The sequence below is a fragment of the Cyprinodon tularosa genome, unplaced genomic scaffold (genome assembly GCF_016077235.1).
Source record: "Cyprinodon tularosa strain WSP-4 unplaced genomic scaffold, ASM1607723v1 ctg76, whole genome shotgun sequence".
In the NCBI taxonomy this organism is placed as follows: domain Eukaryota; kingdom Metazoa; phylum Chordata; class Actinopteri; order Cyprinodontiformes; family Cyprinodontidae; genus Cyprinodon; species Cyprinodon tularosa.
The window spans coordinates 704,587-848,765 of NW_024039518.1; the positions used below are offsets into that span (position 1 = coordinate 704,587).

A 144,179-nucleotide genomic window follows, 5' to 3' on the forward strand; every position below is an offset into this window, starting at 1 on the left:
GATGGCAAGAAGGAGCAGAGACCCCCTAATTATATATATTGTATGAAATTGTGTTATAGCAGAATGTTCCTATTATCACTCTATTAAATATGGAGTAATGTAACCAAGTCTAATTAACCAAAACTTTCTCTACTCCCATCCATTATCTCCGTGGACCACCATTGAAGACATCCGTTGTAGATATTATACAACTTAATCTCTGTATTTCATTCAAACGTATCATAAATTCAGTCTAGCTTAAATGTAACACGAGAAATATTTGTTTCCAATCTCACTGTGTGATTTACCCAAACCAGAGTTTTGATGTTGGTTTTTCATTTAACTGGTGAAGCAGACGAGTCATCGCTGAACATAATGAGAATCACACAATGAGAGCAAAGAGTAGCCAATTGTGCTATAAGAAAAAACCTGTAATTTAGCAATAATTAAACCTTTTTTTTTGTGTTTTTTTTGAGAACGTGGTATTGTTCCGAATGTGTTTATCGATTATAATTACAGATTTAAAGAATGTTCTAACCCACAAGCTAAAGAATCAGAGGTAGAGATACTTTTCAAAATGTTTGGCACTACCTGACGAGCAGTTCTCTTTAACTGAAGCACTTTAAGCTTTATTGGGTCAAACTGAATCAGAACTTCCTCTGTGTCACAAAATAGTCCAGCGACCCCTCCTCTAATTTGATCAAAACGCTCAGAAGAAGGCAACTCCTCCAATGAATTCATCCAGACGCTGTCCTCTGGCACTTTTCATGGCCACTCTGAGCTTCTGTCTGAGTGGAAGCGTCCATGTTAATCTAATAGGTGCTGTCAAATCTCTTAGACCTCGACATGGCTCAGCTCTGACTCTGTTTGGACTTCATCATGCCTTCTGACACCATGTTGACAGTAACAACACGGTAATTGCACTGGAAAAAAAACTTGACACCTCTTAGAATGGCCAAACCGCCTTGTTGGAAGTCGCTTTTTGATACTTGATTGAGTGTTTTTATGTAGCTCATGGCTCATGGAATATAATTTCATGTGACAGGCAAAAATACTACAATCATGGCTCAGTTTAATGGTAGTTATGGGGTAAAGCGTTACAGTCAATGTGGCGTTCAGAAAAGGCATTTATGTCACTTTATGCTGAAGTCTGTCATTTTTTTTATTTTTTTTAAATCACCAGCAGTCAGTATTACATCATGAGAAAAGAAAAGCTTTTCCTATATAAGGACCCTTAAATTAAACAGTGGTGTAAAGTTAGAGCACACAGCAAATTTAATCAGAAATTAAAAGACAGGCGACAATTATAAAGGCAAAGAATATAAGTTAAGTTTTTATATTTTTACTCCATTCTGGTAGTTTTTCTGAGTCTAGACAGATATTTTTTTTTTTTCCAAACATATAATTTTTTTCACCAGGTTTCTTTTCCAGTTGTGTTTAGTCTTAAACCTCCCGCCGGTTATCTTGATTTCCATATCTGACGCTGACTAATATGTAAAAACAACTGGGCACCAGGGAGCTGAAGAAGGTTGCCAGAGTTGCTCAGAACAAGATGTTAAATTCCAGCCTCAAAGCTCGACAGATTCACAATCCAAGATGAAAGTAGTAATTGCAAAGAGCTGTAAAGGATGCAAGCTTATATTTGGCTTTTTCCCATAACAAGGAGGAAGTCCAAAACTGTAGACTGAGAGTAGTTCGATTGGAAACAAACCTCTGTCCTACTTGGGATTCTAAAGATCTTTGAGGCAAACAGTGGTAAATATAAAATATTGAAAAAGCTGGTAAACCTTTCGTTTCTCTGTGGGTTCTCAGAACCAAAGCACACAGAGGTCAGCGCACCCTTATCTCTGGAAGAGCAAAAAAATAAAATAAAAAAAAACAGAGTTGTGCAGTAGTTTACAGAGCTGCTGTGAATGGAAGCAAATGATCCATTTGAAGGCGTCCTCTATCACTGATTGTTCTTTAGATCTAAGAAGTCAGTTCAATTTGTTGACATGTGGTAGTTAAAAGGGAAGTCTAAGCGATATATAATAATATCATCTATCATTCATTTGGCTCACTTACTAAGAAAAACTGCAAGTTGCTGTTGTGGAGAATAATCATGGCTAAAGCAGGCATGAGAAGCGTTTTGCAGAGGTGGTTATTTAATTCATCTGTAATGTGATCCACAGACATCAGAAGACTTTAAAAGTTAACCTGCATAAACCTCATGGTTCAGCACAATCAATACCTCAGAAATGGCCCAAATGGTCTGGCTGCTGACTCTGCTTAAGCTGTTATTAGCCATCTAGCTATTAGCTGAGGACTGATGTGTGTCTATGTTGCTCTGGTTGTATAGATTACTTCTTTCAAGCAAATTTCTTTTTTTTTTTTGTTTATTAAAAATTATTTCTTTACCAACTTTTCTTTTTTGGTGGATTAAAACATTCACTCTCAGGGTTCTCAGCAGGAGGACTTACCCAATTCTTTTGTGTTTCCATAAATGGCTAAAATTAAATTCATTCCAAAACAAAACATATATGACTTTTCTTTACACAGGAAATGTCTGACTTTTGGAAGAAAAGGTAGATCTCATTCAGTTTTTGAAGCTAAATTTTATGCAACATTTGAGTAAGCAAAAGCTAACACATCGTTTGTTCGTTAAACAGGGTTGTGATCCTCAGCATATTTCAAAGAGAGAAATCCTTTAAGATACCAAAATTACCCTCATTGTCTTCTAACTTGTTTGGAATATAAAAAATTCCAAACATTTTTGGATTCACATTTTAGTTTTCAGTTATTAGTAATTCTGTTTTGTGATCTTTAGTTTATTTTCCGTTTTCTGTTCATTTAAGCCACCCTTTAGTTACTCTCTATTGCCCCCTTGTGCCTGTGGCCTTTCCCCTACTTCCCTTCTAGTCTCTTCCATCCACACCTGCTCCGTATCAGCTGAGTACCCCAGTCTTCATGGTGTCCCCCATATACAGTATACTCTCCCTGTGCAGCTCTTTAGTGCTGGTTCCTTGTTGTTGTTAGTTGCTTCCTAGTCTCTGGCTCCCCACATTTTCCCTGATGTTTGCTGGTTTTTGGTTTTCAGTATTCTTGTGTTTTTGAATGTTTGCCTCAGTTTTTCTTCATTAAATCTACAAGAAATAATCTCTGCCTCATTCATCTCTGCATTTAGACCTGCAGATCCTTTTTAACTCATCCACTTTCCAGTTCATGTTATATTATTGTTTCGAAATGTCTCTCAGCATTATGTCACTTAGAAAACCATATTTACTTAGGAGGTAGTGATGTAATAAAATGTTTGAGAACCCCAATTTTTGAGTAGAAGACCGTAGCTTTATAAACTCATTCATTTTTGCAGATTTGAGGATAACATCAGTATTGAATAAAGGGTAGTTGGGGCGACTCAGGGCGGCAAAATGGGAACAACTTCATGCACCACACAGAGAGAGATGTGAAATTATGCCATTGTACTGTTTACTTTCTATCTTTACTCCATATACGGTGGGATATGTATATATATATATATATATATACACTATATTGCCAAAAGTATTTGCTCACCCATCCAAATTATTGGAATCAGGTGTTCCAATCACTTCCATGGCCACAGGTGTATAAATTCAAGCACCTAGGCATGCAGACTGTTTTTACAAACATTTGTGAAAGAATGGGTCGCTCTCAGGAGCTCAGTGAATTCCAGCGTGGAACTGTGATAGGATGCCACCTGTGCAACAAATCCAGTCGTGAAATTTCCTCGCTCCTAAATATTCCACAGTCAACTGTCAGCTGTATTATAAGAAAATGGAAGTGTTTGGGAACGACAGCAACTCAGCCACGAAGTGGTAGGCCACGTAAACTGACGGAGCGGGGTCAGCGGATGCTGACGCGCATAGTGCGAAGAGGTCGCCAACTTTCTGCAGAGTCAATCACTACAGACCTCCAAACTTCATGTGGCCTTCAGATTAGCTCAAGAACAGTGCGCAGAGAGCTTCATGGAATGGGTTTCCATGGTCGAGCAGCTGCATCCAAGCCATACATCACCAAGTGCAATGCAAAGCGTCGGATGCGGTGGTGTAAAGCACGCCGCCACTGGACTCTAGAGCAGTGGAGACGCGTTCTCTGGAGTGACGAATCGCGCTTCTCCATCTGGCAATCTGATGGACGGGTCTGGGTTTGGCGGTTGCCAGGAGAACGGTACTTGTCTGACTGCATTGTGCCAAGTGTAAAGTTTGGTGGAGGGGGGATTATGGTGTGGGGTTGTTTTTCAGGAGCTGGGCTTGGCCCCTTAGTTCCAGTGAAAGGAACTCTGAATGCTTCAGCATACCAAGACATTTTGGACAATTCCATGCTCCCAACTTTGTGGGAACAGTTTGGAGCTGGCCCCTTCCTCTTCCAACATGACTGTGCACCAGTGCACAAAGCAAGGTCCATAAAGACATGGATGACAGAGTCTGGTGTGGATGAACTTGACTGGCCTGCACAGAGTCCTGACCTCAACCCGATAGAACACCTTTGGGATGAATTAGAGCGGAGACTGAGAGCCAGGCCTTCTCGTCCAACATCAGTGTGCGACCTCACAAATGCGCTTCTGGAAGAATGGTCAAAAATTCCCATAAACACACTCCTAAACCTTGTGGACAGCCTTCCCAGAAGAGTTGAAGCTGTTCTAGCTGCAAAGGGTGGACCGACGTCATATTGAACCCTATGGATTAGGAACGGGATGTCACTTAAGCTCATATGTGAGTCAAGGCAGGTGAGCAAATACTTTTGGCAATATAGTGTATATATATATGTGTGTGTGTGTGTGTGTGTGTCATTATGTCAGAAAGGTGCATTACAAATCTATTTAAAATGAACACAAGGTCAGAAGGGGTTGTTTATTTTAGTACTGTCTAGATTTGCACGTTTCCTGCCCTCGAAAAAAAAAAATCCATCCCATTTGCATTCTAAGATCTCCACCTTTTTCTTTTTTTCTTTTTTTTCATTCCCCGCTGCTTTTGCTGCGTTGCTGAAGGGTAATAATTAACAATGATCATTTTTAGTCTTCAACTTTCTCCTATTGCGGTTTTCTTGAAGGGATGAACTTGGACACCCCGTGGCATGACGCCTTGACCTTGCTCATGTTGCGCTATCCTTTTGGCACATTTAAAAGTAATAACACTGATTAAAAAAAGAGATTTAAATCAAGTGGAAAAATGTCAGGATTACTGTTAGTGGAGCTGTTCCTCCATTTTTAGATTCCTTTATGTTCAGGCTAATGAATCTTCCACCTTAATGCAGCGTTTTTAATAGCAGTGACTTATGATTTTTCATAAAGTTTCTTTATGTTTTGTAATACACTTTAAATTGGCTTGCACAAGTGAATTAAGGCTGCGTTTCACTTGTTACCCCCATCATAAAATACCTAATTGTTTTTGCGGACACACTTTCAGGTAATAACTGTCTGACTCCCAACTGCTCAAACAGTATTTTCTGCGGAGGATAGAAAATGAATTCACCATATGCTGCGAATTATTCATGATCCCGAAAATTGTCTTTAATAAAACCGCCCCACCTTTGTCGCTACGAGTTGTTGCAGAAGTTCCAGAGAGCATAAATCCGGGGAGCTATATAAAAAACCGTGTATGTTAAATAAGAAAAAACTCTTCTAGGTGGGGAGAACCGAGGCTTATCTGATGATGATGATCTCTGTCATTCTAATTAAGATCTGCTTAATTACACCCATTCAATCATGCTTCCAAATCTCAAGACCCAAACAAAGATGTCTTTAAGGGGCTTTGATCTGTTTCAGCTGCTTTGGGGGCCAACAAATGAAAATCATCAGCGTTTGATCAAAAGGTGCATGCAGCATTTAAGTGTCATCAAATTATTTTGGGAGGCAGTTTCAATCAGATCTATGTTTGCTAGAAAATGGAGATGAGATCTCAGACTCTCTGCTTTCATAAAGGAAAGAGAACAAATTGTGCTGTAGATGTTGCTCTCATAGAATTACCAACATCTTAAACCAACAATATGTTAGGGATATTGATGTAGACCACCGACAGCAAGTGGATGAGATAGATAACACTTCCTTTTTTATGTGGAAATCGGATATTTTTCTTTCATTTCTATCCTTTTATATAGATTTTTTAAGGATAAATCTTATTATGGTCCTGTTTTTTAGAAGCAACAAGCATTTCAACCCAACCTATGAACTTATGTGCAGGTAACTGGTTTCTAGTGTTAGTCAAATGGGTTGGGCTGAAAAAGGCATTGTAATTTTTGTGAGGGGAGGTAAATATCTTATTTAATCAGATATTATTCTAACTGTCATATATTGTATACGGACACACGCCCTATTGGCTATGTCTTAGAACAACAAATGAAAGTGTGAATCAAGCTCAAATCATGGTCAAACAGATCATTCTGCACATACATGGAATAAATTCACCATAACTTCTGTTCAAAATATAAGAGTTTATTAAGAAAAATCATTCAGCTCCAAGTCAAACATATTTCAGTTAAAAACTTTTTACTAAAAACTAGTGAAACTCAACTAAACTGCTATGTACAAAGAGGAAGGGGAAACATGTATGGGAAGGATTTTGAGTCTAACTTTATATCTGCTGAACCTACCTTGGTATTGGGATGCAAAGCTAATATAGAGTAAGGAGTAATTCTATTCTATGGATACCACTGTAAGGACTGATTTTATGGTTTTTTGTGGGAAAATATGGCTCTTTTGGAAAAAGGTTTGTCTTAAATGGGTCAATTTATAATTACATTGATGGTTTAAGTTATTGCATTATAGTGTTTACCTTATCAGAATTCAGCATTTTGATGTCAAACCACATGTTATGATGACTTACTCAGTTCTTCAGTAGCTTTTTCACTCAATGTGAGTAAAACGTTTTAAGCCAACCTGCTTTGCTCAACAACTTTATTGGATTTTGTTTTAGAAAGCAGTTCATTGTTAAGTGAAAAAATAAAAATAAAAACACCGTACACTTCGTCTAACACAGGTTAATGCAGATCTTTCTTTTACAGTACATCAATAACTATGTATAAACATGGTAATACCTTAGCAAATAACATTATATTACTAGATAACAAGAAACATTTTATGGAGAATTTTGGTAAATGCTGTGCTTCAAATTTTAGGCCGACAATCTAAAGTCGGACTTCTCAGATGTCACACCGTTATTACCAGTAACTCAGTCATTTCACCCACAGCCAATTTTCTTAACTAAACTCTTATTTATATTTAACTTGAGTTCAGTTATTTAATGATTTATTAACCTGATCACAAGTTACAATTTACTTTGTAAAGTGTTTGTAAGTGGTGGCCAATAATAGAAACTGTTGTGTTGTAACCTAATGGTAATTACCCACCAAAAGTCTTCATTGTTATATAGCAACATACAATTGTAATAATATGCAGGTAAATATAGTTTAGTTATAAAAGGCGTTTAGCAAAAACTATATATATATATATATATATATGTATATATATATATACCTTAATTTTGGGGGTTATTACCAAATAAAGTTTTTCTTGTTACCAAGTAATTGTTATTGGTGAACTGTAAAAGAAAGCGTTACCAAACTTCGCTGCCATTTGGTGTTTGGAGTTATGCTCAATAATTGCTAATTTCTCTTTTATGGATATAAAACACCTGAATTGATTTTAGCGTTTGCTGGACAGCTAAAATAAATAAAACAAAAAAAACAACCTGCTTTTTTAAGGAGGAATAGCAAGAGTTTTTAATCATAATGTTATAATGCTTTATTTATAATAAATGACTCCTTATCTTGTTATTTCAGATGAACGTAGAAGATTGTTGCCTATGAGAGAACTGTAAATGGACCAAAACCAGTTTTACGGGGTAAGAAAAAAAATTGTGTGCTCATAGAGAACTTTTCATCTATTTAAGGTATTTCATATTTGATTGACAGAGTTGTTTTAATATTTTTTTTTTTTCTAGGGAAACAGATGATGAGCTGTGATGAGTAGCATTACAGAATTAAAGCTGGCACATTTATTATAAGATTTTTCTTTCTGTTTTTTGACAGGTAGTTTAGTCGTAGCAAACAATTGAACATGAATGTCTCCTCATATTATGAATTGACTGCTTTAATTTGCAGAAAATTTTATTATAACAAACCATCTCTGGTTAAAATAAACCTGCTTTGTTGTTTTTTTTTTTCTATTCAGCTTCCTTTCAGTCTCCAGTTTTTCTAAATAAAGGCTGAAATGAGTCAATCAGTGTTTCAGCATTCCTACTTCTTATTCCCCTTTTTCATAACTTGCAAAACAATACTTTACTTTTCTAGTTTTCTGTCTGTTTTATTTAACTCAGTTATGATTTGGCTTCTAAAATGGTTGTTTTTTTTTTTATGTGTTTTGCTTGTACACCTCAATCCTGTTCTGCTGGTCCTTAAAAAGAAAAAAAAAAAAAGAAAAAAACAGTCCTTTTTTCCCGTAGATGAAAAAGGTAGACGGCGAGCACCCAGTAGGTCACAGTGCATTAACCACACTAATAAACCCATTACGCTGCAAAGGAATGGGATCCAAACGAGAAAGTAGAGGGGCCTGAGTTATAGGGGATAAAAAAAGGAGAAAGGAGACTGAATAGGGAGAAATGGCAGCGGCAGCTTGGCTAAAAGCTTTATTGTCACACATTCACTTTACATTTATGTGGGTTTTTAAAAATGGTGTGTCTGTCTGCTCATTTACTGTTTTTTTTTTTTTTTTTTGCAAACCACCACTCATTAAGGAAAGGATCTGCCATCTTACGGCGTTGCATCACTTTCTGCCACCTCACACAGCTCCTCAGTCTGAGCATTAGCGTCATTGTGGGGCCAATTACCACACTGCAGTGCTGTTCAGGGGGCCATAAATATCAGCAACGCGTCCCCCAACCTGCAAAAGCTCCTGTGAGGATAGGAAAAAAAAAAAAAACATAAACAAGAAAAAGTCTGGGGAAAATATGGAACATTGTGCGGCTGAATGCAGCAGCTTTAAATGTACTTTTCTACAATCAGATCCATGTGAAATAAGCTGCTGCAGAACAGGATGTTTGTTGGGGTTTAAGATTGCAATGTCACAGTATAAACTGGAACTAACAATGCTATGATGCAAAAAGGTAGGGGTTGTTTATTTTACTTTTTATTCATGCAAAAGTTTAAGTTTGATTTGTGAACAATGATGAGTTAGAAAACAGTAAACCATCATATTCCACACTGACTAAACCTTGTTCTAGGAATGGATAACCACAGCTCATCCATGTATTAATCAATCAGAACAGCTTCCAAGCTCTTAAACAGATTCTTAAGGGTGTTGGCTTGTTTGTTTTGATGTTTTCAGGGAGCAGCAACAGACGGTGCTCAGTAAGATAGAAAGTATTTTTTAATAATTCAATTTAATGAGTAAAGCACAGCACTGTGTAATTAAATCATCTAAATTCAGAGGTTAGAATAAATGGGACTGCATATTATATCCTAATTTTCAAATTTACCCTCTTAACAGCATTTTCTGTTTGTTTTTAACCATTTTCTGATAGAGAATGGATAAACAGATAGTTCAATCTATGGTTTTTTTTTGTCTTTAAACTATGTCACAAAACCATTCCACCTCTCTTGCATGGTCTCAAATGAAGCCATTTTGCAAACAGTAATAGTGATTTTGAATACCTAACACAAACAAACTTGGCTGGGTGATTTTTATGTATAAAAGATATTGATCAGTAGCCCCAGCGTACCAGACAATCCCTTTTATCCAGTCACATTTAGAAGTTACTCTTTCAGTGTCTGGGGGTTTATTGATTGAAATATTTTTGAACCGTATCTAACTGCTGAGGTAATCATTGTAAATTTTATTTTGTGTTGCGATACTGAATTAAAAATGGGCAGCTAAATATATATAGATATATATATCTATATATATTTAGCTGCCCAGTGTCTGATTCACTACTGTAATCCCTACAAGTACCACCACCCAGTAGATTTCAGTGGGTGATTCATTGGTGAATTCTGTGGTGCTTTGCTGACACCATGTGGCCACTGCTGGTACTGCACCTCCAGCAGGGGAGAGGCTCAGCAGTTGGTTTGGGTGCTGCTTGGTTTACACAGACTCCCCAACAACATTCATCACCAGCAGACGTTTCCTCTCCTCTCCTGGTGTGCCCAAATTGATGAACCATCAACACAAGTTTCATCACGTTCTCTTCATATTGATAAAGCAATCATGTGTGCCTTTCTTCTGTGTTTCACGGTTTAACCCTCCCTTCAAAAGACAAATGGGGTGTCAGAGGGATATTTTATCCTCCCACTTGTGCTCTGCTGGTGGAGGATGCTGGTTTCGGAAGGGTGGTCTGTGGGGCTGTTTTCTGTGGTGAAACAAACCGGCAGCTCAGCTGGATGTCAGTCAGGAAATATGCGTTGGATTTTCTACAGAAGCACACAGATAAGTGCTTCATTTATTTTTAAAAAGTTATATTTGGACTTTCCTGTTTAAAAGAACATATTTGGTAAGAAATAAACTAAATAATGGAAAGAACACAAAAAAGAGGAACAAAGAAATTATAAACTTAACTGAATAATAATTTCTAGTGTTTTTATAAAGCTGATAGAAATATTAAAACACTTTCTCCACATAAAGATCTTTTTTCAGCCACACCTTTAAAAAAGGAATCATAATTGGATGACCCTGTGTTCGGAAAAAAAAATAAACATAACCGCCAAGTAATTCCACAACAACATATTTAACTGGAAATGATATATCAGGGGTCACCAACACGGTGCCCATGGGCACCAAGGTGCCCTCAAGGACCACATGGGGGGCCCTCAGAGTCTTCTAAATAAAGAACAACCCACCAGTGGGCTAAGTTTGAAATTTTATTTTATTCTGTTGCTCTTCTTTTTAATAATTTATAGAGATTTCAAAATGACAATGTCTAAATAAACTTAGAAATTAACAGAAACAATAAAAATATGTTGATAATGAACAAAGTTTAGGCTAACGCTAACCCTTGCAGCTCATGGGTCAGTAATGGTCGCACTTCCTAAGTCTCGGTACCCTTGAAGTGACCCTCAGCCTTAAAAAGGTTGGTGACCCCTGCTCTATATGCAGGCCTGCTTTTAAGAAACAACCACTTTCACTTTTACTAAGGAGAATTAATGAAGACCAAATATGGTCATAATGTCTTAGGATTATGAAACAACTGGAAACATGTAGAGCAATGAAAGCTTACATAACCTTAAAAAACATTAAGAGGTAGAAATACAATCTTCATGCCACAGCTTGGACCTTAAACATGAGCAGGGAGTCAGCAGCCAGATCATGTGGAACTATTGCAAGTTAGTAAGCATATGTTTAACTAAAATGTGTTTTACCTTTACCTTAATCATTAGGTTATCCTGTCAGTACAATATTTAAAAAACTGATCTTTATGTTCCTGTAGGATGTTTAGCAGTAATAAGGGGAGCGGCAGCCTAGTGGTTAGGGCATAGAGCTTGGATTCTTCAGGTTCTGAGTCCAAGCCTCACTTCCACAGACTGCCACTCTGGGTCTCTGAGCAAGACCCTTAACGCCACAATTGCACCAGACGCGCCACGATAGCAGCCCACTGCTCTCCAAGGGGATGGGTTGAATGCAGAGGTAAATTTAGTCAATGTGAGATCAATACAATTTAAGGTAGTATCAATTAATTACTATTATTAATAATTAAATGCAATAAGCTTGAACCTTCCAAGAACCACCAGAGGTTTAGCAGTATCTTTTAGGATTAAAGACATTTCTGTGAAAACAAAGTGGTAGTTTAGTGTTTGAGTAAGAAGACATCGCATAAAGCTAAATTAATGCAAAGCAGCTACATTCAGACTACTTGCAAACTGTGACTTTTACTGTTGTATTCATTGCTATTATGTATTATAGAACTAATGCATGTATATCCGATAAAGCAGGCATCCCCAAAGTCGGTCCTCAAGGGACGCTGTCCTGCAGGTTTTAGAGGTTTCCCTGCTTTAGCACAGCTGATTATGATGACTACAGCTGAGCAAAAGCCTGTTTATAAGCTTTCAATTACAATCAGCTGTGCTGGAGCAGAGAAACCTCTAAAACCTGCAGGACAGCGGCCCTCGAGGATCCACTGCGATAAAGTATTCTGGTTTATAGAAACAATACATCCATCTAAATGTTACCACATTACATGTTTTTTATTTAAGATTTTGCCACAAGCAGTCTTTCATAAAGGTATTGATTAACAGGGTGGGCTCATCATATAGACCTTTTTCCTGCCAATGTCAGAACGTTAGCTGGAAGTAAAATAAACCGATAACTGGAGGTGGTCAATAAGAACCAGCACAGAGTCCGCTACAAAATGATGTGGTGTTGTTGTTTGCCAGAATTGATGGACTAAAGGTCATTTTTTATTTTATGGTACATCTGCTGCCAATGCCACACACAAAACCGGCGTCAGCTGGGGTTAAATGCTATACAATGAACAGACTGGACAGAAAATATCCTAAAAAATGCTTGGGTTTCATTGGTATGGATTATATTATGATTTCTCAAAATCAAAACCATGTGGGCTACCAGTGGACTCCTTCTTCCTCCAGCTCTGCCTCACCACAGAAATATATCACAATGTTTACCAACTGAAAAGGAGTGTACTTATAGCGCTTCAATTTTCCAGGGAGCGTGCTGGTTTGTTAGGTCTCCCAGCTATTGTCTCAGTCATTTTTTCCAGACTTTGTTCTTTTTTCATTGGACTATTTACTATAAAAAAAAAATTTTCTTTTCTTTTTAAACTCACATCTGAGCCAAGGAGGGACGCATTGATATACATTTTGGTTACATTGTCTTCAACTGTCTGCCTTCTTGCTTTCTGTCATGAATTTTCACCATTATTGTCCTCTGACATAAAGTTAAATTCTACTTTCATGTCTTCCAGGCTTAAGAATTTGATATGCGTAATAGGCGGTTCTAGATAAGGGCCAACAGGGTCCGCTGTATTAAAGACATAATTCCAAATAAATGTCTAATTAAGATATATGCAGGCAAATAAATGTCTAAAATATATGCAGTTTCATTTTAGTACTGATATAAAATCTTAGTTTCTCCACTTTTAGCCTCGGTCATATTCAGATAGGCTCAACTTTTAATAGGCTAAATCGTAATTGTTCAAAAGTCCAAGTGGCTCTTTGGCTCACTTCATTTTTAACAAAACAAACTACTGTTTTTGTTTCCGACGGAAGTAAAAGATTCATCCGTTGTATGGCAAGCCGTTTTAACATAAATTCTGTTTACATTCAAGATATCTCAAATTGTTTTATGACTAGACTTTTTAGAGATTTAAGATATCTCTAAATATATTTCGACTAGTCTAAATACCTATTCGAGATATTTCTAATTACATTCTGACCAGTCGAAATGACGTCAGATTTACCATTAACTTGTATGGAGATGTCAATTTAAGATATCTAGAATGCATTACTGACTATCTGAAATACACATTTCAGATATCTACGATTAAATTACGACTAGTCATAAAGTAATTTCAAGATATCTCGATTTTAGTTTTGAGTAGTCATAATTCTAATAAAAGATATCTCAAATGCCACCATAATTCATGATATCTTAAATGTATTTTAGGATAGGAGATATGAAGTTTTGACTAGTGAAAACTAAATTATTGATATCTTAAAAGCAAATAAAGATTTGGCTAAGCAAATAAAAAAATATATTAAATTGTAATTTCGACTATGCGAAATTTCTTTTAAGATATCTCTAAATGAATTAAAGATATCTTGAATTATACAGCTTTTCCATTAAATAGATCTTAAATTGACATTCTGACTAGTCAAAATGTGTGATGATCTTTTTAATGGGCTTCCAGAAGGATCATTCCTAAAAAATTCCTTACTGTCAGTTTAATCCACAGGACGAAAAGTGAAATCAGCTCCATTTACCGTTATTATCAGCACCCCTACATATCTGGCAAGCCTTTTTAACATATGAATTACCGATATGTGACGCTTTAAATGACGAATCCGGTGTCATAATTTGAGATATCTTGGAAGGATTTTTGACTAGTCTAAATGTAATTTAAGATATCTCGAATTATTATTCTTCCTAATCGTAATGTTAATACATATATCTTAACTTACCATTCGGGATAGTCAAAATTTTAAGATATCTGGAACGTAATTATGGAAACAGAATTATGAAACAGAATTTATGTTAAAACGGCTTGCCATGTATGGCATTCATTTACTCCAATAAACATGACTCTGAATCACCTTGGTTGCTTCCTTTTTTTTTTTTTTTTTTTTATTAATTCTTCTACAGTATACAAATATCCACACACACAAAATGTTCTGACCCCTCCCCTCCCTCCTTCTTCTCCGTAAACATTCACATCATCTTACAGCACCTGTCCTGCATCCCCTTCATTCTGTGCTCCACTTGTCAACAACATTTTTTAAGTTTATTTCTTCCTATTTTTCAAACAGGCCATCGGATTTTCATCTCATCGGCCTCCTAGATTCTGCTCTAGCACCTTCACATGGTCAAATCGCCATGGTGACAGCTAGAGCTGGGATGAAACAGCCAGTAATCACAGTGTGAAGCTCTTGACATCAGTGCGCTCGGTTTGCGAGCCCGAAGGTGACGAGCAGAACTGTATTGCGTGGGTCGAGCTTAGAGGGGGAGGGGGGGGAGATCGGAAGGTGGGGGAGAGGCAGGATCATGGTGCATCATTCACATCTGGATCAACAGCTTGACGTTGCAGCAGATTGTTTTGTTGTTGTTTTTTTTTTAGTCAAACAGCTGGGTGGATCTGGTTGCTTTGCTTTTTGATTGGCTGCAGCTTTTCCCGACAAATCATGTGGTTATACAGGCCTTTCAAAATGTAGTGATTCAGTTCAAAGAGTGAAACTCATATAAATTCATTAAACAGAGTAATAAATCTCACATGACCACATCTGTTCAGTTTGATTATAAAGTCTTACAGCTAAAGAAAACCCATAAATACAACTTAAAAAAAAAAACATTTAGTTTAACATAGGATAAAAAGGAAGAATGATCTCCAGAGAGTGCTGCGTTCAAGTAGATTAATGGGAAGTTGAGTGGAAGGAAAAACTGATGGAAACAGGATTCCCACAAATTTTCATTTCATTCAACTATTTTCGAAAAATAATGGATATTTAAATAAAAAAAAACATAAAAACTGTTTTTTGTTTTTGTTAACCAGAGCATAAAACAACACCATGCTCATCATAGCCATCAATTTCTCATTCAACGGGGGGGACGGGAGGACTGATGTCATTCTCTTCCTCTCTTATTTTTTTTTTATCTGCATCAACATCAATGAATCTGAACATAAATTTGTTTTCATGTATGATGCCAAAATGGAAAACAAAGTATCGACTCTTACCTTTAAAAAAAGGCACCAAAGGTCACAAACAGGTCCCAAAACGGTAAAATAACTATTTTTTGTTTACTTTTTAATGTGGCATGTGTTCACATTTAAATCAATTTAATAAAACAAAATAAAAATGTTTTTTTTTTGTATCTGTAAATCTTTTATTTATGGACTATGTAACAAATAAAAATAGTATCATCTTATAGAAAATTAAACTCTCTCTTCAACTTAAATAAGACTAAACAATTCCACACTTTTGAAAACATTTCAAAATACTCATAAGTTGGAGTTTTCTTTAGCTGTAAGCTAAAAACAATCAAAATTAACCCCAAAATACATGAATAAGATACATCACTCTTAGTAATAAATCTATAGTTTTCCAACTCGTTTGAGCCAATTTACACAAAACGTGATTATGTTGGCAACAAGTGCAGGATTTCTTGTTTTTTTTTTTTTTTAAGAAAAAAACACAAAGAATGTAGATGTTTGTAACTGTATGGCTACAGGATGCAGGTAATCAAGTAATAAAGGGCGACATGAACACAGATAAAGTGACTGTTGTGGCTTCAGTCTGCAGTGAAAGCCTAAAATTTAAAAATCTATTAAAATCACCTTTAAGAACATCATGTGAAAACAGTTTATATATATATATATATATATATTTTCCATTTATATATTTATGTTGAGACATCCATAAAGAGTGGCACTGAGGGCACATCGGATCGTTTTGGCGTTTCCACGGCGACCGCTCATGCATCCCCTCTTCACGTCGACATCTTGATTCAAACGCGTCGCTCCACGAGCGGCGCCTCTCTCCCAAATCCACCACGAAAAGAAAGAAAGCAGTAGTGCAACAACATTTTAGCAAGATTATTCTCTTTTTTCTTCTGAATCTGAATGAATGAAATGAGTCAAGTAAACGAGTTCGTCCGCACTACACGTCTTCAGTGAAACACTACACTGTGAGCTGGAAACTAAAATGTACAGACTGCACCTTTAGACCCTTTAAGAGAGGCTTTTTTTGGTTTAAACTAAAATAAAAATTAAAATAAAGAAGAAGACCAGCAGAATTTAAGCTTCCCTCGGCTCCTTCCTTGACCTGTGCGGGTTTTCTCTGTGAGAACTAAATACAAAGGGATTATTGAAAAATAAGGCTACCAGGCTGAGGGGCGTTTGACGGCACCCAGGCTGAACTACATTCCATCTTCGAGGAGCAAAACCAGGAGAGAAAAAGAAATGTTTTATCTTCCAGTGACAAACGACTGATAAAACTCTTATTAGTTACGTTTTCTCTCTTGCCGCCACTCTCGCTCTGAATGTTTTTTATTTTATTTTTTCTTCTTAAATAGGCTTTTGAGTTTAGAGGAGCGCTTGTTTTTCTCTCCGTTGTCGCAGGAGTCCTGGGAGGAGGTGCTGTGGAGCTTGTAATCTCTCCCCACGCTCCGGCCCTCCGAGTCCAGCGAGGTGAGGGACGGCTGGCGCCCCACGTTGGGCAGCATGCTGGCCGGCAGCTGGCCGAAGCTGTAGGACTTCTCCAGGATGCCGTTGTAGACGCCCTTCCCTGTGGGAGAAGCGGCACCTCCCTGCGAGAGCGGCATGCTTTGGGACTCGGGCAAGATGCAGGTGAGATCGGGCGAGCCTTTCTGTGCAAACGGGTGGTGCTCCATGGCAGGGGAGGGGGAGGTAGAAGGGGGGCTGGAGGGGGTGGCGGCCGGCGTGGGAGGCATGGGAGGAGGCGTGGAGTCCCTGAGACTGCTGCTGCTGCTACTGCTGGTGGTGTGGGTGGAACCGGGGCGCTCCGGGCTGCTCTGGCCCAGCAGCAGCATCTCCTCGCGGGAGATCCGACGGTACGGGGTGTCCTGTCCAGGAGCGCAGGGGGAGTGCAGCTGCTTGCGGCCCATGGAGGAGCTGAGGGAGTCTGTGTCGGAGCTGCCGTCCTGAGCCGCTTCTCTGATGGAGAGGAGCAAAAGATCGGGGTCATATCACTGAAAGAAACACAACCTATGTACAAATTAATGTTAATAAATCTTACAATATACACACATTAAAGCTGTTTACAGCCTGAAACAACTTTAAGAACAAAAAATCATTAAAATTAAAGTATCTGTAAAAGATCTATCCTCATTTTTCCAGGTAAAATTTGAGAAAAAATGAGTGAAGTTAGGATTTCTGTGTATTAATAGAAAAAGAGTAGTTTCATGACCAATTGGGGTCATAAACTAAATGCCTCTGAAGCTAATCGAAGCTGCACAGCTGCTATAAAGCATTCAGAATAAATGTGAGTAAACATAACTACTCTGTTAAGGTCGGGCTAGAGCTCCTTTACCTCCAATAAATATTCTGTCCTGCTGTAGAAGTCACGCTTTAAACTGTCGCCCCATTAGTTATCAATGACAATAATTCATCCAAACCCAAAATAAAGACTTTTCGTGGAAACATTTCCAAACTAATAAATGTCTTTGATTTTTTTTCATCTTTTCCTGCATTTTTTCTGTCTAAGAATGATTTAGCCTGCTTCATGTTGTCAGAAAGGTTAATTGTAAATTATTTTTATATTCTACATGTTGAGCAGCACTGTTTCTGATTATTTCACCTAAAAGTTAACATTCCTGTATTTTTATTACACACCAAATTCCCATTAATTATTTTTAAGATAATTCATACACCTAAAACATATTAAATAAACTATAAATGATTTAAAATACCATATTTATTTAAAATGAAAAACTTTCAGGTTTATGTATTTAGTAATAATAAAGTATAGTTGCTCAAAATAAATAGCAATTAGATGTAAAATACATAAAGTTTACTGTTTAAATTGCCTAACAATTATACAGCTATTTTTGTGCTTTCATTAAAAATCAAGAAAAAAAGGAGACCTTATAGGGAAAAATATTGGAAATTAAAATAAATATATTGGAGAGGGGGAAAAAAAATCCCACTGGTAGCAAAAACTGATGCTATTTCATGCTGAAGAAAAATCTTTAAGAGAAAATATTTAGTGATAGGATAAATAAAAGATAAATTAAAATTTGGAAAATTATCTCCAGGGGAAAGAATCTCTCTTAAAATATAATTGTAATCTTAAATAGTTCTTAATTTTGTAATGTTTTTGTGAAAAAAATTCCTTTTAAAAATAGAGTTCTTTCTCAACAATTTTTTTTTCTCGTCTGTCTTAAAAAAAAACCTAAGTCTTTGCTGTCGATTCAGGATTTTTTAAATGTGAAAAACGTGTCATGGATCGACCTGTGTTCCTATTGGCCAGTCTCAACAGAATAGCTGCTGGTTGGTGACATTAGGTGGAAAATAGACATTAAAACACTTAGAAACACAGTACAGCATTAAGCTATGGTCCACATTCCAGGCGAAGCACGGCCCAACTTGAACGTTCCTACCAAACCGTGACAAAATCGGTTCCTGCACCTTAACCGAGATAACTGTTAAGTGTAAATGACAAGCAAACTGATCCGGACTGTGCCTGACACAACCGAACCGCACTAACATGATACTAGTTCATCAGTAGGGCTCGGCGCGGTTCAGTTCAGACTCGGTTCTCAGATAACAGATCGCATGAGCAGACCGCGTTGCCTCCTTACAGTCAGCCTCCGTAACTATGAAACTTCAGACATTCATTAAAATACTAGCTTCCCTACCATGCCACACGATTCCAATGAATGATTCTGCTTAGCAGTGTGATGAACCTCAGCATCTGTCGCTTCCTGCGTCTGTGAACCCTAATTAGGCTACGTTCACACTGCAGCCTGAAGTGACCCAATTCCGATTTTTTTGCCCATATGTGACCTGTATCTGTTCTTTTTATGACAGTCTGAACGACACAGATCGGATTTTTTCAAATGCGACCCAGGCCACTTGGATATGTGGTCCTGAATCCGATATGAATCTGATCTTTTCAAATGCGACCTGTGTCTGTACGGCCAGGTCACATTCATCCGACCTACACGTCATTGATACTTGACAAATGTTACTAAACGTTACTAATCTGCGTCCTACTAAGCGGAGGCGGGAAAAACTAACAACCATGGCGGAAGATAACACAGAGAGCAGTCAATGAAGAGAAAGTGAGGTTGCTGACTTAATTCATATTTGGAAAGATAGCTCGATTCAGATCAAACTCGAAGGGTCTTACCGGAACCTGGCTCTCTTTCTTTTTGATCTTCTTAAAAAGATTTCGTTCGTAATGTGCCTGCTCCTGTTGGAGAAGAACTTAAAGAACGCAATATACGCTGCGGTATTACGAGTCATGTTTACTTCCGCAAACACTGAGGACGCTTGCTACATGTGACGTCATCGCGTCCTCGAGTGCGCATGCGGGACACTTCGGTTGAACGCTTTCAGTTCACACAGTAGATCATATACAAGTCGCATATACTTGGAAGTGTGAACGGACACGCAAAAAAATCCGATTTCACAAAAAAATCGGAATTGAGCATTAAGGCCTGCAGTGTGAACGTAGCCTTAGACCATCGTTTTTCGTATTCCCAAAAGCTGACTCTGTCAGCTAAATTCGCCAAAGGCTGCCTTTTTTGCCTGACTCTCCGCAAAGTTCCTGAATGTTACGGGTGCCGCCATGTTGGTTTGCTTATTTACTTCTAGAGAGCAGTAGTACCATAGATCACCACTAGGAGGGAAGGAACCGTGCTAGTGTGATGTGTGAATGGTCGTAAGGAACCCCAACTCGGCACGGTTAAACGATCCAAGCTCGGCATGGTTAAACGATCCAAGCTTGGCACGGTTAACCGATTCAAGCTCGGCACGGTTAACCGATTCAAGCTCGGCACGGTTAAATGATCCAAGCTCGGCACGGTTAAACGATCCAAGCTCGGCACAGTTAAATGATCCAAGCTCGGCACGGTTAAATGATCCAAGCTCGGCACAGTTAAATGATCCAAGCTCGGCACGGTTAAACGATCCAAGCTCGGCACGGTTAAACTGATCCAAGCTCGGCACGTTTAAATGATCCAAGCTCGGCACGGTTAAACTGATCCAAGCACGGCACGTTTAAATGATCCAAGCTCGGCACGGTTAAACTGATCCAAGCTCAGCACGGTTAACTGATCCAAATTCGGCACGGTTAAAAGATCCAAGCTCGGCACAGTTAAATGATCCAAGCTCAGCACGGTTAACTGATCCAAATTCGGCACGGTTAAAAGATCCAAGCTCGGCACGTTTAAATGATCCAAGCTCGGCACGGTTAAACTGATCCAAGCTCGGCACGTTTAAATGATCCAAGCTCGGCACGGTTAAACTGATCCAAGCTCAGCACGGTTAACTGATCCAAATTCGGCACGGTTAAATGATCCAAGCTCGGCACGGTTAACTGATCCAAATTCGGATTCAGGAGAAAAATCCTGAATCGAGATCAAAGACTAAGGTTTTGACAGAGAAATAAGTTTTTGAGAGACATTTTTTTTCTCCATCTGATTACCAAACAAAACAATATTTGACAGTAAAATTATATTCTTCCTGTTGAAATAATTTTTAAAATGTGTATCTTTTATTTATTGTACTATCTATTATATTTTTTTTCTCCAATCTTCAGTTTAAAATGACATCACCTTTGCTTCTTTCAAAAATAACATTTTCTTTTAGAAATAAGCTTTATTGTACAAATGAATATGCACCAAGTCAATTTTATTTCATTAAGATTTGTGTTAAAATTACTTTTTTTTTTTAAGTAAATGTTGATTTTTTTTTTTTATATATTTAATAAATGTACGTAAATCTTTAAATTTTGGTAAAATCTGTTTGAGAAAATAAATAAATAATGAGCTGATTGAACCTTGCAGGCTTAGATTAGTAGATAATGCTGACAGGAGGATAATAACCGAGCTGTTTTATTAATTTAGTTCATCTTTCAGAGGAAACTGGAGTAGAAACCAGATCGATGATCAAACTCTGTGACCCCCCGTGTCTGAATCAAACACCTGTTAGTCCAAACTGTAAAACCATTCCACGCCGTTCTGGCCACCGCTACATACCCCCTCCTATCCACGCTGAACATTAACTGTTCTTCGTCTGCGTCGGGGCGATAGGAGAGGGACGAGCCGGCCATGGATAGCAGGTCCGGGTCCGGGGACATCAGTGAGGACTGCTGGCTCAGGACGCTTCGACGGGAGCGGCACAGGCTGCTGTTGCGGGTCAGCGGCGGCCGGATCAATGTGGCTGCTGGTGAATTACAAACAAAAAATCAAAAGATTGGAGGTGGTTGTGGATATAGCTGAGATAATATTAAATAAATGGAGGCGTTCTCACTGGAGAACTGTGGAATGATGGGAGGCGTGTCCTCGTCCAGGTCGTCAACCCCGCCCGCGATGGGGTACGGAGGGACAGAGACGCGGGGCATGACCACCCAGCTGTGGTCTGAGTAGAGGCTGGCCGTCAGGCTCGGCAGACCTGAATTATTGACGACGGGGAAACCGCAGAGCTTCTCTATCTGGTGCCAGCGGTGGAGCCGCTCCCTCAGGCATGCTGTCACTTCTGACAGACTTTTCCTGCAAAGATACAAAAAACGGCAGAGCTGAATGAGGAGGAGGAGCCCTTAGCACAAAAATCAGCAAAGATTCCACTCTAAGATGCACTAAAGAGGAAGAGGTTGTTTTGTTTTTGTGGCACAGATCCGTCCTTCTAATACTGAACCCTAAGCCTATCAAGGAGCCAATCTGAACACTCCACTTTCATGTTTCCCTGTCTTTTCCTTTGCTGTTTGAAGAACTGAGCCATTCTTTGAACCTGGAAATCAAAAGATCTCTAAATAACCTCATTCAGAAGGCATGGTCTAATTTGCAAACCAGTGGTTGGTGGTTAAATGGACCATAAACTGGTATTTCTACAAGGGAAACAAGAGGGCTTTAAAGGTGTCACCAAAGCTGCCAAAACCTCATGGCACTGTGAATAAAATGATCTGCCCTGATGGCTCAGCTTAATTGTTCATTTCACTAACCTGCCCCTATCTCTTCCTGGTTTTCCAATTATCACTTATCTCATTCGCCTGCATTAAGTCCTTTATATTCGGTTCAGCCCGAGCGATCGGGGCCAGATCATTATTTGTTTTCTATTTGTTTGTTTTTTTGTGGTAATTTTAGTGTTTTCATGTCCTGGTTCCTGGCGGGAAGTGGGTTGAGAAGTTTCGTGTTTGTCTCGTCTTCTGATCCTGTTCTGGCCCTTCTCCGTGGTGCCCTCAGGGTTTTGGCTCGAAACACGGTGAGAGTCGGTTTTATTCCCATAAGCATGGCTCCTAGGAGGAGACCAGTTTAAAGTCCTGCAGAAATCCTGTAACAACGTCTCGTCTCTGTTCTCTCAACCACTGAGCCTGCTCGTCTGTTTCTGAGCGTGCTTATCTGCATCTGTGCGTGTCTGTGTGGGCACGCTTCTGGACCCAGCCTGAACGCTCTGTGGATTCCTGGAACCCTGTTTCTGTCCTTTCCTGTGTGGATCCTAACCCTTTGTCGAGCTGAGGACTCCTGGATCTCAGTCCATCGGATGGATCCTGCCTTGTACGCAGAGAATGGACTGAACTTTTAAACCAGGTAAGTGACTCACTCTGATAATCCTCTGCTGTCACCTGGGTTTCTCCCTACAGAATCAGTGATGGGTTGCGCCCCGCCCCTGCAGTCACTGTGGTTGCAGTTCCACAGCCCTGCGCTTCAGTTCTGTCTGTTTCTTTTTGTATTAATTAACGTTTTGAACTTTCCTGCTGGCTGTCTAACCTTGAATACTGGGTCCATATGTCCCGTTTTATGACAGAACCAGGCACTTTACAGATATGTTAGAAACAACCTGGGGTTCAAAGGATACGTGCTTTTTTAACCTCTTAATGTTTACCTAATTTCTAGGAAATTGGCCTATTTTGCATACGCAAATGGAAAAGTAAATAACTGAGGAACTGTAAGCCCACATTACATGTGTGATACATGATTTGAAAGCTAACACCTTCTAATTTCTGAACATATACATGAAAATTGGGTGAGTAAAACGACCAAGCTGCATCAGTTCAAACATGTCTCAAAGTTTTTTTTGTTTTTTTTTTTATTCTCTCTAAAAGTATTTCTTTGAACAGGAGTAATAAAGACATTCTTGCTTGTTGTAGCTGATCTGTCATGCTACATTTCGACATGCTGCTATAATTGTGCTTTGGTGCTCTCTATGTTCATAAAATGAACTAGGTTGAACTGTGGAGAATCTAGAAATGATGTCTAACATGTCTATATTGGTAAACATTTTACCAGTGTAACTTTCATGCATTCTGAGCTATTATTTGTAAACGCTGTAAAACGGGCGGGTTTTGAGAGTTTAAGTTGTTTACATCTAAAAATCTAAAGTTTCCCTTTTCAATTCACATTTTTGGGAAACATTTGGATGTCTAGAGATGGAATGTTCTCCTTTACAGAACAGCTGTAGGATGTTTGATTTAGGAAGAGAGGGTTTTGTTCGGCCCCACTAATCTGCATTGTTCGCATCTACGCAAACAAACCTCAGGCTTTGCTGATAGAGTTGGGTTACAATAAATGATCCTGATCAGATATATTGAAGACTTCCCACAGGAAGTAGGTGTGTCTCTTACTTTGCTTCCAGTATCTTGTGGTCCACCTCATCCAGGGATGAGCTGTGAGCAACATGAAGGGTTCCAAACACAGAACCTCTTTTCTTTTTTATTTTCTCTGCCTGAAACAAGAGGAAATGAAAAAAAGAAACACATTTAGACCAAATTACTGACCTTTCTACAGCGGCTAAAGGCTGCCATAAACAACTCAGAATAATAAGCAATTATTGGGTTTCAACTTATTTCATTCCCAACCAGCAGAAACCTGTTAACCCTCAAAATAACAGAAACAAGATGAACAGAATAAAAAATGCTGTTAAAAGCAACATGGTTATAGACGGAATTTTTTTTTGGAATATGATTTGACTCATTACAGAGGTGAAGGTTTTATCATCATAGAACTAGACAGACATCAATAACATATAACATATTTAGAAGCAACAGATGCGCTAGAGTTTGTAGTGTCTTTACTCAGCCTTTTGGGCTACATTGAACCTAGTGCCTTATGCCTTCAGTGTTCATGGATCTATAGAGAGAAAGAAACTGAGCAAAAGCAGTTTTTATGTGAGAACTGAGACCAAAACTCCTGTTGATTTAAATAACCCAAAGACTTCTGGGAAAATATCCAGAGGAGCAACAGAGCGAAGAATTGGAACTGCAGCATTTTACTAAAACATTGGAGCAAACAGAATAAGACAGCGGCGGTGTGATGATTTGGGTCCGTTTTGCTGTTTTAAGGACCTGAGGAAGTAAAAGTAGCTCCTAGAACCATGAACTCTGATCAGGAAACCCTGATAGCTATGTTCACCGTTCAGTTAGCTTCAACTCGAGGGAATGTTAGTGATACATTAGGAGAAAGAGATTAAGCAGACCAGTAAAAGAAACTTACTCCTCTAGAAATTGAATTCAACCTCCTGGGTTTTCTTAGATTAGTGGTTCCCAACCTTTTTAGACTTGTGTACCCTTTTGGGCATTTTGTCTTACCATGAGTAACCCCTCTCAGTCAAAAATATTGATGATTGTCCAAAAGTGGAACGTACAATAACTGAAATAAAGACTATTTAAAGATTGATCTCTGTGAGAAGCAGATTTTTTGTCCCGGCTGCCATTAGACATTTTAAGACCTCTTGAAGGACTGGGTTTTTATGAGTAGTTTATTTTTTTATCTAATTTTGCATTTTTGATCCTTTTTATAGATTGAATATCCATCTATCTATCTTAATTTGAGGATTTATCTTTTGTAATTTTATGCTTTCCATCTCAAATTTACATACATAAAAACAAATCCCAGCCCTATTTTTTTTCTTTACAACCTAAGAAATAAAATATTTTCAAGTACACTTTGCAATACACTCGCGGACCACTAGGGGTATACTTACCCCGAGTTGGGAAACACTGCCTTAGATAACTTGTTTTTAACCAAACTGGATTGAATTGACTGTAAAGCGCCTTGAGCATTGTGTCGGGACTCAATGCTATTAAATGCAAATGAATTAGGACTGTTGCAAACCTTTCACAGCAGATAAACTGATTAGTTTGTCAAATTAGGAGAAAATCTCTTTGAACTGATGAGATACAGATGCTCAAAATGACTTTCATCTGTGCTGCCAGAGACAGTTTAAAAGCGGATAGATCACCTCGTCTTTGGCGACATAAAGTTGAAACTCTGCGCTCTGTTTCTTGATGTTGTAGTACTGGACTTCCACCTCGTGTGTGAGCTGCAGCCATTTCTGCAGGGCCTCAGGGACCGAGCGCTCGGACTGCATCTCCTTCTCCGCCCGCTTCAGAGCCTTTCGGACCTGGAGGACGATACGTTAGGCTTGACTTTACAGGGAAATGCATGTAAAACGCAGCAGTAAGCTGCAGAGATCATTGTTTGGTAAATCCCAAACGGTTTAAATGTTCTGACGCTATTAGTGAAAAATCAATCCTGAATCCAATCCAAGGACAGAGCTGACGGACTGAGACACTCTGAGACACTTCCCTGCTTTAGTTCCTCATAAAAGGTGAATAAATATGCTAAGCAGGTATTTCTGCAAATGAAATGAAAGTTTAAAGCAGAAAATATAAAACTAATATTTTCAATTTTGGTAGGTTCAGGCAGTGATGAATACATTTACATCTATATTAAGCTCTGTCCCAGATCCAAGACTTTCCCCCGATTTGAAATTAAATGCATCATTCAAAAGATAGTGAAGAATATGCGAACCATATCAAGTGAATTAAATTGTCATTTCCATATGCAATAAGTCATGTTTCCACACATTTATGGTGTATTGAACTAAACGTCTTAAGCCATTCTCTCTTTTTTTTCACTGATAATGAAGCTATGGGACTGTAACCCTTCAGGATGCTTTCACCTGCACGAGCTCCTCTTCTGCATATTTGAGCCGGCTTAGCTCGCACTCTGCACCCTCTCGCAGTTCTCGCAGCCGGTGAGCCTCCTTCTTGGCATCGATGATCTCGTCCCTCATCTTCTGCTCAAGGTTCTCTTTCTCCACGGCGACGGTCCGGTTCTCCTCCTGAGCTTTTTCCAGCCTGGAAGAGAAGCAGAAAGGCCTTCTAAAAGATCTCAACAGGCTTTACTTTTTTCTACTTTAATGTGTTTTATGTTAAAGACTCACATACTATCATGCTTTACTGTGAATATAAAAAGAAAATAACAAACGGCTTTCATATTTGTATCAAATATAAACCAGAAACGTGCGACATAGGTTTGCCCCCAAAGAAATATCCTTATATAACCAACTTGTACTGCAGTTTCTGCATTTAGGTTATAAAATTCATATCCTGTCCTTCCTGTAAAATAAACTCAAGCTCTGCTGGATTATATGGAGGGTGTTTATGGTAATCTGTTAGCCACAGCCTGGACTATTTGAACACAAACATCGATAAAAGGTATTACCTCAACCCTACAACCCTACTAACTTCCTGTTTTTGCTGAACATAAACACTGAAACAAGATAACACTAGTGTTAGGTATTGATACCCAAACACTGAATCTGGATACATACTATCCATCCATCCATCCATCCATCCATCCATCCATCCATCCATCCATTATCTGACACGTTTAATCCCAAGTGGGGTCACGAGGGTTGCTGGTGCCTATCTCCAGGTGTCTACGGGTGAGAGGCAGGGTACACCCTGGACAGGTCGCCAATCCATCGCAGGGATACATACTGATTTAGTTTAATTTAAGTTATCCTGAGCTATCTGTATAATTATGCTGCTAGAGGGTTAGAGTCCTGAAGGACAAGGGGACTACTTTACATCATTCTATCTCTATTCTCCCATTTTGTAGTTTTTGTTAGTTCCACCCATAACTTTATGTTCTCTGCTTTCAAGTTTGTTTTTTTAGTATTGTGACAACCCTACAAAACACTGACCCCTCTGTGTTTAACTGGACCATGATGTGTACTGATATGCCCCTTTTCCACCAGCTCTATTTGGCCTGGCTCTACTCCACCCCACCAGTTTTCAAAATGATTTGTTTTGTCTTGATTGTACCTACTCCTGATCAGGGCTGAAAAAAGGCAGTACCAGTATTGAAAAAGTCTCCGACCTCCCTCTACCTATTTGCTGCAGGCAGAGATGGGAAGTAACGAAGTACAAATACTTCGTTACTGTACTCAAGTGGAGTTTTCTGATATTTTTACGTTACTTTACTACTTATTTTTATGGCGACTTTTTACTTCTACTCCTTATATTTTTACACAAATATCTGTACTTTCTACTCCTTACATTTAAAAAAATTGTCTCGTTACTTTAGTTTTGAATCATTTCAATGGAGTTACCGTTATAATTTTTCACGTCATCAATACCAAATTCAATCTAATTGGATGGGAATCTACGTTGCATTTGACGCACCACTACAAGATGAATCGACAGATTCTGCGGTATTCATTCGCGGCAACTCATTGCAGCTTGGTGGCGGTGGCGTTAGCATAGTAGTATGGACGACGAGATGATTGAAAATGAACACAACGGAGATCTAGTCCTATTGGCAGACATCCATTTAAAATGTAGGCAACGGCATGAAAAAAGTAGTTTCTACTTTTACTTTTATACTTTAAGTAAATTTACAAGCCTGTACTTTGTTACTTTTACTTGAGTAAAGAAGTTTAATCAGTACTTCCACTTTTACCAGAGTATTTTTTAACACAAGTATCTGTACTTTTACTCAAGTACGGAAAGTGAGTACTTTTGCCATCTCTTGCTGCAGGGCTTCTTATTACTTTCTTCCTACCAGTGTTCAATGAAGGTAATGTAACTATGATACTACTGCTGGATATAGAGATAATGATATCCCTTGGCGTCAATGGTCTTTGTGAGCCTTAGCATCTCAGCCCCTTAACATGCAAATGTAGAATGAGCATTAAGGAAAACCAAAATCAAATCTGCCAGATGAAACTCTTATTGGAAAGTTTTCATGCATGGTGTTTGACGTTTAACTTCCCTCCAAATATTTCTTTAAAGCAGAAATTTAGGATTAAGATATTGCACACATTGATGCTGTGATGACAAATTAAATGAAATATATTCTACAGCTTTATATAGCAGCTAGCAGCTCATCTGTTGAGAGATTCTCCCACCTGAGCTGCTAGAGCTCCTCCAGAGCTGTTAAGGGTTTCTTGGCTGCTTCTCTGAATAACGCTCTTGTCTGTTTAGGTGGATGATGTGACGCGTTCAAATGATGGGATATTGCCTTAATCCTTTATAGTGAACTGACCGTTAAGACAGGTAATCACTACTTTTCGCTCCCCTTTAGTCATATGACTCCGGCTCCCTGCACAGTACCTGCGCCATCTTTGTTCCCTCTCGCACCTAAAACAAATCCCATGATGCTTTGTGTGGCTAGCTCTTGCAGAGCACTCTGGGATATATCTGCTCATCTAATTACCATAAATGTACACAACTTTTCTGGGCACATTGTGAAAAATTTTGAGTCCACTAGTCCTGAAACGCAAATAAAATGTTTGGAATTCCTATATAATGCTCTATTTAGGGGTCAGGACGGACTTTGAACACAGCCATTGCTTTATTGGCATTATTTTTTATGCAACCTTCAGCCAAACCTGCCTGCTGTTTGGTCTTTAGGATGCTGATTTGTTCTCTTCTTTTCAATGGAAGGCTGGATTTATACAAAGGTGAAATTACACACACACTTTGGAAGTAAAGTGAACAAGAGTAAATATTTATCAATTAAATCTTATGTGTCCTCTTCTTCCACATTTCAGTAATTTACAACTTTGTGTTGGTGTGTCATATAACATCCCAATAAAATCCACAGAAGTCTAAACGATTTAATGGTTATGAAAATACACGTATAATTGTGTCCCACTATCTGGTCTGCTTTGTCTTCTTACCGACTCTGCAGCTCCATCAAGCTCTGCTCAGCGTTCTGAAGGCTCTCCAGATCCTTCATCATCTGAGAAATGTGCACCTTACTGGACTTGTTCTGGATGTAGGCGAACCAGCAGCCTCCCACACCGATCACAATGGAAACCATCAGGACAAAGTCTTTCACCCAGTTGTGCTGCTGACCTGCAGGAGACGGAGGAGTGAGCGGAGATGAAAACCGCCGTGCTCCGCTGCCTTCAAAGCCTAGCCGTACTTACGGAGAGGAGGCCCAAACAGCACAGCGTCGAGCGCCTTCAGGTTTAGCTTTTGTTTATGCCGCTGATCCAATATCTTCAACTGCATCGACATAAACGACGGTTCGTTCGCCGCTATTCTGAAATGCAGAGACCATGGTTTATCATCAAAATGTGATGGATTTCATATCTCTCTGTAGTCTGAATCCAGCTGTAAATCATGGGAGGGGATGTTTAACATTCTGTACAGACACACTGGACCAACAACAGGTGGACGGGCCATCAGCGGCTGGAGTATCTCAGACCACGCTCTGGTTATGACATCACTTCATGAGTCAGCTCACTGCAGAAATATCAGAGCCCCTCATTAACCCGCCACCTCGGCCCTGTTACAGTTCCTCCCTCAGTACATGCAGTCTGCGGCGGCTCACGTTGCACATGTCCTGCTGACGTTTATTTAACGACAGCCTTTAAATAACAACTTCATCCACGCCACACTAGATTGAAGGTTGAAACTTATGATTCAGTGAATCCTTTTATGAAGAAGTGGGAAGGATTGTGCTGCATGTACTGAATGTCAGAAATGTTCAAACTATGAGGAATGTGTAATTCCTCACATCTCTAACATTTTTCCTGTGTTGCATTTTTCTAACCAGCAGAGGGCAGCAGAGTACAGGCTACAAATCACCAATGCTTATGTTCACACTGGATCCAAGGCAGCAAAAATCAAACCTAAATATCCTAAAGTATTTATTTTTTGTTGTTGTCTGAGGGTCAGTGAAGCAGAGCAGGGATGACAGAGCAGCTGCTCCAGGCGGTACTGACCGAGGTAACGTGTTCCCCGTGACTCTGAAGTCCCGGAAGTTCTTCTCGTACTGCGGCAGCTCCACCGACTCCTTCAACCACTGCACCGTGTCCTCCATGGTCCAGTTGTGGACTGGTGGATACGAGGGAAGAGAGACAGAGAACATTTCTGATAAATCGAATGTCAGGAGAGGACACACCTCTGTTTAAACACCTGACGATTTGGGGAATTTATTTTTTATGATATTTAATCCGGGTCAATCAGCTGATCTTTTAGGCAACAAAAAGATAAACAAGACATGCGGTAATCTGGTCACATACGAGTGCACAACCTTAGACAAATAATTGGTTTTAAACACCTTTTGATCTAATTTCAATATTTACTCTTCTTTGGCACACAAATGACGATTACCAGAATTTAAGTTCAGCTGACTTTTGCTTTTTTGCATCCTTCAGCTAGAGCCACAGTCTGCAGGCAGGTTGGATGAGAAGTATCAGTCAGGGAACAACTTCTTAAAAATCATTACATCCTGTAGCAAAATCATTCAAATAAAAGAAGGAACAACACTGATATTAAAATAAATAAATAATCCCTTAAGGGAAACGTTTGTTAAACAAACTATTATTTATAATTGAAAAATTAAAAAAGTTTAAACCAAAAAAAGATATTTGCCAATAAAACTATGATGAAAATGCTTTATTAACTGTCTTTTAGTAAATAAATTAGACTGACAAAGAATAGAGCGCCATATTAAAGCAGATATCAAACTCAGATAACATTTGAAGAGAGACTTTTTACTAAGAGTATCTTAATTTTTATCCTTTATCCTTGGATTAATACTTCCAGTTTTTATTATGACCACAGCTTTTAATAATTTTAATAAGCCCTTAATTTATCTAATTTATAAGTAGTTAAACATAAATCAATACACAATTTTTTCAGCTTAAAAAAAGTTGATTAATTAATTGAAAGAAAGTTAGTTTAATGCTCATAAGTAGTTCTGGATGGAGAGTTTGTGAACACATTGAATATTTTTAATCTTCCATACATGTGCTCTGTTTGTATAGGGCTGGCTTACAGTTTTGGGTGTTTTAGAGTCTTTATATATGTTGCTCAGCCTTTACTTCTGTTTCTTTATGACGTCATGGTTTCACTTCCGTTGCTCTCAATCATAAACACGCCTTCTGTCTCACCAGCCTTCATTCCTCGTCTTTTCAGTTCAAATCTCCATCTCTCTAGATGCTCCTCCACCTGTTTCCTGTTCTCCTCACAGATCACAATATCATCTGTAAACATCCTAATCCAAGCAGTTTCCTGCATTTTGTCCGTCAACCATCATCACAGCAAACAGGAAAGATTGGATCCCCGATGCAGCCTCATGTTCACATTTAACTTATCTGTCAGCTTCAATCACCAATAATGATTAATTCGTTTTTTCAGCCGTAGTTGTGATGAAATTGAGCATTTTTTTGTAAAGTTACAGATAAAGTGGTCAGTGAATCAGATTAAAACAACAAGATAATGACATAAAGATAAAGTTACAGTTTAGTTTAAAGCTTGAGCCTATAACACAATAAAAGGTTGATGACAATGTGAGTGCTGCTGCGTATTAAGAAAACACCATACGCACAGTAGGACACGGTAGCGACAGCTTATGCTCTGGTGTCATTTTCTCTAAATGGAACAAGGTTGTTTTTATAACAGCAGATGAAACCAGCTGTTGGTTAAGAACCAAAACCTTTTGGCCTCAGTGATCAGGATTCATTTAACCTAGCGTGAAGAGTTGCTTCTGCAGAAAGAAAATTGTAGTTTTGCTCTAAATTCCAAAGAAAATCTGTGGTGTTGTGTTCGAGTTCTTACTATTCACATTGTTCTATAGTAATTTATTTTATTTATTTACTTTTTTCCTGTATAAATAATCCCAAATAAAGCCCAGAAAGATAATAAATAATGATCTAATTATTAGACTGATATAAATCAGCGACGGATGTTTCTCTCACTGTAATTTTGTGTTTGTTACTTCTGCAATTATTAACACAGTTTTACATGTAAAATTAGGGGTATTTAACTTTTTTTATGAGGTCACTGAAAACTTAAAGGGGAAAGTTTAAATAAACTTAAGTCCAGCAAGCTGCAGGACTGTCACCCTGCAGCCATCATACCAGAGTGTGCTCTAATTGACCACAGATGAACATTAGCGCCTCATGGCAAAGATTTTAGGATAATTTTTAAAATTGGCCTCGAAGACGCCAATGCTGTCTGACAAAATTAACCCTTTAAAGCCTGATCCAAGAATAAAACAAAACAGAAAATTACTTTTTTTTGGTTTGAAGCCCTTATTTGGCCTTTTCAGACGCAAAACATTTCAAAAACCGTATGTATCAAATATGATACATTTGGCATTACAGGGTTAAGACTCAGGTTGGAGGTTTTATCCACAGTTCTGCCCCAGGTTAATGCCATGCAATGCAAGCATGATCAAAACATCCTCCCAAGGCAACTTCCTCTTCAAAATCTGGGATAAATTCGGTGATGGACTGAGTTTTCTTGAGCGGGAATGTTTACAGTGTCAAAGAGAGAAACCAGTAGTGAGAAAATATGCTTAAAGATCCTAACAGACCTTATAAAAACGATGGGGATTAGATGTGGAACCAGGAGAAACAAAGAACTGCTAGGAAGGATGGATAAAAGGCAGGATGGAAGAAAGGTGGAGAGGAGGAGGAAGGATACAAGGAAGAAGAGAAGAAATATTGCAAAATATTATCTAAAATTAGCAATTAGCAAAGTTAATGTGTTTTTGTTTTTGAATTGGGAAGGTGAACAAGATGAGCTGCCAATAAAACATGTCATTTGGTGCCTTAAAATAAGATAATTAGATATTAGATATCAGAAAAATTACCGGTAGCATCGTTTTGTTTTTTTTGGAAGGAAGGAAGGAAGGAAGGAAGGAAGGAAGGAAGGAAGGAAGGAAGGAAGGAAGGAAGGAAGGAAGGAAGGAAGGAAGGAAGGAAGGAAGGAAGGAAGGAAGGAAGGAAGGAAGGAAGGAAGGAAGAGATAAAAATTAGGGCTGGGCGATATAGAAAAAAAGCTTATCGATAAAAAAAAATGCATATTGATCGATATCGATAATTATTGAAAAGATTTGAAACCATATTTTATGTGCAGCTCTGCCTGGACTTTTTATAATTTTGCTAAATGATTTAATTTTAATAAAAAACACAAACACAGACTTCGAATTAAATCTTTATTTTTACAACTTTTTTAACCATAACAGAATTGTTTTCAAGAAAAATAACTTAAGAGACCTGAGTTATGTTATTAAATACTGACAAAGAATAAACTAAAGTGATCAGAAAAGTGACCAAAATAAATCTAACAAATAAATAAATGCGCCGCCGCCGCCGCCCCCGTTTCCTGCTTTAACCTGAGTTATTACTTTGAAGTCACTGGCCCCTCAGCATTTTTATCTCAATTGTTAGAACTACGTGGGAAACTGCCCAGAACTCGGAGAATTCCTCGGAGGAGAGCCGCGTCGGGGCCTACACAGCTCGTACTCCTGCGGGTGTGAGCGGCTGGGATGATAAAAAAAAAATAAAAAAAGTTGGTTGTGTTATCAGACTGGTTTCACTGGTTCCCGACACATTTTCCAGATGACTGTGGTTTGTTTTTGGTCCGACTTGCCATGACCGAAATACAGCCAGACTGCCAAACTACAAAACCCCTTCTTTGAAACAATTTCCTCCGCCTCTCCTTGCTGCACATCTTCATGTGCTCTGTGTTGTGGTTTGAGAGGGCGGCGCTTTGTGACGGCGTGCCTGGGTCCGCAATTGTGATTGGTTGGGAGGAAGCAGTGACTAGCATAAACCTACATGCTAGGCTACAATGAGAAGGAAGGAAAACAGCGTTTCTTTTTTATCGAACTTTTATCGACCCTCTTTTTTTCTATTGCGCCACACGTCTATCGATCGATATATATCGTTATTGAATTATCGCCCAGTCCTAGATAAAAATATGAAAGATCAAAAGTAAAGAAGGAAAGATACCTGAAATGTAGCGTGGAAGTACAGAATGAATTCACACTAGGAAATAACGTATAAAGAAAATATGACAAAAAGGAAGAAGGAAACTACAGTAGAAAGAAAACCAGCAAGGACAGAGGAAACTAGGAGAGGAAAGCAAAAAGTAGATAAGCCAGACATGGTGAGAAGAGGGAAGCTAGTCAAACCGCACATTACTCTAACAATAGTTGTGGGAATGCTCACATGGCTATTAAACACCGAGTGCTACATGCCACCCTTACTAACAAAGGATGCCATCAGTGTCAATGAAAAACAAACAAATCCAACAGGTTGAGCTTGAATTGCAGGGAAAATACCAGAGTCAGTGACGTCGATCACATCTCAGCTGCTGTTTACCTTGATAAAAAAAAAAACACATACCCATGCTATTTGATGTCCTGTAAAGGAATCAAGCAGTGTTTCCAAACAGAATATTGTTATCAGGTACTTTATCTCAGTGAATAATATTCTGTTTGCTGATGATGTGAACTATTAGTACCAGCTTGGACAATCTTTTAAAAATGGAACAGTACATTTCTACTCAGAAGATGTAACATGTATTTTCTCCTAATAGAATTACCCTCAGAAGTCTTCCAGCCCTTCCACAGCTCTTCCACAGTGATGTGCTGGTCCTCACGATGCAGGTTGCTGTGCTTGTTGGTTTGCTGCTGCTTCATATCTTCTATTATGAACTAGAAAAGACAGAGAGGCAAAGCTGAGTCATCCAAGCTGTTCAGTAACATCCCCATTTCTGGAGGAGAACACAGATAGCTGAGCTTTGTTGGGATTTAAAAACACGAGAGCTGCAGAGTTGGCTTTGACTTAAAGTCTGGCTTTGGATCACACATGCATGCTTATTTTTTCCCCTTAGATTTCTGCCTTTTAGGGGTTTAGAGACGAGATCTGTGGAAGAGGTGCTGCTTCCACCTTTGTGAGCATGTCTGCACATTCTTTTTTTTTTTGTTTTCTGGTGCTCAGAGCTGAGAGCCCCTACAGGGAAAACGGCAAGCGAAAAGAACAGCCAGAAACTTGCAGCATTAACAGGGATCAGGGCTGACTACCAAACACCTTAAAGCTTTCATCCCAGATTCCTGTGTGCATGCATGTGTGTGGCCTGGGCTTGAGTTTAAAAGAGGGAACTTATGTCATCTTGCTTGTTTGTGATTCTCTATTAGCCTGTGACCGTACTACAGATGAGTGTGGGAGCACAGAGGCACGTCACCGTCCCACCAGAGCTAAATTGAAGGTTTGAGCATTATACAATGGACAGAATATTATAAAATAGACAAAATATGAAATATTTACTCTAAAATTTCCCTTAAAAATATAATTTTAATGTTGGGTCAGTTTAATTACAAGTAAAATTGTGTTTAAGTCAATCAACCATGACTCTTTTTTGATATATAGTATATTTCTACATAATATTTAATGGATTAGAAGCTGTAGTAGAGTAATTACCTACAAGGAATTAGAAAAACAAATAATGTAGAGTTTAGTTACAAAAGTCCTTCATTTTGTGAAGACTCGTGTTTCAAAAGGGAGGTGCTTGGCTGAAGGTGAGAAGTGTTGCATGCGAGGCTCATTTCTTCTACTCTGAAAATCTGGTTGTTCCTGATATCGTTCTGAGGAAAGTGAGCTTTTGTCTAAGCACTAATTGAAGAGAGGAAAATATTTCAACAAGTGCAGAAAAAAGAAACGCTGCTCGGTTAAAATAATGTCTTTGTGTTTGAAATGGAAACAGGATCCTGGAAGAAAATGAAGAAAAGAAAAAATACCGTCCATTATGAATAACTGTGGGAGAGTCAGAATGGCTTAAAGTTTATCAAAACGGCTGTGGCTTTACCAAGGACGGGGCATCATAGTATTGGGAATTTTTTCATCATTAAAAATATATATTATATACAAATTACTTATAAATATTCCAATAAATAAACACATTTCCTCATAAAAGTTTAAATATATCAGAAGAAAAGGCCATCGCATTTCTTTTAGCCAGTTTCTGTGTTATTTTTGTTTTGTTTCCCACCATTTTAACTCTTAACAGATTAACAGAAACATATTTCCTGATTATCGTTCTCCAACTGACCCCATTATGCTTTAAACGCAAAATTGAAAAATCATTTATAACCTGCAGTGTCAAAGTTAGTTTATTATTTTTGACACAAACTGACTGTTGAGACTAAGATTTTCCTCATGATCAGCAGTTACCAGAGAATAGTTTAGCAGGAATGATTTATAGAGGATGTAGGTTCAAAATATCTACTAGTTGTTGGTGTTTTTGTGAAGTGACCAAAATCACCCAAAACTATTTTGAAATGCCTAAAAAAGCATAAATCCAACCAGCTGCTGTTCTTTAACCCCTGGAAGGGCCAAGCCAGCCATATAGGGCTGCAACTAACCATTATTTTGCAAATCGATTAATCTGTCCATTATTTTTTTTGCTTTTTTCGATTAATAATCTGATAGCCAAAGCTTCCATAAAGAAGATTTTTTGCTAAATTAAACCAGGTGAAAGAGAAACTTTTCCACTTGAGGAGATCTGGATAGGGAATACTGACAGATGAAAAAGTTTATTTTTTTCAAGTTTTGTATAATTGTTGCTCTAAGTGAGTCGCTCTGTCAGTAAAAGACATGTTTAAGAGTCTTTATACGCCGGTAAGTGATTAATGATTACTAAAATAGTTGATGATTATTTCAATAATCGTTTAATCCGATTAATTCGCCCTACTGTCATGTGAAACTGTGGTAATGGCTGACATTAGACAGAGGCAACACATTAGACCTGACAGTTAACAGGTTAAGACAAGTTTATAACAAGGTCCCACACGGGAAAGACAGACATACCTTAAAGCGTTTTAGTGATGACTTCACTAAACCAGGGAAAAATAAATATTCTCAGATGTTTTAAAGATAAATCTGATAAACTAGAGCTAACAGCTTAACATTTACTCTCAGAATATCTGACAATTTCCAGCATGGATCTATGAGATGTACAGATTTCTAACAAATAGTGTGAAGGTGGGAGGAGCTAATGGTACAAACACACGGATTTGGATTAAATATAAGACTGTATGCTTTAACATCAAAAGCCATGGGGCGTGCTTTTGTAGAGCAGTGGTTAGCGCAGACAATCCATGTACGGAGGCCTTAGTCCTTGATGCGGTCGACCCGGATTCGAATCTGACCTGTGGTTCTTTCCTGCATGTCTCTCCTCTTCTCTCATAACCCCTTTCCTGTCAGCCTACTCCCCAAAAGAACGAGCCACTAGTGCCGTAAAAAACCCCCAAAAGAATGGATAAAAAAATAAAAATAAAAAAAGCCATAGACACTGAATAAGCAAAGATCCTGGAGAGCGCTGACCTCTGCCAAGCAGCAACATTTGCACTGTATGATATGGATCATCACCAAAATTTACTTAATTGTTCCTTGTAAAAATTTCATTAAAATCTTTTCAAAACTTATCAAGTAATCCTGATAACAAACCAACCAAACAACAAACACGACCAAAAACATGACCTCTTTGGCAAGTCATAGTCTAATATAGTTTTCCCCAGCTTTATAGGTATAGATGAACTCCAAGAATCGATTAAAACTGGTTCTAAAATTTTAATTCTCCAAGAACCATTAAAATAATCTTCGATTCCCAATTTTGATGTTCCGTTCACCGGAAAAGGAAGCCACCGAATACTAGCTAGGAAGAATCCGCTGGAGCATTTGCACAGCCATCTGTTTGTGCAGAGGGTTTTAAAACTGAATTAAAGACATGGACAGTACTCCACCTGTGACACCTTGAGATTATATCATGCAGAGGACGGCGTAGGGCCAACATGATTAAACTCCACAGGACTCAGGATGAGAGCCTCAACTTTTACCAGCTGCATTGGCGTTGCGCTAAGGGGGCGGCGAATAACGAAGTCTTTTTTTCCCTCTCTTCCTTTTACATCATGTTGTAAGAGATCCCTGCCTCGTTTACTACTTGTTCTTGATGGAACAAAAAACACTTATATCTAGGTCTGCCAGACTTGAGTGAATAACCATAAAGTGAACAGAGTACTGAATCTCACTGCTCCTCTGTATAATAAAGGAAAAGATCAGTAGTTCAACGTCAAGTTGTTTTTCTGTGACCCTTATTTTATTTTATTAACATGTGTAGGTTGTCCATCAGTTTCTTACACTTTCTGCTTATTGTCAACATTTTTTTCCCAAACCTAACCCCAATTTACCCTTACAATAAAAAACAAGCAAACAAACCCAACTTCTCTTTGCCCTCACATCCATCGACAAAGAGGTAATTTTAAGAGAACAAAAATACACAGCTATTATATCGCCATCTTCTCCATCATAACAATATCCATGTTGATAGCAGCATAAACATCCATAGGTATACAAATAAAATAACTAAAAGAAGTCAATTGTTCTATAGTATGTCCATCATAATCAAGACAGAATATATAAACAAGTCTAATACAGATCAGTTTAGGCCAAAAACTAAGATTAGAGATTTTGGCATTATGTAGGAGAGTTATAAAGAGCTCAAATTGTACAATGTCCCGGTTAGCGAGAAGCCTTTCCCTCATTGATAGTGTATGTGGAGGTTTCCAGCGGACCATAATTAGCTCCATTCTAGCAAGTCAAAGGCCTTTTTGGGCAGCTAATGAAATGATGGCGTTCTGATCTTCTGAGCCTTTAATAGAATCGATTATATGTCTGTAAATCCAGTCTGGATTTAATAAACCCGGTTTGGTCATGATGTACCAGATAGGGCAGATAATGTTCTAAACAGGAAGCTAGCACCTTAGGATAAAGCTTAATTTAAGAGTTTAGAGGGCTCAAAGGGTTTTTGGAAGAACAGTCCGGTGGTTTTCCCCTTTTCAGCTGAAGGGAGACTATTGCAACATCGGCACTGGTTGAAAATGGGCCAGTATTGATAGAAAAATGTAACACATTTAACAGAAAATTACAGAGTTGGAGGCAAAATGTCTCGTAAAATCCTGGGGGTAGAGCGTCCAGGCCCGGAGATCTACCTCTGTTCAACGATAGAATCCCGTCCTTTAATTCTTCCAAGGTAATATGAGCCTCTAACTGACGTACAGCCTCATCAGGTAATTTAGTAAGATGTAGTCACTCAAGGAATTACTAAGAGTGTGTATCATCATAAGATACTTCTGATTTACATAAATTATGATAAAACATTTGAAAAGTACATTTAATCTTTATAGGATAAAATTTTATTTTCCCATCCTTTGTCTTAATGTAATATGTGCTTAGAAATCAAATTTCCCCTAATTTAAGGCAAGAAGATGGCTATGTTGGACACTATTTCAATAATAATTCTGTCTGGTACCATGAATAGTGAATTACCTTGGTAACAGATCACTAAGTTTTTTAAGCAGTTTTTGCAACTTGTGAATATTTTCATCAGAAGTTTTGTCGAACATATCTCACTCAAGTGTAAAAAATTAAGCTTCTAATGATTAGATACTATATTTTCTGGATTTATTAAAATTACCAGCAAATGGTGCTTTATTTTTAATTTAAAGAATGCTAAACTATATATAAAATATTTAATTACTTTTCTAAGACAATTGTAAGCTTTTTTACTTTCTCTTTGTTATACTGCTAGTCTGACGTAATAGTAGGACATCCCCAGAGCAGTACGGCAAAATGCGATTACATCGTGTGTATCTGAATTTTAGTTGCTCCTTTCTGTCGATTATGCATCATATACTATAAGGTTAAAACAAGAGAGAAAAATAAAACTGGAAAAGACGAGACATGTATAAATACAAAGAAAAAGCTAGCTCCTGGAAGTAGCGTAGGATCCGATTTCCGGGATGGATCTGGCACATACGAGTGATAAAACAACAAGGATTTAAATTCTCAGAAAATAAATCCTTTTCACAGTGTAGTTTAGTGCGCTTCTTTTTTTTTTTTTTTTTTTTTTTTGGGGGGGAGAGAAAATTAGTTTTGGACTTTTTTATAAAGCCAAATCGAGGGAGACCCGGATGTATATCAGGTTGCGCCAGGCTAAATGAGCTGATGGTACGGATCATGCTACCAGTACAGATCAGGTACTGGAAGCTTTCGTTTTGTTCCTGCTCTTTCTATTTCACAGAGTCGTATTGAATGATATGGTTTTATCAACATAGAAATGTTGATAAAATAGTTTGGAGCATAACCACAAATCATAGATTTTGACACCTTTAAAGATTATTTTACAGAAGTGATACGAGCATCACCAGATCCCCCAATACCCAGATTAGTTTAGAGTAAGTTACGCTTTGCAGCTATAAGAGCCCCTTTGCTCCTTTTTGGATAGTAGGAGGGAATTAGATGATAATATTTATTTTCCAATAAGCGGAAATCAGCATCAAGAAAAAGGGAATCCTGTATAAAAAAGTAAATGTAAATATTTTCTCTATTTAGCAGCATCAGAGCAATATTGAGTTCTGAGGTGAATTAAGGCCCGTGAGTTCCATTAGCGATTGTCAATGTTGGACGTTTTTATTTTAACTTAAAGTTTGGCGTAAGGTAATGCAAGGTCAGGTTAGGTCAACTTGACGCAATCACCGTCAAGTTGAGGGAAATTGAGGAAAACCTTATTTATCAACACACCCGTTGCAAAAAGTTCTCTTTCAACCATGAAAATCAGGTTTGAGGTCCTTTAATTCTCTGAGGGAAACACCACTAGTTAGAACTGAAGAAGCCTCTTGAATGAAAGACGAAACGTCTTCTAGAAAAGTTCACGCCCAGTGCCTAGATTGAAGTTTTCTCAAGCTTGACCATGACCTGGATGGCTGAGAATCTTCACAGAGGGAAAATGAACCTTTGCTACAGAATCTATGTTGACTGCACTGATAGAGATATTAATTTTAATAGAAATACTCCTATGTCATTGTTATTGTTGATGCTATTATATATAAGTCTAAGTCAACATCAGAACCTAGCATCGCTTTAACACGTGTCCCAGTGTGAGCTCAGTAAGCCTGAGCCAGAGGACCGCTGTGAGTTTGACACTGGATTCATAATGACAGCCTGGTGTTGAAAGGCTGTCTGCTCCAAATGTTCCTCCTGTCACAGATGGAAAGAAAACTCCTTTTCTTTCCATCAGCTGTCTGAATGGCCTGTGAAATTAAAAGTCTGGGCCATAAGCTGACTTAAAGGCTCACGTTTCAATCAGATGTTCCAGACATGGAGGAGCTGGGGTGTCAGACTAATGCCCTGCAGAGAGTTTTTCTGTAAACCTAATAATGAATATCCTAAAAAACAAATGCTACAGAAAACTCCCCTGGTGAGATTTTAAACTGGGATGTATATTCACGTCTGAGTAGGACTGTTCATGACTAGTCGTGAGATGAGGCACCAATCCAGTAAAGAGCAGCATCTATTACCTTGCTAGAAATCATGAACATCAGCCAGCTGTTCTACACCCTCACATAGCTCAGTCAGCCTCAAATTTAGCCTAAATAGAGGAAAAACATCTTTACCTTGCTGGATAGATGGATATCCTTTAAATTAAAAATAAAAATACAGTACAGCAGCTAAATCTAGCTGAAAAAACAAAAACAAAAGAGAAGCTGTGAGTCTTTGAGACATCGATATTAACTGCTCTATGGTATATTTGGATCTGAGTAGATATCCAGTATTAAAATAAAACCTTTTAGTCATGAAAGCTTCAAGTAGAGCCCACATTTTAAAGGCAGGACTAACCCGGTACGTTGAAACAATCAGATAACCACAGAAGCAAAAACATCTTTTAAAAAGAAGAAAAGCCTGTGTAGCAGCCAGTTATTTAGGTTTATTATAGGTAGGGCTGGGTACCGAACATCGGTTCTTTTATGGTACCGACCGAAATGCTTTGGTTCTACAGAGTATCGAAACAGGCCTCGTCTTTCGGTACCAAGTTTCGGTGATTGGCTGTTACACTTAACGTGATTGCGTCATCCAGGAAAAATACACAGGTGGTCACGCCTACAGACAGGGTTCATGTGTATCTGTTGTGAACTGGTTGCGAGCGTCGTGAAACCCCTTTAAAATGCCCCCCAGGTCAAAAGTGCGGCTTCACTTTATTAAGACTGATGCCAATAGTGCGCAATGCAATACATCGTGCACGGAAACAATTTAAGAGCAGAAAGTTGCTCGGTGTTTGACTGCAAGAAGAGCGGACCGCAGCCGGCGCGACCATCCTCCTCTCAGCAGCCCGTGGGCAGAGCAAAGCCAGAGCGGAGTGAATCCTGCTGCTTTCAAACTGGACGCAGCAAGAGCAGCAAAATCACGTCTGCTGCTTCCTTTTTGCTGCTTGTACCAGCTTCTGACGCGCGGCTGAAGCAGCTTTGCTCCTCTGGCTGCGCGGTGCAAAAGTGTGTCTGACGCGCGTTGGGTGGAGCTACTCTATCCTTTATTTGCCTTGCAGCTATATTTGCTGTGATCAGTAGGAATAAAGTAGTTTTATTATGTTTTTAAGTGGGAAAATCCACCTGAAAACTTAATCAGTGCAGTCAGTTCATCCTGCCTTCCAATATTTCTGTCGGAGCCGCTCAGACCCCCACATACCAGCGGTGCGCTGTCAGTAGGATCCCATTCAACGGGCTCGTTTGTCAGACATGGTAATTTTTCTAAAGGAAAACTGCTAAATGGAAAAATCAGAGCTTAAAATAAAACTCAAGATTTGTACTGTTTTATGTTGTGTAATTTTCTTTTTTTCCGAATTGATATTATAAAACTGGTATCGAAAAAAGTATCGTTCAGGAACCAGTATCGAAGTGAAGGTATCGTATTGGTACCGGAACCGAAAATTTTTGAACAATACCCAGCCCTAATAATAGGATATATTGAGCTCATTCGGTGCGGTTACTTTGCAGCGGCCGCCATCTTGACTGTTAAGAGCTGGTTATACTCCCGCAGCGGTGTGCCGCAGGTATGATGCAGACATTTTTGAATTCAATATTGAAGCGCGGACTGCGCTATGTTTATTCCAACGCCAAGTGGAAAAATCACGAACTAGCCGTGGGTCTAGATACGGCCGAGGCGGTGAGGAAGTGGGGGCAACTTTGTCCGACAACGAAGGGACATAAGGAAATAGAGCAAAAAAGAGCGGGGATCCAGGTGGAAAAAGGGTCGCAGTGTTCTTGCGCTCCTCGCTCTTCTAGCTGGTTGAAATTCATGAGTCGTTTTCCACAATCATGGTCATACAAACAAAACAAGCCGGCAAGGTACAAAACAGGAGACGCATAGTGTAGTGCAGATGGAGATCTGACCAATCAGAGTCCTCCTGTCTGCGGCACTGTCTACAGTCACCTACAATTTGGGAGAGGTGCAGAAGAGTGTCTGTGTAGGGGGCTTGGACGTCTCTGTGTTCACCACGACACATACACAGACGACCTAGTTTTTAAGTATAAATCAGCCTTTATAGTTACAGTAATTCTGGCACTAAGAGTGACGTATTGTAAACTCCCACCTTCAGCGCTGTGATAAGTCGACCAATGACCTCTATTCATTGGGTGAATGAGCTAAGCTTCTAATGATTGGTCAAAACTAAAATGACCGCTTCAAACATTCTGGTTAGAAATAAAGTTGTTGATGAATTAGAGCAGGCGGAGCCACTTTGACCAACGGTACACCCAAATAAAACCAGCTTAGAGTAGGATTTATTAGTATATGGCCGTCTAATATGACAGCTGAAGCAGCATCAGACAATGGATATATGTAAAAGGATTTTAATTATGTTTTCAAACAGAAAGCTCCATGTGAAAATGTAACTGCGTGAAAAGAAAATTAATAGAACTATATTAGAGCCTGGGAACTCTGGACTGGGCTCTCCAATCTCTGTGGGCGAGGTCGCCGAGGTGGTTAAAAAGCTCCTCGGTGGCAGGGCCCCGGGGGTGGATGAGATCCGCCCGGAGTTCCTCAAGGTCCTGGATGTTGTAGGGTTGTGTTGGCTGACACGACTCTTCAACACTGCATGGACATCGGGGGCAGTCCCCCTGGATTGGCAGACTGGGGTGGCGGTCCCCCTATTCAAAAAGGGGGACCGGAGGGTGTGCTCCAATTACAGGGGAGTTACACTCTTAAGCCTCCCCGGCAAGGTCTATTCGGGGGTGCTGGAGAGGAGGGTCCGTCGGATAGTCGAACCTCGGATTCAGGAAGAGCAGTGTGGTTTCCGTCCTGGTCGTGGAACGCTAGACCAGCTCTACACCCTCAGCAGGGTCCTGGAGGGTGCATGGGAGTTCGCCCAACCAGTCTACAAGTGCTTTGTGGACTTGGAGAAGGCGTTCGACCGTGTCCCTCGGGGGGCCCTGTGGGGGGTTCTCCGGGAGTACGGGGTGCCGGGCCCTTTGATACGGGCTGTCAGGTCCCTGTATGACCGGTGTCAAAGTCTGTTCCGCATTGCCGGCAGTAAGTCGGGCTCGTTTCCGGTGAGAGTTGGACTACGCCAGGGCTGCCCTTTGTCACTGATTCTGTTCATTACCTTCATGGACAGAATTTCTAGGCGCAGCCAAGGTGTTGAGGGGATCCGTTTTGGTGGCCTTAGGATTGCGTCTCTGCTTTTTGCAGATGATGTGGTCCTATTGGCTTCATCAGGTCGTGATCTGCAGCTCTCGCTGGATCGGTTCGCAGCCGAGTGTGAAGCGGCCGGGATGGGGATCAGTGCCTCCAAATCCGAGGCCATGGTCTTGAGCCGGAAAAGGGTAGAGTGCCTTCTCCGGGTCAGGGGGGGTGTCCTGCCCCAAGTGGAGGAGTTTAAGTATCTTGGGATCTTGTTCACGAACGAGGGAAGAAGGGAGCGGGAGATCGACAGGCGGATTGGTGCAGCGTCTGCCATGAAGCGGGCGCTGTACCGGTCCGACGTGGTGAAGAGAGAGCTGAGTCAAAAAGCGAAGCTCTCGATTTACCGGTCGATCTACGTTCCTACCCTCATCTATGGTCATGAACTCTGGGTCATGACCGAAAGAACGAGATCGCGGATACAAGTGGCCGAAATGGGTTTCCTCCGTAGGGTGGCTGGGCTCTCCCTTAGAGATAGGGTGAGAAGCTCGGTCAACTGGGAGGGACTCGGAGTAGAGCCAGTGCTCCTCCACGTTGAGAGGAGCCAGTTGGGTGGCTTGGGCATCTGTTTAGGATGCCTCCTGGACGCCTCCCTGGTGAGGTGTTCCGGGCACGTCCCACCGGACACGCTGGAGAGACTATGTTTCTCGGCTGGCCTGGGAACGCCTTGGGGTTCCTCCTGAAGAGCTGGAAGAAGTTAACCTGAAAACAGCCAGATGCATGTCTTGCTCCGCCCAGCTCCACTCGCATACATCTGGGAACCCGCTCATTGAAAGTGATTTCCCCAACCGAATTTATGGTCTGTCCAATCAGGACGCAGGGCGGGTGTGTCCTGGAGTGGAGAAGCGACCATAAGTTTCCAACAACAATGGTGGCTCGCATTGAGGAAGCAAGCGTTAGCATTGATGCTGCTATTTCTTCTGTGTTGTCCAATCTATCTGATATTGTTTCATCAAAAGAACATCAGAGAACGGCTTTGAAGGCTTTTGTTGGTGGAAACGATGTTTTCGCCCTTCTCCCGACCGGATTTGGCAAGAGCTTGATCTACCAAATGGCTCCTCCTCTCACAGCGTCACGGGTTAGCTTCGGTGTGAGTGGTTGAAATAGCACGTCAATAAAGATGACAGACAAGTGGCTTATCCAATCATATGGAAGGAGTTTTGATAAGGCCCAGCCTTCAGTAAAGGCAATTCCTATGGCGGGTTCCCAGATGTATGTGAGTGGAGCTAGGTGGAGCGAGACATGCATCTGGCTGTTGTCAGGTTAGGAAGAAGTGGCTGGGGAGAGGGAAGTCTGGGCCTCCCTTCTTGGGCTGCTGCCCCCGCGACCCGACCCCGGATAAGCGGAGGAAGATGGATGGATGGATGGATGGATATTAGAGTTAATAGGTTTATAAACTGGTTAAAAATAACTATGATGAATGAATCAAAATCAATTCAAGTTCAGTCTATTTCATCCAGGCAAAACTCAGGTTAGTCAACTGTTTCAAAACATGCTAACTTTTATGATTTTTCCTCTTAAAAGAATCGGAAGCAGAATCGATCAAATTCAAACTATGCCAGCCCAACCGTGATCTCTGCTCCTGCAGAGCTGTCAGCATTACACCATCAGAAATAAGCAAGAATATATATATATTTCTGTCTATATACTGAACTGGGTTTACATAAAATGCCCTATTTTAGAAAAGTGGGATTGCTCTGATCCCTCTACTAAAATATTTCACTGGACTGTGGTGAAATGATTTATAAATATAAACATAAGAAAACACAACTTGCCAGAAAAAATGTCTGATTTATATGCTTGTTTCTTGCAGGTTTTACCACCTAAAAAATGCTTATATTCACTTCAAGCCTCTACGAATGGCAGCAGGAAATCCCACAGATCCAGCAGCAGGTGAGGGCCCACTGCTCAGAACAGCTAGATAGTAATTAAAGGTAGTTAATCCTGATTAACTGACTGCATCCATCTTAAAAATAAATTTTTACCATATATCAAAGCAAATTAGCTTTGATAAATTCCACTCTCCTCATTGCATCTGATATTGTTCACAAGAGCAAAACGCAACAATGGCGTCAAAAATTCACTCCACGCGCTGACTTCAATGACCAAAGTTATCCGAGATGAGCTGTTTTTTATGTTCAGAATGTGTTTGGTGTGAACGCAGCATTCGACTACTTCAGAAGGTCACAAGCAATGCTTAATCACCTGATTATACAATGTATGGTTGCAGAGCTGCGTCATGAAACCACTTGATGGCAGGTTGGCAAAGCTGCTTTGCATATAGTCAGAAGAGGCTCTGAGGTACTTTATAGAGCCATATAAAGTCAGAGGCAAGCCACAGATATAGAGATAGGTCTGCGTGACTGGATTTGTGGTTTCTGCAGTTCAGAGGCGAGATCTCTCCCAGTAATGTGAAGAGAGAGGAAACGGGAGATCTTTATAGGAATAGAAAGTCTGGTCTTTCACTGAGAATCAACAAACAGCGTATGGGGGGCAGTTTGTGACATAATCAGGCACAGACTGAGACAGACACGCACTCCCACAGCAGCAAACAAAGAATATATTTGTCAGAACAGACTCCGGTACAGGGAGGAGTAGGCTGAGTCGCTACTCCTCTGACTCTGCATCCTCCTGGTACTCAGCTAAGCAGTCAATATGCTCTCATTTAATGAGAAAAAGTCATTACCTCAACCGCTATTCCATCACCATTACCATAAATGATGACATTTGTACTCAGAGATGCACGTCAACATTATTCTAAGCTTGGGAGACAATGATTTTGATTAATTCTTTATATATGTCATTAATAAGACTTAAATAGCACACACCGACGATCTATGAAGACATGAACCCCCAGAAAAAACTCATTTGAGTATATCCTTTCTTTACTTTATTAAGTTGTTCTCCAAGTAGTTCAGAATCAACAGTTCAGTTAAGAACTTTGCATTCACTCCCTAATGGTCATAAAAGCCAAACTAGGGCTTTAATGCTTCATTTAAAGATTTTCAAATACAAGGTAGAAATAATTTTACAATAATCAGACTCAGGACATTAATAATAAAGTAAACTGCAGGTGGTTTAATCCAGGTCCATTAAGGCCAAGCTCTGTTAACTTAGATAAGTGATAATAACTACTGCTCATCATTTGGAGCTGGCCTTTTTAAGATCAACATTTCAAATGTTTGTGCAAACTAGATTTGCTCTGAGTCTGAGATATAAGGAAGCTCCTGAGGATGCTAACACAACTTTTATGGACATCCTTGAGCTTTTTAGCCACAATAATAAAAGGGAAGCTTTAAGAAGTCAAAATGAGGCTTTCAAACTGTACAAAATGTCAATGATGGTGGTAGGAGCATCTATAGAGCAATCTATAGAATCTATAGAAATATTTTGTGTAGAAATTCATCTCCCCTGGTCTGTCTCACTGCTACTTAGGGGATAAACCAAATTTATCCTGTATTGCTAAGTCCCAACGCTCGTATTCACCACAGCATTTACCTGCCGCAGCACCCGGCTTCAGTCACAATGTGCCCTTAGTTGAACTTCACAACCCTTCATTTCCACCACAAACCTACAGAGCCATCTTTACAACAATAGCTACGTTTACATGGACACAACTAATCGGATTGAAGGCCTGATCAGATCAAAAATGTTTCATGTAAACATGTGAGACTGAAGATTCTAATCCGATTCGGTCCGATCGGATCTAAATTTAATTCCGAAAGAGAGAGGTGGTTTTTGCCGATCGCCATTCCGATTGGCGTCCATGCAAACACCCATTCGGATCTTAAGAGTAAAATAATCTTCACTGCGCATGTGTGCGACGTCAGCGTGACGTTTTTCCGCCTTGTCAACAACAGGAAACCACCGGTCGCTCTCGCTCTTGTTGTGAACAACATGGCGGGGGGAGTCTAGGAACGCCGACTTATACACTCAAGTTCATTTAAAGCTGCAGGAAGCAGGAATTTATCCTCCTCCTCTTCCTCTTTTCTCTCTCCACAGCCCACTCGCTCTCCCACGCCGGTTTAATCGCTCATTCTCTACATTTTCTCTCTGACATTTCGCTGCCAAGCGCTTTTTTCCTCCTCTCTCCGTTTTTCTTTCCGCTTGCTCCGAGCGCATCGTTTGTCAGGCCTCCCGAAAACCAGACGCAGACAGAACTGCCAAGTTTGGCAGGAAGTTCTGCGCATGCTTAAAAGATTTAATCTGATCCAACGCTTGGTACATGTATACACACGTCATGATCGGATCATTTCATTTAGTGTCCATGTAAACGGAGATTTTGAATTTCCGATCCACCAAGGTTTGGATCGGTTCGGGGAAATTTTGCGCATGTAAACGTAGCTAGTGAAGTAAAAGCAGCCACAATCAGAGCCACAAAGAGTCGAGTTATTTAGTGTATAAAAAACGCATATGTATCCCCTGTATATGCATCCCTTCACTGAGATGTGTGGTCTAAAAGCATTCTGTCTTATTGGCTCAGTGAATTAATTATGAGGTATAAATCAGCGGGACATGCTCTGCCTCACGTCTGAACACTATTTAAAAGGGTGTATATCTTATTTGTTTATTCTAAACAGAAACGAACAAGGATAGATGGGTGTTTAAAGGCAGATTTAATTCTGTAATCATTTATTCTGACTGGCAAAAAGGCAACTGTCCTAGAATTTTTTTAATTTACTATCAACCTTAGTCTGTAAGGCATTTCGGTCATCCAGCTCGCTTTGATTAAAACAACTTTGACTAGTTTCTTATTTAGTGACAACATCCTTACTAACATGCTGGGAAAGACCTGCTTATTTCTAATTTCTGTTCATCTAGCTATTCTCTGTCTTGTTAGGTTTCTCTGCAGTCTTTCCGTCCTACTGCTATAAATCAAATCTTTATGTTGAACATTGTCAGACAAGTCAACAAACACGCCAAAGAATCTTCTTTTTATAGACGTATCCCACCCTGCTTTACCCTTCTCGAGTTCCCCCTCTTCGTTCATGTCCGTCCGAGGTGCTGTATATACAGTACGCCTCCACACAGACGTTATGCACAATCAGTCAAGAACTAATAAAGTCTGCAACAGAAGCACCAAAACCATCGCCCCAGCTCTATGACGAGATTGGAGTTCATGCAATTCAAGAGATGCAACACGATCCAGCTGAATGTCTGCTTGGCAGTCGGGAGGCGAGGACATGCACCTGCCGTCCCCCGGCGGCTGTGCTCAGCAACAGATCCCACGGCCTTCATTCAAAACCCCTTAGAGGAAGAGGGGGATTGGAAAGGTACTCCAAGCAGGCCTGTGTTCCGGTGGTTTAGATTTCTCATATAACTAAGATACATTAGTAAAATCTCAAATGTTTTTTTTAAAACAAGTCTTCAATCAGCCTGAATAGAGGCTGGAGGGGGAAAAAGCTGATCTAAAAACAGGGCAATAGAATGTCTGCGGAAACGATTTATGGTCAGAGATGTCAAAGATCGAGACTTCTGAAGAAATCAAAGAGAGGCATTTAAACCCAAGATAACTGTAGCACCTATAAATCTTGAAGGTGGTCGCCTTCTTAACCAGGTAACACAACCAATCACACGCTTGCAACTCAATGCAGTTAGACAGCTGATTTCACACACATTTATATATCCAGTTTTTACAGAGGATCATACGGAGCTAGAAGAGTCAATATTTACAAACTCACATATGTGATCCACACACGGGACAAGATCCACAGATGCATAGGAAAAACCCACACAAGCACAGGACAAGATCAACACATGCACAGGACAAGATTCACAGATGCTACGGACAAGATCCACAGATGCATGGGACAAATACACACGGACAAATACACACATGCGCACAGGACAAAATCCACAGAAGCATGGGACAGATCCACACATGCACAGGACAAATACACACATGCACAGGACAAGATCCACAGATGCATGGGACAAATACACACATGCACAGGACAAGATCCACAGATGCATGGGACAAATACACACGGACAAATACACACATGCGCACAGGACAAAATCCACAGATGCATGGGACAAATACACACATGCACAGGACAAGATCCACACATGCACAGGACAAATACAGACATGCACAGGACAAGATCCACAGATGCATGGGACAAATACACACATGCACAGGACATGATCCACAGATGCATGGGACAAATACACACATGCACAGGACAAGATCCACAGATGCATGGGACAAATACACACATGCACAGGACAAGATCCACAGATGCATGGGACAAATACACACGGACAAATCCACACATGCGCACAGGACAAAATCCACAGATGCATGGGACAAATACACACATGCACAGGACAAGATCCACAGATACATGGGACAAATACACACATGCACAGGACATGATCCACAGATGCATGGTACAAATACACACATGCACAGGACAAGATCCACAGATGCATGGGACAAATACACACGGACAAATACACACATGCGCACAGGACAAAATACACAGATGCATGGGACAAATACACACATGCACAGGACAAGATCCACACATGCACAGGACAAATACACACATGCAGAGGACAAGATCCACAGATACATGTGACAAATACACACATGCACAGGACAAGATCCACAGATGCATGGGACAAATACACACGGACAAATACACACATGCACAGGACAAGATCCACAGATGCACGGGACAAATTCACACATGCACAGGACAAGATCCACAGATGCACAGGACAAATACACACATGCATGGGACAAGATCCACAGATGCACGGGACAAGATCCACAGATGCACGGGACAAATTCACACATGCACAGGACAAGATCCACAGATGCATGGGACAAATACACACATGCACGGGACAAGATCCACAGATGCACGGGACAAGATCCACACATGCACAGGACAAAGCCACACATGCACCAAAATTCACAAAAGTATTTGTGATGAATACATATTTATATATTGATTTATAAACTACCACTGGTCTTGTTGACGGAAAAAAAATTTCACCCAATAAACTAATAACACATCGATGATGCCAGCAGGTTCTAAACATAGATCTCTAGGTTGCTTAAAGGTGCATCATAAAAAAAATAATTTATCACAGCACTTGATCAATGATGTACTATTGATATGAACCCTTATGTTTCTAAAAAAATATGTTTTATATACAGTTTGACATCAACAGTATTAATTACCAAATTATTATCAACAATAACAGGACATAAGATGAGGATCAAAGATAAGCGGAGGATGATGCCTGTAGCATAGTTTTGTCTTTTTGTTTGATAGTTTTTGAATAATGAAAATCATTTAATTAAAATGCTGAGTATGAAGAAAAGTTTTTAAATTTTACAGATAACCAACTTTCCTATAAACCACAGGAAGGTTAGCCGAACAGATAAGAACCACTTTAATTAACCTCTTAAATCAGCGAGAAATCAAATGTAAATAAAGATCTAAACTTCTTACTAGAGAGGTGACTGAAAAAAACCTCAAGGTAAATCTAAAAGAAAGAACTTCTGCTTTACCGCCTGCGAACCATGTGTCTGTATTAACCAAACGTATCAGATGACAAAGCTCACCTCCACGCTCTCGTTGACCTCTATCCCTCCGTCGTTGTCGTCATCCAGCTGCTTGTGGATGTGCCGCAACGCCTCCAGGCTAAAGCGGTCGGCCTCGCTCGAGCACGGTGGCATCACTATCAGACACGGGTCTAAAAGACACAAACACTCTGCATCAGCTCTCAGGTCCACTTTTAAAAGGGGGTTTACATTTTCAAAAAACATGATTAACGCATCATTCATAGATGAAAAACCTGTCCCCAGATGTAGGATCTTTACGCTTTAGATCACAGCTTAATCATCAAACAGATCATATCATCATATAAACATTGATTAGAAACATTAATTTAAGGCAAACCTCTAAAACTAAAATCAGAAAGATGGAATTTAATTATTGGAGACATTTTGTCATTTATTATAAAAAGCAGTGTTTTTCTTTACTAATCAAAGAAATTTGCAGAAATAGTCTAAAAACAGATTTCTAAAGTTTTTTATTTGTGTTTTTAAAGAGAAGCTCCTTAAACAACAACAGTACAGTATATTTTTAGGTCTTTTTTAAAGCAAAGAAATTCTCTGCTCCATTTATCTATAAGAATAAATTAAATGTTTTTCTGGAGTTTCTGCTTAAAAAAAACAAACGACCGGCATCATCTTTCAATGCAACTGTTTGCAGTTCCTGAATTTCAGGCCATTGAGATACAAACGTGATAAAACACAGGCTGCTCCAATAACCTCAGCCATGCAAACAGGAAAAGAAAATTAATTCCAATAAATAGGAATTCCAGCAAAAATAGCATTGGCAGCTCGGTCCCCTCTGAAAGCTTTGCCTTCAGGGTCGTTCCAGCTAACAGAGCTCCAGCTGCATGAAATCCTCCATATCTAAAGGGATGTGATGCAGCTGCAAACCCACAAATTTATATTTTCTGCCGATAAATCACATTTAGGAGGCTTCGATTTGCGTTTTGTTAAACAAACTGCTGAAATGTAGGAACTCTATTCTTGTGCAGAGGAGCACAGCTGCAACATTACATCTTTAAAAGTCATAATATTGAATGGTTTCTGTAATTAAACTGTATAATTGTTCGATAATGTTTATCTAAAACAGCTCTACAACCTAATGTGTTAAAAATAAATTAATAAATCAACAGGAGTCCAGTTGCTCCTGTTTGCAACATGCTAAACAACTTAGCATTAGCTGCTGCAAACCAGTGCAGGCCACAGAGGACCTAACAGTTTCCTTTATTTCTTCCTGTTTTACACAAAGAAGACACTCATGTTCACAGGCACAAACAAATATATCTAATTTTAAGTAAATTTCAGCAACATTCTAGATCGACTATGGAGCCCTCCTTTATCGTCAGGCCTCCATTCAGTGCGCATTGACTAGATTTGCACATTACAAAAAATGTAATTATTAATTGCAATCCATTTAGTGGTTGGCTTTTAGTTTTCAGCACAAAAGCAGAAAGGACAAAGCTTTAATTTCAAATTTTAAAAACTATTTTTTGATTTTTTTTTTTTGTCTTTTGTACAGTAGAAAGAAAGAGGAGCTTATATTACTTGTACGGTATTTCCACTAGGAGTCCACTAATTGCAGTTTTCTGGCCGATCACTAATCTTTAGAAAGCCTGACCTGCCCATCATGATGATTTCTGCAGATAGTAATTTCCTAAAATAACCGACACTGCCAGGTATTAAAGATTACAACTCCTTTTAAGTTCCAGCCTTAATTATTTCGTTTTCATTAAACATTAAACAATACAAAAAAGTAGTTTTAACTAAACATAAGGTCAAATATCAATAAAAATCATTAGCTGCGGCTTTACAGACGTTTGTGGAGTTAGATCAATGGATAAAATCGGCGTCGACAGATCAGATCCTGCACCTTTTATTTCTAAGCTCCAACTGCGATATTTCCATTATTTCAATTCGCACTGACCGGTTCCAGCAAACCGGCATCATATCTGCAGTTTAAAGCAACAAGCGAACAATCATCTGAAGGAATTGCTTTTTCCCAATGTGTCCCCAAGTAGTTTTAGGTCAAAAACAAAAAGTTAATCTCTTATCACTGGCCGACAAATCCACCTTTATAAAGTTCAAGATATTTAAAGCATCATGCTTTAGGTGTATAAAGGTGTCATGATCCTGACAGCAAGTTAAGCAACAGCAGCTATTTTTCTTCCCTTAAAGCAGACTCAATGCTACTATTGCTGTGCTCTCTCTTAGTATTCACTTCTCCTGTTTTTTTAGTTTTTTAGCCCTAATCTGGTAAGAAACAGTCCAAGTGTCCCCAGAAATAAAAAAAAAGAAAATCCTTAGAAACTGCAGCTCATCAATAAACCAACACACACATTAAATTCTGAAGACATCAATCCAGAAGAACAGAAGAGTTATTTCCACCTCAGAGATGGGATCCGTTAACAGAGTCATCGTGACCTCGTCCTGAACGATGCCAGAAGAAGGACTTTCTGTATCTGCAAGTGTCTAAATAAGAAACAAGCACCCACAAAGCAGCTGTGGCCAACACCCAAAGAAACTAGCTGGTGTGTGATTGATGTCGGCAGCAGAAGGCCATCAAATAGTAGCTATAAAAAAGGCCAAGGAGTTAGAAACAGCTATTTTTTTTTTTTTTTATGCTGAAATATTGTTTCGGCCCAATGAACTCCACTATCAATAAGGACGTCAAAAGGAGCTTATTTTTGTTTTTCTATAGAAATCATATCTAGACAAATAGATCTGAGCATGTTTAGTCTCAAACTCCACAATAAGCACATAAATATTGGAGGTTTTTGCATCTGCGCCGTTGTTCGCAGCGGAGGAGGAAACTCCATCATTTTTTCCACCAGCTCATCAGCAACAGGAAAGATGCAGGTGAGCTGATCTTTCTGCAGTCAGAGCGAAATAAATTTAGCATCCCTCTGCATGCATATCTCACCCGATGCAGTAAAAAGGAGTGAACCACTCAAAATGTACAAATCTTTCTTACTAATCACTGAAACTTTGCATTAATCCCATGCAGTCTATGGACCCCAGAGTTGTTCGTCTCCTCATCAGTCATTAGAAAGAGACGGCTACTGTTTGACAGTGTGATTTTTTTTCTTTTTTGCATTAGTGAAGCAACCAAATGAACCCACTTCCCTTATTCTCAAAACATTGTTTGTATTTATTATTATCATCCAGTACGAAGCCCTTTTGTCACTGGCTGCAGCATTTGAATAGGAAAGGCTTTTTTTTATTGTTTTTTTGTTGTTGTTGTTTATTTTATTTTGATAGGAAAACCAGTATCAGGACATGTTTTGCATGCCGTAAGTGTTTAACCGAAGTTTTAAAAGCCTGGTGTGGCTGTTATGATGATTAACTCCATTGTGAAACAACCAAGATCTCACCAGGCAGGTTTTTTTGCAACTTAAAGCAACCGTACAACTCAAACACCGCAGCATGTTTAATGGAGACTCTACAGACCCCTCCAAGATCCTAAAATAAAACCCCATCTATGCTTTGGATGATCTTTAATGTCAGTTAGTTGGCTTAGTTTAGCATTTTGGGGCCCAAAGGGAAGTGGTTTATATACACAGCCTGGTCTGAGTAGTGGTTTAAGGTAATTGTAGTTGTCTGACAGGTGTCTACAAAGGAATAGTAGTGTCTTATATTACAAAATTCACTTAAAGATGCATTTTTGAATAGCATACCTAAGTTAAGGGGGTTTGAGTGATATTAGGTGCATTAATTTGTTCAAGATTTAGAAGAAATAAATAAAATAGCCCAACAATCAAGCAGCAAATGCTTCGATTAGTAGCTGGAGGTTAGATGAAGCTGCAATCTCTTGTTCTTGTGCACATAGATAGAGAACGTCGTTCTATGAGAACTACAGATGATTTAAATGGAATACCATGGTGGAAAAGCTATCCGACGTGAAAAAGGATCACAGGTCACTCCCTGATCAGCAGCAGCCTTCTCTGAACACAGAGAAACAGGAAGGAGCGGCGATCACGTCACTCTGTACCACTTCAGAAAACAAAAACCACACAAAGCTGTAAGAAGTTAAAAACACAGAAGCCAATTCCAAGTTGCAGAAATCTGTCTCTGTTTTTCGCTCCAAAAGCACCTGAGAACAACTTGCATAATGTATTTGCCTAGATCATGTAGGACGTTTACATAGCCTGCTGTTTGCATAGCAGTGTGCATATCTATGATGCTGTTTGGTTATTTAAAGAGGCACAAAAAGTCTTTGGTTTTTGCAAGACGGAGCTACACACGGCTCCACGTCTTACTGTGATTCCCAGTTCAACTAACTGGGTTTTACAGGTAGGACAGATTTGGCATCATTTCTCTTTTATCTTATCTTCTTAAACCCACTCTTGGAAAAAAACAAGAAGTGGAAAAAGATTAAAGAAGGAAAAAACTGTCATTTAGAGACACATTGAGGCCGGACTACCCGCTGTGCAACTCAAATATAAGACAGCGGAGGCCTTTCCTTCCCCCGGTGTCCTACATTTATTTGAACGTCTGAGTACATTTAGGAGCTGCCGTTAGCACAACAAAGACGAGAACTTGTAACAGGAAGTGCCCTGTGGTGACCTCAAGCTCTCCCGGGAAGATGCACGCTCCGGGGAAAAAAACAACAAAAAACAGTCAAGCCTAAAAGATGACAAATTTGGAAAGCGCTGGGTTATTTTTAGTCCATCAGATTCCCGGGTTGTCAGCGTGTAAAAATAAAAACTCAACAATGGCAGAAGGTCTCCCTCACTCTTGCAGGCGTATGCACACACACACACACACACACAGTGAGTGGGGGAAAGTTGTAGAGAAGTCATTCAAAGTCGCTTTAACTCACGAACACACGCGAGCTGTCAGAGAGAGGACAGCAGCTCGCTTTCAAAGGAATCTGATAACAAAAGCATTTAGCTGTCTGCTGCTTCCTTTAAAGTGAAACCCAGCACCTGAATAGAGCTGGTTATTATTATTTTTAATCTAAGTGTGATTTATGCATGATATTGACAAGCCTCTGTCTTTGTTTTCAAGAGAAGCTGAAGAGAATGAGACTGAGATGGGGAGAGAAAACAATGCTCTCTTCTCTGGGACTTCCTCATACATGATCCCTGTGACATTTCTCTGTTGTATTTAATCCTGCAGAACTCTGGAGTTCAAAAACCTGAGCTGCCGTCTGACATCCACCGTCCTACAGCTATACTGGAGGAAGCAACAGCAAAAAAGCATTTAAATGGAACCGTTTGTCGTTCTGACCACAAATTAGCGCATTATTGCAAAGTGGACAGAAAGATAATGATCCATGAAAAGGGTTTTATTTAGTCAATAATATAACCCTTTAAAGCCGTTTATCATATTTGATACATGAGTTTTGAGACCTCTGCAACATCAGTGTGAAGTTTTTGTTCTTGAAACCGATCCAGTGAACAGAAAACCTATAAAATATTATGCATAAATGCCTGTATAAAAATGCATCCAAATAAATTATCTAATTTAACCTAAACAAAACGTATGTTGTTTTTTTTCCAGGAGGTTCAATCCTGATTCTAATTTTGAAAAATTATAAATTTGTGTCAATTATTTAATGGTTCAGGCTTTAAAGGTTTAACATGGTGGTGGCAGAATCATGCTGAGGAGATTTTTTGTTATCAGCAGGGAAGAGGGAAGCATATAGGAGTAGGTAGGAAGCTGAATGAAAGTAAACAAATGCTACTGCAGCAGGACGATGACCGAAACATCGAGCCAGAGCTACACTGACATGGTTTAGAATGGAGCATCGCTGTGTTTTAAAATGGCCTAATCAAAGTCCAGACCTCCATCCAGTCTAATATCTGCTGTAAATCTTAAAACTGTTCTTCATAGATCTCTATTTAATCTAAATTAGCTTACCCTTTTTTGCACAAAGAGCAATCACTCTCTAGATGTGCACAGCTGGTAGAGACATCCCCAAAGACCTGCAGCTGTAAAAGCACTCCACACTTTTCATTTGCACTCCACACTTTTCAGATTTCATCATTAAAACCTATTTAAAACAGCATATGTTTGTCATTCAACTTCAAAATCAAGATATGCTGTATTGTTCTTTTTGTCTATCGCACCCACTTAACAAATGTGAAGACACAAAGGGGTGTGAATACTTTTGAAAGGCACCTTACAGCTCGTCATTACTCCAAGAAGCAAACTGGCCGAACACTGGAAATACCTGATGAATTAACTCAGATTTCTTTCAGCTTTAAAGCGGAAGATTGACTTTATTTTCACAGCTGACGGCTGGAAACAGAAATCTGCATCACATTGAATGAGTGTGAGTGTTTGCTGCTGCACCAGTGGAGCCTGTAGCTGGTCTCAAACCAAAGAGAGAGAGAGGAGATCAAACTCTGTCTTCAACTTAACTTGATCTTGCATGAGAAGCCAGATTCAGGGTCAGGCATACGGGGAGGAAGGGGTGGTATTAAAACAGCAGCGCATGATGTTGTCTTAATTCCAGTCCTTGCAGGGACTTTTCATTTACCTCTATTCTTTCCCTAGCTATTACCAGCATACTACCCTACCTATCACATAGTAGAGGACCTGTGGATCAGTCCTTTGGTCACTAGAAGTACCTATAAGTCTCCACAAAGACGCATATTCCTGGAGAATTTGCCTTTCTCTGTCCCACAAACAAGTGCATTCTCTCTAGACAAGCCTTCATTGCAATATTATTTTCCCCGATTGTTTATTGACAGATTCCACTTGATGTTATTGTTGATGTTACAACTTTATGACTTCTGCCACAATAGAAAAAGAGAATTCTACAGCAAAACTGAAGCTAAACAACAAGCTAAAGGTGGTAGAAACTAGTCTGCTTTCAAACAACTGTGTGACTACAACAAGACTACAACAACGGAAATGGGGCCTGTTTACACAGTTGTAGTCTTTTCGCTTCACTCTGTGTACTCCGACGTCGAGAATCAAGAATCCACCTTTCGTATTCCATTTTCAGAGTTTTTTAAAGTGTTTAACAGAGACGTTAGCACCTCGACGTCGGAGTACACAGAGGGAAGCAGAAACACTTGGGCCTTGCGAAAAGACTACAACTAAGCGTAAACAGGCCCCATTTCCGTTTCCGGTGGCAGGGGAATATTGACTATTCCAACAGAACTCAATGGGATTTACAAAATGCTAAATAAAACACTACAGGAACGTTTTTTCTTTACGAAACTTTTTTTGGAACGTCATTGAACAGCGCTGACGACCCGGTGAGTAGCATATTTTAAAAAAAGAACGTTTAAGGTTGTTTTAAGGACATTATCGGACATGCACTATGGAAGCCATTCTGAAGCAGCCAGGGGGGGATTCTGCATGAGCCAAAAAGCAGAGACAGGACCAATTGTCAAAATTTTGGTGTCGATCATTCGATTTCATCCTGAACACTACAGAAAATGGGCTAAAAGTGTTAAAAACCGGAATTCTCCTTTAACATCCGGTATCGCTACCAGCCAACATGTACACATTGGTGCATCTCTGCTGGAGAAAATTTGAAACAAGTGGAATGTTTTAAAGGCTGGACATTTCTTTAAACCGATGAAAGGATGAAACAAAAACTTTTCAGGAAGCGTGAAAATCCAACAAATACCGGTACTTCTATTTTTCATGTGACAATTCTCTCCTGTATTCTCTGAACGTCTGGGTTGGAGGCAGCATCTTGTTTTGTTAGTAAACCTAAGAATAAAATGATACGTTTGACATAAAAAGGGCTGGAAAGTATATCTAAGAATGAACAAATAAATAAAATGGCGATGCAGATTCAAAGTAGACAATATCAGAAGAGCAAATTGTATAATTTTATTTAAGTACTGCATTTTCATGCCGAGTATTCCAATAATAATGGTCCGTGAACCTTGGGTTAAACGCCACATAAAAGCAGTTTTGTTTTGGGTATTAAGTAATACCATCAAACTATGCCACTCCACTGACAACACAGCAGCTGCAACCAGAAGCAGGTTTTTTTTTCTCAATAAAATCATGCATGGCTTCTGTTAGTCTGAGTCTGATGGCAAGGAACTGAAAATACATTCACTTGTAAAAATATCACATTAATTATAAAACTAGGAAATTGTACCAACAATGCAACAATTAGGGGTGTTATAGCCTATTGTCTACTCAGACATTTCCTAGATTTTACATATTTGCACTCCAAATTGTGTCTGCGACTAGCTCAGGAAGCAGAAGCTATTTGGATGTTTGGCATGAGGAATGCAAAATGTGTTTGCATTCCCGATCCTCTGCGTTTGCTGGCAGGAAATCCCCAGGGTTCACCTTTGGCTCATTACATTTAAATCTAGATAGCCATTCTCTGCAGCTGCTGCTGCTGGACAGTTTATATAAGCTTACAGGCCACCGTAGCAAAGCTTGGAGCAGAACAAAACTATTTAGGTAAAACGTAAACAGCTTCAAACCTCCCAACGCTGAGGACAGGTTTCAAGTACTACCAGATTTAACATTGCTTCATGTGGATAGGTGTGCTTCTAGGTTCCTACTGTTCATACAGTGACGGGGAATGGTTTAGCTTGTTCTACAGCTGATGACTTTAACATGACCAGCAGCTACAAGAAGAGTTCAGGATTAAGGTGGTAAAACTATTATAACGACGCAAGTCGGATGGAAATAAGCCCTTAAAGAAAGACTCATAATTAAATGCTCTTCAGGCTACTATATGGGTGAAAAAGGTGGAGAAGGGCATTGAAATAGTAGTTTTAGTATAAACCTTCATATTTTACCACATTACAACAGAAAACTTTGGTTAAAATTTAGCTTAATTGTAAAATACAAGAAAATGAATATTCGGACATTTTCCTTTACCTTTTCTTTTATATTCAATCATAATGTTAGCAAAACATATAGCAAAACTCACCCACTTAAAACACATCGACAGGAAAGAAAAAGCTATAAATCAACCCCAATAATCACTTAACACAAAGCATAAATAAATTAAAATCACAACAAAAACCTTTAAAGATACCTAAAATAAACTATAAGATAGCTAAAATGCTTTTCCTTTCACCTTTGTATGTATTTAGAGAGAAGGGTTGTTGGAAATAAATTAGGTTTTGTCAAATATTACAACATTTTATTAGAAGATATTTGCATCAATTCAAATTTTAAATATTGCTGCATTTCTTTTTCAATATTTGTGTTTATTTAAAATTTCAATATCTCGATAATTAACCAGATGATATTTGCATTGATTCAAAACTCCAGTATCACAATAATTAATTATATGAAATTTGTATCAATTCAGAATACCAGTATTGCAAAATTATATTAGATGATGTTCTTGTCGACTTAAAATACCAATATTGAAATATTTCATTGGACAATATTTGCATCGATTCACAATTCCAATATCTCGATAATTACCTAGATGATATTTGTATCGATTCAAAACTCCAATATCACGATATTTAATTAGATGATATTTGTATCAATTCAAAATACCATTATCTTCATATTTTATTATATGATGTTCTTGTCGACTCAAAATGCCAGTATTGCAATGTTTCATTAGACAATATTTGCATCAATTCACAATTCCAATATCTTAATAAATTATTAGATGATATTTGCATCGATTCAAAACTCAAATATCACGATAATTAATTTGATTATATTTGCATCGATTCATACCTCCATTTGAAAAGCAGCTGCCTATTATTTAGCTGCTCTGTAACCTCCACAGCAGAGCATGAATAGAATGATACATATTAATAGAATAATAGAACTGATACATATTGCAATCCCACATGCTCATCACTTCATAGCAAAAGAGAGTCTCTGCCATGTCACTTTAGTTCAAACCTCCAGCAGTGACTCAGCGTTTGTTTTCATGTTATTGTTTAGGCAAATGACTGCCTGGGAAGGTGGCTGAGTGTCTGTCTCTCTGCAGCACCTTTGTGTGAAGTTGGGAGCCAATTTGAAGAGATTAAATAGTTCAGTTCAGATCAACTTTAATGCATGTTCAGAATTGAAAAAAGAAACAAAATGTTTATTATTTAAATAAGAAAATTCTTCATGAAGGAAGAAGGGGTGATTTAGAGTCACTAAGTAACCAAACATGCATTAAACTGGCCTGTGTGAGGCAGCTGGAGCATCACAACAAGAGAAAAACAATGCACACAATCACTGTGTGAACCTGGCCTAGGATGTGATGTCAGCCTGCACCATGTGGCAGTGTCATAAGTCAAGCTGACGCGTCAGTATTAAAGGCGGGTAAATAAAGCTTGGGGGAGAGTCTACCATTTCAGCTGATCAGCAACTGTTAGTAAGACACAAATATCATCAGCCACCGGCGGGAGCAGAGGCACGAGGAGGGTGGGAAGAGAGGCAGTTAAACAAGATACAGAAAGGGTTTGTTACTGTCAATTTTCACAAGACAGTCACAAGAACACAATGTTAAAAACAGACGTGATTTTCAGTGTTCTTATCCAAAAGAGGTTTGGGCATTGGAGTGACTCACTAAAATGGGCCAGGCAGCTGGAACCTCATTAGACAGGTTCAAGTGGAGATGCTTTTGCAAAAATTCGAGCATTATTTGCTTGATGCAACGCTGACGGATGAGTATTCAAGCTCCGTGTGTTGCACTCAGGCGTGGCAGAGGAATGAGTTGCAACAAAATCGCTGACGAGCGTTACACACGCATGCACACCAGATGAGAGGACAACCACTGCCATCCACAAACACAACAAAGGCTTCTCAAAGAGACCCATTGTTAAACCTCAACACTAAGCCCCAGTCAACATGTCTGAACCAAACTTCATCCACGCTGACAAAACCGTGCAAAAGACGGAATATATCAGGCACAGAACGTAGGTGGAGGTGGATCAACTCAGGCAATAAATGACTTTGACGTCCTAATGGCTTAAAGGAGCGCATTCTCTGCAGCAGAAGTTCTCCAACATCTAAACCATCGTTAATCCCCTGCTTAGGCAACAGCACGAAACAAGAGGGCAGATGAAGAGGAAGGCCCTGAACGTCTCGCCTTGGTCTGATGGTGAAAACTTCCAGAAAAGGAGACATTCCCTGCTTTCCCTGAGGAATGTTTGAATAAGAACCAGAACACGAGATGAGTAATGTAGGCCTCAGCCGCCCGAGGAGGAAAAGGGCAAGAGGAGAGCAATCATTTAATTAGCCGAACTCGACACGCTCCTCTGGACAGGAGGTTAATGGAGTCGGTGTCTACACAGAGGCAAAGGGGATAGCTGAGGAAAAGCATGGCAGGGTCTCAGTACGCACATTATGTAGATGGTGTACAATGACTGAGATCCTCGAGCTTAAAACCTGAGGGGGCATCCAGGTCAAACTGAACAGGGATTAGGTGTTCCCCATCTCTTTTGAGGCTTGAGGAAAAGAAAACTAAAGAAAGAAAAAGACTTTCTCAAGAGGATTTCCACCATAGAAGTCATTTTCAACAGTTAGATCATGATTGTACGCAAAATAATCCTGTAAACATTACACCCTGAAAAGAAGCCACTCATCCTCAACGAGTTCAAGTGTTCCAGACGCCACCATGGCTCTATCTTTATAAATTCAAGGTCTGGAGACAACTAGAAACATATGAGATGTGAATCAGTTGTGTGTCTTACTAAATCAAGGTTAAAATGATTTGGGAAACAGCCAGTCAGGACAGGGTGGAAGAGGTTCAAAAACTGGTCAACATGCGCCAAAGCAGCTGCATTGACTGGACAGTAGAGGGAGGTGGAAATGTCTCTTTCAATCCAATTAATAATTCTTGGAGCTATTGCCTGCCTGACATTGTGTCGAGCATTTCTTTTGGTGCGCAGGGGATTTTTTGGGTGTGTCTTTCAGCTCTTTAGTTCCTAATCCTTCAGTATACCAGGAGTTTTTCTTTGCCTATTTCAAGCCCACATTTCTGTGAGTCATTGTGGGGATGGACCCCTCCTGTTGAAACGTGAAGCAGTCTATCAAAACATACATGAGCGATTTGGTGTTTAAAACGTCTGATGACTTGAAGGAGAGACTGTCAGCCATACCTTGTCATCCAACATGAGTGGTTTACCTCATGGACATAGTTCTGGAAATACTTTTTTCTTTATTTCCATATTTATATATCCCTAATAGAGCTCCAACTAATGATTTTTTTGCAAATAGATTAATTATTTTTCTATGAATCGATTGGTGACAAACAGATAGCAAAATGTCGCCTTAAAGAATATTATATATACAGAATTTATATCAAGTGAAGCTAAAACTAGACCATAACTTTTTCAAATTCAAGTCAAGATGTTTGCTTTGGTTATGAAGTTGTTAAAGACAAATCATAACCTGAAAATATGGTGACGGCTTCAGTGATTAAAAATTATTAGTTTTTATTGATTTACGCTACGTTTATGCAGCACAATTCACACAAACTGAGCAAAAAGGAGATCGACGGATATAGGATTTTTAAGGCCGATGCTGATGCAGATGACATCAGTCTAACTGCTGCCGATTTCTGGAGGGCAATTCTAGAAGCTAATAGCGCTTTTTATAATGTCAGTTTAGATTATCAAAATGAAACTATAATGACACGTTTTGCAAAGTCTTAATTTAAACGAAACAAAAAAAGAATCGACTATTAACAAATCAAACAAAACATTAGTAATTAATCTGAACATGGAGGAAGCAGCATTCACCTAATTAATCAGTGAATGCATACATGTATCGGTACTCAGCTGCAGAAATCATCCCAAAATGTCGGCCTGCAGAAGCATCTATCTATCTCTATAAATAATGAACCAATAGCATCAAGAGGTGCAGACATAAAAACCAGTTTGACTCTCTGACATGGTTAGAGCTAATTGATTACTGAAGAAGTGAGAAAAACATGTTTACTGCACTCATATGGGGGAGAATCTCAAGAGGATTATTCCAATGACAAAAACACCAAAGGCTGATATTTCAAAAGTCAGACCTCAAATGATGATTGGAGATGTGGGCAGCATTGAAGGACAGAATGAGGCCAAAATAAAAAAAAATAATAATAATAATAATGAATTCTCAGTTGCTTCTAGAAACAATTAGTATTAATATTTATTGTTCCTTTTATTTATCCAGGCGGCATGAAGAAGTTTCCTAACCTTTAATTTTTGGAAAATCACACTTTGATGGAGCTCTTATTGTCTGCGCAGGTATCCGCTTCCTCAGAAACATAGCAGAGTGAATAAACTGGAAGAACCGTTTCTGGTTGGTTCTTCGCTGTTCCGTTGATTTTAAGCCCATTTTCAGACAAATGGAGGGAGAAACACATGGGCTGTCTGTCGATGCTGCTTTAAATCAGTAAATGCCAATGAGATAACAGGAGCTTCTCCCTTTGGGCGGACTGCCAGAACCCCTGCTTAAAGAAGTGATTACATCCTTTGATGATAGGTTAATCAAGTGGATTAAACTAGGAATTAATTAGTCACAATTAACAGCTGTTTTCACTCTAAAATGATGTAGAAACAGCTTGAGTTGACTTCGTTTTCCCTGCATTGATTAACGGTTTCCTCTTTTGTGAGAGTAGCTGCTTCTAAAGAAAATTCAAGTCTAAAACTAAGTTTAAAAACAAAAAGTATAACATCACAATAGTTCCTACAGAACGCTTGAGGTTACGGTAGGGTTCGTAGAGTCCAGGTTAAGGTAATAAATCAATTGTATCATGGGATGAAAAATAAATACAGCATGTCTTTTCTTGGTTTCAGATGCCCTATTATTGATTTTTTTTTCTCCACATTGAATCTCACATTTATTCAATATTATTCAGTTGTATAAAAATCCAAGGCTTTTTACTGGAGGCAAAGTAATGCCAGGAACATAATGTTCAAACTTCCCCCTGTTATCTTCTAATTTACGAGGATTCTGTGCCAGAGCCTCTTTAGCTGAGAGATTTGTTAACTTGCAACAAGTTATAGATTTGGTTCTCCTCCAGCATCCTGTTAGCTTTTCTTTATCTTCCTGCTAGACCGGATTCTTCTCTATTCCTTTTTTTATTGCCTCTTCTTAATTTAGAAGGAGGCATGGGGGGTAAAAAAGGAGATAAACTCCAGAAAACCTGCAGATTATAGTGACAAAAAACAAAAGGGTTTTCCATAGAAGTGGTTATTGCAAACATTTAGCAAATATTAGTCCTTTAAGGGAAAACCTGTCTTGAATTCATAACAAGAAGTATTGGAGGCTTCCTGCAGGTTAAAGGAAATACTTTTTGTTTTTCTTCCAACAGACAGAAGACATAGGCTGCTTTGTTTTAAATGTTCCCCAAAAATGTGTTGTGAGATAAGTTGGGGATCATGAATCATGTTGAACAAACTAAATCTCAAACTAAATCCAGATTTTTGTTAGCTCTTTAAATATGTCTATTTCAATTAGGGCTGGAACAATTAATGGGATTAATTAATTATTGAAATAATCTTCAACTAATTTAGTGATGGATTAATTGTTAACTGAGTATAGAGACTAAAACATGCCTTTAACTGACAGAGCAACCCACTTAGAGCAGTAATTATACCAAAATTGCAAAAATAATATGTGCACATTTTGCATTTAAGATAAAAAAAAAACTTTTTCGTCTGTCAATATGCTCTATCCAGAACTCCTCAAGAAAAATTGGAAAAAAATTGACATAAATTAATTAATTAATCGCATTTGGAATATTACTGCATTTTCAAAGTGCTTCAAATCATTAAGGAACAAAATTTGTTAGTGCAAAGGGAAATGTTATAAAAAAAAACTTGTAATTTAGGTAACAAAAATTAAATTGGAAAAAAAAAAACACAATTTAGATTTTTGGCAAATCGCACAGTCGGCCTTGTTTTCATCAATGGCTATTTATCCTTTCAACGTTGCTTGAGTAATGTTTTGTAACACTTACTTTTAGTACTGTCTGTTCATTTAACAAAGGGTATGTGAACAAAGAGGCCTTGTTATGCAATATGCGTATTTTTCATATATTATTTAAAAAAAAACATATATATCCATCTTCAAATAAGTCAACATAAAGCAAGCATTCATACTAATAGTGTTTACTTAGTCTTTTTAAACCTGAAAATAATTTTTGCACCTGGCATGATCAGTAGAAAAACATTTCTGTACGCCATCGCCTTCTGCTGGAAGTACCTAATTACGCATCATCACCTTCCCATCTCCCATCAGGAGGTTAGCTCCTGTGCGATTTTCAATGAACACGAACATTTCTATTTTATTATCACTTTTGGCATCCAATTTGTTTTAGCTTTTTTTTCACATTTGATGTTGGGCTTTTTATCTTTCTTTTCTGCTTTGCTCCATGACTTCCTGGTTTAAATCAACTAGCATGTCCAATATCGTACCTCTGGTCACATGGTCTCGTTACGATCGAAAAATAAAAGTACTTGTATGTAGAAATGGAGCAAAAATGACATGCACACCAGAGAAATAAAACATATTAAGCTTAAAGGGTGCAGAGGTTTAATCAGAACGCATTTAGTATGCAGCCAAAGTAAGCTTAGAAATTCCTAAAGCAATAATACTAAACTATCTATTCATTTTCTCCTTCCGTTGTTGATTTTCTGTGTATTTGTAGACACCTATCTTTTATGGAAAGAACTTCTTGGGATTATGGACCAATATATATCTTAATAGTCCAAATTTTAAACAAAACAACTATAAATGAACAGAATCGTATAATATAAACACACATCTAATGTGTTATTTTATCTATTTATTTACTAAAATTTATAAGAGCAAGGGTTGAAGAGGGTCTCGACTTTTTGTATTTCTCTCATTGTTTTATTTTTCTTTTCTGCAAAAATATATTAAATATGTGTGATTCCCATCTCTATGGAAACAGGATACTGAATAGAAGGTACAGAGCCATTGTGCCAATGCAGCTTCACAACATGCTTTAACAAATGTCCATTTCAGCTCAATAATAAAATGGTTAGAAATCAATGACTGATAAGGCAACTATAGTCCTAAAGGGGAAAAAAAAGGTTTAAAATCTGCAGCAAAACTGCTGAAATATTAATAAAGACACTGCATTATATAAAAAAAAGACTGAGCCCTTATTAGGATATCCTTCAAAAGAGGGCTGCATTCTTCTGGGAATCATTGATGTGTAATAAACAGACATTTAAGGACTTATGAAGATCAACATAAAGCCAAACAGGCGTCTCAGCCACCTGTGGTTGGACATGTGACCCATTAGTAATCACTACCTTTTAAAGCCCTGAGAAAAGCCTGAGAGCAGTTTGCTTTATCTGAGCCTTGCAAGGTTTTCTCTTTCCTTTTATTCTACTGACAGAAGATGTAATCGTGCCCGTTCTCAACATGACCTGAGGGTGACCAAAAGGTGAATGGCTTTACCGTCACCCTGAGGAACGGATTATACAGCTACTTTAACCGATGTCATCTATAGAAGAACAAAAACAAGCCTTGAGTAAAATAAAAGAAAGCACATGAATGCCAGGAATCTTGCTACCTGCGTTTATCTCACCTTTTCTAAGAAGCTTCAATAGTTAATATGGGAAAAAGAAGTAAGCTGCACTCCATTTTTAATTACCGTATTTTCACGACCATAAGGCGCAGCGTACTAAAAGGCGCAGTCTCAATTATGTGTCCCATTTCTGTATTTAACACACACATAAGGCGCACCCGACTATAGGGCGCGTTTTTTATATACAGGTACATGTCCTCTACTACCTTTAAATACCTCTACTGCGTATTTAAAAATACAGCGGGAGCAAAACTGAGTATGACTGTGCTTTATTCATGTATTTATTACAAAGTATTAATCAAACCTGCGAGCTGGCCATGAGACAGACACATCGCAGATGACACAGCGCTGTGATTACTCCTAAATTAACTTAAAATCCTGAAACCTGCCGACGGAATATGTTCGCTTTTATTGCCGGTATCCTGGTGCCTGCACTGTAAATTATTTAGATGAAAAACACCTGCCAGCCACCGCGGTGAGGCTGCTGTTGAAGGGATTTACTGTCGGTGTACCGTTGGTATGTGGGGGTCTGAGCGCCTCCGACAGAAATAGATAATCTGGATGAACTGACTGCAATTATGAAGTTTTCAGGTGGCCTTTCTCACTTAAAAACATATTAAAACTACTTTATTCCCACTGATCACAGCAAATATAGCTGCAAGATTTAGATTATTTAGATGAAAAAACACCTGCCAGCCACCGCGGTGAAGAGGAGGAGACCCGGCCCAGAGGCTGCTGTTGAATTAAGTTTTCAGGTAGAAAAATAGAGCGGGAGCAAAACTGAGTATGATTGTGCTTTATTCATGTATTTATTACAAAGTATTAATCAAACCCATCAAAGTCATCATCCTCTGTTTCTGAATTAAACAGCTGCGCTAAATCAGACATGACAGTTTCCCCTTCTTCGCTGTCAGTCACTTTCCGTGCAGCGCAGCTCCTCAGAAATAATGCCGGCTTTTGCGAAAGCTTGAACAACAGAGCCAACAGACACGTTAGTCCAAGCATCTACAATCCATCCGCAAACGGTGGCGTAATCTGCCCGGCGCTGCCTTCCACTTATCCTGAAACTGTGGTCTCCGTCTGTCATCCATCGCTCCCACGCCGCTCGCAGCCTTACTTTGAACGGCCGCTTAACACCGATGTCGAGCGGTTGAAGTTCCTTTGTCAGACCCCCGGGATAACGGCGAGCACAGCGTTCATTTGATTCATCTTTTTTTCACATCGGCTGTGAGATGGGCACGCAGCGATGGTGATGCGTGGAAAAAAGCACCTGGTCTCCTCACATACACCTGCCTTTCATCATCTCCTCACCCATCCAGCCCGTTTCATTTGCGTTAATATCATATGTCATCAGAGCGCTGTGTCTGTCTCGCTGTCAGCTCCCAGATCAGCTTCTCTGATTGGTTGATGCGGCGCGTCCAGCAGCAAAACTTCAATTTTTCCATCTCGAGCAGCAGCTGCCCGTTGGCGGTGCGTCAAATGCTTAAACGCTCCCGACGTGCTGCACCTGCAGCTCAAAACACACTCGGGACCTTTTGCTGCACCTATACGCGCGTCAACCATTGACTTTGCATGTAAACTCGCTGCTTCTGCTGCACCTGCTGGGTCCGGTTCACACCGATGTCGAGCGGTTGAACAGCGAGCACAGCGTTAATTTGTTTCCCCATGTTTTTGACATCAGCTGTGAGATGGGCACGCATGGAGTCACATATTAACAGCGATGGTGATGAGTGGGAAAAAAACACCTGGTCTCCTTACATTCAGCCACTCTTTCATCATCTCCTCAATGAGGTGGTCTCAAAAGTCGCAGTTACAACACACATAAGGCGCACCGCACCATAGGGCGCACCGCACATTTTGAGGGGAAAAAAAGACGTTTAAGTGCGCCTTATAGTCGTGAAAATACGGTATTTGATCTTTACTGCAAAGGTCTGGTCTTAAAGATGACTGGGTTATGACTACATGCCAGACCGTCAGAGGAGACAGAGCTGAGAGGGGACAGCATACCAAAGAAATCTACACCACTCTTGGCCCTCCTTACCCAGGCCCACCGCATCACGTGCCCCCCGCCAAGGGAAAGTCCCTGAAATACGAGGGGACCGCATCCCTGCTCCTAACATCCGACGTTCAAGTATGAAAACTTAACCTAATACAAGCCTCCAAAAAAAACCAGTGAACGTTACTGCCCAGGAAGTGGCAAACATCTGTGAAACAATGGCCCTGTCACGCTTTTAGACCGCTGGGAAGGACACTGCAAAGGAGTCTTCCGGTGTTAAGGTGATAAGTATTATCACAGTAGGAGCCCAGCCTCTCTGTGACCCTCTATTTGTCTTTATCCAGGAGACACTGAGCCACATCTGTGGATTGGCGACAAAGGAGCCTGCAGTAAAACAAAGACACTCAATTCATCAACAAGCATAGCTGTTAAAAGAAGATGGATTCATTGATTATCTAACCCTTTAGGCTTCTTCTAATTTTAGTCTGACTGTATAATAAGAAAAATATAAAAATAGAGGAAGCAGCAGCTAAAAACATGTTGTGTCTTTCTATGCTGTCGTTTGTAACGAGGGACCCGATCGGCTTGTGTAAAGGGACACCTTGAAATGAGCGCCACGGGGACAACAATAGACGGTCCTTCCTCTAGGGATGTGTGAGGGCAGCCTCTGCTACTGTAAGCTGCCACTCACAGCAGGAAGGACTGTGCAGCAGGAGCACAGTGACCCACATCCCCCACTGAAACCGTGAATCAGCTTATTGGCTGCCAGGGGGATCTGCTAATGGACAAATTATCTTTAACACTCAAGGAGTGACTTAGACCTTCAGAACGTATGAGAAAGAATTTCTCAGGTAAAAATCAGGATGCTTTGGGGTTTTTGTATGTATATATTTTGTTTGTTTCAATAGCATGAATATCTCAGCAAATTGAAAGAGTCTTTAGTTCAATTTCATATTGCTGTCTGCAAAAAGCTTCACATTTTCCTTCTTTCTTGTAAAGTACAACATATTTCCAAATGGTCGCCGAATGTATTTATCTGTAGCATCTTACCACAGACTTATATCCCTCATATGTGTTAAAAAAAAACTACTTGTCAATAAATCTCTTTTTGATTAATATCCTGAAGAGTCAGGGAAAAAACACCAAACATTTAGCTGCACTAAGAAAACGTCCATTGACCGGAACAGGCAGCTTTGCAGATTGACAGCGATAGGGAGAAATTCGAAATATTTTAGATCTTTCCAATTCAGTAAAAGCACCATTATCTTATATCTAGATGTAAAAAGCTTTCAAAACAGCGATGTCTAAACATTAGCTTGACATATACAGCACTTTACATATACGGTGATGGTCAATATGACGGGCGGCTCTTCTCAAAAACTCGACTTTGTAACTTTGAGAGGGTCTGACCCCTTGCTTACACTGGCTCCGGTGCGGTTACCGAGCCGACGGAGACCGCAACTCCCGCACACCCCCTCTGACACCGCCCTTTTGACTACGGTGTGGTGCGGCTCTGCGGCTCCGGCAACAGGTCTGGAGATTTAACTCGCGAGAACAGAAGTTCACTTGAGTTCACGTAACTTCACACGATAACACGGCCCAAATAAGGATATTTGCGAGAGCTTGTTGCGGAGGGCTCCGGCACGCCGCAAGGATAGCTTTCTTGCGGAATTTTCTGCAGCGCCGGAGTGTCTCGGTAACCGCAGCCGGACAGCTCAGCAGCCGGTGAGAGAGGTTTACGTCTTTTTAATGACTTGGAATCATTGCGGCGCCGCACCCACCGCACCGCAACGGTAAGACTGGAGTCGGTGTGAGCCAAGGTTAATCCTTTGCTTAATAGATCATGTGACCCAGAGTGATGCTTTCCTGCAGTCTGAGCTTCCCTTAAACACCACAGCTAACTAAGCTTAAAGTTGTTAGTGAACACTTTACCTGATCTGATGTTTTTGGTTCTCTGATTTAGAAAATTCACAATTCATTTTATTTTAAGGCACCTACAGAGGCATTTCCATCACATCATGTAGACAGACTGGCTAGACGTTTTCTATCTAAGGAAACCTGGCTACCTGCATCCAGTCATTGCCTTTGCAGGAGGAGGATAAACAATGTGAACATAGCTGTCTGCTGAAACAGGAGGTAGAGCTTCTGAATTTGGCAGGTTAATGGATATGTGAGTAAATACTGAAAGCCAGTGGCAAAAATGAACCACAATGTTTGCGTCTGCCGATTACCCCCGCTGCAAAAAAACTTTCTTTAAACTCTAAAAGAACAAAATAAACACTACCAGGACACACGCTTGGCATGTAATGGCTAAGAATTGAGGCTGGTTTTCTGAGGCTTTCTGGTTTATCCTCATCCTGGGTAAAAATTTTTTCCAAACATGCTCTTCTTCCCTCTATGGCAGTATTTCAGCATCACTCAGTCTAAAGATCGGATTATACTTCTGCAACTGGACACATCAAACGTCGCTTGGGTCTGGTCGCGAACAAGTTTTGCTGAAACGCTTCGGCACCGTTGGTCTGGGATTTCTAGGGATGCACAGCAGTTTCCCGCCAAAGTGAGAACTCGCAAGAACTTCGGCGGATGGTCACGAGAACGACGGCAGCGCCGGCCGGAGTGTTTCTTTGCCAAAACAACAATGGCGCACCTGCAAGATATCACGGTCACAGATATGGATCTAGAGTTACTAGACATCGAAAAGGAACAGGTTCTGTTAATGGAGTTAGCAAAAAGGCTGATTAACCTTTTGTCGTAGTTTACACTTAACAGTTAACTCGGTTACCATGCTCAGACCGATCTCGGCACGGTTTCAAAACGGTAGTCTAAATGGAGCTTTAAAATTTGGGTAGAGATCCACTTTAATTTGAATATACCGGTAATACAGACAGATCAAATATAATGGCCGGCTGATATTAGCATTTTTCTCTCAATTCAGCATCAGCCGATACCTGCATGAGTTTGCCGATTCCTTATGGCATTCTGCAGCCTTGTCATGAGATCATGTGAAGTGTATGATGCAGCTATCCATCAATGTTTTGTTTGCTTTGCTAATACATTTTTTTAGTGTGTAACATTTGTTTTCATTGTCATTTTTATCATGTGAATGGAGAAGAAAAAGTCATATTGGCTTTAAGAATCTGTTAAGAATCAGTTGGACAATTTTCTAGAACAAAAACCAGGACATAGCAGTTTATTGTTCAAGGTAGCCATGATAAGCTTTACTACAAAAAGAATATGATCCAAAGTCGTCTATACGATTCATTTTATGTGATGGACCCTATCAGACTGAACACCTCTGCTTCACTTTTATACCAATTTGTTAGCATGTCAACCGACCTCGGAAACAGTAAGGAATATCCTGAATGTACAGGGTTAAATGTTAGCACATAGACGATATGAGGCAGCATTTTTAAAATGCCCTCTACAAGCTAGTTATTATCTGCAGTAAGTTAGTTTGTTGAGAGACCTCTCTACTCCAGATTACATCCTTATATAGAAAAAAGGAAGTATATGGTCAACCACAATGTTTGACAGATGCTTTCAGGTTCAATGGATTGAGTGTCTAAAGGATGCAAGGAAATCCAAAGGCAGGAATTTTTGTAATGGATTCAGTTTAAAAGGTTATCCCAGTTATGCACAGATTTTTTTAAGCGATCTAAAATTCATGGGATTTGGCCTTATAGAAACCCAACAAGGTAATTAACAAAGAAAAAAAAACAGAATATGTGTTTTTGATTGCTGTGGAGCCTGCAGGGCTCAGTTTGCAAAAAGGAATGATGCATAAAGTACAAAATGTAATGAACAGCAATACCTCCTTCTCATCGCTGAGATTAACAGTGTGTTCGGTCCGAGACTTCTTCCATTCTGCTTTAATAAAGACCAGTACAGGGCGTCCCTTCCACGCAGAGCAATAACTATTCCTACACTCCTGGAAGACTTATTTTTCCTACCTCCACTTTTATCTCCTACTACTCTCCATTTATGCATTTTAATGTGATAATATAATTTGTGTTTACCAAGGTTGTTTTTTTTTTAAATCCTCCTGGTTAATTTTACCTGCATCCCCTTTTCTCTGGATGGCGCTTTTAATAGAGACAATTATGCCATAAACTGTCTTTCTCCAAGAGGATACCCCCTACTTCTGTTTTTTAACCATTTATTCGCACATGAAGCCAAAAACTGAGGGTGTTGCTCCTCTTAATTTGTGTACCCTCATAAAAACGTTCCCTCTGTTTTTCTTCTAAATGAATTAATGACGAACTACTGCTGTCACAAACTACCTGTTCTTCTTTATTCTGAAATAAGTAGACCAAATTGAGGGTTTCTAAATGTGGTGGCATCTGTTTTCAGGTGGACAGAGCAATTACTGCCATTAACTCTTTGTTTGTTTGCCTCCTAGAAGGTACATCTAGTCCAGTGTCTGTGTTAAAATTACAGACTGAACTGTTACATCCATACAAATGATTTCCCTCCTGTCCACCTTTTCTTTTTTGTGACTCGTTCAGTCCTCTAAAACCCCTAGTCAGACAGCGGCTCATGCTGGTTCCTCTCGTCAGCAAAAGTAAATGACAAGTTGCAGTTAACTCTTCCTGTGATAAAAACCTTTCTACTAGCAGGATTTAAACGCTATATTGAATCTGGCTGTATCGCATGATACTATGTAATGTGTTGTTGGAATAAAACTGGATTTCACATAATTGGATGAAATGGATGACTTGAAAAAGACGTTAATGGATCAATTTCCAAACAAACACCTAGAATCGAGGCCTTGCTATTTATAAGAATGAGTATTATCTCTGCTATCAACACTACAGTTTTTATTTAATGTAATTGAACCTTTTTTGATGCAGGTAAAAGCAACAAATCGTAAACATTAAAAGCTCATGATCATAACAGCTCAGCTATTTCTAGGAGCTGAAGTGATCTAAAACTAAAGGATGGCTGCAGAGAGAGGAAGAGGACATAGAGTGTTGACTGTGACCCAAGAGCAAAACCCCAATTTCTCTCCGAGGCTCCGACTCTATCCCGTTTTTCCTCAAGTGTGCGGCAGATTGATAGGAGAGAAGCATCATGCAAACATGCAAATTCCTCTGCTCCCAGCAGGGCTTAAGCAAGCATTCTGGAGATAGGCAAATGTTGAACCTCCCTTCTGAACAAATCCCTTTATTAATGCAATCACTGAGCCCTTGGATTGCAAGAGTCACCTTCGATTAGACTCCAAACACACAAGAATGACTGATTCAGAAGTTTAACTCAAGTTAAAGGTCCTGGAGGAATGGAAGAAGGTTGTGGATTGTTTTTTTTTTTTTTTTACTTTATTCTGATGCACAGAAGTCAGTTTCTTTATATTCAGATTACATATAAACCTGCCGACTCGTTACATCACAACCGAAAGGAAGCACAATGTTTGTCGAAACGCCAGACACAAAGATTAAAGTGGGAGAGGTCCCGTTTGTAACCATCAGACGCCTCCCCCTCATCGGCCTCCAAAACACTCCTCTGCTTGCTTCCTCGGCTCAACAGAGGTGATTTATAATTTCCACTGTTGCTCAAAAACATCCTTGGAGTGATATACTGCTGCTCCTGAAGGCACGATCCCAATAAAGCAGGAAGAGTAAAATGTTGATAAACAGGGGGCTGTCACACACTGCAGGGAAATAAACTAATACACGGAGAGAAGAAAACCTTCAGATCTTTAGATTTTACTTTAAAAACAAAAAAAGAGAGACTGGCTATGAATCCATTACCAAGGTCCTCTAGTAAATTCCTAATTATTCTGCTACTTTTTAATTATGTTTGGTGTAAACATAATTAAATATATCAATAATAATGCTAGAGCTGAAACAATTAATTGGATTAATTGTGATAAATCGATTATTGAAATAATCTTCAACTAATTTAGTAATCGATTAATCATAAAGATGCCTTTACCTGCAACCCACTTAATACTCAATATGCTCAATCTAAAACTCCTTAATTGGAAAGGTTGTAGTTTCACCTGGTTTAATTCTTTAAGGAACCTTTGGCTATCCGATTATGCATCCATTAATCGCAAAAAATATCGACAGATTAATTGATTTGCAAAATAATTGCTAGTTGCAGCCCTAACATCCATTTGTAGGATGTTGGCTTGAACTTAAAATGGGAATTAATTTGTTATATTGGTCAGATGCTTAAGCCTATAGGCTCAATAAACAAATAAAACAATTACTACTCAAGCCGTCAATAAAGTGGGTATAATAATGGCTCAATATTAAACCACTCTTCATGAGCAGAATCGGTATAGATCAGTTGATTTGTTGTTTTCCTTGTCATACAGGTTAAGGTTACATTAGGTCATGCAGAACTTGACAGGCTGATCTGCAAATGCAACAGAATTGTTTCAATCAACATGTATTTGTGGCACTATTGTGATAACGATAACTGATGGTACAAAAAAACACAATTGGAGCCCCACAGTCCCAAACACTATTCTTGATAAAATCTACAGATTTAAAGTCGTAGGGAAGCGGCTGTTCCAAGCGTTGCATTTCCGAATTGTCCCGAGTGGTGCCCGACTTTACACGAGTGAATAAAGTGAATGTGATTGGTTGTTTATCAAGGGGGCGGGATTGTTGTGGCAGATATGATATGATTGGTTGAATTTAGGTGTACAAGCTGATGTGTAAAATAACTGGCCTGCATAAGATAACGAAGCGACCACCTGCGACTCAATCAATTAGCCTTAAACCACACCTCCACCAAAGCCTATCAGCATCCAACTCCATCTTTAAAGGCCTCCGATCTGCTGGTCTGCTTCTAAGTGGGGGATGCGCTGTCTGACCCGTTTCAACCCACCTCCAGCCCCTCCTCCACAATTGCAGCTAAAGCTTCATCGGGTTTCATCATTCCCGGACTCAAACTGCATTCCGCGTCTCATCTTAACCGGTCCGGCAGAAGACCACCATGTTGAGCGGTGGAGTTTTTCCTCTCCACTGTCGCTCCATGCTTGCTCATCATGGACAGGTTCTCTCAACCAAGCTGGATCTCCATCTTCCAGGTCCCTGAGTGAAGCTCTATTATCAGCTCACGCAGTCTACTGGATCTCTCCATAAAGCTCAGCAGACCGTCTCGCTAACCAGCAGTCTACAGACTGACCAACTTCATCTATCTCCACTCCACCACCAGTTTCAGGCCTGGGGGGAAAACAGCCCTATTCTTTACTCCTGTTCATCCATATCGATAAAAAATTAAGCTCTATGTTTCCTGCCGAGGTCTGAGCGCCACAGAGTAATTGTGTCAATAAATTTCTTCTAATTGTCTTTTCTCTTCGTGTGACTTTTTCAGATTGAAATAGAAATGTTCTAACTTTTGGGACAATTTGTACAAGAGTACATTTATATACATGTTTAAGCAAGAATGGTTTGACATTTAAATATGACTTCCCTACGACTTTAAAGCAGGCGTCTTCAGGACAGCAGTTACATAAAGAAGTGTGATTTATCTTAATAAACATTCAGCATTTAATCATATTCAAATTTGTCAACGTCCCAATGGAGAAAAAAATGAAAAAGAAAAATCACAATTCACCCATTTTTATCTAAACAAATTTTAATTCATTTTTAAGACCTTAAATCAAAATGGTTTTCAACACTAGAAATTGAGCACGATAATAAATGATACATCAAATGTGTTTAGGAATATTTTCCTTTCATAGCACCCTAGTCTCCAGGTTTCAGCTGTTTGGCGTCAATTTGTTTTGTTTGCTGGAGGTAGTCGTCCTCGGTTACCGGTACGACTTAAAGTGAAACAGATTAGACAGTCTTCCTGATTTGTGCTGCCAATTTTTACAGGCGCTATTTTTTGACGGCAATATTACACAATGATCACATTTAAGAAAAATCAAACCAAACATCATCAATCAATAGAAAATAGAAGCGGAAATGCGTTCAATGTATTTACCAATGCCAATACAAGAGCAGAAACTTAATATCAGCCCAAAATCTCTAAATCAAACCCTCAGTATGATGCTGCCACTACCGTGCTTGAAATGATGAATGGTCCCACAGAATTGGGTTGACTCCTTCGAGCCACAATCAATTTGTCTTCTTCAAAACTCCCAGATGAAAAACGGATTTGCTTCAAACTACTTTAGTCCGCTTTGATACAAAATTGGCGTCACTAATGATTGATATACTTCTGCTTGTTTAGTTCACTGCAGTCCTGAGTTGCCTTTGGTTCCTGGGTTGTTTCATCTGAGTGTAACAGCTTTGTTTAGTTTCACCGGAACTAAAAAATAAAAACAGTTCAGTTTAGGATCGGATTTCAAGTTGAACCATGAACTTCATGTTAAAAGAAAAACCTGATAGATGTTGCTTCCTATGTGAGGAAGCCAACTTGTTTAATGGACTTTTAACGAAATATAATAATGTGTATTTATATAATCAAGGTTCTGTGTAATGTTGAAATTCCCAGCCAGTGTATCCACTACAGCATTCACACCATCGATGACTGAAAGCAAACCTCCGGCTGGGACTAGATGTTTTAAAGTGTTTTGAATTTCTCATTATTTTGATTTTAAAACATCTGAAGAATTTCCTCCCGGAGTCTAGTTAAACGTGACCCGTATCCTGATCTTTGAACACATAACCCTAAATCACAGGAGAGGATACACCTGACCCACCCCCAGGTTTATAACCTCAGTGCTCCCAGCAGGCCAAATGGCAGCTTTGAAGCCTGAGACGGTTGGATAACACCAGCCTGCATCTCTGACCTCAGTTCAAATGTGAGAAAGCTGCAGGCCTAAAAGAAAGACATCAGAAAAAAAGAATCGACTACTCCACTAATAAACAATCTGAGTGATTAGGGTCCACCCTATTAACTACTTTAAGGTCTTTTCTTTACAGCTGTAATTAGCCTTTTTATGAAAAATAAAACAAAGCTATTTGAACCAATCTGAGAGCAACTGAGGCAGATCACAGCGTTAGGAGAACTCTGGAGAAACATACTCAAACAGAGTTTCTGTTTTCACAGCCAGACACCAGGGAGGCTGACCTTTGCAGGGAGCCGTGTGGGAAACGGCTAACGCTGCGGTCATGTTTACTGACATTGTATTAAATCACTCCGATCCCTGCAACAACTTCACTGCGCCGGAGGAGACGGTGGAGTGGGTCCGCTCCCACGCTGTAAAAAGGCGTGGAGCGTGGCACTGCCTCATGGATCGATAAGGCGTACATCCTGGGTTTATTTTCAGGGAATTGACTCCACAGCTGTAAAAGACGCAGCTGTGGATGTTTAACGGCGGATTGGATGAGGTTTATCATCCTGAGGCTCTGCTGCGCGTGGGCGGACGTATTGGGTGGATGTGCATATTTAAATGAATTTAAGAGCCTGCATTTGTTAGGATGTTTGTGAAGGAAGGGAACATTTTGGGTTTATGTAAACAGGTCACTGAGCAAGATAAATAATAAAAACAGATAAAATAGATCAAAGTTTACTGTAACTTAATAAGGCTTATTACAGAGGAGTTCAACTTTTAGATCAGATTCAATCAAATGTTTTGTCATGTTAAGATAGATAACATGTTATCAGACACAATAAAACACATCCAAACTTTCTTGAAGGTCGTTTGATTTATTCTTCATTTAAATAGCGGTCTATATTAGCAAGCATCATATCCTCTAAGCTTTAGCCTGATTTTAATGCTTTTCTGCAGTATTATGCTGACACAGAAGACATTTTAAACACACTTTGGGAAAAAACTACATAAATGTCTTTTTGTGTGTGACTTTTTTTTTTTTATCTTCCAAGGTGGAGACAAATTCTCCACAAGCAAAAAAAAAAAAAGAAACAGGGCAAAACATAATTTACCAAATGCTGTATATTAAACAGAACCAAAGAGCCATTTGCAGCTCTGCAGATTTTGCAGAATAATATTTTTTTTTTTGTATTGAACTGAAAAAATCACAAGAAATGTATTTAGCATTATTTCTACAGGGCTTTAAATCTGTACTTTGACTGGGCCACTTGAGGCTTACTCATTTTTTCTGCACCATGCTGTGGTCCTATGGCCGCGAAACAAGCTCAGACCATCGCTTCTCAACCACTGGACGCTGCAGTTTCTTTAAGAGGCAGTTTATACTAATATGTTTAATTTGTTTTTTCTAAAATAAGGCACCATACTCTGTTTTTTTATATCCAAGGGCATTGATTCAGATTTCTTCTGTTTAAGCCCCAGGGAGGGCTTTGTTCCCTGTAATGGAGGTTTTGGGTTATTTGAAATTCTGTTGACATTACACCGCATCACCTTGGAGTAAATTCATTGGGATCTCCATTCCTGGGAAGATATGAGGCTGTTCTAAACGTTCTCCATCCTTTCAGCTAATCTTTTTTAATTTAGAGATTGTTTAGAACTGTTTGTAAATGTCGGCAACCCAAACTGTTCAGAGCCATATTGGACCAAAACAACAAAACTGTCTGGAGCCGCAAAAATTAAAATATCTTCCATAGGCCTTGTATGGCCACATGGGCTCTAAGTGTATTAGCCCACTATAAAAAAAAGGACTATGAGGGCTTAAGTATATAATAAGCATTCATGATTAAATGTTTATCCTGGAGCCCTTCACTGCACGGTTTAAGGTTTTGCTGCATTAATAAAATTATAGAAATACGATAAAGGAATCTTTCTACGTTGGACGTGTTTCTGTTGGGAGGAGTTCATTGAGTCATGAGGAACCAAGCAGGAACTGACATCCATCAGAGACGAGTTCTCTAACCCGAAATCCCACATCCTCCGTCACCATCGTTCCTTAAAGTGGATCCTTGTATGTTTTTGGAAGCTTTCCAGCTTCCAAAAACATACAATTCAATCATAGACATGATCCCTTCCAGATATCCAGATATCAGATATTACAGGCTAACGATGGAACCAAACGACCAAGCAATGTTGGTCGTTTGGAAACAACGACCTGCTTGTTTCCAAGCAATACAAGTTTACAAGCTTGTTTCCATTGCTTGGAAACAAGCATGTTTCCAAGCAATACAAGGCTTTGTCTATATAAATCTCAAACTCACTGCGGATCCAGACATTTGAATTGAGAAAGCTTCCTGGAGAGGTGGAGAAACGTCTTCAAATCTTGGAAACCAAGTCCACTGGATATTTCTTTGAATTTTTACGGAATTAACAGATTAATGAGAACTTTAACTATAACCTCTAGGTTAATGAATGTATTAAAGAATCGGCAAACATCTGCTATATTGTCTAATACAAATATAAGGGGAAAAAAGGGCTAATATCAGATAAATATACAGTAGTCCTCACCAGAAAAAGGTGGATACATCATCTGCTAAATATGAGTGGATTTTTATTGTATTGGAATCAGCCAATCCAAGCATTGCGCTTCATGCAATCTGAAAACTAGAAAAATTTTTGAGTTGTTCGCAATTTTATTTTCTCTTTTTTGTTTAAATTGTGACTTGAATTTTTTATCATATGGAAGGAAGAAGAAGCGAAATAGTAGAGTTGAAACAATTAATGGGATTAATTGCGATTAATCGATTATTGAAATAATCCTCAACTAATTTAGTAATCAATGAATCGTTAACTGGAGTATAGAGACTCTAAAACATGCTTTTAACTGACAGAGCGACCCACTTAGAGCAGCAATGATACCAAAATTAAATAACATATATGTTAAAATTTTGCATTTAAGATAAAAATCTTATGCTAATATGCTCCATCCAGAACTCCTCACATTGAAAGGTTGTAGTTTCGCCTTCTTTAATTTTGTAAACAGTATTCTTTAAGGAACCTTTTGCTATTCAATTATTAATTGAAAAAATAATTGACAGATTAATCGATTTGCAAAATAATCATTAGATGCAGCCCTACAAAATAGACTAGAAAAATTGTCCCAAAGAGAAATTTGGGCTGCGCATATCTGGAATCAGTTTGATCCTAAATAATCAGTTGATCCCTACTTCTCTCTCACAGAGACATGATTCAGAAGAAGGTCCAACAGGCAATCTACTTCCTGTGGCAACTGGAGAAGATCTAGTCTGCCTTGGTGAACTTGGTCCTACATTCATCCGTCACTGTGTGGTTTGGCTCATTAACCAAATGAAAACTATGACTATCAATCAGGGCCAACCTTCCTTCCCTCCATCAAAGACATGTCCAGGTCTAGAATCAAAACCAAGGCAGCTAACGTCTCTGTAGATGCCACACATCCTGGACACAGACCGTTCACATATTTTACCTTTACGCAGATTAAAAAAAATAAAACCTTGTCCTTTCAGGGTTCTAGTTTTTATTTAAGCAAATTCACATCCATAGAGAAGGTTCAACAAAACAAAATGTTTTTTTTTTTACTGTTTTAGCTCATGATGCTGAAATTAATCCAATAAATAACTATAATCTGACCTAAAACAGTCTGTTTAAGGTGGGTAGGAGGTAACGTGGCTGTTCGATGTTATAACTAGTGATACATTTAGTTCAGCTTTGATAAATCTGTAGTAAAGTGATGGATGGAAACACACATGCCCCATTTTAAGGCGTTTTTTTTTTAGGCCAACTGTCTGCCAGCAGGGCAACATGAACTTCCTGGACTTTCTTATGGTTACATGGCAACAGAGCTCATGAAAGAAACTCAAAGGAGACAAAACAATAAAGTGAACAAAGTGTCTAAAAAGAAGGAGAATTGGATCAGCGTACAACAAAAAAACCTACACTGTTACGTCACAAAGGACTAGTTCAGCTGTTATGCATGTTAACAAATTATAGCAGCGGTTGTTTAAACTCAGTGCCGCTCGCTCTCTAAATGTTGTCTTTATTTACACGAATGCCTGTTGGTGAGTCAACACTTGCTGCCTCTTTAGGTTGAGCTTCTGATGCAGAGTCAGCTGCTTTTATGCAAGACTGAACGGTTCATGGGTCACTTTAAAGCGACTCATTTCAGAAAAAAATTTGCATATTCTTTTAATTAAAGGTAAAAACATATAAAAAGCAGGTTCTCTTTGAAAAAAAATTATATTTTGATGCGTAAAGGACTGCGTGCGTTAAAAAAACAACAAAAAAAAACGCCATGAAGCCATGAAGGGGAAATGCGTTCTCTGCATTTTGATCCATCCCCTGGGGTAGCAGTGGGCTGCCATTGTGCGGCGCCCAGGGGGCAATCAAGGACCCTGAGTGGAAGCTGTGGGGATCCAATCAGGTACTTTCATTTCAACCTTCTCATAGCACAAGCGCACTGCTGTAACCCATTAGGCGAACACCCCCCTCAACTGTGACGTAGGATCAAATGCTACAATCCGAAAACCAACTTCTTTGAAAGTAAACATCCGATGAAAATGTCCTAATACAACCGAAGATATTTTATTGTGTAAGTAGGGTTGGAAATTGTTAATATTTTCACCAATCTGATTCCATTTTCGATTCTGTGAAACGATTCGATTCCCTTTTCGATTCTGTGAAACGATTCAATTTAAGATTCTGTGAAACGATTCGATTCCCTTTTCGATTCTGTGAAACGATTCGATTCCCTTTTTGATTCTGTGAAACGATTCAATTCCCTTTTCGATTCTGTGAAACGATTCGATTCCCTTTTTGATTCTGTGAAACGATTCAATTCCCTTTTCGATTCTGTGAAACGATTCGATTCCCCTATCGATTCTGTGAAATGATTCGATTCCTATTTAATTCTGGTATCGATTCCATTTAATAAAAAAACATTACTGTACAATTTCGGGAAATAAACTCATCTCCCCCTGATTTAAATAAACGAGCTCAACCTTTCTCTCGCTCCCTGAACTGCAGAGCAACTTCGTAGCATGTTTCGTTACATCCATTGCAATAACTAGAATCATGTAAGAGTTCCAGCTAACGGTAGTTCTAATTAAACATGCTAGCAATGAAGGGCTGGATTAACGAGAAAGGCACACTCCCTTAATAACCCCAAAGAGATGTAGGAAACTGTTTATTTTCAGAAATGGCATATGATTTACCAGGAACCACATTAAGCACAGCCAGTGATATAAACTAGCTACTAACCACCAGAGTTGCCTTTCATGCTGGTCGTAACTTTAGCTTCTGTCCGGAAGCATCAAAAACAAGGCATTCGTTAAAATGTATGCCATGTTGTGTGCGCAGGTGTTTCTGCATGTTGGATATATTTCCTCCCACGGATGTTATTGCCACTTTGCAATGATTGCAAAGCGCCTTGTTGCCATCTTTCTCTTCCTTAGAATGAAGCCAATCTTTCCATTGCTTTACCTGATGGGGCGCCATTTTTTTGTTTTGCTGTTCTAGACTTACACCTGGCCACGTTGCTTACTAAATGCTGTGTGCATAACTTGCGTAAAAAACGTGACGTAAGTCGCGCTGCCCAGCGCTAACCTCTGGTGCTGCGTGGAATCGTTAAGAGGATCGTTAAGCGAGCTGGCAAAAGGTGCCAAGAAATTGGAACACACGGAACGGGTTCTAACAGGAACCGGTTTTCGATTCCCATCCCTATGTGTAAGTGTAAAAGGTGGAATAAAGTGATTGGGATTTTCTAGCCAACAGGTTATGTGGAAGTGACAGAAGATAAACTTCTCCATCAAACGTCTTTCCGCCCCTATGGCGCGTTAAACACAGCGGCTCTTAATGATTTCTGTTTGTTTTCTTTTTCTTAAGGAAGAAATTATTTACAACAGGAAAGATCTAACGACTGTTGATCCCATACCAAAAGTAAATCAGAAAACTCTAAAAACATTTAAACATACTTGAGCTCTCAGTTACGGCTTATCAAAAATAAATCACCACAAGCCTTGTTTTATGGAATCAATCACCCAGGGAAATAAAATATATTCTATGTGACAGAAAGAAACACATAAAAACTAAATGGGTGTCTTTATTTAACAGCCAGTTAAGGCCCAGCATGAAGGGCTGTTCAATGGTTTCCATCGATAAAGTCTAGTTAAAGACAGATGCTAATAGATAGAAATCCTGCTCTCATTAAGTTGGTTCAATACTACAGTTAAAAACAAGTAAAGGGGACTGAGGGGGTCCATCCCAGCTTTTAGTTTAACGATCAAATACACACAATGACTTGCAAACCTATTAAGAACTGGGAAAGGACAAAAAAGAATATGGTCTCTGATGTTTTTTACTACACAAATCAGATGGTTTTGCATAGGAATTGTATTTTGCATGCTAATGTAATAAATTGAAGTTTCATTGTTTAATGCAACTACAGCAGACAGTCTTGTCTAGAGCAGTGGTCTGCAACCTGCAACTCCGGAGCCACACATGGCTGTTTGAACCCTCTACAATGGGTCTTAATAAAGATATAAGAACTAACTAATGCACTATAATAGCAAATACCAGTCTTAGAAGCTTAAGTGTTTTTTATGAAGAATATTTGAATAGAATTTTCACAACACAATGACTTTTTATTCATATTAGCTTCAAATGTATTTATTTTCCTTTTTGTTTACTGTAGAAGAAAATCCAATATTTATCTTTATGAACTAATTTAAAAACTATGAATACGAATAAACTGTTAGTTGTCTAACATGGAAACAGATTTTCTATGGCAGATAAAAGTCATGTCAATTTTTGCTGCTCTACTCTTACGGAGCCGGATTAATGGCAAAATGTCTATTTTGACAGGAAAGGTGGCAGAACCCTGAGCTAGAGACTCAAATCTTAGTCCATTACTCTAAAAAAGTGAATTCAGAAAAAGTGGAATTTGATAGAATGCATCCGAGGAGATTGACTTAAAATGCCTATCACAGATAATCTAGTTCTTGAATAGATTATTCTAAAAACATAATGAGCTTAACCTAACTCAGTTCCTATAATCATCCTTTCTTCAACCCAATTGAGCTTCCTAATTTAAAAAAAAATAAAACCGCTTCTTAAATATATATATATATATATATATATATATATATATATATATATATATATATATATATATATATATATATATATATATATATATATATAAACTGAATGTTGGAACTGTAACTACACAGTCATGTCTACGTCACTTTTTTTATCACAATGTTTTTATCATTGCTGCTTACCTTTATCTAAGTTTATAGAGACCCATGTAAACACCCTGTGCAATAACCCTATATAATAATCCTGCTATAAAAAAAAATCTGTCATATGTGGATGCACTGTATATATCTCATGCACCCTTTTCTTCCTTTTCCACCTTCTTTGACTATTGAAGCTAATGTAACAAGTGAATTTCTCCACTATGAGATCAATAAATTAAATCAATAAATCAAAAACCTATTAATATCCCCCCATTACAATGCTTCCACCACTGATGCTACATTGATGTTACTTCTTCAATAACTCAGTGCAATATTTATGTATATATATACTTCTTTACCCTGTATATATCTAGCTCTTAGGTATAGAAAACATATTTATTGTGCAGGAATAAGGTCTTAGCTCTGTTACACTGGTAGCCAAGTTTTTGACATTTCGTTGTCAAGATTCACCTTGTGTTTTTTTGTGCATGACAATAAAGGAAGTCTAAGTCTAACTGTGTTTGAAGCTAGTGTTTTTAAGCTAATGAGGAGTGTTTTGCACACTGGAAAAGAATCAAAATCTAGATAAGTAATTTTTTCTTAAAATAGGTGTATTTGTTCTTGGATTGAGGGGGTAAAAGAGACAATTTGCTAATGGAACAAGACAGCCATCCATCCATTTTCTGAAGGAAGCAATCGGTGCTGGTGCCCATCTCCAGCTGTCTACGGGCGAGAGGCGGGTACACCCTGGACAGGGCGCCAGTCCATCACAGGGCAACATAGAGACAAACAGGACAAACAACCATTCACACACACACTCACACCTAAGGAGAATTTAGAGAGGCCAATTAACCTAACAGACATGTTTTTGGACTGTGGGAAGAAGCCGAAGTACCCGGAGAGAACCCACGCATGCTCAGGGAGAACATGCAAACTCCGTGCAGAAAGACCCCGGGCCAGGAATCGGACCCATGACCTTCTTGCTGTGCCACTGAGCAGCCTTGGATCTAACAATTTACACGTAAAATAAGAAAACACAATTGCATAGTCTTATTTCAAGTCCATATTATATAATTATCTTATTTTAAGAGTAAAAATACTCAATCCATTTGAAAAGGACCTCATGTACCTACTCAAATGAAGGGTAAATTCACTTAATTTAAGAAAATGTTACTTATTTCCAGATCATTTTTCCAGTGCATCTATGCAGTCAATCTAAGACACATTTATTTTCCCTCAATCTGTCCCTGTATCCTCTTTCCAGAAATCCCTAAATGTGTGTTTTTACACATCTAATGAGTAAAAACAAGAGAACATGTTAAAGGGTTATAAATAGTATGTAAACAGAGGATGTTTGCATTTTAGAAATGATGCATTCCCCAGCAATGTGCAGGAGGGAGAGAAAAAAAAAAGAAAAAAAGATGCATCCCTCTCCATCACTGCGCAGGGCTTTCCCAGAGAAAACCACTGGGGACCCGAGGAAAGCGAGGAGGGAATCCTGCACATTTATTCCTAAATATACCAATAAAACCAGCATATAACCGGTGGATCTTACCTGTGACAGCTACATTGGTAGCATCAGATGAGCGGCTGGGTAGATCATTCGAGTAGGACCATTCTGAGCCCAGTACCGCATAGATGACGAGTCCACGTAGCAATACATTCACTACCATGAAACTATGCATGGTGAAAAGCAGCAGGGAAGGAACCTTACTCTGAAATAGGTCTGAATCAATCAGACAGAAGGAAATATATACAAAAAACAACGCAGTTTGCAGCCTTTATACAGACAAGATAATAAATGAGACACCTGTTATTAAGGGGGTAAAACAAGCTGCATGAAATGGGTCAAAAAGGGGAGCTAAAATGGGCTTCTAATGGTTTCACAGGCTGTTTCAGAGGGGGCCACCGCATTTCTAATTTTATACATTAAATATATGTATTGGCTTACAAAAAAAAAAAAAGAAAAAAAATAGAAGCCCTAAATATCTATGGTGTAAAAATTTTAATATTTTTTTTTTTAAACGCGGAATTAAAACCAGCTAAAAAAAGAGAGAAAGTGCTGATTTAAATCCTTAGGTTAGAGCCGAGAGTTTGTGGGAAAGCAGTCCGTGTACTTCCACGTACAAACATATTCCGCCTCGAACAGAAAAACAAAATAAAGAAAGAATATCCCCGTAGCATCAGATATTATCCATTCCTCTGCTTGTAGTCCTTCTTCCCGGCTGGATGTCGCGCGCGCTACATCCGTTTACTTCCAGAGGGAAGTTTGTTAAAAGTCGCTGCTTTCCGTGGCTGTCCGTGATACCGTATCCCTGCCAGTCATGGTTTCAGCTGCTGCTGCTGCTCGCCTCGCTTCCAACTCGCCGGGCTGGTGGACCAGCGAGGGGAGAAGGAAGTCGGTATGCAAAGCGGGCTTGACGTGACGAAAGGGACGGGGAGGGGTGAGGGACTGTAATTTGCCTCCAAATGCACGCGCGTGCGGGACGCCGCTTGATCGGAGGGAGACACTCTGGGTTTACCTGAATGGAGGTAGACCTCAGAAGCTGTTACCACCTTGGGCTTCAGCTTTTATCTGTGTGTGTTTGCTACAACAAAAACACGTAAGAATCTCTAGAAGCTTCCAGAAACTTTGCTTCTAAAGAGCTCTTCTCTCACAGAGAAACGTCGGGTGATGAGCAAGTTTCTCAACTTAAGTGGCTTCATTGTTCTCCGCCACTGGTTCGTCCAAGTTTTGGGTCCCTTTTTCTCCCCCCCGCTGAGCCTTCCTATTGGCTGGATTGCCCCGACATGGCAGCGTCTGATTGGCTGCCTCAAACAGCTCGGATATCTGTGTGTTTTAAAGATGCTCCGCGCGGCGTAATAACAAAGGACGTTGTAATAGAATAGAATACAGTACAATACAATAGAATACTATAAAATCGAATACAATGCAATACAATACCACAGAGTAGAATAAAATAGAATCGAATAAAACACAATACAATAGAATAGAACAGAATAGAATAGAAAAGAGTAGAAAATACCTTTACTGTCACACAATGGGGAAAATTGTGGTTTTTACAGCAGCAGCAAAAGGTTAGGGGTCCCACGGTGTACACCTAGAAAAGTGCTGGTGAAAATTCTCAGTCATCCAGGTTATAGTCATTCAAAAGAAAAAAAGGCACACAAAAAAATCAAATAGAATAAAATAGAATACAATACAATACAATACAATACAACACAATAGAATAAAATAGAATAGTATACAACAGAATAGAATAGAAAATACCTTTACTGTCACACAATGGGGAAATTGTGGTTTTTACAGCAGCAGCAAAAGGTTAGGGTTGCCACAGTGTGCACCTAGAAAAGTGCTGGTGTCGTCCAGGTTATAGTCATTAAAAAAAATAAATTAAAAAAAATAAAAATCGGATATTTTAAGATGTTTCACTTCCCGTCCGGGAAGCTTATTCAATTCAAAATGTCAGAAATAGTGTTGAGCTCAAGGCAAAACAAGGCTTTTTTTGGTCCACTCTATAAAGCCTTGAACTCAACACTATTTCTGACATTTTGAATTGAAAAAGCTTCCTGGATGGGAAGCGAAACGTCTTCAAACTTGGAAAAGTCCAGTGGATTGATTTTTAACTTTTTAGGAATCACCTAGAAAAGTATATAAAATAACATATAGGAAAATAAAACTAATAGAGTGTTGTACTGTACAGTGTTTTTACAAAATAAATACTCCGTATCTGGAGAATAAAAAAGCAATAACAGCTAAGGACATTTTTACAGTAATGGATATGTGAAAAAGTAGCAGCAACACCAGAGATGTGCAAAATGACAGCAGCATTTTATTTAACTGACTAAGATAGAAACTGTGCAAACATTAGCATCAATTTAGCAACTTATCGAGGTAGTTGGGAACAGGGGACAGGGAACAGGGATGGTTAAAGTCTTCCAGCTGCTGGGAGGAAGGATCTGTGATAACGCTCCATGGTGCATTTAGGGTGCAGCAGTCTGTCACTGATGGAGCTTTCCAGTTCAGCATCATTTTCATGCATGGGGTGGGAGACATTATCCAACAGAGATGTTAACCTTTGTTTTCAGTGGCGACTCAAGAAAACATTTACAAGGAAGGGGTTCAGTGATTTTTTTTTCATTGGTGCACAGACGTAAATAAAACAAAACCACACACACACAGACTGCAGAGAAAGGGAGCATCTTTTGGTATGTTAAGTCAGCCACAGAGACAAGGTTGCAGCCATGGGTGGTTCTAGATTGGGGCCAGCTGGGGCTCATGCCCCTGCAGAACTAGCTCTGGCCCTTGTGCCAAAAATATAATAAAAAATAAACTATGCTAAATATATTATGATCTGTGCTGGAACACAAACCACAACTGACAGGTCCCTTGAACCAATTTAATTTTAGAAATGCAGTTTTTTTTTTTCTTAAACAAGTAGTTAAAAATGATGTTGTTGCACTTTTAGCTTCAGTCATATTGAGATAGGATCAGTGTGCTAGACCTGGGGTTACCAGAGCTGCAGAAGGCTCTTTAGTTCACTTTATAAATCAAACAATGAACTTTAGACCTATTTAGTTTGTTTTTTCTTTTTTTGTGCCACAATGAAAAACACAATCCCTCTGTAAATCTGCTTGACTCCTGATCTAACAGCTATCTGCAACCTAAGCCTAAATACTGAACTGGTCAAAGGGACAAATTAGCTGCAGTGTTTTTAGTTAGCACATGCCATCATGATAAATTAATTTAGCATTGCAAAGAATGATAACAAAAAGGGAAAGATTTCTTAAAATAAGTGTATTTGAACAGGTAATTGTGATGATCTGCCAAATGAATTTGTATTTTCGCTCTGAAAAAATATAATTAGATATTATGCACTTGAAAGCTAATGGAGTTTTTTTCTCATTCTCAACATAAATCATCTTATTCTGTTGGCAGATTGTGCAACCTACTTACTCAAATCAAGGGAAAATATACTTATTTCTAGAAAAAATGACTTATGTATATTTAGATTTTTCTAGTGTGTGATTTCAGTACAGAGGCCAGGACCAAGTCTACAGGGGCATTGGACCCCATTGGCCCTTTTATAGAATCTCCCATGGTTATTATTGATGTTACTTAAGGATGAAGATGGGGGTCCCTACATGTAGTGTTTTTATTATCGAATGATAATGCAATTTATGTCTCAATTATTAATAAATCAAAAAAAAAAAAATGATTTAGATTATAAACCGAAGCCCCCCAAGAAAACAAAAACAGCTGCACATATTTTTTTAGTGAACACTCCAGAGAAAAATTACAAAAATAAGAACAGGCACAATAAAAAATTATTTAAAAAAAATCTTTCAAAGGAATTAATGTCTTTGCCCTTAAAGGTATATCCACTTGAAACATTATTGTGGAATTGATTTTTATTTTAAATGTTGTTCATCTTATTCTGTGAGTAAATTGTCTTATGTACCTGCCCAAATCAAGAGAAAATACTTATTTAAAATAATTTGAATTACATTTACATTTTTGTAGTGTATGCTTTCAGTACAGGGGTCATAAAAGGGGCCAGGACCAGATCAACAGGGGCACTGGCCCCTGTTGGGCCCCGTCTAGACCTGCCCATGCACACTGTAGAAGCGATAAAGGACGGCTAATCACATTATCTTTGGTTTATGTGAAATAAATGTTTACAGTCTTCAGTTTAATCAGAACATGGAGTATAAAGGTTTAAGGGGAACACCTAGATATCCCTCTGCTTTAGGGGGATTCCCCCTTTTATGACATGCAAAAGTGATCCCAAGAAGATACAGGTTTAGTTATCTTTAGAAATTTTAACAGCATGTTTCTTTTCTCTGGTCAAAGTAATAATAATATATTGGAGTAGAACAGACAGAGTCCCAACCTTAAATCTCATAGGAAATCTGTGGAGGAAGTAAAGCATTAGGGTGATTATAGAGAATCCCAACAGCCGCACAGATAAGATAAATTATCAAATTAACTGTGGGAACATGCAAAAAAGCTGGTGGAGCAACTATGAGGAAGGTTTGAATGCTGCAGTTATTTAGCAGAAACTAACACACTGTTACATACTGCTTTTAATAAAATCTAGACAAAAAAGTTTTTTTTTTTTATTTCAATTTTTGCATTATAGATACAAATTTCTGATCAGAAAAACATTTAAATGATTTAGCAGATGTGTTTAAACAGAACAGAAAAAAATGGTTAAGCGTGAGATTTCAGGGTTTAAACTGTGATGGCTGATTTTGGGGGGTATGCAGAGTCTCTCTAAAACGGGCAGCTATGGAGAGAGAGGTTTTTACACTTACGCCACTGTGCTTCCATTACATGAGTTCTTGAAATAAGATTCTCGACATAAATTATTTTCTGAAAAAATTAAGTAACCTCCTGCATCCCCCTGTGTGCATCTTTACCAAAAAACAGATACAAAAAAAATTTATCAGAATTATTTTAAATCTGTTCTTCTGTATCAGTCAGTATGTTGGTCTACTTCATGTTGTCAGACAGGTTCTACATGCAACAAAAATATAATTTTTGATAAAACTTCTCAAACCCACTCGGCCCCGTGTGGAAAAGGTCATTTGGAGGTTTCTGTTTCTCTAACCATATCCAGGTCTGATTACTGCTGAATCTTCAGGATTACAATCTCACTTTCAACGAAAATATAAACGCAACACTTTGTGTTTTGCTCCCATTTTTTATAAGATCCTTAACTTTTCCACATAAACGATATAACCATTTCCTTCAAATGTTGTTCACAAACCAGCCTAAATCTGTGATAGTGAGCTATTCTCCTTTGCTGAGATAATCCATCCGACCTCACAGGTGTTTATATCAAGATGCTGATTAGAGACCATGATTAGTGCACAGGTGTGCCTTAGACTGCCCACAATAAAAGGTCACACTGTCAGAAACCGTCTCAGAGAAGCTCATCTGCAGGCTTGTCCTCCTCATCGGGGTCTCCACCTGAGCCCAGTTCACCGTCGTAACCAACTTGAGTGGGCAGATGCTCACATTCACTGGTTTCCGGGACGTTGGCGAGTCCTTCTCTCTACGGATTAATCAGGGTTTACAATGTTCAGGGTTGATGGCGGACAGCATGTGTGGCATCGTGTTTGTGAGCGGTTTTCTAATGTCAATGTTATGGATCAAGCGGCGCATGGTGAAGGTGAGGTTATGGTATGTGCAGGCATCTGTTATGGACCAAGAACACAGGTGCATTTTATTGGTGGAATCGGAATGCACAGAGATACCGTGACAAGATTCTGAGGTCCATTTTTATGCCACACATCCAAGAAAATCCCCTCATGTTGCAGCAGCATAATGCACAGCTCCATGTTGCAAGGATCTGTACACAATTCTTGGAAGCTGAAAACATCCCAGTTCTTGCATTGCCAGCATACTAACTGGACATGTCACCCATTGAGCATGTTTGGGATGCTCTGGATCGGCGTATACAACAGCGTGCACCAGTTCCTGCCAATATGAAGCAACTTCACACAGCCATTGAAAAGTGGACCAACATTACACAGGCCACAACAGAGGATGTGTTACTCTGCGTGAGGAAAATGGTGGTCACAACAGATACTGACTGGTTTTCAGAGTGGCCTTTTATTGTGGGCAGTCTAAGGCACACCTGTGCACTAATCATGGTGTCTAATCAACATCTTGATACGGAACACCTGTGAGATGGTATGAATTGCTCACTATCACGGATTTAAGCTGGTTTGTCAGCAATATTTGAGGGAAATGGTTATATTGTGTATTTGGAAAAAGTTTTAGATCTTTGAGTTCCTCTCATAAAAAATGGGAGCAAAACCAAAAGTGTTGCGTTTATATTTTAGTTGAGTATATTAGAGCGAGTTTGTAATCCTGAAGGTTCAGCAGTAATGGTTAGTGTAACAGAAACCTCCAAATTACCTTTTCGACATGGAGCCAAGTGGGTTTGAGAAGTTTTCCATTTCCTTTTATAAAAAGCATCATTGTTTAAAACTGTATTTACTTTTATTTCAAACATGACCGCTGTAAGAACTCCAGGGTAATAAGAGCCGGGTCAAAATAATGTGGTGAAAGAGATGAAAGATGGAAAATAATATCAGAAGACATCAGAACGTGTTTGACATCAGAGCCATTCAAATGTGCCAAAGAAAACCCATGAAGAAGTTTGTAAGGGGGGGTAATTAGTCTTTAATAGCGCTGTAAATAGAAATTCTAAGATTATCAGTGATGAGTTATTTTATACCTTTAGGAGAAAGACATCAAAGGAGGCAGTGCTGCACAAATATCTACTAGGATCGCTGTGCTTGATTTGGATTTCAGAGAGAAATCCTTCGGCGTTATCCAGCTCCCAGGTGTTGATGGACAGAGGGCAAGCTGCCCTGCAATGCAACCAACCGGCCACAAGGAGGGACTGCTACGAGTGAATCGCCACAGCAGGTACATGTTGCAGGATCAACACACACGAAAGGAGGAGCATGACTGATGAAAGAGTCAGCCGTGGGAGTGCTAGTAAACAGGTGGCAGATGAAGCAGAATCCAAGAGAGGGACGGGAAGGGGAGAGGAAAGACGAAAGAGAGGAACAGCATAATTCGATACGAGAGGGCCGAGAGGGATGAGAGAGGTGGCCAAGAACCAGGGCTCATTTAGATATGATTGCTGAGAGCCTCCAACGTACACTTACGCCTGTCCAAACATTTATCTTGCCACGCGACCCCACACAAATATTCAGTTAAGAAAAACATATAAGGAAACAGCACTGAGGACACAGGAGTGATTAACTTTATAACCTTTATTTGAAAGAAAAACTTGTTTTGCAGCAGAAGATTTAATGCATAACACTGACTTCCAAAGCGTACAAATAAAAAAAAAACACCACAATGGTAAAAAAATAAACAATGAAATAAAAACAACATTGGCACTAAAGGTGCAAAACATCCATCAAGAGTGCAGCAAACCTTCATAAATGCAATAAACTGCACACAGGGAGCAGCAAACAGCATTGTTATTCACAGGGTCCATCATACCATAATATGCCCAGCAGTCCCTCGGGTCGGTACGATGCGTAAAAGTCTTTCAAATAAATTACTCTTTTACTGCTATAGCTTTGTATTAAACTAATAAAAGGGGATAAATCTGTGCATTTATTTAGAGAGGGACTAATCCTTCATTAAAAAAAAAAATTCATACTTTTTATGGTTTCTTTTTTCAGAGGAAACATCAAAAGCTGCTAAATGTATGGTAATAAAGATGATTTCAGTTCAACTTTTAATTGCACTGCAAAAATTGAAGTAAGTCAATTTACTTTAAAATAAGTTACCAGTAATTTATTCTTTATTTGAGCAAGTGAGAGAGAGCCTGCCAATGGAATAATTTACATTTAAAGTAAGAAAAAACAACACCAGTCTCTTATTTCAAGGCCATAATCTCTAATTATCTTATTTTAAGGGGATGACACTCCAATCATCTTCTTTACCTACTAAACTGAGGGTAAATACGCTTAATTTAATAAATTCTTATATTCTAAATAATTTCTTTGATTGTTTTTACAGCGTAGCTTCTCACAAACAGGTCTGGCAATAAATAAAACGATTACAGAAAGTTTCACTCTCAGATCATACCACTGGAGTAAAATCTGAATTTATCATAAAGCTTTTTAACTACTTCATAACAATGGAGGCAGGGGGTATAACACTGCAGGTTATCTTTCAGCATGCTGAAGCAAACTAAAATGCCAGATCATTCATCAGTAACTAACAGTTTAATAATGACAAGCAGGAGCCGCTGAGCTATATTAATGGCAGCGGCTAGCTAACACTTCATTAGGCCGGCCAAGGGACGCTCCTGCAGCTGCACCTTCCCACTCGCCGCCATTGTGACACAATTACTGCTTCATGCAACTCACCTCAGCTGATCAGAGGACTGCAGCGGGGATCATCTTTCCCCTACAGCTTAATGAGGCAGGCTGGGCCTGAGGGTCCGCTTACATACTGTATGACATCTAATATCATCATAAAGGGGGGACTACTATTAATAGGGCTAAAGGTGCGTTTGGCTTTTTGCTTGAACCAGATCAGGCGTGCGTTTCCCCCTGATTTTTTTTTTTCCTGTTTTGTCACCCGGAGTGAGTTTGTTGGTTTTTGAGCACAGGTCTTCATGTTCGGTGGGTTTCAGATGGCGGTGGCGAAGAGAAAGATCTGGATGAGCGGTACGACCTTCAGGGTTGAAAGGTCAGCGAGGACGGCCTGCAAATTAGACAACTACCTATCAATACGGGACATAACCAAGAAAAAAAAAAGAAAGAAAAATGATATCCATATTGAACAGGACACCAGGATGATCCAAGATTCCCACCCTGTCCTTTTGGGATCACTTTAAGGGGGGGATTAAATTTAGGGACACGATCATGTTTAGAAAGAGGGTTTAAAATTTCAGCACTGGGCCTGCGGTGCTAAATATAAAATAAGGAGCGGTGTGTTATGATACCTTCTCTTAAGTAGGGAAGGTGGGAAATTTTGCAAGCAAATAGTGCCCCCTGGAACTACTGGCCTCCATATCATGCTGTCCCTTAACCCCCCGCCCCCCGTCGTAAGGGTAGGGAGAAAGGATGAGGGGTCACATGAACTGGATTCAGGGTTATGCTAACAATGTAAGGCTACATTAGCAATGACTAAAACATAAACATAAAGGTCCTTCTAAGCATGCACTGGGGCATGGAGTTAGAGGAACTAATTATTTTAAGGCTATTTGTAGCTTTTTTTGGACGTATGTGATGGGAATAGACTCCAGATTCCAAAGAAATCTGCAGACACAACCTAAAGTGAGACAGACGTACCTCTGCTGAGGCCAGCGACGTCACCTCCATCAGGTTCTCAGCACGGAAGGCAAACACAGCTGCTGCAAGAACTGTGGAGGCGACGGACAGAGAGCAGAATAGAGGAAAAGGCGTGAGATAATAAGGTTAAAGACAGGAAGGATGGAGAGCAGCATCCGATAAGAGTTCAGGATTAACTTACCTGCAACGACCTCCATTGAGTCATAGCCCAGGATTCGATCCCAAAGAAGGAGCAGCTGATCAGTGGAAAGGTAACCAGAAAAGGCGCGGACCATCCACTTAAAGGCAATACGCAACCTTAGACCAGGATATGAAATCTTTAGTGAGCAATAAATCTCTTTGAGACTTTTATGCCTCTGATTAAATCCACTACAGCTTGAATCAGACAGAAGATTGCAATTTTAGCTGTTAACACTAGATGGCAGCAGCACATAAAGAGCTTGTGGCACTTCAGCGTGTTTGAGAGTTTTAAACAGAACAACAACAGAATTTAGCATGTTGTTAAATATAAACAGGAATCATTTTTCTAGACTAAAATCAGGGGGTGCATTTGTGTTGAAAAGAGTTTTTAATTGCAGTTGCAGCTACAGATCATTTAGGGTAACTCGCTTCCAACTTTGCAATTCTATTGACAGATTTTTGTTTACTTTTGTTACAAAATGGCTCAAGCTCAGACAAGTTTTAAAGCCTCGATGAAAACTGTTGACTGGATTCCTGCCTCGACCTTGATTTGACTCTGTTTCCCCACCGCCTTTCCCCCACTACGTTTCTCTGCATATGCAGTGTTTACACTGATGACAGATAGGTAATTATAAATATTAGGAAATAAATGGGACTAAACCAAATGCATCACCTTTTAATAAGAGTATTGTTCACTTTTCTTCCACTTCACAATTTGTACTGGTCTTTCACATACAATACCAACAGAGATGTGTGGCTGTAGTCTGACAAAATGTGAAGGATATGAACGGCATTGAGACAGTAACGTACAGTGAGGAAAATAAGTATCTGAACACCCTGCTATTTTGCAAGTTCTCCCACTTAGAAATCATGGAGGGGTCTGAAATTGTCATTTTAGGTGCATGTACACCGGGAGAGACAATAAAAAAAATAAAAAAAAATCTAGAAAACACAATGTAGGATTTTTATCTAATTATTTTTATGATACAGCTGCAAATAAGTATTTAAACACCTGAGAAAATCTATGCTAATATTTGGTACAGTAGTCTTTGTTTGCAATTCCAGAGGTTCTAATATTTCCTGTTTTTCATCATGTTTGCACACACTGCAGGAGGGATTTTGGCCCACTCCTCCACATTGATTTTCTTGCAAAAACTTGCAAAATAGAAGGGTGTTTAAATACTTATTTTCCTCACTGTATGTTCATGTCATAAAAGAACAGTTTAAACTCACGGCTGGGCGCCGATCAGTCGAAGGTGGTAAAAGAGCTGAGGCAGGTGGGTTTGGAGGAGACGCTCAAACTGCAGGCAGAGGGACACTATACCCTGCAGCAGAAGCACAACAATATGGCGTGTAAGCAGTCGCTAGGGGAGAGAAGAAGCAATTAGGAGTTGATATTTAACTAATAACCAACATAAAAACGTACTGAGTGAGAGGAGGAGATGGAGTGCAGCCTAAAAAAGTAGCGAATATACATTTCCCGGAAGACGCTGTATAGTTTGGACGGCTCGTTGTACAGGAAACACAAGGGGGCCACTGAAAAAGCATCCACAGGTTAGATCCTCTCTATTCAGTTCACACTGAATAAAACCATTAAAAGGTAGCGGATCATGCAACTCACCGTACATAGAAAAGCCATGGAAGGGGATAACACCTGAGAAAATCAAAATGTAAACAACGCATTTTCTCTCCGTTTAAAAAAATCAGAAACAATCTGTAAACATTAGCTCACCGTTTGGAGGGTAAACAACAGCATATTCTCCATCTCCCACTTTCCCTTCAAGGAAGACCAAACATGGCAGTGTTAATCTTAATCTGGAGGATGTTATCTGTTCTGGTGATTAAAACGCATCTCACCATGTAGGTAGGATTTAGGAGGAGTGGCGCTGTTGTACTTGAAATGCTCCAGAACTGCCGTGTCTCGAGAGAAACACAACAGAACCTGGAAGCAAACAAAAGATCAGAGCGTATAAGGATGGATGGGACTTCAAGAGGAAAGAATTATTCAATCCATCCCTATAAGACTCAAAAAATGAGGTTTCTTTTACTGCAGTCACATAGGCTCTTTTATACACTTCTCTGTAAATATGTACAAATGTGTCAAAATGTGCTGTAATTTAGAAAATATATTATTACAGTTAGGTCTAGGAGTGTGGTTTTGATCAGGAAGAATCTTATTTTAGTGATCTATAAATGGAACAACAGAGAGGAGAAGGATTTTATTAAATGTAAAAAGGGCCTGCCATAGCCCACTTCATATAAACTTATGCATTAACTCAAGCAACAATCTTCTCCTTCGCCATATTCCTCTTCTTTGTAGCTGTGGTGCTGTTTCTCTCTTTTAAACAATTCCTATTTTTTATTTTATATTTTTGCATTTCTACATTAAAATATCTAGTTCCAGTGGGGTAAAATAGACACTTCTTGTTGCTTGCTGTCATGGTGACTCGTCGAATCGGTGCTACACTGATAATGGCTTTTCATACTTGTTGCACATGCGCTTAACTCTGAGTGGACCTAGTTAAAAATTGATCGGACTAATTGATAGTAGCTGCTGTGAAACTGAACAATCAGAGTTCCAGATTTTAGGCTAAATTAATTCAAATTTGAATCTGAATTTGTCAAACCTGCTTCATGAAACCCATCCCTGTACATCCCAAGTTGAAAATAATGTAATCTGCAACATTAAGTCGGAAAAATAGCAAAAATAAAATTAGAAAAAAACTAAAATATGAAAAAGTAGAAAAATATACTATAAACAGCAAAATAATTTCCAAAATCTTTTCTGATTCAAAAGATGTTTTAAAGTTTTGTATCTGGATGAATTTCCATTTAATAAATGTGTTATTTGCACTGATCAAATTAAATCCATCGTACATTAATCCCATAATCCTCTCTGATCCTCTGTTTAGCTTCAGGATTGAGATGCTTAAATAAAAACACTGATTTCGTGTTTGGTGAACCTTTCTGAGCAGATTTGGCCTTAAAACCAAACTACTTATTTCACTTTAAGTGGTTTCACTTTAATTACTATTATCACAGCCTTCAGAACAGGACCACAGCATCACATATCCACCACCATGCATAACGATGAGACCAGGGCGTTTTCTCAAGATGCCGTTCTAAGGAACGAGGTGCAACAATAACTTCCTAAATAATCAGGATTAGAATCCATCTGATTTTATTACAATGTTTTTATTCAGCAGTTATTATTTTTGTTATGTGATAATTTTGTAATCCAGATGCCGCAAAAACATTGAGAGCTAAGATGTAATACTCAGAAGTATTTATGCAGCCACCAAGGATTCATGCTTTTAAAGGCTCCCTCTGGACCCAAGCAGGATGAGCAGAGCATCGGGTGGAGAAGGGTTTTAATGGAAATAGTCGGTTAAGTGGAAAATATCTTCAAAAAATTGCAGGAGGAAATTAGTTTTCGTTTAGTTCAAAAGCTCATCACATGTTCTGGTGGTTTCCAGATTGATATTAACTGAGAGATTTTCCGCTATGATTACTGCAACATATACACTTCCTGTCTTTAGAAGATGATAAAAACAGGCTCTAAAGATACATTCAGTTTAAATAGATCACCAGTTCAGCCCTAGCTGATAACATAACAACAACCATTCCACCTTATTATTTCTAATATCACAGACAGCCGGGTTAGACTGTGGGAAATGCTGTTAAGTTTCTAACTTTTTTTTGTTTTCAAAGTGTGTCTAAGATCTGAGAGAAACCTATTCAAATACACCTAAAGAAACATCCCTGCAAAAAACAACAACACGTCTTCTCTGGGATGTAACCGTTCTAGGAAAGCGCCCTCTTGGTTTTCTTAGGAACCCTCCCTGCTTTCTTCTGTCATCTCTGAACCAACTTCTTGACATGAAGTGGATTCTTTCACTGCTTATTGAGTCTGCCATTAGTCAATATTGACTAGGATGCAGGAGCAGGGTCTTGGATAAACCACCCTGCACTCATTGGTTTGTCACCGAGGAGCAGGACAAACAGGCAGCTGCTGAAGGAACCCGTTTACCGAGAGCAGAAACACGTTTATCAGACGTACGTCAAAGACAGATAAAGTGGCGACTAACAGAGAGGGTATTAATGGCTGGTTGGAGAGTATAACAGCAGATAAAATCCACTGCTGTCACACAGGAGGGATAAACATTAAGGGTGGCCAAACTGGAAGATGATTTACGACAGGCGGAGAAAAAGAAATAAAAAAGTTGTTAATGGATAAACAAAAGAAAAAAATCTGTAATAAGGTTAGAAACTGATGATTCAACCCAAGTTGAGGCTTAATGAGGTAGAATGACTGGTTATTAAAGGAAAGAGAGCTGACCTGATAGAGGAAGTCCTCAAATACAAAGTAGTAGTCATCGTTGCTGGCGGTGAGTTTAACGTCCTATTAAAGGCAGAGGATTTTGATATCAGTATATCAACACAGTGGAAATCTAGATAAATACATCTTTGCTGTAACATTCATCCTGTATCTTAGCACTGAAAAACACATTTTATGTAAAGGGACATGCAAGTTGAAAAATAATAAAGACCACAACGCTTCTCTTTCAGGATCTTCCTCTTTAGGATTTATTTTGCTTCCTGAATCTTGATTTTTGTCATGTTTTAAAATAATCTTCTCTAACTCTTTTAAATTGAGGACATATTATGTCTATGTCCCTCTGAGGGCGACCGCTCAGATTTCAAGTCAAATTTAGACATCCCAAAAATGTTATTTTCTTCTGATAAACGCTGGGACTTACTGTGACGTTGGGGAAAAATGCATCTGTATCTGTTGAGAAGACGATTTTAGGACAAATATTTGGAATTTGCTCCACCTTGGTTGAAAAAAAGGAGATGAAAAAAACAAAAAACCCTAGTTCCATCTAAAGAAAAAATAAAGTCCCCTAAATGATGCTGCCACTACAATGTAAGCTCTGTTTGGCTTCTGATCCAAGTTTTTTTTTTAAGTTAAAGTTTGGTTTCTTAGTAGTTCAGCTGATCAACACACTATAAGGTGTGTGGAATATTTAATCCAGGAAGCCTCACTGATTAGTTTCCAAACTACTTTAAAGTCGATGCTTTCTCCTGTTCAGTGATATCCAGTAAGTATTCAGCCCCCATGAACTTTTCAAAACTTCGCCATATTTTCAGGCTTCAGACCAAAAAATTGAAAACTGTAGATTTTTGTGAAGAATCAACATGTGGGGCCCGATCATGAAGTGCAACAACATTTATTGGATATTATGGATACAATGAGATGAATTTTATTCACCAGATATGGATACAAAAAAACTGAAAAATTGGGTGTGTAAAATTATTGAGCCGTTTCAGTTAATACTTTGTAGCGCCACCTTTTGCTGTGCATACAGCTGCAAGTCATTTGGGGTTTGTCTCTATCCGTTTTGCACTTTGAGAGTCAAATTCTCTTCCCCATCCTTCCTGCAAAACAGTTGGAGTTCAGTGAGGTTGGATGGAGAGCGTTTGTGAACAGCAGTTTACAGTTCTTTCCACAGATTCTTGATTAGATTCAGACCTGGACTCAGACCTGGCCATTCTAATACCTGGATGTGTTTATTAAAGAACCATTCTATTGTAGATTTAGCTTCATGTTTCGGATCATTGTCTTGTTGGAAGATAAATTTCCGTCCCTCTCAGGTATTTTGCAGATTTCAACAGTTCTTCTTCCAGAATGGTCCTGTATTTGGCTCCATCCATCTTCACATCAATTTTATCCATCTTCCCTTTCCCTGCTGAAAAAAATGCAAGCCCAAACCATGATGCTGCCACCACCATGTTGGATAGAGGGAATGGTGCGTTCAAGGTGATGAGTTGTGTTGCTTTTACGCCAAACATGTTTTTCATTGTTGCCAAAAATTTTAATTTTTGGTTTCATCTGAGCAGAGCATCTTCTGTGTCTCCCAGGCGGCTTATGGAAAAAATTAAACAAGACCTTTTAATGAATATCTTTAAGAGATGTCTTTCTTCCATAAATATGAGATTTGTACAATATATGACTGATTGTTGTCCAATGGACAGTCTCCCACCTCAGCTGGAGATCTCTGCAGTCCATCCAGAGTGATCATGGGCCTCTTGGCTGCATCTCTGATCAGTCTTATCTTTATTTAGAAGGACAGCCGGGTCTTCATAGATTCGCAGAGGTCTGATACTCCTTCCGTTTTAATATTGTCACTCACACAGCGCTCCTTTGAAGTTTGGGAAATCTTTTTGCATCCAAATCCAGCTTTAAACTTCTCCACAGCAGTATCTCTGCTGCACCCGCCTGGTGTGTTCCTTGTTCTTTACGATGCTCTCTGCACTAAACAAACCTCTGAGATTATCCCGGAACAGGTGCATTTATACATAGACTTGATTTCTCACATCAGATCATCATCAGTTATTTAGGTCAACATTGGATCATTCAGAGATCCTCACTGAACTTCTGGAGAGTTTGCTGCACTTCAATCAAAACAGCCAATTACTTTAGCACGTCCCACTCTTCAGTTTTTAATTTGTTAAAAGAGTTTAAAATATCTAATACGTTTATTTCCACTTCATGAATGTGTCCCGCTTGTTGTGGATTATTCACAAAAAATACAATTTTAGATCTTTATCTTAGAACCTAGAAATGTGGCTATAGGTTGAAAAGTTCAAGGGGGCTGAATACTTTTGCAAGGTCCCTGTATATCTATATACATATACACACTGTATGTCTCTGTCCTTTGTAACTTCTATGAAAATTACTGCTGTGCGTTAAGTATGCGTGTATAAGTCAAATTATGGAGGGGAAAAGGGAGTTATGTAATATTTATGATGCTGTGATGGTTTTCCTTCACAGAAATCTGGCATTTCAACAGATGTGTGTACATTTTTAGGCTCCAACCTAAACTCTGAGAATTTATACACATATACAGCTGTACGTTAACATGTAGGGCCGCGAGGAGAACTCGGACGAATGTGTTCGTAGAAAGAAAAAGCTTAATTCCCTACAGATAATGAGCGCCGACAGCTCACCTTGTAGATGAGGTTATCCACCAGCAGGTCGTGTTGGATCACTCCGGCTCTGAGCTGCTCATAATGCATGACGTCCTGAAAGGGTAAAGATTCAGCACCATTTAATAAACTGAACAAAAATCAACAACTTTGTGAGCTTTTTTTATTTTAGAGATAAAATACTCACACTTTGAGTGTAGTATTTGTAAAAAAGAAGAAACAGAACCTCTCACTTCCTTCATAGACACTATTAAATTACATCCTCCCAATAACTGTGATGACAGCCCAGTTAAATCCGAGCGCATGCTTCATCTCCAAGTGTCTCCGGTTTTAGACAGGTTTTCATTAATGAGCCAAAGGGGGCGATAAAAATGTCAGAGGTGACATTCTCTGAGCATCTTGACAATGATCAGCGCTCCGGTTGGAAGAGGGGAAGAAGAAGAAGAAGAAGATGGCGACAGGACACTGAATCAACCAGGACTAGTTATGTGGAGCCTAAAGAACAGAACCTGCTAGTAAAACGGGAACTCCATCAGTTTTGGCTTCATAGTTACCTCTCAGATATTCCCCTTCCTCATTGATGTTAATAAAAGCAGATAATATTTTCAACTTGGTAATCCTTTTTTCATTTTACTACTGCTGGAGAGATGTATGCCTAGACTGGATTAGAAACAGACATCCTGGTTAGATAAGCTGAGTTTATAAAGTTAAATATGTTTGGAAATAAATACCTGAAACAGTTGGTACTTTGAAATGTAATTTAGCTGAGTGAATATGCTTTAAATTTATTGAACTGAACGGCTTACATCTTTTAAGAGTTATTTATTTAAATCAATGCAAAAATATTAACCATAGTACAGAAGTTATGCTGTGCAATAAGCAGACATTTTAACTTTGTCATTAACGCAACTTAAGAAAAGCCTAAACAGGAGGCAAACTCTCAGTGAACTCATCTTGCATTTTATAGAGTTTAATGTGATGCGCATCACTGTAACAGGATCGATTGTTTTCAGTCTGCATGCTTTTATCCAGCCTCTGTCTACTTTTAGACTAGTTAAAGGCTGATTATAATATTTTAGAGAAAACTTTCTTTTGCATCCCCGCTAAACGTATTTTCTTATTTTAAAAAAAGCACATATTCAATAGTTCTTTCAGATTTACGATGTAAAAAGATGGTTTATAGTGCTGTGTAATTATTATTTTGATAATTTACTGCACATTTGTAAAATCCTGCTTTAGTGTCTAAAACTCGGTTTGGCGCCCCCCTCAGGTTTGCTATTGACTTAGCTGGGATATGACCTCACCATGGAGGACAGCTGCTCTCTGCAGACTCACTATTCTTCCTACAAACTGTAGTTAAATTAGAGACAAACAATAAGTTAAAGGATTTCCTTATCATAGAAAAATGTAATAAATCATGATTTTCTTCAAAAATAAAAGTATATACAACATACTAAATGTATTATAATTAGATAAAAGTATTCTGCATTATCTCTCCAGTCTAGTTTGATGTCTAGCTGTTGGAAAAAAAACATTAATTTAAAGAGAAAAATTATTGTTTAAAAAAAAAGGAGTTTAGGACAAAATTAGTCTGAATAGTCTATGTAATTAGTCTTAAGTAATGACTTGCCGTTAATTTTGTGGCAACGACTGTGGCAAATAAGGCGGAGAAAAATCCACCGTCTCGTGCGTCGACTTTGTCGCATTACTAACAATATCGCGGTTGCTCTGCTCTCCATGTTTGTGTCTCTGGACGCACCATCAATAAGAGCAGAGACTGCCTTACTTTAAGCAACCTTAAATGGTTGCTATGGAGATTAGGTTATTCACTTACGGCACAGTTTGCAGCAGCTCTTTAACAGTGAGAGTTGGAGGTTATTTTGCCTCCCTTATATTACTGCCCTATAGCAACAGGAGGTCAAGAGCTGCAGCTTAAAAGGTCTTAGAAGCTATTATAAACTTAAAAAGGTCAAATTTTTATTAATTGAATCTCCCTTTGGGATTAATAAAGTTCTTTGAATTATATTGAATAAAGCGTATGATTTTTTTTGAGTATGTCAATTTATGTGATATTATTTCTTAATTTTCCTGTCTGTTCTTTTCCATAATTTTTCTTTTTTCTTGAATCTAAGTTTGCATTATTCTTTTTTTTAAAGGTTATGTTTCTAAAATAAAAACTGCAGGTATTTCGATAGTTTAACCCCTCTGTGTGTGACAATAAGGCCTTTTGGGACACATGGAGCAACATCTCTCCTTAATATGCCTCAAAGTGTTTGTCCTCCGATGTTCTCCAGAACTTCTCAGTCACCTTATCGAATCATCCCTCTGATCTTGAGCAATATTTTCCAAACCGGGCCTCCATAGATAATAGTGGACCGGGGAATTTTGCCACACAGGCAGATGAGCAGGACTGTTTGGGCTAACCTAACTAAAGAATTTGATTATCCTAACAACTGAACACACAGGACAAGCTGGGACCAGCTTAAATAAACACCACGGCAGCAAACACACAGATTGTGTCGAGTTTATCGGTCAGTCGGTGTTACGTGTGTTGGTTTTAAAGTATCCTGTGAAGGAGAAGCAGAGTAGAAGCATTTGAAGTAGGGAGGAGGAAGAAGCAGCTGAAAAGAATTGGAGTGAACAGCTTGGGAAGTGGTGCAGCTGTGCAAATGAGCCGTGAAGTAAGCATCTGCTGCCGTACCTGCGGCTGGTTGGTGGAGTTCAGGATGAGGGCCCAGAGGTCTGCCCGGAGCCCGGTGGGACAGCCCCGCCTGCTGTACTGCTGTGCTGCTGCGCTGTCCTGTTCCACCACAACTGAACAGTAAACATTTGAAAATGACTCCCAGCATGGGTGGGTGTATATTTTTATCAGGTATCACTCTTTACATAAAACAAATCAGTACATTGCAGCGCTGTGAAAAGATTTTTCTTATATCTCTTAAAACATTTCACATTTATTTTTCCACATGTTCAAATGTTTCTTTACCTGAAACTCTTCTTTATAGAACATTTATCTGCATTTACAGCAGATTCTCCGCTGGCTTTCTGCCTAGACGTTCAATTAAGCCACTCTAAAACATGAAGATCCTTTGATATAATCCAGTCTACTGCAGTCTGGATGTGTTTAGGTTTGTTGTCTTGCTGGAAGACAAATCTCCGCTTTTATTCCAATATTGCCCTGTGATAAGCTTCATGCATCTAACTTGGTCCCCTTCTCCTGCTAAAACAAATAATTCCCATAGCATGATTCTGTCACCACTATGTTTTACTTAGAGAGTGCATGGTTTGCACAACTGTCTTGTGTCTGGCATATTGATTATAATGTAAAATGTTAGTCCTGTCTGAGAAAATCCTCTTCATCCAATCTTTGTCTGCAGTTTGTAGCAAATAGAAAGTCTGACATTCTGGTGTTTAGTGTGACAAAAAAAATCTTAAAAGATAAAAAAAGAAAAGAAAAAAATGGGTTTGAATACTTTTTCATGCAGCTGTAGGTTTATAAACATGGCTATGATCAAGCTCCACCACATTTGAACGTTTAGCTTGGTCTCATCACTGGATTCACACAAACTCCACCATCTGTGTGTTTAATGAGGACATAACATGGTTGGCGTTAACCCAGGGTTACTTTCTAATACTGTCACAGCGTAACAACAGTATCACTTTAAAGTAAAGCTCACGTTCATTCTGCCTCCAGTGCTCTAGGACAGCGCATATGACAAAACAGGCATCTGCAGATTTTAAATCAAGCTTGCAGGCTTAGCATTTAACATGCTACAGAAGGATAAACAGCAGAAGTCATGATGCAAACCGTGCCAAAATAGTAAATGTTGCACAACTTCCTAAATCTCTTTATGCACATTTTAATAACTCCTCCGCGTGTCCACTCTTAACCTAAATCTTTGTTGTGACAGTTACCCAAAATACACGGCCCTCAGCTTAAGGTGCTGGCCAGTTATAGCATAAACCAACACGCTCCTCACCCCCTAAATTTCCTGGTTGACTGCATTTAACACTTGGCCTGGAAAGGAATGGAGGCCGCAGCCCGAAGCCAAACAAAGCAGACAGTGGCTGAAATAGAGGAGCCTGTGTGTGGCCTTTGTATGAAGGAAGGAAGGAAGGAAGGAAGGAAGGAAGGAAGGAAGGAAGGAAGGAAGGAAGGAAGGAAGGAAGGAAGGAAGGAAGGAAGGAAGGAAGGAAGGAAGGAAGGAAGGAAGGATATAATGGAAAAAGGAAGGAAGGAAGGAAATAATGAAAAAAGGAAGGAAGGAAGGAAGGAAGGAAGGAAATAATGAAAAAAGGAAGGAAGGAAGGAAGGAAGGAAGGAAGGAAGGAAGGAAATAATGAAAAAAGGAAGGAAGGAAATAATGAAAAAAGGAAGGAAGGAAATAATGAAAAAAGGAAAGAAGGAAATACTGAAAAAAGGAAGGAAGGAAATACTGAAAAAAGGAAGGAAGGAAGGAAGGAAGGAAGGAAGGAAGGAAGGAAGGAAGGAAGGAAGGAAGGAAGGAAGGAAGGAAGGAAGGAAGGAAGGAAGGAAGGAAGGAAGGAAGGAAGGAAGGAAGGAAGGAAGGAAGGAAGGAAGGAAGGAAGGAAGGAAGGAAGGAAGGAAGGAAGGAAGGACTGGAAATACACCAATGTAAAATTGTAATGGAAATAGGAAGAGTAGGAGGAAGGGAGAAGGATACAAGAAAGGGAAGGAGAAAGGATACAAGGATGAAAGTAAAGAGACAAATGAAGGATGGAGGAAATGAGGCCAATAACATTCAGGCAATGATAAAGACACTGATTTCATTCGCTCTGATATTCATCTCCAATACTAAAACAGATCAGAGCAAACAATGAAATCACATCCAAACTTTTCTGTGAGCTGTTGGAAACAAACCCAAACACTTTCCAGATCACTTTAAACTCCAACTTAATTTTATTAACACTAACTAACAACCATAAATCAGAGCTTCAACAATGAAAAAAGGATTAAACACACACTCACACATTCGTCACTAACCTTTTTTGCCGATCTGAACATAGTCGTTTTCAAACAGGTCTGCCAGCAAAGAGGAAAGAGAAAGCAGAACAGAGCTGTCAGCATTGTTATCGGTCTGCTTTACAAACACTGACAGCACAGTCCGCTCTATTTAAGGCATGAACGATACACTGGAACAATGTCAATATCATGGAGGACTTCATGGAGATACAGGCTGAGAAGTCCCAGACGACCAACAGAGCAGAACTAGCTGATATACAGCCAGTGGGTTTACAGATGGGCGTGCCAATCTATTCAATGGATAAACACCAGTATTTAATCACAACAAGAAGGATCTCTGCACCTGCTTTTTATAAGCTACTGCCTGATAACTGGGAAAGCCTGACCGCTGTAAGAAGTGTTTGTTCGCAGTAGATCATGAACCTCCTTCTGATCTCCGTAGTTACCTGGATGGACGTGGCCATGGTCGTCAATCCCCAACTGGCCGGAGTTCAGGTTCAGCTCTGAGTAAGCCTGTCTCTATAACAGGGAAAAAACACAACAGATCCCTGTATTGTTTACATTGATCCTGTCAAAATTAACATTCTTCCAGAGGTTCTACATTTAGTTCATTTTGGGGCTTTTATCCCCAAATTCCACCATTCTCTCCCACATTTCATTTTGAAAAATAAAAGCCACCTAGAATCTAAACTGCATTTAGAGAAACTGGAGTGCCACTGCTTAGACTGTCTTATTAATACTGGGCAGCAGACATTCCTTCTTCATCCTACTGGACATGATGCAGACAGAGTGATAGTGTTCCTTCCTGGGTGGCCGCCAACCTGCTTAAGGAATTTGTTAGGACAGTAAGGGAGGTAAAATAAAACAAAACAAATCCCTTTCTCTTATTGTTAGTCTCTATAAGGATTCTGGTCACATCCTAAATAGTCGTCTTCTTTGAGAAATTGTTGAAAGGAACCATTTTGCCTCTAAAGAACATTCGTTACGACACTTTTTTATCTTCAATTTTGATTTTAAAAAAAGCTTAATCTCTGCTGCATTCCTCAGCCGTATGTCATGACCTTGACCAGTCTCTGATTGGATGTCATGATGTAAAACAAAAGTTCAGATTTTTCAACTCAAGCCCCATTTGCTGAGCATCCATCGCTATAAACGCCAGCGTTGGCCAAGTTACTTAGTTAATGTAAAATATTTTATATTAATTAATCAAGTTAACTTTGTTAAAAAGTAATATGTTTCTTTATATTATTACCGTCAGTTTAATTTCATCACAATAAACATTTTGGACAAGTCATTACCAAATGAAGGTTCACAATGATTTGTCATAATAGCTGAATCACAAAAATATAACGATATAGAATAACTAAACAACAAAAATCGTTCCATGGCATGACGCAAACTCTCCTTCTATGCCTCATTAATTAGCTCCTGATTAAAGTGCAACCAGACAAGGTTTGACAAAAAGTCACATTTCTATTAAAAGAAACATGACAGTAGTTTATACTGTTTCACTATTACCTTAATATTAATATTAAAATTTATTATTGCGAGTATAGCCACTTGCCATCTTATTCTAATGATTTAAAACTATTATTTCTCTTCAAAGGTTTTAAGACTTTCCTATTCTAAGTTTTAAAACCTTCTTCTATTGCTCCTTTGATTGCAGGAGTTTTCCTGGTCAGTGAGCCCCAGGGCAGCTGTGGCTACCATGTAGCTTGCCACCATCAGAGTGTGTATATAGAAGTACAGGCCATTTACCATTCTTCTTTTTCTAACATTTTAAAATCCCCCTTTTCTAAGTTTTAAAACATTCTTCTTCTAATGTTTCAAAACAGTCTTCTTTTTCTTCTAAGGTTTTAAAACAGTTTTTTCTAATGTTTGAAAGCCGTCCTCTTCTACTAATGCTTCTGTAGTTTTTAACCAGTCTTCTCTTGATATAAAAAAAAGTGTCATAAAAAAACTGCCTTCTTCTCTGTATTTAGGCAGCTTTTTTTCGAAACCGACAGTTCGCATAAAAAAAATAATGTTCTGTTTATATTTAGTTACTTTAACATACTATTTCCATGTCCTTTCGTGCTAACTTGAACAACTGTGTTAATGTAACTAAATATGATGGAGTAGATGCCATGAAAACTTATATTATCTTTTTTAATTTAATTTGCATATATTACGGTAGTGTGTTGCTTTTGTACCATCAGTGGTAATCGCCATAATCGTTCCTGTTGCATCGCTTTGCATCGCCGCACTCCTGATTGCATCTCTTGTTAACATAACATGTTAATCACAATAGTTTCTTAAAACTGGAGAAGAAAAAATACTTTATCAAAGGATGGTCCCTAGTTTTAAAGAAGTCATCATCACAAACCATTTTTACTATTGCTATCTTCATCTTTTCTGGATTTAAACTCATTGGTAGTCGTTATGTTTTGCATTGCAGATTAAAATCTGATTTGAATGGGCTTCGACGTATAAAAAACACAATTTTTCCAGTAAAAATGACAGCATACTATTGTACACTGGAACCTGTTTTTAAATTGAGCTGTTGTTAGCATAATGGATGATCTGTCATGCCGCGGGCCTGCTTCTCTGCCACAAGCATCACAGGCTGTTACAGTGTTCATGACGCCATAAACTCTTAGGGCCGGATCTATCAAAGGTTTGCGTGTATTAAAACGTGAGCTATTTCACTGCGCACGCTAAAAAATGTACAAACTGATCTATCAACAGCGTGCTAAAAGCATTTGGTCTTTAAAACGTGCTAAATAGCGCCTCTTATCCATTTAGTACTTTTTCTGCAATGAATATGCAATATGGGGCGTTTACACGCAAAAGTGCGTCTTGTGGGAGGAGAACATGTAAATATATTAATTTAGCACTCGCAAAGTGATTTATCAAACCTGAAAGCAATTTTGCTAACGGTATCTGACTCTATATTTAACACGTTTCAAAAGAAGGTGCAAATGGTCTGTATGCGTAATTGCGCACACATGGCAGCGGTTATTGTCGCAAGAAGGAGACATCAAAATAAAGCAAGGAGACACAGAGAACGCATTTTTTCACTCCGTGTGAATATTTTTGGAATGAAGGAGGAAACGATCATCAAAACCTATCGTTTATCCAGCATTGCCATTTTGGAGCTGCAATTCCAGTGATTTGCTCCTCACAGAGCGTCAGCTGTACTTGTTCCTCAATGCTGGTCAGAGGCATCTCATCTACTGTGCCCCCTCCTGCTTTGTTCGCAGATGTTTTGTTATATGCCAGTTTTTCTTTGATTCGCCTTCTAATATCCTGGTATCTTCTTTTTACTTCATCCACTGTTCGCAAGGTTTCACCAACAGCGTTTACTTTATTACAGGTTTGTTCACATATAGCGTTCCTCTGTGTGACACACTTTTTTGCTGTAGTTCACTTAAATGTTTGTTGGCTTCATCCACCAATACCTCCATTTCCATGGGGTCGAATTTCCTTTTGCGCTTTCTGCTGTCCAAACTCGCCATGCCGCAAACCACCAAACGCGCAAAACCATCATTTAAATAGGGCGTCTCCAACAGTTTTGCACCTGCCACCAGTTACGCAATCGCTCTTGTTAAATCACCCGCAAACCATGGTCCAGCCCCTCGCGCAAAATTCCAGTTTGCGAGCGCAAATTACTGCACGCAAAATTGGATCTTGATAAATCCGGCCCTTACTGTATCACATAAACAAGAGAGCTGCGTAGATCCCTACCAACTGTGGGATGTCCCGGACGTTGAGGGGAACCTGAATGAGGCCCCAGTGGCTCCGGGCGCTGACGTCCTCACAGCTGCCATGGTTGGAGTTGCGCAAACTTATCAACACCTAAATTGGACAACAAGTAAAAGACATAAAAGAGCTGAAATGTCACTTTTCAAATGAGGATGAGGGAAATAAAGCAAACAAGGAAGGCGATTACCTCCAGGAAGTCTTTCAGGGCGTATACGGGCCTGAAGCGACTCAAGTCTGCAACAGAAGCAGAAACAACCACTGTGACGCTCTCTACCTGGTGCATGATGTGAATGAAGGTGCAGCGCAGGTCAGAGGAAGAGGTCTGGACAGCTTCTATACTGACAGTCCGAAATGTTTACAGTCAGAGGACGGCAAGTCTTAAATGTTATCCTACATCCCTGAGCTGTGATATCGCTGTAAGGACTAGAGATCGGCCTGTTCCCTGGAAATGTGCCGGCTTCGAGCAACCGGGAGATAGAAAAGAGCTCATAAATCCTACATTTATCAACAAAGCAAAGTGCCTTCCAGAGGAACTCGCAGCCTTTGAACCTACTGCCACATTTTGTCACGTAACTCAACAGATTCAGCTGGATTGAATAACCCATAAGAAGAGTGGCAAGAAGTGGATACAAGAAAATCACAGGAACATTAGTAATGAGTTAGCATGTTAGTTGTTTAACGATAAAGATGAACTATATGAAGTGTGGACGTCATTCAGCTATGATTTAAAGCTCTAAAAACTGATGCTGGTCCTAAGCTGCATAAAAAAAATAAAAGCAGAAACATTCTCATTAGAGACAAGCTTCTATAAAAGCTTTGGCTGGATAAATATAGCTCAAAGAGGAAAACACTGAAGTGGTAGATCTGATGCAGAGACATGGCATGTTGTTAAGTTGATGTTAAATGCGCCAGCACTCGCACACACATCAACACCAATCAGTCACAGCAGGCAGATGGGTCTTGGGGCCAAACCCCTGGGTAGTGTCTGCAGACCTGCTTCGTCGGTGCCCATCTCGTTCCACTTGTCGGTGAGCTCCTTCTGCTCGGCTGCAGGCCTCTGTGGGAGACAGGAGGCTCTTTAACAAACAAAACACCATACAGCCTGGCTACGCCGCATCGTTCCTTTTAGTCGTAAATACAGCTGTGTGCATGCAGAGTTATACGGAGATAAAACACAACAGCCTTGGTTACCATCTTGTAAAAATAAATACAGCGTTATGACAGCTTTTCCATAGGAGTCTCTGTCGTTTAGCTGCATTAGCTGTTGAAGGACCATGCTTCCTCCTACCTTACGGGCCAGAGGCACTCCAAGCTCTGTGCTCATGCTGTTCAGGCTTTTGAGGACGCGTTTCTCCCAGCTGGCCTGTGTACACACACACATGCAGTTGGCTTCAGTCATCACTATCATGTCAGTGACGTGGAAAACGAGGTTAACATCTCGCAGAGTTGGCAGGCGAAAACAAGCGGAGTCAAACAGCTACGGAGGAAGATGGAGATAAGCGGAGGCGTACTGACCTGAGCTTTACGCATGTAGGCCAGCGGCTCTTTGAGTTGCTCTGGAGGAGCTGTGGGATGGCTTAGAGGCAGCTGGCTAGAATAAATGAAGGAGGATGTAAAGATGTCATCAAGCGTCCCAGAAAGACTGACGGCTTTGATAAACTGATGCTAATGAGATGAGACTTTAGAAACTGAATGAATTCATCGAAAAAGAGATTCAAAAACAAAGGTCTGTCAGCTTTAAGGCAAATAGATGCACCACGTTTTTTTCAAAACCTGCTCAAGGTAAACGGAATGACTCAAGGACCAAGTCAAATAAACACCTAAAAGGATGGATGCAGTTCACTATATGATGTAAGAGTGACAGAAAGTAGCGTCTGACGAGAAAGAAGGAACAGTTTTAAATTTGCTTCACATTTGCTCTTAATCTTTCATTTTTACTGTAACAGACTTAAGTTTTCAACATTAGATAAAGGTTGTTTGTCCATTCCTCTATGCAGCTAGAGGCTGGTAGAAAACCCAAACATTTTACTGAAAAGAAACACTACTTTAGGGCTGAAGCAATTAATTGTGATTAATTGATTATTGAAATAATCATCAACTAATTTAGTAATCAATTAATCATTAAATGGAGTATAGAGACGGTAAAACATGCCTTTAGCTGACAGAGCGACCAACATAAGGCAGTAAGTATACCAAGATTTGAAAAAATAAATATATAAACATTTTGCATTTAAGATAAAAATACATTTAGTTTCTCAGTGTGCTCTATCCAGAACTCCTCAAGTGGAAATGTTTCAGTTTCACCTGGTTAAATTTAGCAGAAAATCTTCTTTAAGGAATCATTTCATATCCAATTATAAATCGATTAATCAAAAAAAAAAAAAAATAAATAAACGTTAGTTGCAGCTCTACACTACTTTCACATTTTTTACTTAAGTAAAAGTAGGAATCGACTCAAGAGTTCTTGGTAAAATGGCTACTCAAGTACTCAGTAACTGTAATCTTATTTAGAGTTTATTTCTAAAATCTAAATTGCTAAAATACCATGATTTAATAGAATACCAAATTGCAGTTTTCATGTTCAAAGTAAGACATAGCCTATTGCCTGGGAATATACAAAAGATGTTCTCTGAAAGCAAGGGAGGGTACGATTTAAGGGGAAGGGGAAATTTTAAGATTAATAGACGTAGAACAACAAAGAAAAGATTGTTTATCAATTTGCGGAGTTAAATTGTGGAACAAACTAAATGAAAACCTAAAGCAATGCCCAAACATATTCCTTTTCAAAAAAAATGTACAAAGAAATTATTTTCAAAAGGTATAGAGAAGCCTTGTAGAAAGTTTTGTTTGTGTTTTTTGTTTTGTTTATTTATATATATGTATGAAGGTAAATGTTTATACATATTTATGTATGTATATGGATATATATAGCAACATAATTATTACATAAGTTTTACTTCTTCCTACCCCTTTTCGCACATGTACTAGAGGTATATTAACTCAGGAAAGAAGGGTACCTTGTTTGTTGTTTTTCTCTCCAATGTTTTTAAACATTGTTTTATTGTTTTTTTTTTTCTTTTTCTCTTGCATGTTTGAAATAAAGAATCCAATCCAATCCAGTTTAAAATGATTAAAGCAGGCTGAGTTATGAGCAAATTCTGGTATTTCAAAGAATATAATAAAATAAAATTCATAAATTTAAATATAAAAAATAGCAACTTTGGGTAGAAAAACACATTTCCAATTTGGTTTTGAATTCATAAACATATAAAACGAATCTTTACAGTACAGATAACATATAAATGTGAGGAAAGGATGAAGAACGTCCAGCTAGAACATCTAATATTAACTGTAATTTCTGAATACTCATAGTGGGCAGAGTAGCCAGAAATCTTACTCGAGTAATATTAGGATTAGTTATAGTCTCACAAGAATATTACTTAATAAAAAGTAAAATGTAAGGAAGAGCACAACTACACCTAAAAACTTTATTTTCCCCTAAAATTTACTGAAGTAAACGTAACTGAATATTGTAACTACTTCAATTTGATTCATTTTTTTTTAAGTTATTGCTCACCTCTGTATGCAGCTCTGTTGATTTCAGTCAGATTAAATGGAAATCATTTCTGACCATCCAATAGTAATTCAATCAGAAACTTTAACAGCTGCTTTACTTCTTCCAGTCATTAATGGCTGAAGGGCTCTAATGTTCTGCAGCTAACCTCTGAGGTTGAACCACATAAAGGGGAAAATATGAGGGAAGCTTGTTGCACGGCTGACTACAGATTAGAGTCATATTTTCAGATTTAGATTTGCAAACACATTCGAAAATGATTTGTTTGCAATGCTATTTATGAAGCCATATGGCCTGAAATTACGAGTAAAACCTATACATTAAAAAGTAGATATTCTGTTTTCCTCCTCATTCAAATAAAGAATGAAATGTTCATTGATTTTAATATGAAGAAGTTTGGGCACCCCTATTATTCTTAATTCTTTTTATTTTAAATATTTGGTTGTTTGCAACAGGTATATCAGTTTGATATATCTAACCCAGAAGTGGCAGGCCAAGAAAAATATCAGAGAGGCAGAGAAGAAGAATTGTGAGACAACCCACAGACCACCTCCAAAGACCTGCAGCATCATCTTGCTGCAGATGGTGTCACTGTGCATCATTCAACAATTCAGCGCACTTTGCACCAGGAGAGGCTGTATGGGCGAGTGATGTGACAGAAGCCTTTTCTGCAAGCACACCACAAACAGAATCGCTTGAGGTATGCAAAAGCACATTTGGACATTGCAGTTTCATTTTGGAATAAGGTCCTGTGGACTGATGAAACAAAGATTAAGTTGATTGGTCATAAAAAAAAAGGTGATATGCATGGTGGCAAAAAAAAAACACAGCGTTCCAAGAAAAACACTTGCGGCCCACTGAAGAATTAGGTAGAGGTTCCATCGAGCTTTAGGGCTGCGTTGCCAATGCTGGCACTGGGAATATTATTAAAGTTGAGGGTTTCATGGATTCCTCTCAATATCAGAAGATTCTTAAGAATGTTCAATAATCAGTTAAGAAGTTGAAGTTACGTCAGTGATGGATATTTCAGCAAGACAATGATCCAAAACACCTCTCCAAAGCTACTCAGGCATTCCTGCAGAGGAACAATCACAATGTTCTGGAATGGCCATCCCCTTATTATTATGGAACATCTGTGGGATGATTTGAAGCAGAATGATCATGCTACTGTGTCCATGAGTTATTAGATATATCAAACTGAAATAGCTCTTGCAAACACCCAAATATTTAGAAATAAAAATAATTAAGATTAATAGGGGTGCCCAAACTTTTTTATATGACAGTGGATCAAAACAACACACAACAGAAAAGGTAATGGAAACTCTGGCTAAAAGATGGGAATAACATGAACTGAGATAGAGCTATTTGGATGGAGAAAAAGTCACATGTTATTGTTTGACCCCTAACCTCTAACCCTAACCTGGCAGGTGAAAATAAGGGTTTATAGTAAACAAACAAGCTTACGAGTGGATTTCACACAAAGCTCCATGACTGTGGATGAGAACCTGAACTAGGGCTGGGTAAAAAAATAGATTTAATCGATTTTGAATGGATTCCTTTACATTTTTGCTAAATCGATGTGTAGGGAATGAGATCGATTAGTTTTATAGTGAGGTTTGTGACGTTCACATTCAAATGAGCAGGAGGCGTGTGCAAATGCTGACCTAAGTAACAAACCGCTTAGCAAGCCATTCAAAAGGAAGTCTGATGTCTGGAACCATTTTGGATTTGAAACAGCTAAAGATAATGTGCTGAATATGTGACATTAAGGTGACTTCTCACTACATTGATAATGAATGGTTTCATTCAAGATTACTTTAAGCCAGACAGCTGCAAATATAGCCTATAGGTTGACTGCAGACATTAACAAATGGGGGCTGACCAGCAAACACTTTTCACTTTTGACAAACAGGTTTGCGCATTTAAGTCAACTTTGTCCACATCTCAAGTTTAAACTGTCTGATTTACAAGTTTGCAAAAAATTAATAAATGAGTGTTTTGAAACACAGTTGAACCACTTTCATTATTGTAAAAACAGATCGAATCGAAATGAATCGATTTAGAACTGTATGAATCAAAAATGGGATCAATTCAGGACTTTGGCGAAAATACCCAGCCCTAATCTGAACGCAACCTTTAACCTAAAAAAAATATTAAAATGTTTAATTGTTTAATAACCCTATTATAAAATAAATGTAACTTACACATGCAGCTCTCTGTAAACAGCATTCTGTAGCCTTTTCTCCCAACCTAAATACAAAACGATGAGAGCAGCATTAGCACACAGGAATCTTTATCCTTCTTTCTCATGTATGGAAGGTGTTTACCTCTAGAAAAAACTCTTCTCACCTGATTTTTTCAGAAAACTGCGCACGTCTTCCTTCAGCGACTCCAATTTTATCTCAGATCGACGTAAACAGTCCTAAAAAATAACGTGTTATTGGATAAGTGAAGTTGAAGAATAAAGAGAAAAGTTGCTTATCATGGAGAACTGTCAGAAACAAGCAGCAGCAGCTAGCTGCGCATCATTTTAGCCGCATGCTAACCGACTCACTTTAGCTTGTCTCTCTATCTGAGAGTGTAAATGGCTTCCTTTGAGCCGCTGGACGATGGGAGCGATGCTCAGAGTTAACTCGCTACTTTCTTCCATCCCCGCTTTCTACTGGAGCCCCTCACACGGCCCGCTTTCATCAGGCGCTGCGGCTAAACTCTCAGCATCCTTCAGAACAGCAGCTGCAGAGGTTACTTAGCAACCAAGGTCGGTGCGCAGGAAACAAGCACCTGATACTTTGGTTCCGACCAAAGTGATAACTCTCTCTGTAAATTGCCTCATATAACCGCCACAGGTTCTCAGAAAATACAGTAAAAATTCAGAAGTTATTTGAATTTTTGACATTCCATAAAAATGTGTTGAATATATTTTTACAGAATCTTTAAACTTGCATTTATTCCATATGTTTGTTTGTTTTTGTTTTGTTTTTTGTTTTTTTAGAACATTCCTGAAAGGTTCAGGGAAGGTAAATTTAAAGTATTTCTTTAATCCCTTTCTATGCTTCTACTTACTATTACTTTTTTTACTTTTATTTAATTACTTTTTATTTTATTTATTTTTTCTTTTGCTCAAACCACTGGTGATTGTTCACTGTAAATTGTATTTTCTCTCTGTATTATAAAATATTTCTAATAAAGTTTATAAAAAAAAAAAATTCAGGGGAGGTTCTGGCATGTTAGATAGAAAATACAATCAGCACATTAAGAAAATCTTTTTTTTTTTTTTAAATCTACTGATATTTTCCAAAAATGACAACAAATATGTATTTAATGAATGTTCTCTTAAAACACTCTGGAAGGGTATATATCATGGAAGTTGCCTGTCACCATAGCAAATTTTGGTGGATGATAAATTATCATCCACCAAAATAATAAACGATAATATTCTATTTTGGATTAACTCTCCAGATGTCAGGTTCAACTTTCAAACCAAAGCATTAATCTGGTTTGCCATCCTCAGTCATTAGCAGGGGTGGAGCTAGATGGGGGGCCAGGGGTGGCCATGGCCACCCTTAGCCAATCATTGTCCACCCCTATCATGTTTTCCCTCTAATACAGATGGTGGCAGCAGTAATACTCTCAAGTGGAATATTCAAAACATTACATTTTTTTTTTTGGTTAATTATGGACAACAATATACTAACATCAAAGATGATAAATACAGAATTCATGCTATTTTCAGAACTTGATTTGGTGTTATATGGGGTAAAGAGAAGGTAATGAGTCTCTGCAAGTCATCTGGGAGTCTTCAGTGAAATCATAGACAAATAAGAATTTTAATTAAAAAAAAAGATCAAATAATCAATTTATGTAGATATTAGTGCTTGTAAATATCAATATTATGCAGAATGTTTATTGACACCAGCAGGTAAGTAAAGACGATGGAAAAGATTTACGCCCTAGAACTTGAAACTGAAAGAGTTTTATCCATTATACCTTTTATCTAGAAATTACGGATGTTTAAATATATGGGTCTATTTGTCAGTAAAGGCTGTAGGAAAGTATAGTTTGTCTTTATTTAGAAAATATGGATGTTTTGATCATTAATTTTCCTGTTGGACCCTGAGGTTCTGGCGCCTATCCGCTTTTGCCCCCCCCCCCCCCCCCCCCCCCCCCCCTCAGTGTACATTGGTTATTGCCTGGTCACCCTTATTAAAAATCTCTGGCTACGCCCCTGGTCATAAGGCTCTGATGCTACACTAAGGGAAAGTTAAAGGGAGGGGTAAGTAGAGAACAATGCAACTGGGAGACACAAAGAAAACAAGCAAGCATGGGAACTAAATTATTGAGCTGATATATATCAAATCATTATTTATAAGGCATCTGCTGTTGTTTATTGGGAAAAGCCTGATTGCAGGTTACCTGAAGGAAATGTTTTATTAATGTTTCCTAAATTACAATCACCAAAAAATATCTTATTTTTTGATCTGGACTTGTCATTTCTAGATTTTATTTCTTTCATTTCTAGAATATTACAAAAACTCAAGATATCTTGTCCAGGAGTGAAAAATGAGTTCATATATTCATTTTTTTTTTTTTATGGTAATATTACAATACTATGCTCCACATATTCTAGTTTAAAGCCTTCAGCTGATCTTAAATGTTGCAGCAAAGTTCCGATGAAAATTAAAAAGATTATATTTCTCCAACCTTAGCTTCCTTTCATTGGGTTCACATTAAATGCAGAATAGAATTTAAAACCCTTCTCACATATAAAGCCCTAAATCACCAAGCTTAATCTTATAAATCTTTTTCAAGTCAGGAGATTTGAACAAAGTGCTTTACAGTAAATTCAGTCATCCACCCCTTAATGCACACACTGATGGTGGCATGCTTCATTGTTGCCACAGCTGCCCTGGGTCTCACTGCTAGAAGTGAGGCTGCTGTACACTGCTGGCACCACCGGTCCCTCTGACCACCATCACTAGGCAATGTACATGAAGTGTCTTGCTAAAGGACACAATGACAATGAAAGCCGGACAACAGACAACCCTTCGGTTGCAGGGCAAACTCCTGCATCCGACACCACTGTGTTATATTAGAGATCTGATTGTTCCATATGCTCCTAACAGAGCACTTGCTCTCAACCTACAGGTTTACTTGTTTACTTATCAGGCTCCTCTCCTGTTGAACCCACTTCCACTTTTAATCAATGAGGGAGAGACCCTGTCTTCTTTTATGACAGGAGTAAAAATATTCTCCTTTTTGAAAAATCTTATAGTTAGAGATGCTCAGGTTATCCTGAGCAATCTCTGCAGCTATGCTGCTATAGGCTTAGACTGCTGGAGGACATATGGACCACTTTTTCTACTCTTTCACTCATTCTACTTCTATTCTCCTGTTTTGTATTATTTTGGGTTTCTTTTCTACTTTTAAGTGCTTTCTCTCTCTGCTTTTTCTCATCAATAGCTACAGAAGGCCAGATGCTGTTTTTGTCATGATTGGTTCTGAATCAAACCCACATGCAGAACACTACCAGGAGACAGATGAAAAGTTTAACAGAGTTTATTAAATGTTTGCACAAAATAAGACTGCGTTCAGGAAACAGGTCCGGGCTGGATTCTCAGGCGTCTGCAGAGATGACAGTTTGGTTAACCAGGGGGATTGGAAGCGTTGTTTAGTTTTCAGATTGTTGCAGACTTATACCTTGGAGAGTTTCTGGCTTTCTTCTCAGAGGGGGGGGAACCGGTTGGGTCCAGAGACTGTTGGTTTGACAGAGTGCTCAGCAGGTGCGGCGTCTAACTTCTGACTGTTGGATCAGACCTTGGATTGAGGAGTTAGCTCTCCTTCCGAGAGCAGCAGGTGGATTCCAAAGTGAGATCTTCAGGTTTGGCTCTCTAGGGCAGGCAGGCAGATTCAGGTTAAGCTCTCCCAGAGCTTCACACAAGAGACAGGTTTTCCTAGGAGCGACAAGACAAAGGCTGGTTAGAATTCAGTTTTCTCTAGGGGACAAAATCAAAAGAGAAGGAGGCTCAGGTTCGCTAACCAAACTTAGCTAACACTGCGGCGTCGAAGAAAGGTCTGGCATCTGCTTAAGTAGAGGGGTCCTCTAATGGGCTGACGAGCTCCAGGTGTGCTGGTGAGCTCCAGCCCAGAGAACCCACGGCGCACTCTGCTGGGGAAAGGTGGAACAACTCCAGATCCCAACAGTTTTTAGCTGTGACACCATCCTGGAGGGAGGCATCAGCTCAGCTGCTTCTGGCAACAACTGAAATTATAGATAATAAAGTTTGGCCTGTCTTTCAGTGTTTTTAATCTTGTTTCTCTCCTAGACATAGCTGTTTGCTCAGACTTTACTGCGACTGACTGTATGTGCCGTCTGTCATCCATTTTTACATAAAAAATGGCTCAGAGCTCATCTGCAGAAACAGACTCTTTTCTAGACAGCCACCTGTGGAGCACGTTTACCATTACCTTCTTTAAAACAGAAAGCGTTTATGTTAAGTGCTTTTTTTGTCCCTTTTTCTCTGCTTCTCTTCTTTTCTCTTGCTGCCTCTTCTTTGTGAGGGATTGCTGTAAAGTCAATGACATTGCAAGCAAATTTCCAGCGGTTGCCTCAGCCTAGAAAATTTTTGGTATATATTGATGGATAGTTATTTTAAAAAGTTCCAACTCTTTTTAGGAAATCCTTATAAAACATTCCATTGCTGTTCCCTGAAATTAAAGTGTTTTGCGTAAAGAATGCTCTCTGAGATTCGTAAAGGCTTTTTGGTAAAAAGCCGTCATCCTTGGGGAAGACTGTGGTTAGAATTATGCATACCAGGGGTTGCTCCCCAAATGTTCTCTGAAAGTCATAAATGTAGAAGTTATGCTTAAAGCTTGCAGAGAAATGTGATACTCAAGGGGCCGGATTTATCAAGATCCAATTTTGCGTGCAGTAATTTGCGCTCGCAAACTGGAATTTTGCGCGAGGGGCTGAACCATGGTTTGCGGGTGATTTAACAAGAGCGATTACGTAACTGGTGGCAGGTGCAAAACTGTTGGAGACGCCCTATTTAAATGATGGTTTTGCGCGTTTTGTGGTTTGCGGCAAAGTAGTTTGTTGTTTGTGCAAACTAGTGCATTAAGAAATTTTAATCTTACAGTGACACCCCCACCCCCTCCCAAAAAAAAAAAAAAAAAAAAAAATATATATATATATATATATATATATATATATATATATATATATATATACACATATACACACACTTTGGCAGCCTTTATTCCCTAAGGTTGTATGTGGCTGAATTTCTACTTCACTGCAGTAAAAAAAAAAAAAAAACGCATCCCCGCAGCATTGGCATGTTGCTCCACAGGCGCAGGGTGTCGGGGTTCTCCGTTAGGGCGTCCGGGCGACATGGCATTTAAAACGTCGGACAGCACTTCTGAAAAACGAGATTGGGAGATCCCAGATGCAAAAAAGTGCAATGTTGCAAGGAGTTTTGTGATATCTGGTATTGCGTGGGTCCTCCTTGTGGCTGGCTCCAAATCCATTCGGAGTTCCCCCAACAGCTCCAAAATGGCAATGCTGGATAAACGATATGTTTTGATGATCGTTTCCTCGTTCATTCCAAAAATATTCACACGGAGTGAAAAAATGCGTTCTCTGCGTCTCCTTGCTTCATTTCGATGTCTCCTTCTTGCGACAATAACCGCTGCCATGTGTGCGCAATTACGCATACAGACCATTTGCACCTTCTTTTGAAACGTGTTAAATATAGAGTCAGATACCGTTAGCAAAATTGCTTTCAGGTTTAATAAATCACTTTGCGAGTGCTAAATTAATATATTTACATGTTCTCCTCCCACAAGACGCATTTTTGCGTGTAAACGCCCCATATTGCATATTCATTGCAGAAAAAGTACTAAATGGATAAGAGGCGCTATTTAGCACGTTTTAAAGACCAAATCATTTTAGCACGCTGTTGATAGATCAGTTTGTAAATTTTTTAGCGTGCGCAGTGAAATAGCTCACGTTTTAATACACGCAAACCTTTGATAGATCCGGCCCAAGGTGTGGAGAAAGTTCGGAAGTTAACATTTAAGGTTATTGTGGGAAATATTTAACACGGTGCAAGAAAATGTATCAAGGTGCAAGACTAAATAGAATAAAACAGATCAGAACAGAACATACTGTAATAGAATAAGATAGAACAGATTACAATACCATAGAATAAAATAGAAAAGAATAAAATAGAATAGAATGGAATAGAATAGGAAATAACAGAATAGAATCAAACAGAGTCGAATAGAATGGAATAGAATAGAACAGAATAGGATAGAATAGAATAGAACAGAATGGAATAGAACAGAATAGAATAGAATAGACGAGAACCGAACAGAATAGAATGGAATAGAATAGGATAGAACCGAAGAGAATAAATAGAACAGTATATAAGAGAACAGAATAGAATAAAACAGAAAGACAAGACACAAGATAATATAATAAAACAGAACAGAGTATAATAGAACAGAATAGGATAGAGTATAATAGAAAAGAATAGAATAGAATTGGCCTTTAATGTTCCTTAGTGGGGAAATGAAGGTACAGTATCAAAGCAGCCGCATCAAAAGTAAATGGCCGGATGGAGGTCGGGTTTAAAACACACACACAGACAAAAAACTGCAGTTATACAATTAGCTGAGAGGCTGTCCAGAAAAACAGGATATAACGTTTTTGGCAACTGTAGGATTTTTTTTTTTTTAAGATTAAAACCTGAACCAGCCTGTTTTTCTGGCCACCAAGCCGGATTCTTCCCATGTTTTAACCACCTATCACTCCCTTCTTTGGAAGTGATTTCTCTCTGACAATCAAGTCAATTATCTCAGGTCATAACAGCAACAACTGCCTCTGACTTTCTCTCTCAAAACAACAATCCAGCAGCACCGTCTGAACATGCGTCCATAGATAATGATTAGTTCTGCAGAAATGTCTCAACCTGCACCAGCATGCTCCAAGGCTCAGGAACACTTCCAATAGGGGCCAGGACAGACATTTATTCTGCAATCAAACACCTCACTGACTGTCTGGTTTGGAGTGATTTGCCATTTGAAGGGAGGAGGGGTTGGTGGTCCTATAGGCGGGCTGAGCTCTCCAAAGGACATCACCCACATGCTGTCTGTCTGTCAGCACCAGAGGAGCGCAGCGCACCCATCAGCCAGTGAGTTCTTCTTGTTTTTTTGTTTTCATTGCGTGTTTTGTGATTGGATATCGAAAGTTTGACATCCATGTGCGCATTTTGTTCTCGCTCTCTCTGTTTCTCTTCCAAAGGAGCATGAATGCTGCTAAGCTCCAGACAGATTTGACTTGAGATCAAACACATAAGAAGAAAAGCAAAATGGAGACATTCACCATCCATGACATGCTGATCAATTCAACGGATTTGAACAAGATTTTGTGCAACTTCGGGATTAGGAATATTTCGGATTGTGAGAGGGAGCGGGACCAGTCTCCAGAGCCTAAAGGTAAAATACAAGCTTTATATAGATATATATATATAAAAAAATATTGCTTTAAAAATATTTGACGAATTATATTCAACATAAAATACTTTTTTGAAATGCAACTTGTCTCTAACATTGAATTTTAAAGAGGTGAGAGAGCGCTTGGGGCATTTTTCTTGCGTCATTGCGCATTACGCGCACGGCTCAGGTCCTGCACAAAAGCTAATGTAGTCAGCGCTCGGTGATTCTGCACGGCCAAGTGAGCACAACTACATCTGTGCACATGAAAAAAAAAAAAACTAGGGGACATAAAAAGATTCAGTTAGAAACATTTTTGCGAGTAAAAACCTGAGAGGCATCAGCCCGAAGTGATGCATAGAGATATAAAATGCGCACACGGAGCATGAGCGGGCTGCACAGCACATGAGTCACATTTTTATATAAATATTAGAGTGATGTTTGCTCAAGGGGGGGTGGATGACTTTGACACACACAGGCTGTAACAAAAGCTTATTTAGAAACATGTAGGGTCTATTTGGGTGGGAAATAAAATGACTCCATCATTGGATCTGGATGGCAACAGCTGTTTCTCATACTTTGTTTTTGTATTATTTGTTCTATTCATAAATCTGAATAAGATTACTTTATTCATTTAAAAGAAAAACTATTTGTAAATTATCTATAACCAGAGAAATTGTATCCAAATCAAGTAAAGAAAAAAAAAAAGACTCCACCCCAAACCTAAAAACTGGTTGTGTCACCTTTGATCCCAGTAACACTTGTTACTATAATTACTTATAAAGAAGAGGCTGTGTTTGGATAGGTTTTAACCTATAATGAACTAAATTATCATTTGAAATGTATCTTTCGCATTAATTCTGCTTATAAAAGAAAACATTTTGATGATTTAAAGCAGGCATTCCCAAACTCGGTCCTCAAGGCCCCCTGTCCTGCAGGTTTTAGAGGTTTCCTTGCTCCAGCACAGCTGATTTGAATTGAAAGCTGATTAACAGGCTTTTGGTCTACTGCAATCATTATAACCAGCTGTGCTGAAGCAGAGAAACCTCTAAAACCTGCAGGACAGCGGGCCTTGAGGACCGAGTTTGGGGATGCCTGATTTAAAGGATTTATGTTCAAGAAAAAATGAGAAAAAGAAGAAATCTTTATGAGATGTTGTAATATTTTAATGCACACATGAAGAATTAATATAGTGACATTTTTAAGTCCTTATCTGTCATTTTATTACCATCAAAGGAAACTTCCACGTCCTGTTGTCACCTCTGACCAGGGCACATTTTAGTCTAAGCTCAACATCTTACCAGACAGACTTTTAATACCATGTAGTGGCAATTTTCTATTTCTTTTGTGTTTTTCTTTTTGTAATGTGAATCTTTTCATTGTATTTTCATTGTAAAGTTTTTTTGCGAAGGATGGTAAGTGTGTCTGCTATAGGCAACCATTAATACAGTAATAGATCTAATTAATACAGGAGTGAAAAAAGTACTTTCTGGTGAAATTCTGAATTGATTGATACAAAAATGTCATCCTCCTGTTTTGTAGATACGTTTCTGGGTTTGAACCGCAGCCCACTTAACTTTTCTTTATTCTAAGCCAAACCTTGTAGATCCAACTTGTCTAAAGATGATTAAAGATGTTAACAAGCGTCTCTTTCTCAGACATCAACCAGACTGTCCGGATCATCCTGTACAGCCTCATCTTCCTCCTCAGCGTTGTGGGCAACACCCTCATCATCGCTGTCCTGTTGAGGAACCGGCGCATGAGGACCGTCACCAACCTGTTCCTGCTGTCCCTGGCATTGAGCGACCTTATGGTGTCCCTGGTGTGCATCCCCTTCACCCTAATCCCCAACCTCATGAGGGACTTCATCTTCGGCATCGGCATCTGCAAGCTGGTCATGTACTTCATGGGTATGTAGAGACAAAAGAAGGCAGGGTAGAGCTAGAGGCAGTTTGATGCATTTGTAAAAGTCCCCATCCCCTTCTTCTCTCTGAAAAAACATGTTCATGTAGCACTATCTAATCCTGCCGGATCATTTCCTCTAATGTTTAAATAAAAACGCTTTACACTCATCTATTGGAAGAAGAATATACCAGAAGTCCTGGTCTCTCTGGCATATCTATCCTGACTAACTTGGGGTTTTGTTAGGGAGTCTGTCCTCCTCTACTACCTCACATGCAGGTCAAGTGAATTTTTTCCCCTCATTTTACAGACAAGCACTTTTTTATTATCAGCAGTAGCCTGCTGCAGTTCCCATAAGGTTTTAAAAACTTGTTTACTCTGCTGTTGGGGTGAAGTTGCAGATCTGGGCTTGTTGGCAGTTGTTTTAAAGTCTTCTACATTTATTTCACACAGTGAAATGGCTTAATTCATTCTAATCATTTTTTGGGATTTCTATAAATCCCTCATCAGGCCCTTCAGTTGAAGCGTTCTTCCTTCTGAAGCCCTTTAGACAGTGGCTTGGATCCCGCCGTGGTGTTCACTCTCACTTCAGTTCTCCATACAATTATTATGATAAGAATATATTTATGGTAATTCTGTATACCAGGAATTAAATGAAATAATAAACAAAATCAAACTGAATAATAAGGAGCCAGCTGAATAAATATGCAAAGCTTAAAAGGGACAAAACTTTTCAAATTGTGGACTAATATGGATTTATCGTCACATCGTCTGATGTAAAACACACAGACTCAAAAGACATGACGTACTTCTGTTTTTCGGCTTTATCTGGGACCATGATGCTGGGGCAGCAGTCTCATCCCAGATGCAAGACTTCTTTATCCCCAGACAGCTTCTCCAGCTCCTCTGGGGGAAGTCCAAGGTCTTCCCAGGGCAGCCAAGAGACATCGTCCCTCCAACATGTCCAGGGTTGTCCCCTGAGCTTCCTCATGATGGAACATGCCTGGAACACGTCCTCATAAAGGTGCCAATGGGGCGTCTGAAACAGATGTCCCACCTCAGCTGACTCCTCTACTTTAAGCCTCTCCTGAATGAACAAACTCTTTACCCCATCTCTAAGGGAGTCCCCTGCCACTCTGTTGAGGACAATGATTTCAGCCTCTTTCATGTTTGTAGGTAACGATAGCAACACGGACTGACCGGTTTATCCAGAGCTTTACCTTTAGGTGCAGCTGTAGTTATCTGCTCTTTCCTGACTTCAGAACATGATCCTGAGGTACTTGAACTCCTCCACTTGAAACAGGAACTCCCCTTCAACCTGAACAGGGGAAGACCCCCTCTAACCATTAACACGGAGGAGATTATCATCCTCCTGGCGTATGCTGGAGGACTTGGCATGAGGAAGCAAGGAGAATCATGTCCTCCTAAAAAAGCTGAGGCAGAATGCCCTGGTCCCAAAGCCAGACCCCCGTCCAGCCCCTGGCTGCACCTAGAAATCCTGTCTATAAAGATCATGAACAGGACCAGTTAGAGAGGGAGGCCTCGCCAGAGTCCATCTGGAACTGGTATGATCTAATGCTGCCAGGTGGATCAATCTCCTCTTCTCCTGCATAAAGCATATGTGGTCAAACTCACATGAACCCATTAACACCTTGCAGGATGTCTTTCATGGAAGGGACGAAAACCACACTGCTTCACCAAAGCTGAGGTTCAGTAATCAACCAGACTCTCCTCTCCAGCACCTTGGCATAGTTCATCCCGGTGAGGCTAAGAAGTGTGTTGTTGAACACACCTTCCGGTCCCCCATCTTGTGTAGAAGAAATAACCCCCCCCCCCAGGTTCTCAGGGTGAATCTCATCCACCCTCTAAGATGACAACCGTGAAGTTTTCTGTAATCACCTTGGTGATATTTGCCTGAACAAGAGCAACACAGAGTACCCAGTCTCCATTTCCACCAGGATAGACGTAATGGCCGAGTTAAGGAGATCCGTCCAACAACATCCTCAGTCAATGTCAGCAGCTTCCCAATCTCACTGTAAAGGCTGACCTACACCTAGGTATCTTTGGTATATGATTTTTTTTAATAACAAGGATTTAAAATGAAGGTGGCCCATCCTGTGCAGCTGACTGGTCTTAACGTATTCAGAAATGCTCCCAGGGCTTGCAATGTTTTCTATGAATGCATTCTCATGGTGCTCTATGGCGTTCATTCCAGTAAAGCTCCTAAAAACCAAATTCAAGCAGCCTTGCTTTGAGGCTGTTCATCAGTCCCATGACAGGGTCATGCCCACACCGTTACCACTTCACCTTCTTCCTCCAAGCTGCAAATAGAACATGCAAAATCTTCATTTAAATCATAAAACATTTGCTGAATCAATTCAGCTCTTATTTAGAATCTTGGTTGATCAGGGTCAATGTCTGAGTGATGAGTTATAGTTTGCTGTTGCGTTGGTAATAGCTCATCATAATGAAGTCATCCGAGGTCCTTTTGGAAGGTTAATTTCACTGCATCTCCAAATACTTATTTTGGTTTAATGAGCCTAAGCAGTAATAACTCCACACAGGTCAAAGCTTTATTTAGAGAAGATAAATTTATGTTTCCCGGCTGCACTGATTCTTTTTCTTCTTAATTCAGGTCAAGCTTCATGATCGTTAGGAGAAAAGATGAAAATTATTGAACGGCATGAAGAACCGGCAGCGGGGTAATCATTTCAGGTAGAAAAAGTGGGCCTGCTACGTTTCCAAAAAAAGATCTAATTAGCTGAAGCCATATGTTTGAAGATGCTGTAAAACAGACATAAGTTACCTTCCTAGTCAATAGCAAATGGAAGTTGCTACTCTAATCGTTTCTGACGTGACTGAGCGCTTTGAAGCCGTGATCATAACAGACGCCAGCTCTCTTCTCCATCATCAAGGCGGGATTCAGAGGCGGGATTCGAAACGCTGCATCTGAAAATAACATGATGTGGGGTAAAGAACGTAATCCGAGCGGCCTCAATGAGTCAACAGGGACACGTCAAATATAATCAGTGTAGCCTCTGTGACAGACAAACACCGCAGACGGAACGTTAGCCATCGTTAGGTGCCCCACATTTCAGCCTTCAGGACAACATAAATGCAAACTTTTCAACCAAGCTCAGGCATGTTGGAGGATACTTTGCTGTCCATAAAAGTGTATATTTTTTTTCGCAGAAGGCTCATTGAAACCCTGAACCATAGATTTGAGCAAAAACAGGCTAAAGGGCTATAAATCAGCTTTAGTAAAACATTTGATTGACGTGATTTTGCACTATTTTAAGAACCATACAGTATCTTTTAAATATTCATTTAGCCCTGCTTGAGGGTTTTCAACGACATATCTTCATTGAATTCCAGTCCAGGTTTTGACTAGGGACCTGGAGTTTTTCAAAGGTTTTTCTTCTGATATATTCAGAGATGAACTTTCTGTTATACTCTGGTTCATTGTCCAGCTGTTCACTGCAAAAAACTAAAATCTAATTAAGTCCTTTCTTAAAATAAGTGCACTTTTCTTGAATTGAGAAGGTAAGGGAGACACCTTGCCAACGGAACAAGACAATTTACAATTAATATTATGAAAAAAAGTGCACTGTCTTATTTTTAGGTGCATATTATCTAATTATCTTATTTTAAGAGTAATGCATCTAATTCCATTGGCAAATCATCTTATTTACCTGCTGAAATTAAGGGTAAATAGACTTAATTTGAAGAATTTTTACTTATTTCTAGATCGTTTTTGCAGTGTTTGAGGTCAAAAGCTGATTTTTTGGTACATTCCTGAAGCAGCAATACCACCCTCCGTGTTTGCTTTGCTAGTTTTACACCAGATCTAACAGGATGTTCACATTTCAAAAAGTTTTACTGTAGTTTTACCATTTAACAGAATATTTTCTCAGGGTATTGGATTTATTTCTAAATTATAAAAATGAATCGTAATCTAAAGAAGAGACCTGCAGGACCTTAAATTTGGACTTTTCCCTTTAGTATATAGGGGCTCTTAAGGTTCAATATAATCAGGATTTACCAGCGGATGCAGGTTTTTCTTTTCATTTTCAAAGTCAAGGCTGCACACTTCTGATCTAACAGATAAAATCTCTGATCCTTTCTTGAAGCGAACTCTGAATTCTACATCAGTGTTTAAGCAAATTGTCTTGGCAACATTTTAAATTGGTCCAGGCAGCAAATCAGTAGCACTCTCCTCTGTAAGACATTGATTCATAGTTATACTTCAATAAGTGATCTTAAAACGTAAAACTATTCTTGAATAAGGGCTGTCACTCTTCATTTGAACAGGTAAATAAGGTGACCTACCAATGGAATGACTATTTCTGCTCTCAAAATATTTTAATTAGATATTAAGCACTTGAAATAAGATAATAGAGATGTTTTTCTTCTTTTAAACTTCAATTATTTTATTCCATCTGCAGCTTGAAACAAGGGAAAAACACTTTCTTCAAGAAAATTTGACCTACATTTAAATCTTAAAATAAATTTTTTTTTCTTGAATTGAGGAGAAAAATGGGACAACTTGCCAATGGAACAATAGAATTTACATTTAAAGTAAGAAAAATCAACTGCAATGTCTTATTTCAAGTGCATATTATCTAACTATCTTGTTTTAAGAGTAAAAATACAAATTCCATTGACATATTACCTTATTTATCAGCTCTTATTAAGGGTGAATACGCTTAATTTAAGACATTCTTACTTCTTTTTAGATCATTTTTGCAGTGCACTTATATTCAAATGTATACTGTGTGTGGGTTTTCAGTAGAAAGACTATAACAGGGGGCCAGGACCACTTCTAAAGGGGCACTGGCCCCTGTTGGCCCTTGTTAGCCCCTGTCTAGAACCATCCATGGATGACAATGATTATTTACATAGAGCTCAATTGTTTGGTACATCTCATGTATTAACTCTTATGTAATTTATGTTTTTACTGAGGTTATCTGCTATGAAATTATTTTGATGGCCTAAAGCATTTCATTGTGGGAATAAAAAGCAAGCAGAGATTTGCTTTCTCACAGTCCTGCAGCTGGTATGTAACTATCTTGGTCAAAACCAAAGAGAAATGACTCACTTTGATAAGAGCTCTGCTATAAACATGTGGTGTAAGGATTTAGTTGGGTTTAGAAATGCAATCAAGACATATATAAATCCGCTAGCACTGATTTTATGTGTTCCAGCTCAAATCGCTTAGATTGCTTTTGTTGCTTCACGCTCTTACATTGTTCCGTGTTAAGTCCTGATAGATACGCTTTCTGGTTGCATACCACATAGGAACTCATTCATTGGAAAATGCAGGTTGTTTGTCTTGGACCGTTCCTTTTCGTTTTGGCAGTCCGCATTAGATCCACTCGACTCCATTAGCTGGAAAGAGATGCCATTCCCCAGTCAGATTCTACCTTATTTTTCTTTTCAGTGCTACACATTGTCTGACAGGTGCAGACACAGCTGAGGCATATTTGCTGTTATGATAAAGCTTCCAGGTCTGCTGGGAGAGTGCCGGCGGTGTATGTGCAGCAGATTACCATCTACTCTCCTCTATGCGTTAGTCATTCCAATAAGTCTGGCAACTCTGCTGTGTCTGAAAAATATTTGATTATCTGTGTATTGTTTGAAAGCTAAATTAAACACATGCAGATAGTGACAGAGAGCCCTTCCAAACCAGTAACTGCACAGCCACAACACTTTTACCGAATAATTAACTTATTTACTATAATCTCTATGACTTAGTTGGAACACTGGAAAAAATTTAAATCTAGATAAGTCATTTTTTCATAAAATAAGTGCATTTATTCTTGGATTGAGGAGGAAAAAGGGACATTTTGCCAATGAAACAAGACAACTTCCACTTAAAATCAGAAAACACAATTGTATTGTCTTATGTCAAGTGCAAATTATCTAATTATCTTATTTTAAGAGTAAAAATACTCATTCCATTGGCAAACTTTCTAATTTACCCACTAAAATTAAGGGAAAATACACTTAATTTAGGAAATGTTAACTTATTTCTAGATCATTTTTCCAGTGAATACAGCAAAAATTGACTAATGAGGGAGATTTTTATTTTTTTTTTTTCACTTAAAATGTGTTGGGACCCCTAGCAATGCTCTGTGTCTATCAGCTATGCTAAGCGATCTGCATCATGTTTGCATGTTAAATAAGTTCAGCTAATACCCAGGGGGGGATTTTGTGCTATATACATATAAATACATGCAAACAATAATTGTTTCATAGCTACAAACTGGATTTAGTTTGGTTAAATCGTTAAATCCAGCAGGTCCAGCTGAAATAAGAAGGATCACGCTTCATCACTTCAATCTTTGAGGATAAACGGTTAAAATCAGCAGTGTTGTGTAGACAGATGTTTATTTTATGTCTGTCATGTCAGATCAACCAAATGCTTTTTCTAAACCAACCTGGTATAACTTTGGGATGGCGTGTTTATGCTGTTAGCATTGTTAGCTTTCTTCTTCATATTTTGTCTTCTTGTCTGAGTTTTTTCTACATTAATGGACACTTTGCAGGCTTTTTTTGTTTGTTTTCACTGATGCATATCTTCTTGCTCGGTTAGGTATTTTCTAAAGCTGTGGATTTATTTGCAGGTATTAAAGTAGGGATGTTTAGTTACGATACAGTTTTTTTTTGTAGTAGGAAAAAAAATGGAAACCCACATAGAATGTGCTGCAAAAACTGTCTTAAAATGTCTTATAATAAGTGTATTAACCCTTAATTTGAGTAGGTAAATAATATTATCTGCGTATGGAATAAAATAAGATGATTTAATATTATGTACTTGAAATAAGAGACTGCAGTTATTTTTTCCTTCTTTTAAATGTAAATAGTCTTATTTTATTCGAAAAGTGTCTCACTTTTGCATTTATTTTAGAAAGATTGACTTCGATAGATTTACATTTTTTACTGTGTGTTCATCTAGTTTCACAGTTAGGCACCATATTGTGTTTGTCAAAGAAAGGCTATAATATATATATATATATATATATATATATATATATATATATATATATATATATATATATATATATATATATATATATATATATATATATATATATATATATAGCTTTATATTTAAAAAAAATAGCAAAATAGCAAAATCGAAGCAAAATACTTTGAAGTTTGGATTTGTAACGGGAACAATTATGGAAAATCTCCACGGCGTTTGAAAATCTTCCAGGGCCCTGCGTGGCAGTTTCAATCTATTTTGATTCTTGGTTTTGACGTTTCCTACAGAGACAGACTAAACAGAGATGATTCAGTGCATTCAGGGATGTGAACCTCTTCCTTGACTTTAATTTGCCCATGATTCTGATAAATGACCTGGATTACGTCTTGCCGTACCTTGCAGAAAACCTCTGTGGGGATCTTTCTAACAAGGTGGAGTCATTACAGATGATGCATTGAATACAGATATTTCATTTTCATCCAATTACAGAAACACACGGAAATGTGATTTTAATTTCCCTCCTCACTTCCTGTCGCTCTATTTAGCTGTACATGGAGATTAGAGGGATGTCTTTGGGGATTGCTAAATAATTTGTCCATGTTTTTATCTACCCATGTGTCACTCTTGCAGGTTGTGCCCAGCTGTAATTTGAAGTGTATTTATAGATTGTCTTGTTATTGTTAAGGATGGTGTTCACACTGATCACACCCAGGATGGTCTGCTCTGTTGTTGCTCAGCTCAGCAGTTAAATCGGACTAAACATCCATCTAGATTTAACAGTTTAACATGTGGAGAGAGAATCTATGAAATAAACAAAGAATAAACTAAATAAAATAAGATTAATACCACTATTTTTGTCTTTTTAATGGATGGTTAAGGTACAGAACTGTAGACTGTTACCCTAGCACTGATTAAATGTTAGCTTGTATCAAAAATATCTCCCATTTTTTATGAGATCAACTCAAAGATTTACAACTTTTTCCACATACACAATATAACCATTTCCTTCAAATATTGTTCACAAACCAGCCTAAATCTGTGATAGTGATCAATTCTCCTTTGCTGAGATAATCCATCCCACCTCACAGGTGTTCCATATCAAGATGCTGATTAGAGACCATGATTAGTGCACAGGTGTGCCTTAGACTGCCCACAATAAAAGGCCCCTCTGAAAGGTGCAGTTTTATCACACAGCACAATGCCACAAGATATGAGGGAGCAATTGGCATGCTAACGGCAGGAATGTCAACCAGAGCTGTTGCTCGTTTATTGAATGTTTATTTTTCTACCGTAAGCCATCTCCAAAGGGGTTTCTGAGAATCTGGAAGTAGATCCAACCAGCCTCATAACCGCGTGTAACCACAGCAGCCCAGGTCCTCCACTTCCAGCACGTTCACCTCCAAGATCGTGTGAGACCAGCCACTCAGACGGCTGCTGAAACAATTGGCCTATATAACCAAAGAATTTCTGCTCACACTGTCAGAAACCGTCTCAGAGAAGCTAATCTGCATGCATGGACGAATCCTGGTTTACAATGTTCAGGGTGGATGGCAGACAGCATGTGTGGCGTCGTGTTTGTGAGCGGTTTTCTAATGTCAATGTTATGGATCAAACAGCACATAGTGAAGGTGGGGTTATGGTATGTGCAGGCATCTGTTATGGACCAAGAACACAGGTGCATTTTATTGGTGGAATCGGAATGCACAGAGATACCGTGACAAGATCCTGAGGTCCATTTTTATGCCACACATCCAAGAAAATCCCCTCATGTTGCAGCAGCATAATGCACAGCTCCATGTTGCAAGGATCTGTACACAATTCTTGGAAGCTGAAAACATCCCAGTTCTTGCATTGCCAGCATACTAACTGGACATGTCACCCATTGAGCATGTTTGGGATGCTCTGGATCGGCGAATATGACAGCGTGCACCAGTTCCTGCCAATATGCAGCAACTTCACACAGCCATTGAAGAGGAGTGGAACAACATTACACAGGCCACAACAGAGGATGTGTTGCTCTGCGTGAGGAAAATGGTGGTCACAACAGATACTGACTGGTTTTCAGAGTGGCCTTTTATTGTGGGCAGTCTAAGGCACACCTGTGCACTAATCATGGTGTCTAATCAGCATCTTGATACGGAACACCTGTGAGATGGGATGGATTATCTCAGCAAAGGAGAATAGCTCACCATAACTGATTAAGGCTGGTTTGTCAGCAATATTTGAGGGAAATGGTTATATTGTGTATGGGGAAAAAGTTTTACATTTTTGAGTTCATCTCATAAAAAATTGGAGCAAAACCAAAAGTTTTATATTTTTTAAGTTACATTAAGTTACTTATGAAACAAAAAGAAAAAGTAGTAGGAAGAATTTACCAAATAAGTATATTTACAAGCAAAACTTTCTGGTCAGCAATAAACTAGAACATGTTAAAGTTAATTCTCACCTCAAAAAGATCATCTCTAAACTTATGAGTATCAAATCAACACATGTAAGGAAAATAAACTAATTTAATAATTGAGCGAATTTTGCCCATTTATACCTTAGCAATTTGTTTGTGTAATCCTGACTGTTTTTTTTGAAGACTAAATGTGAAATTGCCTGAAGCATTTAAAAAGAAAACTAGCAACTTATTTGTTTAGAAAACATCAAGGGAACTCAAATTCTGGTTTAGCCATTCTAGTGGAGGCTGTAAGCAGATTGCAAAATGCTAAAACAAGTCTTTAAATACCACTGGACTTACAGGAAATGCTTCTTATTTTTCATATGAAGGCCTGTATAACCAGAAAGGGATTGTAAAAGTTGAGCATTTATTGAAACCTTTGTTTTCTGAAAAACAAAAACACTGTAAGTTCTACAATAATGTCAGATGTAATAACAGATAAGTCTAAAACCTCAGGGTCATTAGGTTTTAGGCTCATCTGTTATTACATCTCACTTTTTTTCTCCAGAAGTTACAGTCCCTGACTCAAGAACTTGGAAAATGTTTGGTAGAAACCAAATTTAGGCAGAAGTCTTAACTTCTTTTCAGCTAGGAAACACATTTTTGTTTCCTAACTTGATCTTTTGTTTTTTGAAAAAAAAAAAAGATTCATTTTTATGCGAATACTCAATTTACTTTTGACTGATTAAGTGACTTTTTCTCTGTTTTCTTTCACGACAATATGTTCTAAAGACAGATTCAAATGGTGGTGAACACTATAACTTAGGACTTTTAAGATCATAAAGCACCTGTTTATGTATAAATCATTTAAGATGTAGAGCTTCATTTTATATTACATATAAATTATCATTGCATTGCAGCTGTAGATGACATTTGGACGCAATAACAACATTTATTTCCTATATTCTAACTATATATTTGGCTTATTAGATGGACTTTTGCTGCTTTAAAACCCCACTCATTTATAGAAATAGGCAACAGATATGTTTTAAATTACTGAGTGGTTAGTAAGGTGTGAAGACACAAAATTAAAAAGGAGTGTGTCAAATGTAAGTTATTCCCTACCGGATTCAATAATTATATTGCAATCTGCAGCTTTCCAGAAATTCTGTGGCTTATAACAAAAATTATTGCACCTAAAGGAAAATTAATCCATTACTATTTCAATCTAATCAAACAAATGAATATAAACTTTTCAAAAGCCGCTTCAACATTTGTGATTTAATTGGTTTTGATGCTTGGTTAAATTCAAATTGGTTTCTCATCTGTCGTTCAAGATTCAAATATTTTGAAATTGTTATTCGTTTTTACAAAGACATAAGACATAATTATAAGTACTAATTTGGATGCATTAGTATCCTTAATACTAGAAATCACTTTGTTTTTCAAATTCTATAACATTTAGGGTTGTTATCTTTTAGGCGTTTGATCTAGATCACTAGTAACTGAAAGAGTGCATTGCTTTATAGCCCTAAAGGGTTTTCTCCTTTCTTCTCTGCAGGCGTCTCAGTGAGTGTTTCCACCTTCAACCTGGTGGCCATCTCCCTGGAGCGCTACAGTGCCATTTGCAACCCGCTCACATCCAGGGCGTGGCAGACGAAATCCCATGCCATCAAGGTCATCACTGCCACCTGGGTGGTGTCCTTTATCCTGATGTTACCCTACCCCATCTCCAGCACCCTGAAGCCCTTCACCCGCCTCAACAACAGCACCGGACACATGTGCAGACTGGTTTGGCCCAATGAAATCATCCAGCAGTCCTGGTGAGATTAAAAAAATAAAATAATAATGGGGAGCTTTATATTTAAAATGCTCTGAGACGTGGTGGCAGGAAGCAGCTAGTCTAAGATGGTGTTTTCCATTGATTTTTTTTTTTCATTCTAGTGAACAAACTGTGAGAAATACACCGGGGAAAATCCAGGAACACAAAAATAACTTTAAATAGAGAGAAAAACACAATCTAAAATACTGCAGATCTGCTTGGTTTATTCGATTAACAACAACACCATAAAAATATAGACGAGCGGATTTTAATGGAAGCATACAGGCAGTTGCCCAGGGTGGTATTAGAAGGGGGTGCACCAATTCTATCTTTTTAAAACTAAATAATTATTTATCAATCCTTTCTACCATTAAAGAGTTTTGTATTGTTGGTATGCTTATGTCAAATAGGCACTCCAGTTTGATGCTAAGAATAGAGTGATCAGTTTTAGCTTTCCTTCAGTCAAACTGAGCTCAAATTAGGAAGTTTGACTAAATGAAGTCTTTCTAAACGGCACTGTAGTGGTGGGTGAGGGCAGCAGAAGGAGAGCCGTACCAAGGGAAACATTCATTAGATTTAAATACCAAGTAGTGAAGCGTTGGCCTCATTAATTGCAGGTCTTCTGTGCGGTGGTTAATGCTTGTTACATTTGGTGGTTATAGGTATGTATCCCTGCTGCTGATTCTCTTCCTGATTCCTGGTATCGTCATGATGACGGCCTACGGACTGATCTCTTTGGAGCTCTACAGGGGAATCAAGTTCGAGCTCTCCAACAGGAGAGCTAGCCGGGGTATGAAAACTAAACCTCACTGCAACAATCATTTAGATACTAGTTGCTTTTATTCAAGAGAAAGACCAATGAAACACAGATACACTGCAGAGATTGCATTGTTTTATTTAGCAATATGCTTCTAACGCATTGCAGCATGTTGATTTTCATTAATTATGCTGCAATCAATGTAGATTAACTAAATAAATAGTTTGTAAAAAAAATCATATATTGGGATTTCTGGATTCATTTTCTAGATTATGTCTCTCACAGTAGATTTCTGACCCCTGCATGATTTCTAAGTGGGAGAACTTGGAAAATAGCAGGGTGTTCTTTCCTCACTGTAATAGCAATTGTAATATGATTTAATGACTTAAATTAATATTATTCTGATTATCAGTAAATAAACAAAAATAATACTGTATTATCAGGAAGATCTTATGTAAATCTAGATAATTTTATTTATGTATTTATTTTTTAACAGTGTCCTGACTGGCGATGTTGCCAAAAAGAGCCCAACAGATTTTACTTTCACATGTGGAGCAGTACGGCCATCGCTATAGTGTTCCGCTTGTTTTATGCATATAAATAGGTTAATTTTAATTATGCAGGTAGTTTTGCAGATTATATGGACACTGCAATGTAGGTAGAACAGGAAAAGAAAAACAGAAAAAAGGAGAAAAGATGAATGAAAGAGGAGATAAAAGGGACACAACGATAAGAGATGTAAAAGGAACAGCACAACCAACGAATATAGTATAAGAGATACAATAAAGTAGCACCTTGATACTATCGCTACAGTATAAGTAGTATTATTTAATCTGACATGTATACTGTGGTAGCTGAAGATAAGAATATGGGCTTTCTGTATGGAAGTGAATCTCTACGTACTTGGAACCAAGCATCTGTAGTTGTTTGTGAAAGTGCAAAAATGTAAATAAATTTAGTAAATTTAGACCCAACAATTGCATAGCTATAGATTAAACCATTGACATTACTGTTTAATTTCTTTTTTCATTTTTGGATGTTTATGAAGAAAATCATTGCTAAATGTGATGAATGCACTCTGAAAATGACCATTTCTCCATATTCTCCTCTATACCAGAACGACAATCCAGCACCGGCAGCATCAAACCAGGAGAGAGCGACGGCTGCTACGTACAGCCGTCTAAAAAGAAGAGTTTAACGCCGAATACGGGCAGCTCTGCTGAGGCGAGCGGCAAGCCGGTGGTGGGGCGGGTGTGCGGCAGCAGCAGCTCTACATCCAACCTGATGGCCAAAAAGCGAGTGATCCGCATGCTCCTGGTCATCGTCTTTCTCTTCTTCCTCTGCTGGACTCCCATCTTTGTGGTCAACGCGTGGCAGGCGTTCGACCGGCGCTCGGCCCACCGCCTGACAGGGGCTCCCATCTCGTTTATCCACCTGCTGTCCTACACCTCGGCCTGTGTCAACCCTATCATCTACTGCTTCATGAACAAGCGCTTCCGCCTGAGCATGCTTGCCACCTTCACCTGCTGTCGTTGCCTCAAGAGGAGGATCTTGAGGAGCAGTATGTCCGGACGGTCCGGCGGGAGCAGGGTGTCTAAAGGAGAGATGGGAAGAACCAGAGTAGAGGGAAAACCTAACGGTCATACTCCTCCAAGTGGAGCCAGCACGCGTTTTACCTACACGGGGATCCGTCCATCAGCCTGGAGTGAGCTGACATGACCTGGACCGCTTTGTACATAGCTAGAAAAACGACCCTGAGTGTAAAGACATGATGTAAGCGTGCTGTGTGTCGTGCTTTGCAGGACTTTCTTTTATTTTTTCGCTTGGTGTGACTTGACATGAGTAGATATGTACATGACTGCTGGAATGCATTGCTCTCACAGCAAATGAACAAAGCCAGATGTTTCCCTGAAACCTTTAAAGTCCAGAATAATGATGATGCTCATTCAGCTTCAGGGAACACACATGTGACATGTGCTCTGATGCAGTCCATGTCCTACTTCTACATATAGGTACATCCATATTTTTGTAGGCATCTTATGCAAAGCTGGAGTCATCACCAGGCTGTTTTAAATTACACATGTGGTCATGAGGGGAGTGGTTAGGGCATGGAGCTAGGAATCCTGAGGTTCTGAGTTCAAGCCCCACTCCCACAGACTGCCACTCTGAACAAAAATGCTTAAAATCCACACTGCTCCCCGGGCGCCGCACAATGGCAGCCCACTGCTCCGCAAAGGGATGGGTTAAATAGAGCTGATTTCATTGCTCCTTACTTGTGACAGTGTAATGATGATAAAAAGCTGGAAAAAAAGGGGAAGATAGAAATATTCTGTAAAAATCACTTTAAAGTTAAGTCCAAAAGCAAAAAAAAAAAATATGTTGATGACACTTTCCTTCATTAAAAAAAGACAAATTATATTCAAAACAGACGCTGTTAAAGCATTTTACTTTATATCTGAGTGCTAGAGAATTAAGATTCTTTCTGCATGGAGTTTGCATGTTCTCCCTGAGCAAGCGTGGGTTCTCACCGGGTACTCCGGCTTCCTCCCACAGTCCAAAAACATGACTGTGAGGTTAATTGACTTGTCTAAATTGTCCTTAGGTGTGAGTGTGTGTGTGAATGGTTGTTTGTAGTGTTGCGCCAATGCCATTTTTTGGCCCCGATACCGATACCCGATACCTGGCTGTGCAGTATCGGCCGATACCGATACCATAATAATTGCCATCATGGCTTTGTCAAGCTGCTGCCTACCTTTGTGAAACAGGAAAAAATCTAATACAAAGTGAATCCAGTAGAACTTTTTAATAAAAAGTTCTACTGGATAATAAAAAGAAAAAGGTTTTCTTGCCTACCAGGAGTGGGTGACAATAGTTGAATAAACTTATGGCTCTCAAAATGGTATCTGTGCCCTATTTGTTGGTACTCACCGATACCGATACCATCATTTTAGGCCAGTATTAGGGCCCCGTCCGATACTGGTATCGGTATCGGTGCAACACTAGTTGTTTGTCCTGTTTGTCTCTGCGATGGACTGGCGACCTGTCCAGGGTGTACCCCACCTTTCGCTCATTGACTGCTGGAGATAGGCACCAGCACCCCTTGGGGACAAGTGTGTCGGATGGATGGATGGATGATAAAGTTGCCCCTTTTAAACAAACCCACTCTACTTATGTGTGCATTCCTTTTGTACTCTAAGGCAAGGGTGTAACTTTGTGATGAAAGCTGGTGGGGACGCTCTAACGGTGGGGGCTAATGGACCTACAACTACTACACACCAACACTTTTAATAGGGTCTGTATTTTCCAAAATTGAGCTCAAACGTATATTTACTGAATGCTTTCCTATTGTTGAGAACACAAGAGAACCAAAGTATACTGATATGTGGTTAGACATTAATGCCTCTCTAGTATGTAAACAATTTCAGTTTCATTTATCCATCCATCAATCCATCCAGAAAAATGGGAATAGATTGATGGATGTTTGGATGGATGTGATTATCTTTCTTTAAAAGCAGCAAACTCTAATTTAGAAATCGTCCCTCA

General features: G+C 39.0%; 3 protein-coding genes across 6 annotated transcripts; 1 reads left to right on the plus strand and 2 right to left on the minus strand.

The window, feature by feature from the left end:
• Positions 1–14,263: 14,263 nt before the first annotated feature.
• Positions 14,264–89,497, minus strand: stim2b (stromal interaction molecule 2b). Of its 4 annotated transcripts, none has more exons than XM_038270335.1 (12): positions 88,531–89,497; positions 52,522–52,652; positions 34,975–35,086; positions 30,357–30,468; positions 29,556–29,671; positions 29,304–29,481; positions 26,295–26,472; positions 25,572–25,733; positions 23,956–24,056; positions 21,648–21,886; positions 21,320–21,557; positions 14,264–17,324 (listed from the first exon to the last, which is right to left on the minus strand). In XM_038270335.1, exons 1-12 carry the CDS (start codon positions 88,658–88,660, stop codon positions 16,703–16,705), a joined length of 2,319 nt encoding a protein of 772 aa, XP_038126263.1. In that variant the 5' UTR covers positions 88,661–89,497; the 3' UTR covers positions 14,264–16,702. The 4 variants fall into 4 exon arrangements, with proteins under 4 accessions (XP_038126263.1, XP_038126262.1, XP_038126265.1 ...); XM_038270334.1 differs by having other exon boundaries at positions 21,320–21,560; positions 88,531–89,487; XM_038270337.1 differs by having other exon boundaries at positions 21,374–21,557; positions 88,531–89,486.
• A 7,519-nt stretch (positions 89,498–97,016) lies between these two features.
• On the minus strand, positions 97,017–120,049 carry tbc1d19 (TBC1 domain family, member 19). Its single transcript, XM_038270428.1, has 21 exons — positions 119,844–120,049; positions 119,639–119,711; positions 119,494–119,539; positions 115,231–115,306; positions 115,004–115,078; positions 114,709–114,772; positions 113,903–113,949; positions 113,698–113,808; positions 110,418–110,490; positions 109,993–110,031; positions 107,689–107,801; positions 105,009–105,083; positions 102,337–102,399; positions 99,855–99,939; positions 99,730–99,774; positions 99,619–99,651; positions 99,424–99,533; positions 99,231–99,322; positions 97,999–98,114; positions 97,818–97,888; positions 97,017–97,227 (listed from the first exon to the last, which is right to left on the minus strand). Exons 1-21 carry the CDS (start codon positions 119,937–119,939, stop codon positions 97,153–97,155), a joined length of 1,578 nt encoding a protein of 525 aa, XP_038126356.1. The 5' UTR covers positions 119,940–120,049; the 3' UTR covers positions 97,017–97,152.
• Positions 120,050–126,182: 6,133 nt separating this feature from the next.
• Positions 126,183–142,799, plus strand: cckar (cholecystokinin A receptor). The gene is made up of 6 exons (XM_038270290.1): positions 126,183–126,483; positions 126,594–126,787; positions 128,443–128,694; positions 139,619–139,880; positions 140,542–140,669; positions 141,754–142,799. The coding sequence occupies exons 2-6, from the start codon at positions 126,661–126,663 to the stop codon at positions 142,353–142,355; spliced, it is 1,371 nt and encodes a 456-aa protein (XP_038126218.1). The 5' UTR covers positions 126,183–126,483; positions 126,594–126,660; the 3' UTR covers positions 142,356–142,799.
• Positions 142,800–144,179: the final 1,380 nt, after the last annotated feature.

Excerpts from the sequence above, each read along its gene's own strand:
- tbc1d19 (XM_038270428.1), bottom strand. The coding sequence starts at position 119,939 with ATGGAAGAAAGTAGCGAGTTAACTCTGAGCATCGCTCCCATCGTCCAG. Across the intron at positions 105,084-107,688 it reads ACTCCACCAACCAGCCGCAG|GACGTCATGCATTATGAGCA; the intron begins GTACGGCAGCAG and ends TTACCCTTTCAG. Across the intron at positions 98,115-99,230 it reads CGACTGATCGGCGCCCAGCC|GTTGCGTATTGCCTTTAAGT; the intron begins GTGAGTTTAAAC and ends TCCTGGTCTAAG.
- stim2b (XM_038270334.1), bottom strand. The coding sequence starts at position 88,660 with ATGCATAGTTTCATGGTAGTGAATGTATTGCTACGTGGACTCGTCATC. Across the intron at positions 35,087-52,521 it reads AGGTCAACGAGAGCGTGGAG|TTCATAATAGAAGATATGAA; the intron begins GTGAGCTTTGTC and ends TGTCTTTTCTAG. Across the intron at positions 29,672-30,356 it reads ACGGGGAACACGTTACCTCG|AATAGCGGCGAACGAACCGT; the intron begins GTCAGTACCGCC and ends TCTGCATTTCAG.
- cckar (XM_038270290.1), top strand. The coding sequence starts at position 126,661 with ATGGAGACATTCACCATCCATGACATGCTGATCAATTCAACGGATTTG. Across the intron at positions 126,788-128,442 it reads CCAGTCTCCAGAGCCTAAAG|ACATCAACCAGACTGTCCGG; the intron begins GTAAAATACAAG and ends TCTCTTTCTCAG. Across the intron at positions 128,695-139,618 it reads GCTGGTCATGTACTTCATGG|GCGTCTCAGTGAGTGTTTCC; the intron begins GTATGTAGAGAC and ends TCTTCTCTGCAG.